At 39.2% G+C, this 144,179-nt stretch overlaps 2 protein-coding genes across 6 annotated transcripts; both read right to left on the reverse strand.

Annotated features, from left to right (window-relative positions):
* Positions 1–1,086: 1,086 nt before the first annotated feature.
* LOC131227383 (putative pentatricopeptide repeat-containing protein At1g09680) lies at positions 1,087–4,431 on the reverse strand. The gene has a single exon (XM_058223170.1). The coding sequence runs from the start codon at positions 4,145–4,147 to the stop codon at positions 2,327–2,329; it is 1,821 nt and encodes a 606-aa protein (XP_058079153.1). The 5' UTR covers positions 4,148–4,431; the 3' UTR covers positions 1,087–2,326.
* A 4,325-nt stretch (positions 4,432–8,756) lies between these two features.
* LOC131226714 (cleavage and polyadenylation specificity factor subunit 3-II) lies at positions 8,757–110,458 on the reverse strand. Of its 5 annotated transcripts, none has more exons than XM_058222350.1 (13): positions 110,306–110,458; positions 110,030–110,204; positions 93,090–93,162; positions 91,037–91,154; positions 76,035–76,108; positions 65,403–65,539; positions 44,305–44,368; positions 39,907–39,972; positions 37,393–37,462; positions 18,745–18,849; positions 14,459–14,600; positions 13,302–13,386; positions 8,757–9,968 (listed from the first exon to the last, which is right to left on the reverse strand). In XM_058222350.1, exons 1-13 carry the CDS (start codon positions 110,328–110,330, stop codon positions 9,099–9,101), a joined length of 2,004 nt encoding a protein of 667 aa, XP_058078333.1. In that variant the 5' UTR covers positions 110,331–110,458; the 3' UTR covers positions 8,757–9,098. The 5 variants fall into 5 exon arrangements, with proteins under 5 accessions (XP_058078333.1, XP_058078332.1, XP_058078334.1 ...); XM_058222349.1 differs by having other exon boundaries at positions 13,290–13,386; positions 110,306–110,457; XM_058222351.1 differs by having other exon boundaries at positions 13,290–13,386; positions 110,030–110,211; positions 110,306–110,419.
* Positions 110,459–144,179: the final 33,721 nt, after the last annotated feature.

Consider the following 144,179-nt stretch of genomic DNA (forward strand, 5'->3'; position numbering starts at 1 on the left):
GCAATACATGCACAACAAATCTAATAGTTAGGTAGCCAGATAATAGGAATATTTTGTTGATGATACATAGAAACAGGTGCCCATGGTTTGGACAGTTAGCTTCAATTAATTTTATGAAGGTGTGCAATTTATCAGCAATATCTGCTGTGTATCATCCATAACACTCTGGCAGAGTATCAAAGTATTTCTCTCTTTTTTTAGGCCCACCATGTGAGCAAGTCATTTTAAAATTTTAGATGCAACCATCAATGCATCTACATGACTTAGGAAATTGGACACATCTTGCTTTGCTCTATGTGATCAAGCCCTTGAGCCTAAGCACCACAGTAAATGACTGTATTGTGCTGTTTTTTAGTGGTCCAGGAAAGTTTTTTTTTTTAATTTTTTTAAAATAATATATTTGGAAACTCTATCACCATGGTGATATTATTTCCGAGGTGTTGCTCACACAAATAGGTAGGACATCATTCCAAGTGGTCAGGATGTGTGATCGCCGATTGCAGGATCAGAAGGGGACACAAATATAAAAGAAGGCAACTTACTAATGGTACAGACGATTTGAAAGTGTGATTTTTATCAAGTAGCCCATGAAATACTCATTGCACCTCATGGACAGTTCAGATGGATTAATGGGACCATCCAAAGTGATCAAATGCAACTTGCGGGATACGATGCTACAAAAGAAAATAATAATAATCATGCAATGATGATTTCCATGAGAACTATTGAAACATGAAATAAAATTTAAGTTCTAGCTTGGATGACAAGTGAAAATCTCGTATTCATCTCACAATACCAAAATTATAATGGCTGTTTGGCCTAATCCCCCCTTTCTTTTTGCTATTCAAACAACATAACCCAAGATTCTACGAATAGATTTCTTTGGTAGAGAGATGGCAGTGCCCTTCATTTTGCCTAAAAACCCTTTCCATCTCTAACAAATAATGTGAAGTTCTAGCCGTTTGAAAATCTTATTGCATGAAATTTTTTGCTCCTGGATGGTTTTGTTATCTTACAGTAGATATGAACATTTTTTTTTTTTTTTAAGGACTATATCCGAAAATAAAAACCAAGTTTAAGACCTGATCAACCAATCTCCAAGAGTCCTTATTGTTGAGAGAGGAAAAATTATTAGAAAGTTCATAACAATAACAAATTTCCCATCATACTTACGTTGGGGCAAACATCATCTTCAACTAGGACATTGGCTAAGATATGTCTCTCTACTAACAACGGCGGGAACCAGATATTTAACTAGGGAAGGCAACAAATCTCCCTAAACATGAAAGTTCAAATCCTAAGCGTCAGGAAAGTGCTAGTTTGCGAACACGATGCCATTTTGCAAATTCTTGTCGACAGACTACTGCTACTTGACGAAATACGCAAGACTTCACTACGGGCTTCCATTTAGGCCTCGCAAGCTTTTCACCAACCAGCTGACCCTGAGAAGCATACATTGACAACACCCGTATCATCTCCCGTACCAACACTGCATCTTGTGGGGTTTCTAATTGAAGATCTGTCAAAATTCAGCTGCTAAACCTACTTCTGCAGCTTCACCTAACAAGTAATGGTTCTCCCTCATCAGGCGGCCATTGAATACCATGTCCCAATGGCCTAGTAAATCCAATACCCAATATCTCTCTATATTTCTGACTAATCTCTTCAATGATCTTTTGCACACAAGCACGCTTCAGGTGGAAATGGAGCTGTTCCTTACCTTCCAGATCTCCCAACATTAAGGGGGCAACTAAGCCAGGGTGGATCAGATTGAAGGTCAACCTGAGCCCAACAAAACCACAATAGGGCTCAACTCACAACCTGACCCGAATTCCAACTCGAGCTGGCCAACCCAAGGTCCTGTATACCTGATATATGTGATTATTCACAACCCAACCTAACCCACCAGAATTTGCTCAATCCAAACTCTGACCAAAATTCAAATTAAGTTGGCCAATCCAAACCCAATGTGAAGACCTTGACAACCCAAACCGGACCATAACTCAGGTTGGTTCAATCGGGTTCAGCTTGAACCTAAGTTGCAGCCCTACCCAACATAAATCATAGAGAAGCACACACCAAAGAATTCTCTGTCTTTCCTTGAATGGCTTGCCCCCAGCTTCTTGAAAACTTCCACAAAACCATTTTGGAAAAACCCATTCAATACCCAAAAGATATAGGAGGGGTGCTCCAAATGCTTCTCACTTAGCTGGCGATGAATACGAGGTGATGCACCGTTTGTTCTTCTCCTTTGCACATGAAGCAAATGCTCAGGAATTTGATACATATCCACATGAAGTGAGAGTTGAGCAAATTCATCTATCGATCACCGAACTTGACGACTCTTCGACTTTTTACTGAATTCGCTGATCAGAGAAGTGTAAGTGGCGTAATCAGAAACCAACCCCTTCTCACCGCGTAGCTTATCAAGATCCTCCACATCTCCATGCTTACAATACCCTTCCAAAAGAATATTGTAGGTAACATCATCCGGCACAACCCCCAAATTAAGCATTGCATTCAACAGCACTTTCGCATTCTTCATCTGTCCCAGCTTACACAACGCATTCATAAGCACGTTATACGTCACAACCCCCGGTTGAAGACCATTACTCTGCATTTCCTTGAGTAATCTAAAACCCATCTTAACATCCCCCTTCCGACAATACCCGTCAATAACCATAGTATAAGTTGCTTCATCCGGTGTCATTCTGGCTCTTAACATCTCTTGCAATGTGCTCTCAGCGTCACTCACCCTACCATCCCTGCACAGCCCCGAAACAAGCGCTGTATAAGTCACATCATCCAGCTGGATCCCTTCCTCGATCATCTCCTTCCTAACCTCAATTGCAGCTCCCACATCTCCCTCCTTACAACACCCGTCAATGAGCGTAGTGTATGTTATCTTATCCGGTCTCAATCCCCGCCGTCTCATCTCATCAAAAATCCCCCTTGCCTCCTTCAAATCACCAATCTTGCAAAGACCATTGACAATCGTATTATAAGTAATCAAATCCGGTTTCACTCCTTTCCTCAACATTTCACGATAAATCTCCAATGCGGCACTAACCTTCCCTTCCTTGCAGTGGCCATCAATCAATGTAGTGAATGTAACATTGTTCGGAACCAACCCTCTTTTACACATTTCCTCAAACAACTCATCTGCATCCTCCAACCGAGTTTCTTTACACAACCCATTAATTAAAACACTATAGGTAAACACATCAGGCAGAATTCCCGCTTCCGCCAACATCAACTGTTTCAACGCAAACCCCGCTTCCAAATTCCCTGACTTACAATAACCATTAATCAATGTATTAAAACTAACGACCGTCTGTCTCAATCCCCGCCTCTGAATCTCATCGAAGATCAACCGGGCCTCCTTAATTCTACCTTCTTTACAGAACAAATGCATCAAGATATTGAAAGTGTACACATTCGGCGGGAACCCATTATCCAAAATCTCTGAATAAAAGGCCCAGGCAGCCGCAGGCGAATTCGACTTCATCAAACAATCGAGGAGATAACTACACGAATGGAATGGGATGCCGAAACCATGCCTCCTGGCCAATCTAAAACACTGAATTGCATCGGAAACAAAACCCGAATCGGTGTAAGCGTTCATCAGTGCAACGAACGCTGAATTGGGCTGGTGGGGGCCTTTGGTTTGGAGGACGGAGGCGAAGAGGGAGGCGGCAGAGTCCTTTCCTTTTCGGGAGACGACAAGTTTGAGGAGGGAGTGGGCATCTGAAAGGAGGTTGTGAGAGCAGAGGAAGTGGGCCATGGTGGAGTAGGAATGGACGGTGAGGCGGAAGCTGGGGTGGGAAGAGGCCCATTTGAAGAAGGAGAGGAGGGAAGAAGGGGGGAGGGAATGAGGGTTTTGGGTGATGAGGGAGGTGATGTGGGAAGGGGTGAGGGAAGGGATGAGGGTTTTGAGGGAGGAGTGGAGTGGGGTTTGATGGGAGTTCTTGATGGCTTGGGAGAGGTTTGTGATGATGGGGTCCTGGTGGGGCCCACTGATGGGTGGTGGAGATGAGGAGGCGGTGGAGAAGGTAGAGATTAGATGGAGAGGATTCGAGTGGGGGGAAAGGACCGCGTACACGGTCGAGATGGAAGGGGTGCGGATCGCCGGCAAGAAGCTGGACATCTCCCGGTCGTCTTTCCGGCCGTATTCCGGCGGGGTGGGCCACGCGATGATGGGTTCCACCACGGAGATCACGTACCTGGCGGAGGACGCGTAAGAGGAGGTGAGGGAGGTTGGTGGGGCCCACTAGGTTGAAGAGGGGTACGCTGGAACCCGGATACGCGGCGGAGATCGGACGGTTGGTTGGAGAGTTGCGCTGGAGATGGAAACGTGGGGTGGGGATGGTTGTGGAGGGGGTGAACGTGTGGGTTTGCAGGGGTTGAGAGAGAATGTGGAGTTTGATGCTCTGAAAGGGAGAGTTGGCGTTTTGAAAACTGGAAAAGTAGGAAGTCGTGTGTAGTTTGGTGGTGGGGCCCACTGGGAGTCTGGGATCTGAGATCCGGGCCGTCAGTCATGTGACCCATCGAATTGCTAGAAAGTAAATGGACTCCGTTTTTAGAGCAAGCAAGGGAAGATATTGTACAGTTTAAGGGTGAACACAGTTGTACGGCTATGATGGTACCAGCCACGATGTTGTTGTGTATACAGAAATCAGGCCGTCCAATTCTTTCATGTGCGTTGGATGAAGATTCAGTACAAAAATCAGGCAGTTTTGAATCCCTGGTGGCCCTCGATGAGAATCAATGGTGGCATCCCCTCTCATCTTGTCGAGCTAATTTTTTTGGCCCGGAGGGTAACCAAAGGGGACACATCCGATGGATCGGTTGGATGTGATACATGGACGCGGTTTGGCCAGTGATCCCAACACCAGCTAGCTAGCTGGTGTAAAACCTCTGCGGGACATGTCATCATGATGTATGTGTTGGCCGTCCGTCTATTTTTTTCCATATCATTTTATGCAATGAACAGAAAAATGAGACAAATCCAAAGCTCAAGTGGACCACACCATAGGAAACAGTGAGAAGAATTATGCCCTCCTTCGAAATCTTCATAGGGCCACAGTGATGTTTATTTGAAATCTATCCTACTGGTAAGGTCATACAGACAGAGGACACAAATATTAACTTGATCCAAAACTTATGTGGCCTCCAGTAAGTGTTAAAGACTAAGTGTTCAATCCCCATTGTTGTTTCCTGTAGTGTGGTTCACTTGAGCTTTGAATGTGCCTCATTTTTTTTTAGCTGAGTGCCCTATAATGAGCTGAAAAAAAATAAATACACAGCACCGATAAAGCTTATAATTCATGGTGGGCCCACGGAGGTTTGACACCAGCTAACTGGCCGTGTTGGGGTCACCAGCTTAACCATGCCCATGGTACATATACTACGTGGACCCCACTTCTGCCCATTACCACCCTAAACTTGGGGTGGTACAAGCACTGCTTGAGTGACGTGGATTTCATCCTACCCTCATTTCTAACTATGAACGGGCAGTTTTGGTGGTGGGCCCACCGTAATTTAACTGATTATTCATGTGGTCCAGCACAAAAATGAGGTTGATCTAACGCTCAAGTGGACCACATCACAGATGACTCATGCATTTAATGCTTTGTGCATTTGATGTAGTCCACTTGAGCATTAGACATGCCTCATTTTTGTGCACATACCTTAAAATAATCTTACAGAAGGGATGGATAAATAGATACATCATGGTGGGCCACAAAAATGCCTATTCCTGGCTATAGGCGAGCGGAGGTAGGACGCAATCCCACATAGTTTTCTAAATAGCTTAAAACTTTATATAAGGAGACTGAAGTAGTCTTTCTTAAAGAGTCAAATGGTTAGTAACAGAATGGGCGGCCAATGCTCTCTAAGTTTAAAGATTATAATTTTTTCTTTCTTAGGTTATAGAATTAGATTACAATCTTTCTTAGGCTATAGAATTAGTATTGGTGGTTTTGATCTTTTTCCTTAGCTTCTCTTTTCTTTTTTAATAAAATAAATTGCTATCCCTTGAAGAAGAATAATAAGAAGAAGTAATCTATACGGAAATAATCATCCAACTAAATAAAATTTATTACACTGATACACTACAATAGTCAATACACATACAATAAGAAATTATGCATATGGCCTAGAATGAACTAAAACTAAATCATAAAAATCGTGGCCCCATATTTAGATCACATTATTTTGATTTAAAAAATGGATAACAAATGGATTTTATTAAATGGTCACTGTGAAATTAAAATAAATAGATTGACACTGTAGATTGCAGTTCAAAGAATGAGGAATGAAGTGTTGTGAGATTGATAATCACTTTGGTAGTATGCTCTTCCCGGGCATAAGGATTTCTATGATTTTTCTCTTGATTTCTTGTAGTGTCTTGCAATGTGGTTGCTAATCCACTTTTATAGACTCCAATCTACTAATCCACTATCTTAACAGTTGGATCTTCAGTGCCTCAGAGAGAAACACCTCCATCATGCTTTGGAAACGCTACTTTATATTAATCCTTGATTCGAATGTTGGAAACATATTTTACATAATAAATATAATTTGTCATATTAATATTATATTAAAATAAATTTAAATATGTGGATTAGCAAACTATTGTAAAGATGATCTTGAACTCCACCACAAACTATCATGATAAAAAAAGGCTTCACGGTCTTTGATCCAACATCTCCTATTTGGCCTTGATGGCCGAATATTGAGATTTTTCTTAATTTTGTTGTGGATATGTCACTCATCAATTCTCTTTTCTAAGTTCCTCCATATTTATACTAACCTGAGAATCCCCAAGACTCATTAGGCTTACATGTTTGTTAAGGAATTAACAAGCATATCTCCAGAAGGCAAATAACTCACAATGATTTTTCCCTTCTTAACAATATCATATATATAATGATAAGTATTTCAATGTATTTGCCCTTTCAGTTATTAGCTCCACTCTTTATTAATCTAATTGCATTTTGATTATCATAAAAATGTGAACCAACTCAATAATTATATCCAACTCCACATCCTTTATGAAGCGTTTACTTTAATAAAAGATGAATATGTTGCATTATAAGTAATAAACTCAGTCTCCTAAGCATACTTGGCAACATCATTGGTTTTTACTAGATTAAGAAACAACAACTCCACCAAGTAGAAAAACATGACCTGATGTAGACTTATATCATCATTGTCCTCAATAAATCCACACTAAATAACTTGAAATTGCAAGCTTATCCACTTAAAAGCAACCGCAAATGCTTTGTACCTTTTATATGTCTAAGCAGCATTTTCACCATCTACCAATGTTTGACACAAAGAAGGCCAATTATATAACAAAGCATACATCAAGTTATCCAATACTTGGGTATAGAAAACCTCTAGTCATTCATGGCCTTCACTAGGACCATCATTCCTAAATAATTTCAACCCCTATTCCACTAGATGTTTGAATATTTTTAGTGTTGATGTCAAGGTAGATTTCTTGACTCAAGCATGACACCTGAGATTTTCTGTCTCTAGTTACTGTAATAGTCAAAACATAGTATGTTTCTTTCATATCTTTCATTACAAATCTAAAACATAGCTATGAATTCATCTTTTGAATTATTTCCAAGTCATTTTCAACCAATAATATGCTATCTACATGCAATGATAGTATAGTAATTCACTCTCACTTTTTAGAGTGTGTACACTGACCTAGATTATTCATTACATAACCTAATTCGAGCATTGCCTGGTAGAACATCAAATACTATACTATAGTTTCTTAATTTTCTTAACCCCTTCAAGTTGCTTCATATATGTAGTTTCTTAAGTTTTCATACTTGATTATTTCCTATCTAATCAATTTATTCATTCATGATCTTTAGTCACTCATTACACTCTTAGGTATATATTCTGTATAATAGCATGTGTCATCGATCTTATCCACATCAATGAAATTATCTGATTGTTCATTCAAGTAAACATTGAAGCCATCTACGTATGGTGGGAGAGCTACTGGTCTTGTTTGACCACTCAACATGGAATGTACCAAGTCTAAACAAGTATATTCTACTTACCTATTGATTCACTTTCTACAAGTTGCTTATCATCCTTGCATGTTAATCTTGGATTCCAACCTACTTCTAAGCTTATATGGCAATAATACTTGTACTAATGAGTTCCACTTTCTAAATCCCACAACTCATGAAGAGTACATTCTACAGCGTTAGTTGGGACCTTTAAGATGCAAGTGGAATTGACTGGTAATGTCTTATTGGAAATAAGATAAACAAACAAATAAATAAATAAATAATGCAGTGAAAGTAGCTTGGTCAAGTAAACTTAGGTTATTTATCTATTTATTTATTTACAGGTTGCTCTGGAGCATTCTGTCATTTTTTATGGATAAGCAGTCAATCCAATAATGTTTGCAAAATGTTCACACAAAAAGGGCCTCTTAGATCTCCATGATTCAGCTTGAAAGGGAGTCATTAGTTACTTGGGTTTGGATCGGATCCATGCTGCCCAAGTTGGGTCTATTTTTTTAGGATGGCCCATATCAGACACTATTTAGAACCGGGTCCAGGTCAGGTTGATTTTGAGAGGTCCTAAACCTAACCCATTTAGTAATTTGGGTCAAACTTTTGGACCTAGAGGTGTTTCATTGGACCTACTTATTGATGGGTTGACACACTATCAACTGATGGGGTCCAATGCTTCGTCCAACCAACTCATTTGCAATCCTATGACAGTACATGGACAGATCTTCCTCTATTTGGGAGATCTTTCATGCATCCTCAATCCAGCTTTGGGCCATCAGATCAATCGTCTGGATTACAATATTGGTCTGAGCAACATTCTAAATTACCTCTCCTCCAAATAATAATAATAATAATAATAAATTACAGCCTGAAGAAAACACTGAAATAAATAAGTACTACAAGAACAAGGCAAAAGGCTGCCCAATTCGGCGGAGTAGAAAGCCCACGTCAGTCATTTCCGCCAAATCTTTTTGAAGTCCACGTCAGTCCAGTCATCCATTCATTCCACCTCAGCATAAGGCATTTGGGTGTGTGATGCCAAGCAGTTTATGAACTTAAAATTTTCATGATTGAAAGCATTCTCCATGCCAGCTTTTCATCAATCAACGACCAGCTGCAGCAGAAAAATATCCATGGTCTGCCTTCACGAACCTCCTCACTCCTGTATGGGCAATCGTCATTTGAACAGATATGCACAACAAATGATTCCAGCTGTAGATGGTCAGAAAATTCTTGGATTTTCTCAATGCCATTTTCATATTTCAGTTTCAGGAATAATTGGTGAATCCAAGAGAACTTATCAGCCGATACACTTTCCATCGAAGAAATTTCAGTGTGTCCAGTTGACGCATTTGATGGAGAATTCAACTCTACATGAGAGTCAAGCAGAATAGATTGTGTCACTCTGCTGCTTGGTTCAAGAGACTGGATCTGTTCCAAGCTGCTTATGCATACAGGGCAGCAGTAGGCAAACTGAACTTTGTGTTCTTCAACGCCCAAGGTCTGCAGAAGTTCATCTTGGTAGACAACCTTAGCCCTTTTGGTTTTCTCCATAATCAAGATGCCATCAGTGACCCTTTCATCTCGTATCTGCAGCAACGGTAGGGATTCGCCATCTCTAGAATCCAAATGACCATCTGTGATGCTGTTTAAACACTTGGGGATTGTACTCATACTATTTCTGATGAATGATTTTGTGGCCTCTATTTTTACGACTTGCGTTGTAGGGATTTGCACAGTCTCATTATTCGCAGGATAACAACACTGAATTCCCAATTCTGATTCGATTTGCCCCTTTAGCTTGTCCATCTTAGGCTTCTCCCCATGCACAAGTATTACATGCTTTGGTGAAAGAAATCTGACAAGATCCATGATCCCTTTCCCATCTGTATGAGGACTGAAAGAAAGCTGATGAATCTGTTCAATACATACAGTTGTTAAGAAACTTTGAAAGAAAAAAAAGAAATATCGAATGTGAAAAAGCGAGTGTACCGACTTCCAGATTGAGAAACTGATAACAAGCTCTTTTGGAAGGAAAAGAAGGCATTTTTACAAATAAAAGAGAGAAAAACGTAAGTTACCCAGATACTCGACAATTCCACACTTTATCATCTACATTTTGAAATGTCTAACAATTTTCTAATTTAATTGACAAAAAATCAATACATAAAATGAGGAGAATTTTACAAATAAATAAATAATAAACTACCTACTTAATATAGTCAAGAAGCTACCTCATTAATCTAAGTAACTACCTTACATTAATTGCGGTTCAGGGTAAGCTAATGTGAGCAAAGGGGTCAATGTCTTGGGTGGGCTCCACCGTGATGTTTATGTGAAATCCAAACCTGACTACCAGGTGAGTCAACCCTGGTTAGGCCTAGGGCCCAAAATTCAGCTCCATCCATGATTTAGGTGTACCATAGGATTGGAAACAATGTACAGGGCAACATTCACCCTCCAAACTGTTTCATTTGGTGTGGCTCCTGTGAATCAAGATGGGCCTGATTTTTGGTCCCTAGGCCTAAATTATGGTGTTTCATCTAATGGTCGAAGTGGATTTCATATAACAATAATAATCATGATGGGCCTTGTAAAAATCAAGCGTACACATCCCTCTCCTAACTAATTCCTTTGGTGGCCCACCTGAACCACATGTCAACCTAATCTTTTGGTCTTGGGCCAAACATGGGACTACACATCTAATGGTCAGAGTGGATCTCACAGACACATTGTAGTGGGCTCTTCAACAATCAAGTGTGGGTGTCCAAAAAAATTCCTTTTCTTCACTCCCGCTGGAAGAGGGATGCCCGCCCTTGATTTTTGATGGGGCCCACCATCTGTGAAATCCACTCTGACCATTTGATGTGTTATCCCATGTTAAATCTAGGTCCAAAAAATCAAGTTGATTTGTGAGTCAGGTGGGCCACACCAAAGGAAATAGTAGGGAGAGAAGTGCATGCTTGATTTTTTTAGGGCCCACTGTGATTATTATATCCAATCCACTCCAACCATTAGATGTCACACAAAAATTTAGCTTGGGGCCCAAAAATCAGGCCTGTCCATGATACAAGTGGGCCACACACCCCGGGAAATGGTTTGTAGGGTGAGTGTTGCCCTGTACACTTTCCAATTGTGTGGTTTACCTGAATCACAGATGTAACTAAGTTTTCGGCCCTGGGCCTAACAAGGGGTGACACACCTGGTGGTCGGGGTGGATTTCACATAAACATCATGGTGGGGCCCACCCGAGCCGTCAAATCCTTTGCTCGAGATAGACGACCCAAGCCGCCATTAAGAAATCTAGCAGAAGGTAATCTAATAACAATTGCTTAGATTAATCTAATGACGATTGCTTAGATTAATGAGGTAGCTCATTGAAAACCTTTTTGGAAAAGGTACTGGAATGTAAATTCTAGGATTTTATTTTATTTTTGGTAAAATTCCCTAAAAGAAATGTTGTAAACTCTATGATTATAAAATCCTCTACGGATCATAGAAGTCATTTGTTAAGTAAGCTTTTGAGTGTTGGTTATGTATCGGCATATCGGTTGATGCAAACACATATCGATCGCTCAATCCTGTTAAGATTTTGGTCCTGTTGAGGTACTCATACACATTAACTTGAATCCAAGTTTTTATAAAGTCAATTGTGACCATCTTCTTAGTTGCATTTTTTTATAGGTGACCCCAACATTCGTTACGAGGGTGAAATTGTCGGATTAAATACAAAATGGGCATATATATAAGTCCCCCCCCCCCCCTCTAGTTTCAAGTATTGATCTGTGTACACGTATCGATTGGTCCCACAGATTGCAAAAGGACGTTTTTGGGGCTGTTCAAGTGTACGCAAAATAGGCCAACACTGTTCATCTGAATTTTTTTCTTCAAATTTCTTGAAGAAATGGTGTATAATGGTTAGACATATATATTAGTGCGATGAATACCACATATTGAATGAAGCTCAAGCCATTTTCGAGGCATTAAGTGTACAATTCATTTGATTTTTTTCCATTGTGAATTTGCTTTTTTTTTATGTTTTAATATCTTACAGGTAGTGTGAAGACTAAGAGGAGTTGGGGCCTTGGAGAGTTTGGGGTTGAGTGGTTGACTGTTGTCGGTTTGAGTGGGTGGTAGTTGTTACTTAAGTAGCAAAAAGGGAGGGGGGGAGGACAGACGAGGAATGAATATATTATAGCAGTTTGGTAAGAGAGTGGGTGGGACTAGGCATAAAGTTGAGTGCAAGTACTGCCATATATGCATAAATCGGGTTATTCCACACCTAAAACAATACTAGGCACTTCAACAGAGACAAGTTAATGGGTACCGAAGTGTCCCAAAAGAGGTAAGAGAGATTATGAAAGCATCTAGAAGATATGGAAGTGAAGAAAGCTATTAGAGAGAAGCAGCAAGATGCTCTCAATGTAGCTTGAGAGGTGTTTGGGGTGGATATGGGTGATGATGATGTGTAGTCAGGTAAGGATTCTGAAAGGGAGATGGTGATAGCGAGGAGTGAGAACCTACATACTGCTCATGAAGATGAACAACGGCAGCAAATGTTTGAAGGGGGTCAAGTCATGATGTAGGGTGAGGGAGTTAAGAGTGGGGGTAGGGTTGGTGTGTTCAGTAATTTACAACATGCCTTTAGCATTGTAATGAACACCTCATCCATTTGCTCTGACAGTACCACTAGCTAGAGGTACAGATCTGGTAATGGCTATCCCTATTTGAGTTCAACACAACAGATCCTCAGTGGTAGTGATTATCATGATTAGTCATCCTCGTTATTCATTGATATGGTATTCCCACTGGTAATGAATATGCTAGTATTATGTGAGCGCCCAAGCCAGATGTTGATGAAGTTGTCAAGCAGCCACAACCGCCGTGTAATTCTTTCTGGTGGTGACTAGTGGTGAGTGTTGTTCACGTAATCATGAACCATTTATAATTTATTTGTAAATTGTTTGCTTCTACATTTGTGTTATTGTGTTTGACACTTTACCATCAGTATATCAGTTTCTCGGCTTCCCAATTATCAGTTTGACACTTTACCATCACTATATTAGTTTCTCGGCTTCCCAATTATCATCACTTCGTTAGTTTGTTTGTGAGATGCACCAAAAAGAAATCTATGGTGGTGTTAATCTGAGACACACGAAATGCAACTGGATAACATATACTGAGCTATTGCTGGCTACCCAAAATGAAAGGTTAAAAGCATGGGAGATGGATGAGAACCTGGCAACGCACATCAACGTAGGTGTCTTTATCCACAGTAACTCTTGTTGGTTTACCTGCCATCAACTTGTGCCCTATGGTTCCCGCCACAGAGTAGCTGATGAGAAAATTGGATTTTGATGAGGATTATAAGAACTAATGATTGGAAACAATGACTGGCATTGTCAAAAAAAAAAGAAAAAGCATCGTAAGTTTACTCCATTTTATATTGGCAATCAAAATATATACACTTATTTAAACTGATATGTTGTGATGAAGTGTCAATGAGTTGGATCTCTGAAGAAAAAACCATAGTGGACTGCAGTAATTTTATAATGAAGTTAATGGGGTCTATCGTTTTATGGACAATTGCATATGAGATAATTCTCCAGGGACTGTGTGGAATGGAGAAGAGTTCTACTGATCAAAAGAATAAAAGAAGTGGAGAAGAATCTCAACTGTTTCAGATTCGAGTCAGATATGCATGGGACCACACTTTCCAATCATTTATTTTTCTGTTTTCTGCCACAATGAAATGAATAGGGGTTATTGGGATAATCCTATCCAATTCGATCAGCACAGCCCACATTCAAACAGGCCATAGATGTTAATGTCATTTCCTTTTTGAAAGCACTAAAAGAGAAAAAAGAAGAAAGAAAAAGAAAAGAAAAAAAACAAAAAACAAAAAACCAAAAAAAAATACAAAAGAGCATTGCATTCTTAAAACATAATCTTATTATGAGGATGCCTAATTGCACACGAGTTCCGGTGGTGACGTGTAGCAGCATGTGCAAGATCCAAAACAACTCATTTGGCAGGGCCTCAACATATATGGTCCACTGCATGATTTTTTAGTTAAAAAAAGGTAAAAGAAAATAAAATAAGGCAGTTGAATGATCCAAAATGTTTTTGACAAAGAAATGACCTCCATATAAATTTTGGGCCCTTTTTTTCTAATCAATCTGTAGTATCCATCGAATCAGCCTATTTATGGACCGTTCCCCATATATTTGTGCAGGCCCTGGATGTGAAATTTGGAACTTGTATGGGAATTAATGTGCGAATAGTCTTGTGCAAGAGCATTCCTCCATCAACATTTTATTTCAATTTAAACTAAATGCAGTTGCAAAGATCAATGTTCTTTCACTAAAATGTTATCAAAATTAAAATAAATGTACATAGCGAAATACCCTGGAAGAGTAACAAGATTCATTTCAGATGGAGCCCATTGCTTGAACACTTCAAGAGAAAATCCTCCAGTGATCATCCCAGGTGTTGCAAAGAGAACGCATGGTCCAGGAGCATTTAATAGAGAGCGATCAAAAGTTTGAACTGCAATTTCACAACATTACCAGACGAGTAAGGAAGAATGGTATCCATAAAACTTAACGCATCAGGAGATTCGGCATTTCCTTCGAATAATTACTAAAGACAGATAGAAAGAATCCATAGAACTTTAAAATGTATCAACTGTTCTAGAGACAAACACGACAAAAACAACAGTTTTAGAAAGACTTGAGAGTCAGGACCTTAAGTCTTTTTCTCCTTTTTTTTTTTTTTTTTGATAGGTAAAGATGGGCTAAACCCGATACCCCAGTATTGATATGCAGGCTAATATTAAGCTACAGGCTTAAAACAAGAGTAGGGAGTAGTTAGAAGCATCTTATAACATTTATTCGGGAGGGCAAAGAAACAAAATAGATACCCTTCGCTATTTGAAATCAAATAACTTTTTTTTTTTTTTGCAGCAAGTGATGTAATGCTTCAGCTGTTTCAGTAAAGCACAAATGAAATACACTACTACCGACCAAAGAAAAAAAATCAACTTGTGGCTAAGATTTAAAACATAGCCCCTTGTAGCTAATTCCAATCTTCTGTGTTTCTACATCCACATTGACATCATACAAGCTTGCAGAGTGTAAAAAGCTGGAAGAGGTACTTGATGACACTACAAGATACTTGTTTACAGTAGAAGACTTTACAAGAATCTGATAGAGCCATGGATTTAAAATGATAAAATAACCTGTGGGAAAAAAATTGTAAAGTACTTACCACTCAGTTCAAAGTCCAAAATACTTGGAGTTCTATGCATTTCATGGAATCGGCCAATATATTAGCTAATACTATTGGTATCGCAGCCCACAGATGCAAGTTACCGGGGAAATTGAAAAATTCCCATGTACCGTAGTGAACATCACATTTATTGTGTGACACATTGCTATATGTATCAATAACAAAATATATCACATAGGGACCCTTTTAAAGATCCACTGTACAACACATGTATCGATGATATGCACAAAAAAATCCTGGTAAGTACAGGGAAATTCAGAAAAAAATGGTTGAAAAGAACATGCGGATGGCCAATAACCCAAAGAAACGAAAGAATCAGTTACATTTCATACGCTCAAGGTGCTCTATAACGGTAACGGTGGCCGTAACGGCCACCACTGTTACCTTTACGATAGGGGTCATAACGGCTGTTACAGTCTCTTTTTTTATTGAAAAATAATAATAAAATCCTGAATAACATGTATTTGGCTCGTAATGTTGATTAAAAAGTATGGAAAACTTATATTTTCCCCATAACAAACAATTACGGCGCTGTTATGGCCTTTACAGGGGACGTAACGTGCCTTTAACGGCAATTACTTGTCATTTTTTTCCATAACGGCCGCTATAGCGGTTACAACCCCATAACGTGTAACGGTTGCTACCGTTACCTTTACATAACGGCCTTTACGGCACACCATGCATACACTCTCCTCTTATAAATAGGACTAACAAAATCGAATAGAGTTCTTTTTGTATCACTCCGTCCCCTTTTTTTCATTATTGATTTCTTTTCTTTTATGTTGGTGTATGTTGACAACTCCACTCAAGTTGTTTCACATAAAAAAGAAAAAATGATTTTTTGTGGTGAAATTGCAATCGAAGAGCAAACAGCCCAAAATCCACTTCTTCTGTTTTTTTTTCCCCCCTGAGAAGTTAGATTAAATGAGTTTAAATTCATTTCTTTTGTATAGATTAGGAAGAAAATAGTTGCAAATCCATATCTACCATATGATTTTCATGCATTGACATGAATTTGAGGCAAGAATTTTTCAAATTTGAAGGTGGAAAATGGAAAAAAAAAAAAATTGGCGAAATCCAAAATTTCCTGTTTTCACCCTTTTAAAATGCAAATAGAGTGCAGAAAATTATATGCTGATGATTATAGGCTGGTCTACAGATTGGCCACACACTTTTTATTTTTAAAAAAAAAAAAAAAACATTTTTAAGTTAAAATTAATAAAAATGGATTAAAATTCATTTTAAAAGAGTGTTAATCCACCAAAATTGGCCAATCTACAGATATGTTGATGAGTGTAGGATGATCTATAGATTGGTGGCTACACTCTTGTTTTAATATATATATATATATATATATATATATATATATATAGACCTGCCACAACTCTTGTATTTAAAAAGAACATATTTTTATTTAAAAATGATAAAAAATAATTATATATGCATAAAATGCAATGAAATACAGATCATAAGCGTATAAATTAGTGCATTACAGGTGCTAAATTATTGCATTATTTCTTTAAAAAATTAGTGTATTAAAAACACAGCTACTAATTAAAGTGGTCACAGTTGATGGTCAGATTTAGTGTCTAGAGAGTATCGATAGATGGGATTACTAGTGTAGTTTGGTGAGTATAAGTATGACAGATAAGTTAGAGAGTACACAACCTCATACCATCAGCTCATGAGTTGGGCACAATACTGCCATTACATGGAACAACAATATTATGGCCGTTCCAGTGTCGATTGGGATGACAACTTCCAATTGGCTTGTAATTCCATGTGGGTATGAGTCCAAGGTGTAAAAAAAAATTTCTTCTTATTTTGGTTTTTGGAAGTATTGTTTGTGTTTTATTACTTGTATCAATGAGATTAGCATGATATGTACTCATTTTAGATATAATTGCATGACTTTTGTTGGACAACCCATAGTTTGGGCTCCTGTACAATGCATTGTTGTTTTTTGTAATTGTGCAATCATGTGTCTTTTAACATGACCTGAAGTTTATTCCATTAATTTCCCAATGTTTCTCTCTGACTGTAATATAGTCCCTGATATTTCCCATGCAATATTCATACATGGTGCAATATCAATAATAAAACATTGAGAATACTCTAGGGTCTAGACCATAGATGTAGAGAAACCACTTCTAGAGGTGTTTTCTAAGAAATGTTTACTATTTGATTTCCTAATGAGGGAGTTTCAGACCCTGGAAATAATTAGGATGATAAAAAAATGAGATGAGAAACAAAGGGAAAATGAAATTGAAATGAGACGAATTACAGGCACAAATATGGAGAATATGAAAACAACCAAAGGGAGGAAAGAGGAATTTGAGGATGCCTACATTGCAATTTGAAATTCTTTCATGCCTCTATGCTTGCCAGAAAGAAATGTGGGTGCAATTAGAAGGGAAATGGATCGAGGACCAGAACATGATTAAGTCGGAGGCTATTTATTTCTTCCAGAACCTTTTTAAATCAGGGAATGTTTCAGATGATAGCTTTCTTGAATGTATTCCCTCTCTGGTTAGTGCCAAGGACGACCGCATGCTCCTGAAGCCTCCAGATGATTTGGAGATGGAAGAGGTTGCCTACGATGTACCCAAAGACTGCTCTCTCAGTCCTGACGGTTTACGAGGAATTTCTCTCTTGCTGTTGGGGAATCATTAAAGCTGATGTTTGTCTGGCAGTTTGGGGATTTCTTCTTGAGAGTCAATATTCCTAGATCCTTTTCTTCTTCTCTTATTGTGTCCATCCCAAAAGTTGCCTCACCTACTTCTTTTGCTAATTTCCTCCCAATTAGCTTAAGTAATTTTTCCTATTAGATTAAGTATGAGCCACGAGTAGGGACTCAATTCATTTAGGTTTAATTCTGCTTGAAATAATCTCTGCGAGCAGGGAGCCTTTGTCTAATGGAGAGTATTATTAAGAATGTTTCCCTGTCCCAAGAAATGTTGAATGAACTAGACAGGAGTTTTGAGGAATCAATGGTATCCTTAAGCAGGAAAAGGCAAAAGCCTGTGATCGTATGAATTGGGGCTTCATCCTCTAGGTTCTTCGTTTGGCTTCTTGGAAGGATGGATTTCGCTAATTGGGAAGCCTATCCTGAATTGTTGGTTTTCAATTGTCCTCAATGGGAAAACTTTTGGCTGCTTTCAGTCTTCCAAGGGTACATGCAGTTCAAGAAATGATTGAAGTGTCCATGTAGATAACAGGCTTTACAGCTTCTTTACATTATTTTTTTAATTTTTTATGACATACAACAAAACGATACAATTAAAATGTGTAGGCTGTGGTCAAAAGAAAAGGTCATCTTAAAATTGTACTAGTACGAATTAGTTTAAATCAACCAGGAAACACTGTTAAACGATACTGGATTATGAAATATAATTCAAATTACCATGTTTGAAGTCAAACGCACTCCTTGTCACATATGCATCCTTTACCTTCTGACTAGTCCACCCAATAAGCATCTTATAATACATATTAGCTTGAATTGTCAAACCTGAAAATATCATGATAGAAACAACCAGATCACAGCAAAATTAACTCACAGGCTCGCAGCAACTGCAACGATGAAAGGAATGCTGCTCCAAAGCAATAAACCCAAAAACATTCTTAATGCATTAGCAGACGTCCATAATTGAGGGTTTCACTACAACAAGGCTCATGAGTGTCAGAAGACAGAACAGGGCTCAAATTCCAATCTATGTAAAGAACTTCACGACCCATTTGGGCACGATAACATAGAAAATCAAGATTTTCAAATGCTAGCAATTATGGCAGCCCCCCTGTCAACATGTAGAGTTATAGCCTGGACATGCAAAATATTAACTTCTAAATGTTGGACATTCTGAATGTATGAACGTCTGAAGTTAGGATTATAAAAGGCACCCATTTGACATGTCACCATGGGGCCCGTCATAATTGCAAAATCCAAAAATCCAGGTTTTCTAAGTTATCCTGTCCAAAATCTGGTGCTTACAAATATGTTTCTCAAACTGAAAATTAATTCATAGATAATAAATCGTGAATTGTTGTTATAGGCACCCACTGACTGACAGTACACCGATCTTTTCTACTTTTGGTAATTCGAAAGTACATCTTTCCACTATTGCATTACCAAAAAGAGAAAGGATGGGTGTATTTGTCAGTCAGACGCCTACGAGTATACTACACAATTCTGCTTTAAAAAGTAGCAAATATCATCTCAACATTGAATATTCATAGAAATATTATTGTATTTGCTCCACTGTTGTAGCGAAGTGTACAATCCACCTCAAGCATAGAAAGCTCAAAGCATGAGAGTTGAGACACTAGACAGTCATCACCAACTCCCTTTTAGATTTCACGTGCCAGTTTTGTGCCTTGGCATCCATGGCCAAGGCTCTGCTCCTGAAAGGTCCCTGGGGCATCGTTGCAGTCAATACAAGCCAGCAGTCATTTGGCTATTGTTTGAGTAGGCTTTCTTACTTTTTGGATGATAAAGAGTAAAACTGTAGGATCAGGTGGCTCACTATCATTACAGCAGAAAATCGAAACCCTTAAAAAGGGCAGACATCACAAGCATTGAAGTCCAAGCGGTCCCCCACATGCACAAAATTCATTTGTTAAGATTGTTTTCAGTACAAAGGGGATGATATCATTCAACAGAACACATGCATGAGAGAGAGTATTTATGGAAGTTTCCATAGGTTTGAGTCTTCTTTGGTTGGCTTTAGAGAAACTGTACGAACCTATTTAATTACACCAACACGGATTATTTAATGGTTTCTTTTGATTCTTTAATTGTATGTAGTTGGTCTCTACGATTTGGTTACATATTCTAGCTGGAGTAAAGGCTCTTCATAAAGAGGCCTGAATATGAAAATGAGGATGTGTTTCTTATATTCTACGGTTTGATAATGGACATGCTAAAGTTTCTCTTCCTACTGTTCATCGCCAGCAATATAATCACCTAAACCATGCACTATATTGTTCCTGCTTTAAGTGGTGTCAAAGCGGTTCCTTTCAAGAGCCTAGGGTCAGGATTGCCTCAAATTGATTTGAAGGTGCCCATGCGAAGATCCAACAGTCAGATTTAATCCAAATCAAATCAGCTAGATTTCTACTTCGATGGGTAATCAAGTTGGAAATAGTGGTGGATTAGTAAATTACTCGCGAGATGATGATCTGTGGAATATTCCAGAGCTATATGTGACAAGAACAGAATCTCAACAGCTTCAATGGTCCACCAATGAGATTTGGAACTTGTTGTAGACTAGAAACATGGGCATGATGGTTATGAATGGTTCCAGTAAGCAGATCATGAAGCACGGCCCACACGATCAGCCTCAGCGTCAGGGAACTCGGCTTGCAGATTCAAGTGATGAGGAGGAAATCAAACCTCAACAGCACAGTAACTCACAAGGAGGTGGTGGAGATTGCGGTGTGGGCTGTAATCAAGAATTCCAAGTCAAAGTGGATTTACCCAAATTTTAATGGCAAGTTCACATAGACAAATTTCTTGATTAGTTGGCAACAATAGAGAGGCCCTTCGATTACTTGATGTGAAGGTAAAATTGTGGCGATCAAATTCAAAGGATACGCATCGGCTTAGTGGGAAAAACTTTAGATGTAATGGCTGTGGCAAGGAAAACAGAAGATCAGAACCTGGTGTCACATGAAAAAACTGCAACAAAAAGTTCTGCCTAGTTATGGGACGAGATCCTGTTGCACCAACATTAGTCTTGCCGTCAAGGAGGCCAAACCGTTGAGTATGTAAAAGAATTCTTTCAATTATCATCTCAATAGAGTAATGGTGATTAGTTGAGTAGACCATCACTGTCAAATACACATAATCGAAGCATCCAAAATATCTGCAGCAGCTTCAATTGCATCGAGTGTGGCAAGCCAAGCCACAGATCCATCAAATGTGCACATAGGAAATTCACCAATGTGGTGACATGTGAAGACAAAACCTTTCTGACATTCTTGAACCTAAAGTCATCGAAGAGGATCTACAAGATGAGCGGTGCGAGGGTTACACATAAAACAACTTAACCTACAATGATGAGTCTCATGTATACCAGTTTGTTAGCTGTACAAACCAGATTTATTGGCTTTACAATGCCTCGAGGCAACTTAGAAAATCTGATTTTGTAGAAGGAAGGAAAAGAGACCAAAACTGTTTTTGTTTTTTGTTTTTTGTTTTTTTAAAATTGTTGTGTACTCTTCACACTTTGCTTTTCACTTACTACAACCAGATACATAAGGTGCCCTTTTATAGGCATTCGAATGAAAGATGAAAAGTAAAAAATGCCCCTACTAGGTGCTTCCAACATTTAATGTTTCTATAAACTACACAAGGCTTTTCATCTTCCAAGACACCTCCATGGGAACTGTTGTTGTGCATTGGAAGATCAACAGTCACCTGGAAAATGGTTTTTGGTTTGCAACTCCAATACTCCCCTTCAAACCAAAACAGGTTTCATTCTAAGCATCGATCTAAGTTTCTTAAATGTATCAGTCAGCAATTCTTTGGTAAAGATGTCCACCACTTGTTCAGTGGTATGACAGTACTCTAGCTTCACTGATTTCTGCTTCACTTGATCTCGCAGGAAATGATTCCTTGTATCAATGTGCTTGCTCCTTCCATGTTGCACTGGATTTTCGGCAAGCTCAATTGCCGATTTGTTGTCCACATATATGACAGTGTATTCTTCCTGCGAATGCTCCAGCTCCTTTAACATATTCCTTAGCCATATCGCCTCACATACAATGGAGGAAGCTGCTACATACTCGGCTTCACATGTGGACAGCGCTACCGTGCTCTGCTTCTTTGAGTTCCATATGAATGTTGTCGATCTAAGATAGAAAGCATAGCCTGTGGTACTCTTTCTTTCGTCTTGGTCACCACCCCAATCACTATCAGAGTATTCATACAAAATTTCTTCATCATCGTATGGATAAAAGAGACCGAATTCAATAGTTCCTTTGATATACCTTAGAATTCTTTTCGCAGCTAGCCAGTGTGACTCTCTTGGCGCTTCCATATACCGGCTTAGAAGCCCAACACTATAAACTATATTTGGCCTAGTGATTGTGAGGTACCTTAGGCTTCCGATTAGGCTCTTGAATAAAGTTGTATCAACATTTCTTCCTACGCCATCTTTTGTGAGCTTCAGGCCTGTTACAATAGGTGTATTCACGGCTTTACAGTCGATCATCCGAAACTTCTCAAGAAGTTCTTTTGCGTACTTCTTCTGTGATATATAGATGCCGCCGACTTGTTGTTTCACTTCGATGCCCAAGGACATCAATCCACTGTCAATCATCTCGAACTAATTAAACATAGCTTCCTTGAATTCTTCAAACATCGTTTGGCTGTTTCCAGTGAATAGTATATCATCAACATATAAACGAGCTATAAGCATATTGCTATGGGCATTCTTCTATATGTAGACGACATGCTCGTACGGACATTTAACGAAACCGTTCTCTTGAAGATAGTCGTCAATCCGTGCATTCCAAGCACGAGGAGCTTGCTTCAACCCATACAGGGCTTTCTTCAGCTGATACACCTTGTGTTCTTCCCCTTGCATGACAAAGCCTTCAGGCCTGTCAAAATATACTTCTTCTTTGAGTACTCCATTAAGAACGCGGATTTCACATCTAGTTGGTAGATCATCCAACTGTGATGAGCTGCAAGGGAGATAATCATCCTCACAATGTCAAGGCGAGCAACTGGGGCGAAAATTTCTTCATAGTCTACCCCATATTTTTGTTTGTAGCCTTTTACTACGAGCCTTGCCTTATATTGTTCAATCTTACCATCGGCATTCCGCTTGATTTTATACACCCATTTGAGACCAATGGTCCTCTGGCCTTTAGGGAGTGAGATCAACTCCCATGTGTGGTTCTTCTCGACAGCATGGATCTCTTCTTCCATAGCCTTTCTCCAACATTCATCATTCATGGCCTCCTTGAATGTGAGAGGCTCATGGTCCATATACAGGCAAAGCAAATTCACTTCCTCAATTTCTGCATAGATCTCGTTGATGCTTCTCATTTTGATAGGAGCCATGGGTGAAGGGGAATTGGATGAAGATGTGCCAGCCGAATTCTAATTTGATGAAGTACTTCTATGGGAGATGGAACGTACTCCTGGACTTCTGTGATCCGAAGGGGGTGATGTGGGTGTCTGCTCCTGATTCACATGCATCTCTTCTTCATATACTTCAGCCTCGACCTGGTTTTCTTTGGCCGAATCTTCATGGTTCCACTTCCAAGCTTCTTCCTTGCAGAACACCACATCTCTACTTAGCACCACCTTATTAGTTAGTGGGTTGTAGAGCTTGTACGCCTTTGACTCTTCGCTATAGCTGATGAAGATACACTTCTCGCCACGATCATTAAGTTTTTTTTCTTCTTGCTTCTGAAACTTGTGTAGAAAACACACCCAAAGATTTTAAGGTGCGCCACGCTCGACTTGTATCCGCTTCATGCCTCCTGTGGTGTCATGAACCCGACGCTCTTGGTGGGACACCGATTGAGCAGATATGCAGTACATGCAACTGCCTCTCCCCAGAAGTTCTTCGGTAGCCTTTCTCCTTCAACGTGGTCCTCATTATGTCGAGGATGGTGCGGTTCTTCTATTTTGTTGTGGCATATAAGCTGCAGTGTGATGTTGCTTAATGCCATGTTCCCTACAATAGTCTCTAAAAGCATTTGAGGTGTACTCCCCACCTTTGTCAAATCTGAGAACTTTGATTTTGAAGCCACTTTTAGTTTCAACATGAGCTTTGAAATTCTTGAAGATAGTAAAAGCAGCAGATTTTTCTTTGATACAATACACTCATAGCTTTCTACTAAAATCATCAATGAAGATAATAAAGTATTTATTACCTCCAAGAGAGGGTGTTTCAAATGGTGCATAGATGTCTGTATGAATCAACCGCAATGGCTCATTTGCTCTTCGGGATACTCGGACTGGGAAGGAGTTCCTTTGCTGCTTGCCAAGTATGCACGCCTCGCACACATGTTCCAGAGCTTCAATAGCCTGCAAGACATGAACCATGCTTGATGAGGATAGGAGCTTAAGGCCATTAAAGTTCAGATGACCAAAGCGAAGATGCCACTTCCATGATTCATTATTGGCACGTCCATAAAGACACTTCTCGAGGCTTGTGTTTATATGGAGTGGGAACATTCGATTTTTCGCCATTTGGACCCATGCCACATGTCGACCGCATGCATCTTTTAATGACATAACTGAGTTCTCCATGTGTATCACATACCCCTTTTTAAGTAGTTGGCCGATGCTGAGAATGTTACTTTTCATGTTGGGTACGTAATATACAATAGAGATGAATTGCGGCTCACCATTTTTCTGGTAAATTTTTATTTTACCTTTACCTTTCACCGGAGTTTTTGATGAGTCTCCGAACGCCATATCACCATGAACTCCTTCTGTGAGTTCCATAAAAAGCTTTTTGTCGCCGCACATGTGATTGCTTGCACTCGTGTCAAGACACAACACATCTGACTGATCACAGCCTTTCTCTTGTGCAAGGAAGAGTGTGATTCTTTCCTCCTCATGATTTGATGCTTTGGCATAGTTGGATCGTTCATCTTGATCCATTGGCTTGCTCCAACAATCTGATGCATAATGGCCGAACTTGTTGCAATTTCGGCACTGAATATTTTTCATATTTTCACGACCTCGTGTGGATCGGCCTCTACCATGGAAATTGGTAAATTTTTGTTGATTGCTTGGATTATATCGACGCCCTCTTCCTCTTGCATGATTATTAGTGCCACGGCCCCCACGATGTGTATGGTCATCTCTTTGTTCATTTAGAGTTAGCTTAGACTCTAAGGCATGTTCAAGCATCGTTCCTACATTCGTTGCTTATGCACTTGCAACGATCCCATCAACTCTTCAATGGATAGTTTTTCCAAGTCCTTAGATTCTTCGATCGCCACAACCACGTGCTCAAACTCAGTTATGAGATATCGCAATGCCTTTTCCATGACACGTATATCTTCAACCTTCTCACCATTTCTTTTTCAATTGTTAATAATAACAAGTAGATGTGAGAAGTAGTCAGAGATACTTTCACCTTCCTTCATTTGCACCGCTTCGAACTCGGCTCATAGTGTTTGAAGGGGAACCCGCTTCAGTCGATCAACACCTTTGAAGATGGTGTAAGGGTATCCTAAGCTTGCTTTATTGATGTTGCTTCGACAATCTTTTCAAAGGTTGATTCATCCAACCCTTGATAGAGGATGAACAAAGCCTTGTTGTCTATCTTCCTTTGATTTTTTAGCACGGTCTTTTCCTCGGTGGTGAAGGGAGCTTCTTCCTCCATAGTGGGTTCTACATACCCATTGGTGACGATCTCCCATATATCTTGTGACCCGAACATCGCCTTCATTTGGATGCACCAATTTTCGTAGTTGTCCTTTGACAACTTAAGAACGTGCAGTTGGATTGTGGTGGCCATCTTTACACCAACAAGCTTTATGGGATAGACGAATTGGCTTTACTAAGCCTCAAGATGACCCAAACAATCTGATTTTTTTTCTTTTATGAAGAAATGGCTGATTTTTATTTTTATTTTTTTTGAAGAAGGGAGAGAGGGATGGAATAGAAATCTGATTTTTTCAAAACGGATTTTTCTGGAAAAAAAAAAAAAAAAAATTCTATTCTTGGCTGAGAAAAAAATTGTTGGCAACTTCAACCAGGGAACTCTAGAAAAAGAACCTGTCTCTGATACTAGTTTATTGGCTGTACAAACTAGATTTATTGGCTTTACAAAGCCTCGGGGCAACTTACAAAATCTGATTTTGTAGAAGGAAGAGAGAGACCAAAACTGATTTTTTTTTTTTTAAATTGTTGTGTACTCTTCACACTTTGCTTTTCACTAACTACAACCAAATACACAAGGTGCCCTTTCATAGGCATTTGCATGAAAGGTGAAAAGTAAAAAATGCCCCTACTAGGAGCTTCTAACATTTAATGTTTCTAGAAACTACACAAGGCTTTTCATCTTCCTAGACACCTCAATGGGAACTGTTGTTGTGCATTGGAAGATCAATATTCACTTGGAAAATGGGTTTTGGGTTTGCAACTCCGATCTTCCAATGCACAACAACAGTTCTGCAAACCCAAAACTCATTTTCTAGGTGATTGTTGATCTTCCAATGCACAGCAACAATTCCCATGGAGGTGTCATGGAAGATGAAAGGCCTTATGTAGTTTCTAGAATCATTAAATGTTGGAAGCTCCCAGTAGTGGCATTTTTGACTTTTCACCTTTCATTCAAATGCCTATAAAAGGCCACCTTGTGTATCCAGTTGTAGTAAGTGAAAAGCAAATTGTGAAGAGTACACACAAAAAAAAAAAAAACCCAGTTTTGGTCTCTCTTCCTTCCTTCTACAAAATCAGATTCTCTAAGTTGCCTCGAGGCTTTGTAAAGCCAATAAATTTGGTTTGTACAACCAACAAACTGGTATCAAAGCCAAGTTCTTTTTTTAGAAGAAGTTTCCAGCAGTTTTTTCAACTAAGAACAGATTTTTTTTTTTCAAAAAAATCTGTTTAAGAAAAAAAATCAGATTTCTATTCCATCCCTCTCCCTTCATTTTCAAAAAATAAATAAATAATCAGCCCTTCCTTTAAAAAAAATTTTAAAATAAAAAATAAAAAATAAAAACAGTGCTTCCTTCTTTAAAAAAAAAAAAAAACACAGATCGCCTGGGTCTTCTTGAAGCTTAGTAAAGGCAATTCGTCTAACCCATAAAGCTTGCTCGTGTAAAGATGGCCACCACAATCCAGCCACACGTTCCTAAGTTGTCAAAGGACAACTATGAAAATTGATGCATCCAAATGAAGGCGATGTTCGGGTCGCAAGATATATAAGAGATCGTTACCGATGGATATGTAGAACCCACTATGGAGGAAGAAGCCGCCTTCACTAACAAGGAAAAGACCGCTCTCAAAAATCAAAGGAAGAGAGACAACAAAGCTTTGTTTCACCTCTATCAAGGGTTGGATGAATCAACCTTTGAAAAGATTGCCGAAACAACATCAAGCAAGCAAGCTTGGGATACCCTTAGCACCATCTTCAAAGGTGTTGATCGACTGAAGCGGGTTCGCCTTCAAACACTAAGAGCCGAGTTCGAAGCAGCGCCATCTTTGACTACTTCTCACATCTACTTATTACTAACAATTGAAAAAGAAATGGTGAAAAAGTTGAAGACATACGTGTCATGGAAAAGACACCGCCATCTCTCACAACCAAGTTTGAGCACGTGGTTGTGGCGATCGACGAATCTAAGGACTTGGAAAAACTGTCCATTGAAGAATTGATAGGATCGTTGCAAGTGCATAAGCAACGAATGCAAAAGAATGCAAGAACGATGCTTGAACATGCCTTAGAGTCTAAGCTAACTCTAAATGAACAAAGAGATGACCATGTTTCGTCAAATGTTCGTACGCTCATGCCGTCTACATATAGAAGAATGCCCATGGCGATATGCTTATAGCTTGTTTATATGTTGATGATATGCTGTTCACTGGAAACAGCCAGGGGATGTTTGAAGAATTCAAGCAGTCTATGTTCAATTAGTTCGAGATGACTGATGGTGGATTGATGTCCTTCTTCTTGGGCATCGAAGTGAAACAACAAGTCGGCGGCATCTATATATCACAGAAGAAGTATACAAAAGAACTTCTTGAGAAGTTTCGAATGACCGACTGTAAAGGCGTGAATACACATACTGCAACAGGCCTGAAGCTCACAAAAGATGGCGAAGGAAGAAATGTTGACTCAACTTTATTCAAGAGCCTAAACGGAAGCCTAAGGTACCTCACAATCACTAGGCCAAATATAGTCTATAGTGTTGGGCTTCTAAGCCGATATATGGAAGCGCCAAAAGAGTCACACTGAATAGCTGCGAAAAGAATTCTAAGGTATATCAAAGGGACTATTGAATTCGGTCTCTTTTATCCATACGATGATGAGAAAATTTTGTATGAATACTCTGATAGTGATTGGGGTGGTGACCAAGACGAAAGAAAGAATACCACAAGCTATGCTTTCTATCTTGGATCGACAACATTCACATGAAACTCAAAGAAGCAGAGTACGGTTGCACTGTCCACATGTGAAACCGAGTATGTAGCAGCTTCGTCCACTGTATGTGAGGCGATATGACTAAGGAATATGTTAAAGGAGCTGGAGCATTCGCAGGAAGAATGCACTGTCATATACGTGGACAACAAATCGGCAATTGAGCTTGCCAAAAATCCAGTGCAACATGGAAGGAGCAAGCACATTGATACAAGGTATCATTTCCTGCGAGATCAAGTGAAGCAAAAATCAGTGAAGCAAGATTACTATCATACCACTGAACAAGTGGTGGACATCTTCACCAAAGAATTGCCGACTGATACATTTAAGAAACTTAGATCAATGCTTGGAATGAAACCTGTTTTGGTTTAAAGGAGAGTATTGGAGTTGCAAACCCAAAAACCATTTTCTAGGTGATTGTTGATCTTCCAATGCACAACAACAGTTCCCATGGAGGTGTCTTGGAAGATGAAAAGCTTTGTGTAGTTTCTAGAAACATTAAATGTTGGAAGCTCCTAGTAGGGGCATTTTTTACTTTTCACCTTTCATTCAAATGCCTATAAAAGGGCACCTTGTGTATCCGGTTGTAGTAAATGAAAAGCAAAGTGTGAAGAGTACACAACAATTTATTATATATATAAAAAAAAAAAAAAAAAACAATTTTGGTCTCTTTTCCTTCCTTCTACAAAATTAGATTTTCTATGTTGCCTCGAGGCTTTGTAAAGCCAATAAATTTGGTTTGTATAGCCACCACACCCCACATTCAAAAAGGGAAAATTATCAACATCACAAAATTTTATGAACATGTAATTGAGAGGAAAGTATGTGATGGGATCATCAATGGTAGAAGCTACAAGAATATTCAATGCATTGGTAGACAAGGTCAAGTTGAAGTCAGAAAAGCATTCCTACACCCTACTATATGGCATGGTTCAAGAAAGGCGGTGAAGCTTAGGTGACCAATCAATGCTTGTTTTTTTCTCAATTGGAAAAAAAAATTTAAAAAAATGAAGAAATATAAAGATGAAGTGCTTTGCGATATGGTTGATATGGACATATGCAATATTCTCTCAGGTCATCCTTGGTAATTTCAATTTGACTTGGCTACTTTGCATGAAAGAGAGACAAAAATACCTTCTCGTTCACAAAGGACAATGTTAAGGTGCTTTTAAGTTACTCTTCAATATACAAGTTAACATTGTTCACAAAGGACAATGTAAAGGTCACCTTGTCATATTTGCTTTTTATGACTTGAGTACAAGGAAAAGAGTGGGGGCATCACACCCTAATTCTCTTTTCCCTTTTCTCCAACCTCCTCTCTCTTTCCTCTTCTTTTTCTCTTCAATGTACAAGTATATGGTATGAGGCTCCCCCAAAGGTGGCTGCCTTCTCATGGCTGCTGGGAAGGGAAAGAGTATTGATGGTGGACAATCTTAGAAGAAAAGGATTGTCCCTAACCAATATTTGTCTTTTGTGCCTTCAAGATGTTGAGTCCATTGCACATCTATTCATTCTCTGTACTTTTTCCTATGAGATCTGGTAGAGTATCTTTAGATTTGCTAAATTGTCCTAGGTGATGCCCTCCTCCATCGATCTTCTTTTCTATTCCTAGCATGGTGATCCAGGTGGGAAGCTGGACAGGTCTAAATGGAGAAAGCTTCTTCCGGCTACTCTTTGGGGCTATTTGGATGGAAAGAAATGGTCGTTGTTTTAGAAATAGTTGGGGTTCATATATATATATATATATATATATATATATATATCACGCGCGCGCGCGCACACACACACACACACACACACACAGAGAGAGGTATACAACAACAAACAATGATTTTAGCAAAATACATGTTGATATGCACACAGACAAAAAGGTGAATATTTTCTACAAAATGGATACTTGTTTAAAGGAAATTAGCTTGTATGCCTAAATACTTAAGGGAGAGCCTAATATTGGCTTAGCCAGTCCTCTCTTCTTCTTTTTCTTTTTCTTTTTTTTCTTTTCCTTCCTTCTTTCTTTCTTTCTTTCTTTTTTTTTTTTTGTTTTTTTTTTTTTTTTTTTTTGATTAGGGGAAAAATCTATCTCAATGGTCAAAGATGTCACTTTTAGCCCAAGTTACAAAGAGATGTGGCTAAAATATCACAGTGCCAGGTTTGTCAAACTTCGAATGGACAATCACAAAATATCAGGTTATATACACCATTGCCTATGCCTAATGGGCATGGCAAGACATCTCTATGGACTTAGTGTTGGATCTTCCAAGGACTCAATGAGATAAAATATTCTATTTTTGTTATGATTGATAGGTTCTCGAAGATGGCTCGCTTTATTCCATGCAAAAGGATGCTCAATGCATATGCTATGCACATGGCCAAGTTGTTCTTTAAAGTTGTAAGCTGCCACAGGGTTCCAAAGACAATGACCTTGGACTGAAGCACAAAGTTCCTTAGCCATTTCGGGAGGATTTTGTGGAAACAGTGCATGACAAAGCTATAATATAGCAGCACCTACCATCCTCAAAATGATGGGTTGACACCAGTGGTGAACCATACATTGGGAAATATTCCAAGAAGCCTTGCAAGCAACAAGCCAAAGTAATGGGATCCATGTGTGCCCAAGGCAGAATTTGCAATCAACAATATGAAGAATGGATCAACTAGCAAATCGCCAGATTTGGTGCCTCTACGAAACTTAGAGAAGTACAAAGACGGCAGAGAGGCAGTGTTTAGGAGGATGCAGGAGGTGCATGAGAGAGTGACGCATCACCTCATGGATCCAAATGAGAAGTACAAAGCTGATATAAATCGAAATCATGGTCTAAGGTCTAGAGTGAAGGTGACTGAGTGACAGTATATCAGTGAAGGATCCTTACACTTGCTCCGGTGGTAGACTCTCAGGAGTTTCAACACCCGGTCAAGGGTTCGAGTATCCATAGGTGGTGAAACTCCACTGCGGCGTGAGTGTGTGGGGGTATGTGTGCGTGTGTAAAAAAAAAAAAAAGGACAGTATATCAGTGAAAAGAGTGACTTCCAACTCGCACGTTTAACAAGTTGCCAAGAAGAAGATGGGGCTGTTAAGATAAAAAAGAAGAGTAAGAAGAGGATGGGGAAAATAGATACAAGATCGAAGAACCAAACAAGTTGGATATCTCACTGATACAACATCATCGATCTCTCTGATTTTCACAGGGATCCATTCACTGAAAGTGAAGAAAATGTGCTGATATTGGTTCAAGATATGCTAAAGAAGCGTATGGATGAAATTAACACAATTTTAGGTTGACACAAGATTGATGGCGAAGATTGTACTATAATATTTAATCCAATTGAATAGCGTAGACGAATTAAAGAAGATTGATAGACAAGCTATCAAGCCCTATGAAGATTTGAACTCAAAGCCAAGTTCTCTTCAACTAGGAAATGTACTTGATGTAGGATCTGATGGCCACAATCATCAAAGAAGAAAATTGAAACTGTTGTAAAGGGGAGAGTCACAGCATTGAAGTCCAAGTGGTCCCCACATCCAAAATCTTCATTTAGTTGGCTATAGAGAAATTATAGGAGCCTTTCTTTATTTACACTAATGAGGATTTTCTAATTAAATATTTTGTTTCTTTCGTTGGTTATCTAGTTGTCTCTATGATTTAGTCACCTATTCTCGCAATAGTCCCCAATAGATTTGCTTATCTTGTAAAGGCTTCTTTATAAACGTCTACGTATGAAAAGAGGTAGAGATTTGTTTCTTTTATTCCATTATACCAATAATGGACATGTGAAGGTACCTCTCTCTCTCATTCTGTTCTTGATCCAAAGCAGTATAATCACCTATATGCTGTATTGTATTGATTGTTTTTATTTATTCTTTTGTTTACTCTGTTAACTTTCCCACTAAATTACTCCTACATTAAAGACAAACACGTTGTTCAACAAAGACAGTTAAAAAAATAAAAATAAAAAAACACAGTTATAACAACCAAGAAGAAAAATGATAAAAGTCTGCTCCAATATCAGTGTTCAACAAAGGAAACAAGAACAAATATGTTAAGAACCGGTCAAAGTAGAAAGAAAAAAGAAGAAAAATGTTTTTTCAAAAAAAATAAAAATTTAAATCCAATTGCAGGTCAGTTATATATTTCTAGGAGGATATATAAGATCTTCAAAGCAAGGATGCATAACATCCTTTGGCCATGAATAGATGTGAAACCAATGGTTCAGTGCAGTGACTTAAATATTGATATCAGCTCTTATGTCAACCAATACTTTTGATATTGCATAGTTAGGAAACTTCTCAGTATCAGTCGATATATTGCAACATATAGACAATATATCGATACATTCCAATGTTTTGAAAATATCACTATTACAAGTTTTGTGATCTCATCAATACTTGTGACACAAATCGACAATATCACATTTGCATCAGTACCCTTCTGAAAATTTTGAAACATTCACCAAAAATCCACACACACAAAAAAAAAAAAGAAAAAAGATTCTCTTAAAATTTTTGTTGGCATTATGTTGCTAAGAAGATTTCGACCAATCCTTTTCCTTTGTTTGGAGAAAAAGAGGAATTGGATGCGGAAAGTGAGATCGAAGAGCATGTGGTACTCGAAACCCAATCGATGAGTTTTTGCTAAGTTAAATTGTTTTCCCTTTTTGAATTGCTTGGAATCTGTGGAATGAAGTTAGTAATCCATGACTTTTCATGTTATGCATGCTCAATGATGGATTTTGACCAACAATTTTCAAATTTGGGGAAAATGAGAAAAAATTAGAAAATATCCAAAATTTCTCCAATTTCATCCATTTAACTTGCAATTAGAGTGTGGAAAAATCATGTGGGAGTGCTTGGAGACTGACCTACAGATTTACACAACTTTTTTGAATTTTTAAAGAAAAATATTTTTAATTAAAAATAAAGAAAAATAAATAAGAAATCATTTTTAAAAAAAAAAATTTACATTATCCAAATGTTATGTGTGCCTTATATTTATGTATTTATGAGCATATACTCATCTTAACATCAGCCACACTCATTTATTCATTTTCAAAAATAAATTTAATTTTTAAAAAGTTATAATTTTTTTAAATATATATTTATTAAAATAAATGCATTATTCATTGTAATATAGATTTAGTGCACGTCAATAATACATTGAATGGCAAGATTTAGTGCAAGCCATTAATATATTGAATGTGCCAATAAACTATATTAATTATAGAAATGTTAGGATTATTTATTTATTATTTTAATTTTTAATTTAAAATAATTAAATATTGAGAGTGAGGCACATACGCATAAGTGTGTTGAGGGCACAAGTATATTTTCACTTCTTTTTTTGCCATTAAATGTAGTGATTGTGTTTCTATACATGTCTTCTATGATTTAAAAATTATATGAAGTAATTTGGAATATAGTTGCATCACTTCAATCAAACAGCACTTGGTTTAGGACCATATACAAAGGAAACTTATTATACACACGTTTTTTTTTAATAGTCTTTTTGAGTTCTTAGCATTGTTTGAATTATACCTGATATTATCGAAATATCTCCAATATTATCTTTATCGCTAGCTTGGCGATACTGATAGCACTGGTAGCGATACCAATAACACTGGTAGTATAAAAAATTATAGGTATCAATAATGTATTGCTAAGTATTGCCAATGTATCGATATCACCAATCTAATCGCCAATATTTTCAACTATGTAAATTCCAAGTGTCGCTTGTATTGCCAATGGATCGCCAATATTTTCAACTATGTAAATTCTAGGTGACGCTTGTATCACAAGTCTATCAATGATATTTCAATAATATCATCAATGTATTGATATCACCAAAAATTTGTTTATTAACAAAAATTCATTTCAATTTTTTTTTTTAATGGGCACATGATTATATGCAGTGTTTAATTTGTCGTTGATAATATCGAGAATATCTTGATATTATCGTTATCACAAAATGTGCGATATCAAGACCACAATCTTTTGTTTCCTTTCCAGTTGTTGATGATTTCTTGGCAAAACATCGTGTATTGTCGATATTCTGCAATATCAATGGATGTTTAGATGGAAGTATGGTTGGATGATTAGATGGAATTGATGGGATAGTTAGACTGATTTCTTAGAAACTTATTATGTATGCATTCTTTTTGCAAATTTTTTATTCCTAAATATGCAAATATGTGTTTTTTTTTGTGTGTGTGTGTGTGTGTGTGCGTGTGTGTGTATTTTAGCATCTCCTAAAGTTGCACTAAAAATTCCACCATTTTTCCCATGTTTCTCTGCATTTCTAGTTATCAGCGAAATTATTGGCGATATTGATATTGTTTCTATATCCCTGGCCAACGAAACTTGTAGTGATACCGATACTTCGAACACTAGTTCTTAGCGTGTAATAATGTCCTGTTTAACATCCCCTAAAGTTTCATTGAAAAATTCATCCAATTTCCCAATGTTTACTAAAACCAACGATACATTATGCGAGATGTAATATTTCCCATGCAATACTGATATGTTTATGTCAACAATACATTCAGTGATCTTACCTATTGATTTGATGGAACCAACTGGGTGGATAGAACATTACCAAAACTCTCTCATATCACATGAAACATCCTAATTTGGTAATTCCTAACCCTCCAATCAGTAGCATGCAAAATAGACAGTTAAGACAAAAGATAAATAAAGCAACATTCAATTCAAAGAATCTATGTCGAGGATCGTTCAGTCTAGGAAACTCTTGAATTGAAACAGTCTATGGACCGTGGGACCCATCAAATCAACAATTTGGGTCACTATTCTATGGACCCTGGTTTGTTCAAAATAAAACCGAAGAATACTATGTGAATCATCAAGTTGAAGATTATAAAATTCCTCAAATTTCTAGTCTCAAGTTCCCAACATGCAACATATTTGTAATTAAGCATTTAATGGTCCACACTTATGTTTCCACTAGAATAAGGTACTCCCACTGTTCTGTGGAACTTTGCAGTGAAATGATATGAGGTAGAGTTCCACAAGACACCCAGATGTGATAAAATTTACAATCAAACAATAAAAGGCAATTGCAGCAGAAACATTAAAATTCAAACATATCCCGCATTTGTTAACTTCTGCTAATTAGGAGTCAATTTAGTAAAAGAAAAAAAAAATAATAATAATAATAGTTCATCTACTCATCTAAGGAAGGAAAAAAGGAGTAGGAATTATAGGGTCCTCCTCCGAAGCAACGTAAACTCTGCTGGTATGTAGGATCGTGTGAACATGGGACCATTGTTCAGTAATACAAACAGTTACCTGAGGGGCTCCACTGTAAATGGGGATGCCTTAAAAACCTTCTTGATTGAAAGGTTCTTACCCATTTATCATCATCATCGTTATCATTGTCATTCCAAGTCTTGCCCACGTTATTTGGGATCTACTTTATGAACCCTGTTTCTCCTCCTCCTCCTCCTCCTCCTTTGAATGATATTTCTATTGAAAATGAAGAAAGCGAGACAATTAAATGAAGGGGAAGGATGAACTGATAGTGAGAGGCCCTCTCACCCCTCCCTCTCTTGCAAAAGAAACAGTTATCCCAGTTGCAGTCTGTAGGATAAAAGAACCTATTACGAGGAACATGATCTTTTATCTCTGAAATCATAGAAGCCATATTCCATGGCACCAGCTCCAAGGAAGAAAACTATTTGATGACATTTCGGAAGCCTCCTTCAATCACCATAGACCAGAAGAAAATTTACAGAGAGTCTAAAAACCTTATGGAGAGCAAACACCTCCACCTCAGTAGCATCGACAACATCATACCCATAAATGAATATGATAATGTCACCTCTGTTCGCCTCGAATACCAAACAAGACCATGTTATACTAACAAAGCATCCATCAAAGAAGTTTCAAGAAGACAGGCAATTGGTGGTGATGCTTGGGTGGGGGTGGTTTGTATTGGAGGTCAGAACAAAAAGCCACTTTCCGGTCTGACAAGTAATCAATCTTGAGAACCCCTTTGAACTCAGGTCCCTGAAAACGCAAGTTAGTATAGATGAAACAATCATTCTTTTAAACTTCTTGCGGAGATGATATGTTATTATTTCCCAAAAAAATAAAAATTAAAATTAAAAAAAATCCTGCTTTTTCTAGCTGAAGCTCCCACACAACAGCTCCTTTAATAGCAAAACTTCCCCCCAACCAACCTTTGACTAACTCCTCCACGGAGCCATATTGAACCCAATTGATCCCAAAACAATCAAAGAACCAGTTCCACACTTCCTCGGCTATCTTGAAATTGAGAATAAGCCAATCAATCAATTCCTCTTCCACCCAACAAAGAAGGCATTTATTTGGAAAGATATAATATGTTTCACATAAGTTGTCCATTGTACCCACTGTTGTCACTCAAAATATCAAGGACTTTGGAAAGAAAACAGTGATGACAGAACCCCTTCCAGATTTTGCTATCCACCTCATCTGAGTCAAAGAAGACCTCATTTAATTTACTCATGAGCCCTTCAAAGTCTTTGATTTCCTAATCCTTAAGATTCTTGTGAAGTAGGATGTTCCACACCATTGTTCGTCCAATATGCTCATAACAATCCTTCAGTATGGCCCCTAGGTGTCTATCCTCATTAAAGAAACATTCCTCATAAGTCATATCCCTTCTAATCACCTCGATCAAAGTCATTCTAACCCTTTGATCAATGGTGTATACATAGATAGTTAAAGAGTATAGCTAAGGCCCACATTCAATGGAAAATATTGAACAGATAAAACCCTCCATTATGAGAGATTCTCAGGGCATTCATCATCCACAGTGGGGCCCATCAAATTAATTTTTGGTCCCTAAAGCATGGTTATGAACAGAAGTAATCATGTACATCTGCAGATTTTTACATTTTCTGATGAGCTGAGTCTATATTACCTCATGCTTAGAACGTACCAGCAGAAAAGTAAATAGGGAACTTAAGATTCATGCGCTCCCAGTAATCATCCAGCAGCATACAGAGCTCCTACTTTGCAATGGAAAAGATTGTTAAAACTCAAGTTTATATCATATATAGTAATAGAACTATGAAAGTCAACCAAGCTTCAAGTTCCAGTATAGATCAACAACGTTTTGGAAGAAACACATGTTCTAAGAGAAACAGACAGATATGATGTATAAATAGTTGGGACTTGGGAGCCACAGGGGTTGACTGGTTTCATGAATGCTTGGCAAAGTTCAACAATGGCTAGCTACCCAACATTAACTCTCCTTTACTCGGGTTAGGGACTGGCTGGCAGAATTATAATTGTTTAAATTTCCATTAGTGGAGCTACTCCCACGGTGCAAGTTGTTTGCAGATGACACAGTTTTGGTGAACAAGGGAAGACATAAACACAAAGCTAGATTTATGAAAGCGTGCTTTAAAATTAGTCGGACTAAAACAGAGTATATGGAATGCAATTTTAGTTTACAATAGAAGTCTAAATGAGGAATTAGTTTAAGATAATTGAGCAAGAAGTTTCCCAAAATGACCACTTCTGATATCTTGGTCGATAATTCATGAGAGTGGAGAGATTGAGTAAGATGTTGCCCATGGAATTCAAGTTAGGTAGAAGAAATGGAGATTTGTCTCTGAAGTTTTATGTGATCGTTGTAGAGCACACAAATTGAAAGGGAAATTTTATAGGATAGCTATAACACCAGCCATGCTCTTTTCTTTTTTCTTTTTCTTTTTTCTTTTGATGGATAAGAATCATTTTATTCAAAAAGAAAAACCAAAATACAACAAAGCACATGCCAAAGCCTGGGCAGATAGAACAGTAAAATAAACCCCATACACTGACACCACAGCGAAATATCACAAACACAATCAGATCTCTGCCTGAAATAAGACCAGCCATGCTTTATTGGACAAGAATGTTAGGCAGTTAAGGAACAACATGTTCATAGGATGTGTAGCTGAAATGAAAATGTTGAGATATGAGGGATAGAATTAGAAACGAATGCATTTGAGGGAACTTAGGAGAACCCGATAGGTAATAAGATGAGGGAAGTAAACTTAGATGGTTCGGTCATGTGCAATGGAAACCAAGAACTGTGCCAGTTAGGGGTGAGTTGGTACAAGTTGAAAACTCTTAAAAGGCAAGGGGATGGCCCAGAAGAATGTGGGTGGAGGTACTAAGAAAAGACTTGCTGATGACCTATGGATTAACTGAAGGTATGCCCTTGGTAGAGTGGAAATGGAATGGCAGAAGAGGATTCATGTAGCCAACCCGAATTAACTGGGATAAGTTTAAATGATGATGATGGATGTTGATTTGAAAGTTGTCTCAAATTTCCTTGTTAACTTTCGGACGCAATTTATTTATTTTCTAATTTGATCAAGTACAATTACCTATTTTTAGTAGAAAAGTGTCAGGTATCCAGGTTTTTGGAGGTCAATATGCTAGAAACTTCACAAGCTTGTAGCCATACCTTTTTATCAGTAACAGATAAATTTATTAAACAATCCAAAAAGAAAGGATACAAAATCCATACGAACAATGGATAAGAGATCCCTAAATAAAGAGAAGGCCTATGGACCCCTTTGCAAGTGCACCTGCAATGCACTAAGCCTTTCAAGGGCTGATGATATTTAATCTCTATGGTTCAAGACTGCATCAGCATCAAGGCTGAAATCGAGGAGAGGATTTCCCCAAAGTCCAAGCAAGAGAGGACATTGACCCCCCTTCAAAAATGATAAAGCCACCTACCCGATTTACAAAGATTTCGACCCCAGATTTAATCACCAACAACTAGCTCTATTGGAACTCCCAAACAACAGATTCCGCATACTTCCTACACACCACACACATATTGGGGGTGGTCCAGTTGTGTTTTTGGAGATTACCAGTCATGCAAATCATGGTCACAGACAACTTGAAGGCCTCCATGTGATGACGAGCACAAGTCCCCAAAATTTTTGGCCAAGGCAGCTTGGGTTATTCTCAATTCTATGTAAGCACTGGTAGGGATGTATGTGATTGGCTTTAAGGATCCTATGGATAGAAGAGTTCTCTGGATGCATACGATTTTGGATAGCAGGTCCACCTATAATTCTAGAAAAAGGGAAAGAGTCACAATAACCTAAACCCACGGACAAAGGACATAAATGACACCTGGATTAGAGAGAGAGAGACATTCACTAACTAGATACTAAATGGTTGGATAGAGACAATAAATTTCCATAAAACAATGAACTAAAAAAACAAGACAACAGAGAATATTCATAACCATAACAACTGTGACCTGTGGCACACATTGCATGGTAATTTGATTTCTTCCTTAATAAAGCTGGTAGAACAGACAGTGTGCCACATTGGCATTTCTTGAAATCAAAGCCAAAATAACCCTAGATTCGGCCAGACAAATAACATGCACAAATAGAAATGTATCATGCATAACAAAAAAGACAACATCAGTAAACACCTGTGCTCTTCCCAAAGCAAATGCTGGAATTAGCACCTTTCCTCCTCCAGCCACACACTTATGAACCTGACCATCAAACATTAGCAATCAGTCTCGCATTTGCTATAACCTAGTAAGCTACCAAAGCTAGATGACAGATAACAAGTACAGAAACTAAAAACTGACTATAAGCATATAAAGATAAAATTTACATATTAATAAATGTAAATTCATCAAACAAATCCTTCTATAGAATACAGTGTGAGCGATTAGTGAGTGAGAGAGAGAGAGGGAAAACACGTCTAATAAGTTCCAAAGCATCACTATCAGCTACTTTACCCATACCAAATTAATCTTTAATTCAATGTTACAGATCCAATCACAAGCAAAACACTGGCTGGCTAGGTTGCTGCTTAGAGGAGCCAAGTGACAATCAAATAACGATGTTAAATCCTTGTATCAGTTAGATCCTTACATTCTTACAACCCCCGATTGCATTAGAACACAAAGTAAAAAGCCTATTTAAGAACTACCCAATTAATGTAATGATATTCAATGAGACAAACATGTAATGCTCAGCAGATTTTTGGTCAATTAATCTTTCCATTGTCGGTGAGAACCATGAACAAACAGCAAGAAGGAGGCTAAACAGAGAAATTATCATATGTTAAAATCGCAAATAGGGTTCATAAAATGATATTAGTATTAAATTAGTTAGATTTTTTTTTTTTTACACGTACTCACATCCCTCCCCACCCACACCCATGCACTCACACCACAGTGGGATTTCACCAAAATGGGTACTCGAACCCATGACCTCGTGTTGAAACTCTTGTGAGTCTACCACCAAGGCATGAGTAAGGACCCAATTAAATTAGTTAGGTTGCTCTTTCCTTACCATTATACTTGATCTCCACTTATTTTCCCACCATGTTAGGCTATATTTGGTTGCAAACAAATCTCATTAAATTTCATCATTAACCAGACTAATTTGATGCAAAATATTATGAAATTTCATAATATTTGGTGCAACTAAGAACAACCTTAATTAAAAATCTAGAAGTAGCATGTAAATTACGCTACACGCTATGTAGCTTACGCCTCATGCTTCAGAGGGGTGAATGCCACACTACACACTATTCGCTATTTTAAAAAAAACTAGTGATGTATAAATAAAGCTCAAGAAATTATCCAAGATTGACATGGATTTAGGTCACCCAATAAAAGTTAAAGTATAGCAAGGATCAGTTTTGATAGATTCTTTAAATCCAAGTTCCAAAGATATTGCTAAGTCAAGGGTTGTTATAACTAGTGTTTTAAGTATCGATGATATTGGCCGATATATCCCACGATATATCTTGTATCCCACCTATGCGGTATGAAACACACAAGTAGTGGGATATATCCCACATGTTCAATCCAGTGACCGTTTTCGATTTTCGATCTTTTTTTTTTAATAAGTCATATTAAATCAGTGTTAAATTGTTACAAATCCATGATTGGGAGCTTTGATTTCGAGATTTGGAAGAGATGGGCCGAGTAGTGGAAAATTGAGAAAAATTAAAATTTTCCAATTTCTCACAACTCGGTTGCAATATTTGTGTCCAAACATAAAATCAAACATGTATATAACTTGATCTAATGATTTTTCTTTTGTTTTTGAATGTATTGCTTGTGTTTCCATACGTCTTCTTACATTTATAAATTATATAAATAAACTTTGAATATACTTGCATCAATTCAGTTAGACAATGTATAGATTAATTTAGGACCCCATACAAAGAAAACATATTATGTGCACTTGGTTTTTGTAATGTTTTGATTTATAAGTGTGTATTGATGTCTTTTTTAACAATCACTGAAGTTTCAATGAAAAATTCGACCAATTTCCCAATGCTTCCCCATGTTTCCAACATTAGTGATACATTACGCGATACAACCAATATATCCCACGCGATAACCAATACGTATTTGTATCCCAAGGGTGCGATAGTAATGCGATACTAATATTTCGAACACTGGTTATAGCTTGTAAGTATAATAATGTTAAAATATTTCCTTAACCGTATCACAATATGGCTAATTGGTGAGATTCAGAAAATAAAAATAAAAATAAAAATAGATTAGATAATACATTGAGTAATCAAAACACCAATAGACCGATGCCTTCTGCTTACCATTATCTAAGTATCCAACCAGGGCACCCTAATTGTATGATCAAGTACCATAGACATGAACTAGTCGAAATATTGAAAGGGGCCAGAAAAAAAGAAGAAGAAGAAGAAGAAGAAGAAGAAAACTTCCATAGTTTCTAATGTAGTTGCCTCTAGGAGGCATAATTAACTAGAGCCCTATAGCTCATTTGGAAGGTCTTTTTGAGAAATAAGGTGGCATTTCTACACATTTTGAATGGTTTCATCATTTTCAAACTCACCTTGCAGGGTCTAAATTGATTGGCAACTACAATTCAGGTTCGGTAGAATACTAGTTGAGCAAAGTTATAATAGGATTTCTTGTAGTCTTTCACTGTTTTGTTATAAAATGATGTTAGAAGAAGAGCTAGTTTTTGAAGTTTTCCCTGTATAGAGGTGTGTGCAGTGTTTGAAATATTGGTATCGCGTTAAGTATCACACCCTTGGGATACAGATACCTATTGGTTATCGCATCATTCGCATGGGATATATCGGTTGAATCGCGTAATGTATCGTTGTTGTTGGAAACATGGGAAAATTGGTCGAATTTTTCAATGAAACTTCAATGATTGTTAAAAAAGACATCAACACACTTATAGATCAAAAGATTACAAAAAATAAGTGCACATAATAGGTTTTCTTTGTATGGGGTCCTAATCTATGCGTTGTCTAACTAAATTGATGCAAGTATATTCAAAGTCTATTCATATAATTTAAAATTGTAAGAAGATGTGTGGAAACACAAGCAATATATTCAAAAGCAAAGGAAGAATCACTAGATCAGGTTAAATACATGTTTGATTTTATGTTTGGACACAAGGATTGCAACCGATTTGCAAGAAAGTGGGAAATTTTGATTTTTTTCAATTTTCCGCAACTCTCCCCATCTCCTCAAAATCTCGAAATTGAAGCTCCTAATCCATGATTTTTCATGCAAAACATGAAAAACCATGGATTTGTAACAATTTGACACTAATTTAACATGATTTATAGGAAATAAAAAAAGGACCAAAAATTGAAAATGCTCACCGGATCGAATATGTGAACTATATCACACTATTTGTAAGTTTCGTATCGCACATGTGGGATACAAGATATATCGGGGGATATATCGGCCGATATCGTCGATATTTAAAACAATGGGTGTGTACAGGTGTTTATGTAGTCATGTGGAGAATTATACTCGATTATTAATACTCCGCACAATTACATAAAACCCAAGCACGCATGCACATATATCTCTCTACATTCTCTCCTTTTATGAAATTAGTTTCTCCAGGATTTCTTGTAGTCTTTCACTTTATTCTTATAAGATGACGTCAGGAGGAGCAGTTTTTTTTTAGTTTTCCCTGTAGAGAGAAATATGTGTGCGAGGGGATTTTATGTAGTCAACTAGACATGCTTTGTATTGTACTCCTCTATCATTAATGCTCCACATGATTATGTAAAACCAACACACGCATGCACGTGTCTCTCTACATTCTCTCCTTTGAAATTAGTTCTCCTATTACAAGGAGACCATTTAGAGTTAATCTCAACAAAGTTGTTTTGTTATTCTCTCTTGTACACATTTCATCTATACACGTAAATTCATTAAAGTTTTTTCTTCCACTAAAGCAACAATAGAATTAGAGCACAACTTTTTCTAACCCGTCTAATTGCAAACTTGGTAGAGAGGAAATGATGAGAACTCGAAAAGTTTAGAATCTTCTAATAGGACAAAACAAGCTATTTAAAGTACAAAACAAGACAATACTAACCGCCTTAAGCTTGAAGAAATAACTAAAGATATAAAAGACTAAACTCCCTCAGTACCATTGAAAAGAAGTCAATAAAGTTGAGCAAGCCCCCCTCTTACACGACTCTCAATGATGCCACCAGGACAAACTTCGTGAACCCCTACCCCAAAGCTTCAGCTTCAGCTCTACTATATGCACAAAGCTCTTTTTTCTGTGGGTAGCTGTGAGGACCACTGCTTGGAGGCTTAAACCCATGTAACAATTAGAAGCAAGATTGGTGGAAGGAGAAATAATATAGCAAGGAGTTGTATCATCCGGACACTTTGAACTGGGAGTTGTACTTGATACCTCAATTTTAAGAGTAAATGCAATGCCCATGACGTAGCCAGGTACATAGGCAAGGAAGAAAAGAAGACAAGAATTGAGCAATGAAATAGAATACAACTGCATATATTTTTCTAAAGAAGCAATGGCATTGTAGAACATACTGCTTTTAGAAACTCCCTCTCACGAGCATATCTTGAATCACGTATAGTTGTCGCATATGTGGACCTACAAGATAAGATAATTCACTATGGAAATAAAGCAAAATTTAGCAAACACAGTTCACTACCCAATAGAAATCTCTCATGGAAATTTGAAGGATTTGTCGAGTTTAGATGGACAACAAGAATGCGTATCATGTTTAAAGAATTAAGTCTAATACCTGAAAGATAGAAAAGGAGAAAATAAAAACTTGAACAACAAAACATCCTAGACACAAAATGAATGTCAAAATCTCAGAAACCAATTCATAAAATAAAAAATAATAATGAACTTTAAAAAAAATGGACAAGAGAGAGGTCCAAGTAAAATAGAATATAGAGACAGAAAGGAGAAAAATATAAAAGAGAGAAAATATAAAATCCTCAAAAGCAGTTCCAACAGTATACTGTGGCCAACAAGAGCCCAATTCTAGCTTAAGCCTCAACTCCATATAGATTAAGGCTAATCAGATATTATGGCTATCCTGTTTGAATCTATCATAACAGGAAAGTTCCACGCGTAGTTGTTTGCCCAATATTCCAACCCATAGGAATGACACAAAGTTTTATATAGATAAGCGGTACTAGAAAGACACAATTACAAGGTGTAGATAAGTTAGAAGGCAAAATATACAAACTACAAAATGATAATTGGAAATCTTCAACAATTATATAATAACTGTCTTCCAAATTGGAAAAGATTAGCAACTGACCACTCCATAAAGATTTATCAACCTGTCCAAGAAGCAACATAAGAAATATGTGGGCATGTGAGCCATTTTCCTGTGCTTTATGTGCTTGTTTAAATGGAAATTTCCTCAGCCCATTGAAGTCCATTACCTATTTGGGCACCTAAGGGCTAGCTCTGGAATTTAAAATCCTAATTGACAGGGAAAAATTAGACACTCAACTGTTGGGGGTGAGCATCAGATCATGGAGTCCTGTTATCTGGGAAGGAAATTTGGCATGGAATTCAAGTGTATAAAGGGGGCTTGGACCTTAGTTACACAATCCTTCTGCGACTCCTGCTACAAATTACGCTTTGGACTCTCACTCTTCCTCCCTCTTCCTTGCTGTTTACGCTTGCTGACATCTTGGAATAGATGCTTCCCTGCTCCCGCACCCAAATATATTGCCAGCTTGCTGTTTCGTTCACTACTTGTGCAACTATAGTTTGGACACCTCATGATGTATCAGCATGAATAATAGGGTGCTGTACCAGTTACTACATCCACATTAAGATACCTTGTCATGGGATGTGATAAACATGTTGGGAAATGGCACAGATGTGAAAGCGGATTCCAATGTGATGCTTAGTTCCCCCTGAATTTATTGGCCACAACATTTAAGAAGCATTTTACATTGGAACCAAATCCATACTAAAGTACAAAAGATATGCTGGTGAGAAAATTGAATGCCAATTATCAGGCACTACATGCAATGAGAGACCATTTCCAGTGTCGGGTAGGCCCTGTTAAATTTGATTCAGTTTGACTGACAAGAATTCTATAATCAGTAACCCTTCATATGAGCATCCTGAAGACTTATTACTGAGAAAAACAGTCAAGTGTCCACGCATATTGGCAGGGCCGGCAATGGGAGAGGCTCAGGTAAACTTCTTTTTTTTTTTAGTAGCCATGCCCAATAGACCCAGCCCAATCAATTCACAATGCAGGCCCAGAAACAATCCATGCAAGGTGATGCCGATCCAACACACAAGAAAGGAAAAATGAGCACAACCAAGAAATGGAGAGGAAAGGGGGGGGGGAGGGGATTGATTGCTTTGATTGGAATTGCGATGACAATACACTATCTATAGCTTGAGGATTTACTCACCCAAGTTTGGGGATTCACTCACCCAAAAACAAGAAGACTCACTCACTCTCAATGATCAAGAGATCTCACAAGAAAAAGAGAAAATACAGTAATGACTCTTCTTATATCACAAAACAATATTTATAGAGAGATGGGGAGGGGAAGATTATAGAAGAGAGAAAATGAGAGGGAGAGAATGAGAGAGGAAGAGAGAGAGAGAGAGAGAGAGAGAGAGAGAGAGAGAGACGTTAGAGAGGGTTGTCTAATTGGGATGGGGCCCAAGGTAGCCGTTGGGCCCCACACCCAAGGTTGCTGCATCAATCTCCCCCTCATCAAAAGAACTGGAGTTCGGCTTGGAGATCCTCTTCCACAACTCTTCATCAGGATTCTATAGTTCCTCTTCATTGATCCAAGTGTCTTTGGATTGCAGTTTATTCTTCCATTGAACCAAATACTGAGTGCAGTTGCCTTGCCTTGTATTAGTGGGCCCTACATCAAGAATGTCAACAATTTCAAATGAGCCAATTGAAGAATGTATGCCCAAATCTTTAAGGCTTGATGGATATTGATTTCGATCGCCATGATAGGGATAGAGATCAGCAATGTTGAAATGGGACTAATCCCCATTCATTTGGGTAGTTCAGGCATGGGTCAATCTTCTTGTTCTTCAATTTGTGATAAGTACCCGTTGGAAATTGCTCTTTCCGCAAGTATGCCATAATCAAATCACCTTCTTTGAACTTCAAGTGGCAATGATGAACATCGACGACTTCTTTGTACCAATCATTAGCACTTTTAACGTTGGCTCGAACTTGTTCTTGGACTTCTTGGATGTGATTGACAAGTTCTTCGGCTTCCATACTACTCTTTTCCGGGTTAGGAATTGGTAGTCGGTCCAAGATATGATTTGGGTTTCTTCCATAAACCACTTTAAATGGAGTCTTTTGAGGAGAATAGATTTTCGACCAAGTGCATCCACAACTTTATTCACAATACCGGCCTTATGATGAATCACAAATGTATACTCTTGTAAATAAGAGACCCACTTAGCATGCCTAGAATTAACTTTCTTTTAGGCAACGAGAAAACAGAGAGCCTCATAATCGGACTATAACACAAACTCTTTATGAATTAAGTAGTGACACTAAAACTGTAAGGCTTGCACAATGGCATAGAACTCAACATCATAGGTAGAATAACGCTTCTTAGCATCGTTGAGTTTCTCACTAAAGTAGGCAATTAAGTATCCCTTTTAGCTTAAGATGACCTAATGCCTATGTGGATGCATTACATTCTACCTCAAACACTTAATTAAAATTTGGCAATGCAAGCACAGGTGTTTTGGTTAGTTTTTCCTTAATTAAGTCAAAACTCTCTTAGACTTCTTGAGTCCAAGCAAAGTCTTTGGCCCTTATGCAATTGGTCACGGGGGCAATAATACTACTGAAGTTCTTAATGAACCATTGGTAGAATGTGGCTAAGCCATGGAAGCTCTGCAGTTCGGTAACCGATTTTGGAGTCGGTCATTTTACAATTGCTTCAATCTTCTCCTCATCTACTTTGATACCTATAGCCGAGACAACATATCCCAAAAAGATTACATTGTTGACCATGAATGAGCACTTTTTGTGATTGACATATACCTTCTCTTCACGTAAAACTTGCAAAACTTGACGCACATGATTAGTATGCTCACAAAGAGAAGAACTAAATATAAGAATATCATCAAGTAAACAACAACAAATTTTCCAATAAAAGGCCGTAATACTTGATTCATGAGTCTCATAAAAGTGCCAGGTGCATTTAACATTCCAAATGGCATGACTAGCCATTCATAAAGGCCTTCTCAAGTTTTAAAAGCGGTTTTCCATTCATCACCCAGTTGGACACGAATTTAATGGTACCCACTTCTAAGGACAATTTTTAAAAACACTTGAGCACCATGTAACAGGTCCAACATGTCATCAAGTCTAGGAATTGAAAATTGGTACTTTGTTGTTATCTTGTTGATAGCTAGACTACCAACACACATCCAACAAATTCCATCTTTCTTTGGAGTGAGGGCGGGTACCGCACATGGACTTATGCTTTCTAGGACAAGTCCTTTCTTTAATAGCCCTTTCACTTGCCTTTGGAGCTCGGCATGCTTCGTAGGACTCATGTGGTAATGTGGCAACTTTGGCAATGTGGCACCCGACACCAAATCAATTTGGTGTTGGATGTCATGCATCGGTGGTAACCTATCTAGAAGCTCGTCGAGTGTGACAGCGGAAAACTCTTGTAAGAGTTTCCCCATGCATTTGGGTATTTCTCATAATTCTTCCTTAGGGATGTCTTGGGGCCATAAGGGCATAAACATGGGTCATTTCCCTACAAGTTGAAATTGCACGGTTATCTAATACGATATTACACCGCGGAAGCTTACTTAGCTTAGAATTATGGCCAAGTCATGGGGGGGTATGACCATTTAAAATTATTTACCAATTTAAGCCACAACACTAAAAGGGTCCAATATCATAGACTATGTAAGATACAACCATTTGTGCATAGTCTATGGGGTGAGATAGTTAAATCTAGTGTGTACAATGAATTAAACTCTTAGTATACAATCTATTCAAGCATCTATTTGAATTAAACAAATCCAATCACATCACAAGCATAGATAGAAATGCATACACAATAACAATCGCAACCACATCGATATATAGTGTTTCAATTAAATCCCTACTCCGCTACCGGATAACGAACTCGAACTCAAGTTTTCCGAATTTACTATCTCAATGGTTTTCTATAGGTTTACCATGAACCTTTACAATGGTTTTCAATAGGTTCATCAATAACCTTTGTCGTTCTACATATGGACCTAGGTACACTCCAGCCGGATGCTCACACAGAGACTACGTACACTCCCACCAAAGGCTCACTTCAAGATTTACAAAGGTTTTCTATAGGCTACCCAATAACCTTACATATACACCTGCTAGCGGCTCACACAGAGACTACATACACTCCCGCCGGAGGCTCACACAGAGACTTAATCGAGTTTGGATTACAAACTCTATACCCAACTCTTTACAAGAATTGATTATACAATGGACACTTAAATAAACTCTTACTAGTTTAGATGAGCCCCGTTGATAGAGTCTTTCTTGAGATGCTCAATCAATCTTGATGCGGTTTCTCTTCAGCTCCCCTTATCTTTGATGTGACTTCTTCAGCTCAAACGATCGGCTACCTTGTAAAGATGTACCTATGAGGATACCAAAGTAATGGGATGGTGGTGGAATCTCAAACAACTAAGCGATAGTTGGTTCCAATTGGGGATTAACCTATATGGGCATTCCAGAGGATTTACCTATAGGGTTGGTGTCTATCTAGGGAATGCAAGAGAACATCTTCAAATCGAGCTTGGAATGCTCGTTAGAGTGATGAATCACAAGGAAGATGACATAAATCTCTTTAGATTGATTGTTTTGATTGGAATTGAGATGACAATACACTCTCTATAGCTTGAAGTTTTACTCACTCAAGTTTAGGGATTCACTCATTGTTTGAATTATCTCTGATATTATCGTTATCTCTAACTTAGCGATATCGATAACACCGGTAGTATTAGAAATTTCAAACATTGACAATGTATAGTTAAGTACCACCAACGAATCAATATCGCCAATATTTTCAATTGTGTAAATCCCAGGTGTCGCTTGTATTGCTAATGTATCGATATCGCCAATATTTTCGAATGTGTAAATTCTAGGTGATGCTTGTATCACAAGTGCATCGGCGATATTTCAATAATATCGCCAACGTAGAGATATCACGGAAAGTTTGTTTATTAAAAAAAAAAAAATTCTATTTCAATTTTTTTTATGAACGCATTGTTATATGCGGTTTTCAATTTGTCATTGCTAATATTGATAATATCTCAATATTATCATTGTCACAACATGCACGATATCAAGACCACAATCTTTTGTTTCCTTTCCTGTTGTTGATAATTTCTTTGCAAAATATAATGAGTTGTCGATATTTTGCAATATCGATGGATGTTTGGATGGAAGGTTGGATGAGTGATTAGATGGTTAAGTGGGATGGATGGGATGGTTAGACCGTTTCTTACAAAGACACATGCTTTTAAGCCCCCATTAAATGGAAACTTATTATGTATACATTCTTTTTGCAAATTTTTTATTCCTAAATATGCAAATATGTGTATTTTAGCATCTCCTGAAGCTTAATTGAAAATTCTACGGTTTTTCCCATGTTTTCTTGCATTTCTGGTTACTGGCGATATCGATATTGTTTCCGTATCCCCTACCAACGAAACTTGTAGCGATACCAATGCTTCGAACATTCACCCAACTACACTAGGACTCACTCACCCTCGATGATCAAGAGATTTTACAAGAAAGAGAGTAAATACACTAATGCCTCTTCTCATATCACAAAACAATATTTATAAAGAGATGGGGAGGAGAGATTATAGAAGAGAGAGAGAGAGAGAGAGAGAGAGAGAAGGACGTTAAAGAGGATTGTTTAATTGGGGTGGGGCCCAAGGCAACCGTTGGGCCCCACACCCAAGGTTGTTGCATCACAAGGACCATTGGCAGCCCTGTGAGTGAGCCAAATCAACTTAGTTACTTAATTGCAACCGAAGATCCAAGGTGACAACTTTTTTGTTGGAGTTTATTTATTATATTAAGTAATTATTTTTACATAAATAAATTTCGTTTTTAAAAACATGCCAATTTTTTTTATTGCCATGATTTTTTAGAAATAAAACTGATTTGAGTAAAATAATAAATAAATTTGTGATTATGGTTGAGACAATTAATAAACATGGAAAAATAGATGATAAGACTAATTAGAAAATATTCTTCAAATTCGCACAAATCGAGAAGCTACATAGATATAATGTAAATTATCCTCCAACAAGTCTAAGGATAACTAAGCAAGTTCTACAGATATTCAGGGTTTGTTTGCTAACATTGAAAAAAAATAATTGAATACAGAACTCAGAAAGTGCTTCGCAATAAGTGTTGTTTGTTAAAGCCAATGATGCAGGACATGAAATTAACCATGGAGTGTAAGAAATCAAGTTTGTGATTATGCTAATATTAAACAGTCACAAAATTCCACATCCTAAATACTATCAAACATTCGAGAAGGGGACTCTATGGGAGTCCAAGCCTACACAACCATTAGGGCTGGATCAAAAAAAATTAAAAGCCAAACAAGCCCAAAGGAGTTTAAGAATCACCCATTTTTGCATAGGATTGTTCCCGACTCAAGAGATTCACTAAGTTCCAATTTGGAGGAAAATCTAGGGTTTGAAAATTGGGAAAAATTGAGATTTGGGACCCCTTTGGGTTATGGATTTCGGATTATGAGGTTTTCTCGATGACGGCTAGGGGTCGGTCAACGTATTCAAGGGTACGGGGACTGATTTAACAATTCCATTGTACCACATGTTGATCATGTTTATGAGTGAATATTAGGGGTAGATCTAAGGGGGTTTAGGTAGAAGATTAATGGGGGATCTTATGGGGAGGTTTTAAGCCAAAAAAAGGAAAGAAACAGAGGGGAAAAGAGGACATGGGATGGGCCACACACGCTGGACAGCAGGTTAGCCGGGATGCATATGTGACTGGATGTCCGTACATGTGTGGGGCCTACAAAATTGGGAAAAGACTCCTAAGCTAGGATCGACCAAGGGTGGGTTGTTTCCATACCAATAATCACTTCGATCCGGCACATGGTTTGTGCGTAGTACTCTGCTGAAATTTCAACCTCGCAGATGCGCCAGAATCTGAAAACCTTCTTGTGCACCGCTGTAGGAGAGGATTTTGATGCAAAAATTAATGAATCTGATGGTGGATGAGGTGTTGAGGATGATGGATGATATGCGGAAGAAGATGGTGATGATTTGGAGCGAGTGTGGCTTCGCACCACAGTAGTTAACCCTTCGAGGAAGGGAGGGCTTTGCACCCAATTTGATCTTTCAACTCAATGTAAGAGAGAGGAAGAAACGCAGGAGTTTTTATTCATAATATCACGAGAATCCATACATGGGATTGCTTTATTTATAAGAAAACCCTAAATCCAAAAAGACAAAACTGCCCTTGCGCCATGTGCGCGCGCTAATACCAAAATTAAAATAACTAATCTAAGCAATCAAAGCCGTGCATGATGTTTCTAATAATAAAAATTCAAAATCCTAAATCATCTAAAGTAGTGGGCCATGATCATGAGATCCGATGGTAGGATCTATGTGATGATCGGGTCCACTCCAATGCTCCATAACACAACCCCCTAATTATGAGGTCCTCCAAATATGTCGTTGTCGATCCAAATCGAAAGTAGGGCCCGCCTCCTCGAATACGTGCGTAGAGGGGGCGTGTGCATGATGTCCCCATCAACTCTCCACGGCTGTGAAGGTTTCGCCACTGGCGAAACAAAGCTCCTGAACCGCTTCAAGATGTCTGGATTAAGTTTCTGAAACTCCTCCTCAGTGAGCCACATACTGTCTGAAGCTAAGCATGACTTCCACTTAACAAGGAACTTTTGAAAACCGCCATCTAGCGTTGATACAATCTAATGGTCTAGAACATCCTCTATCTCATCTTTGGATGTGAAAAGGGTAGGTATGGGAGGTAGAGGCTGGGAAGATGAGTCGGGAAGAGGCCATGAGTCAAGGAAAAGGTCTGAGGAACTGAGTTGGTTAGGTGAAAGGCTGGACAATGTGTCGGTAGTCCCCCGAAATGCAACTAGATCTTCCAAATTGAATATGGAACTAATTACCATGGAAGGTGGAAGATCTACCGTATATGCATTGGGACCATTTTGTTTTATAATTCTGAATGGTCCAACGCTACACGCGTGTAATTTCTGAACGATTCCCTGAGGATACCACTCTGGCCTGATGCAGACCATCACAGAGTCTCCTGCATTGAATTCCTTGAATCGTTTATGTTGGTCTGCAGAAAATTTGTATTATTCATTACTAGCATTGATCATTTGCCCGATTTCTTGATGCAATGAATGAATATGATGTGCAAAGGACTCTGCAGACTCTGATGACTTATGGGACGGGCATAGGGACAAGATCAATAGGATTTCTAGGTTTATAACCAGTAACGACTTCAAAAGGACTTAAACTTATGGATCTATTGACGGAACTATTATATGCAAATTCGGCGATAGGTAGTGCAGTGTCCCATGTCCTAGTGTACTCCCCCGCTAAACACCTGAGTAAATTTCCTAGGCTTCTATTGACCACCTAAGTCTGACCATTAGTCTAAAGGTGGAAGGCAGAAGAAAATTAGAGCCTAGTACTCATCATTTGTCATAGTGTCTTCCAAAAATAACTCATGAACCGCACGTCACGGTCAGACACTATAGTTTTGGGTAACCAATGAAGCTTGACAACCTCACTAAAGAACAATTTGGCAACATGGGATGCGTCAGAGGTCTTCAAACAATGGATGAGGTGGGCCATTTTAGAAAAACGGTTCACGACAACAAATATGGAATCGTGTTTTCAAATAGACTTGGGGAGCCCAAGCACGAAATCCATACTGATGTCCTGCCAAGGGGCGAATGGAACTAGCAAAAGTGTGTATAGCCCCATATTCTGTTTTTCTGTTTGCCAGTTGACAAGTACGACACCACCCTATAATTTTGGCAATGTCTTGCTTGAGGCTTTGCCAATAGAATCTATCCTCCACTAGGGCAATGGTCTTGTCTCGACCAAAATGACTTACGACCCCTCCTGAATGTAACTCCCAGATAAGAAAATCGCGAAGGGAGGTGTGAGGTATGCACAAACGGTCACTCCTAAACAAATATCCGTCCAATATCAAATACTCACTGCTAGCTCCTAACGGACTCTCTAACAACAATGCGTACACAACTCCAATATCTGGGCACTCAGAATAATCCTCTCTGACACGATCGAGCCCCATGACTTCGACACTAGTGGAATTGAGTAACGTGACTCAACGACTCAATGCGTCGGCAGGCTTACTCTCTATACCGGCCTTATGCTTAAGCACAAAAGTGTACTCTTGAAGGAACTGGACTCACTTGGCGTGCCTAGGGTTTAATTTCTTCTAAGAGTTCAGATATCTCAAAGCCTCGTGATCTGAGAATAAGACGAATTCTCGCGGCATAGATAACGACGCCAGTGGCGCAATGACTGCACTACCGAATAGAATTATTTGTCATAGGTGGAGTATTTTTGCTTCGCCTCATTCAGTTTCTCACTGAAAAAGGCGACATGGTGCCCTTCCTGACTAAGTACTCCTATACCAACTCCTGACACGTCACAGGTGACCTCAAAAACTTTCGAAAAATCCAAAAGTCGCGTGACTAGAGCCTCGGTCATCTTGGACTTTATCTCCTTGAAGGCCTTCGAGGCTGCCCTTGTCCATTGAAACTCTCCTTTTTTTAATGCAATCTTTGATGGGAGCCATAATGGAACTGAAGCCTCGAATGAACCGCCTATAGAAGGTGGCCAAGCCGTGAAAGTTGCGCACCTCGTGAATACTGCGCGGTTCAGGCCAATTGATAATGGCCTTGACCTTCTCGGGATTCGCCGACACACCCTCAGATGACACAACAAAACCTAAGAAGATAACACTACTAAACATAAACACACACTTCTTTAGGTTGGCATACAATTTTTCGGCTCTAAAGATCCCACGAACCTGCCTAAAATGGTTATAGTGTTGTTCCTTGGTCATGCTATAAATCAGGATATCATCAAAGTAGACGATCAGGAACTTCCCAATGAAGGGCCTCAACACCTGGGTCATCACACGCATGAAGGTACTCGGGGCATTAGTCAGCCCAAAAGGCATGAGTAGCCACTAGTATAGCACATCCTTCATCTTGAAGGCCGTCTTCCACTTGTCGCCAGGGCGTATACGGATTTGGTGATAACCACTTTTAAGGTCAATTTTCAAGAAGATAGTAACGGGCCATCATATCCAACATGTCATCAAGACACGGTACGGGAAACCGATACTTGGTTGTGATTTTGTTGATGGCCCTAGTATCAACACATATCCTCCATGTGCCATCTTTCTTAGGTGTAAGAAGGGTAGGCACGACACACAGGCTCATGCTCTCTTGAATGAAACCCTTTTCTAGTAACTCATCAACCTGCCTCTTCAACTCTACATGCTCCTTTGAGTTCATTGTGTAATGAGGGAGGTTTGGTAGAGTCGCCATAAGACTAAATCAATTATGTGTTGTATATCCCTCATAGGAGGAAGCTCATCCGGTAGATCATCACGAAAGACATCATGAAACTCATCCACTACCAAAATCGCCTCAATGGTAACTCTACACCAGCATCTGGTGCACTCTCCCTAGCCACAAGGGTGTACACCATCGAGTTCGACCCAGTCTCTCGCTCAAAGTCTTTAGCATTTAGAATATGGAAAGGCTTAGACTTTGACTTCAATTCCTTTGAGCCACTCACTCCACTCTTTGTGGTGGACTCCTTTCCAATCGTGTTCTTGGGTGGGAAAGGATTTAGCTTGACTTTCTTGCCCTCAAACCAAAATGTACACACATTTGAACGACCAAATATAGTGACATCCCTGTCATAGAGTCAGGGCCTACCCAAAATGATGTGGCCAACGTTCATGGGAACAACATCACACTAGAGTGTCTTTATATAATCCAAACTAAATAGGAACAAGACAACGGTGCGAGACTGGAATAGAAGTCTTATCAACCCAAGACACTCTATAGGGTTGAGGATGGGCTTCAACCTTCAAGCTCAAACGGTTCATAGTGTCAGTTGAGGCCACATTGGCACAACTACCACTATCCACGATCATCTTGCAACTCTTATCGCCACATTTTGCGTAGGTATAGAAGATCGTGTTGTGGCGCCAATCGTCGGTATCCTTTACTTGTGCAAAGGCGCAACAAACAACTACAAGTGTCGCAGTCTCTTGTGGTCCCTCTTCCTCATCACTAGGGCTCTCCACTGGCTCGAATTCTTCCTCCTCACCGTCACTTTCTAGGGGCACTACTTCTACTTGCCCATCAATAAAGAACACCTTGGTGCCTTCTTTCGTACCACATTGGTGGACAAAGTGACCAAACCCCTGACATCTAAAACACCTAGTCGTATTGCCTCTACGCGACCTAGACCCAACAACTCCTTTACCCTTACCATCCTTGGGCCTAGACTGAGAACTACTGGAAGGCTTGTATTGATATCCAATGTCAAGTTTAGCCCCAAAAGGGTGGTCCTTGCCGTCAGAATCAAGGGACTCAAACCGCCTTCCCACATGTACGTTGAGGTATTGCTCAACCTCCAACACCACTTGATACATCTGTTCAAGGGTGTCTATGTCCTTGGCGAGCAACTCTCTCCTAAGGTCAGAACGGAGGCCCATGTTAAATCGAGCAAGAGTGAGCACGGGATCCTCTTCAACCTCACACCGGGTCAAGTACTCTTCGAACTTCTCAATATATTCAACCACACTCATGGAACCCTGTCGAAGAGACTGCCAATCTTCAACCAGCCTCAAGTGATAAGAGAAAGGGAGGTACTTCTCCTTCAGAATTTCTTTCATTTCTCCCCAATGGACTATTGGGGGCTCCCTCAACCTTTCTTTCTTTCGTTCCGCAGTAACTCAAAACCTTTTTGCTTGGCCCACAAGCTTCATCTTAGCAAATCGGACTCGATGAGCATCCGACATATCGTACCACTCAAAATAGTGGTCCATATCCGCCAACCAATCTAAAAAAGTTTTAGGGTCCAAGTGGTCATTAAACGTAGGAGCCTCTACCCTAACTCCCTTCAGGAGTTACGCATCTGGGTCATAATAATCACGATGCCCCTTGCAAGGTGGGTGCACAAGTGCACGCCCATGACCATTTCCTTGACTACTCTCATTCCCTTGTCTATCCTCCTGACCACCTGCTTGAGATTGGGCATCTTCCCCAATGGCCGGGTTTGCCCGGGTGGTCTCAACTTGATGGGCTCGTGCATCTAATTGGTCCAAGTGAGTATTAACCTACTGCAAAGATGACTTAATGCTTGCATCCAAGGCATCCAACTTTTGGGTAATTGATGCAGGACATGAAAATTAAATATGATATGCAAGATCTCAAGCTTTAGATCATACCAATTTTAAACAATCACAATATTCCACGTCCCACATATGTTCAAACATTCAACAAGGGGAATCTATGGGGGTCCAAGCCTACACACGTTTAAGGCTGGATCAAATAAAATTATAAATCAAACAACGCCCAAGGGAGTGTAAGATTCATCCACTCTTACAAAGAATTGTTCCCCAATTCAAGATATTCACCAAGTTTCAATTCGGAGAAAGTCTAGGGTTTGCATAAGTTGGAAAAACTTGGAATTTGGGATTATCTAGGGTTAGGGTTAGGGATTTCAGGCGAGAGAGGAGTGAAATAGGGGAGAGAGAATAACTTGAGACAGTCGACACATGTGGACAACAGCTCAGCCCAAACACACGTGCGTGGGTTCCTGTCTACACGTGTGTGGGGCCCACGAAACTGGAAACGACCAGGTAGGGGTTGGTTGGCCGGGGAGGTCCACCCTCACGCCAAGTTTCACGTCAATCTGCGGTCCGATGTGTGCGTGGTGCTCCGCCGAAGTTTTGGCCCCCCTGGAGGGCCAGAATCTGAAAATCTGTTGTAAAAGAGAATTTGGGTGCAAACAAAGGTGAATCTGAAGATGGGAAGACTGGGAAACGATGGATATGGGGTGTAGGAGGTGGGGACGATTTGAAATGGTTGTGGCTTCGCACCACGATATTTAGCCCTTTGAGGAAGGGAGAGTTTCGCACCCAATAAGCTTCTTCAACTCCGAGGAATAGAGAAGAAAAAATGCAGAATTTTATTCATAAACTTCAATGAAAAAAAAAAAAAAAACCTACATGGGGTTGCCTTTTATAAGAAAACCCTAAGCCCCAAAGGTCACGCTATATGCGCACACTAATACTTAAAGACGAAGTAACAAAAATAACAACTAATCAACGCAATCAAAACCGTTCATGATGTTTTTAATAATGACAATAACCAAAACTCAAAATCATAGATCATCTAGGGTAGCGGGCCACAATTATGAGATCTAATGGTAGAATCCACATGATGATCGGGTCCACTCCAATACTTCATAGCACAGCCCCATAACTAGGAGGTCGTCCATAGATGTCGTCATCGATCCAGATCGATAGTGGGGTATTCCTCCTCCTTGAGTATGTGCGTAGGATTGGGGGGGGGTGTGCACGTGCGCATAATGTCCCCATCAACTCTCCCCAACTATGAAGGTTTCGCCACTGGCGAAACAAAACTCCTGAATCACTCCAAGATGTCAGGATCAAGTCACTGAAGCTCCTTCTCAGTGAGCCACGTACTGTCCAAAGCTGGGCATGACTGTTTAGTGTAGGGTGCAAACCAAAACCACGACCAGTGCATGTGGGCCTACAACCACTCACTCAACTCAAAGACTCTCTAATGTAACTATATGCGTCTAAATGGGATTAAATGATCCTATACGACTCTATATGAAGGAAACTACACAACGCTACTAAAATTCCAATAATATAACTGCCCAAATAATTTGTTAACAGAAAATTCAGCCATAAAATTTGTGGATTTTCTGACAACAGAAAATTCAGCAGCCCATATTGTGAATTATGGGTCCTAAACAGCCCTATATGATGAGACTTGATGCATAATGAACGTAAATAAACTGAACCCTAAACATGCAATGCATTCCCCTATAAAAACCTAGGCTCTAATACCAAATTTGATGCAGGACATGAAAATTAAATATGATATGCAAGATCTCAAGCTTTAGATCATACCAATTTTAACCAATCACAATATTCCACGTCACACATGTTCAAACATTCAACAAGGGGAATCTATGGGAGTCCAAGCCTACACACGTTTAAGGCTAGAAGGCTAGATCAAATAAAATTAAAAACCAAACAACGCCCAAAGGAGTGTAAGATTCATCCACTCTTGCAAAGAATTGTTCCCCAATTCAAGAGATTCACCATGTTTCAATTCGGGGAAAGTCTAAGGTTTGCAAAAGTTGGAAAAACTTGGAATTTGGGATTATTTAGGATTAGGGTTAGAGATTCAAGGCGAGAGAGGAGTAAAATAGGGGAGACAGAATAACTTGAGATAGTCCACACGTGTGGACAGCAACCCAGCCCAGACGCAAGTGCGTGGGTTCCTGTCTGCACGTGTGCGAGGCCTACGAAACTGGAAACGGCCAGCTAGGGGTTGGTCGGTCAGGGAAGGTCCACCCACACGCCAAGTTTCACGTCGATCCGCGGTCCGGTGTGTGCGTGGTGCTCCGCCAAATTTTCGGCCCCCTTGGAGGGCCAGAATCTGAAAATCTATTGTGGAAGAGAATTTGGGTGCAAACAAAGGTGAATCTGAAGATGGGAAGACTGTGGGAGATGATGGATGTGGGGTGTAGGAGGTGGGGACGATTTAGGATAGTTGTGGCTTCGCACCACGGTAGTTAGCCCTTCGAGGAAGTGAGGGTTTCGCACCCAATTGGCTTCTTCAACTCCGAGGAATAGAGAAGAAAAAACGCATAATTTTATTCATAAACTTCGATGAAAAAAACCTACATGAGGCTGCCTATTTATGAGAAAACCCTAAGCCCCAAAAGTCACGCCATGTGTACACAATGCACACTAATACTTAGAGACAAAGTAACAAAAATAGCAACTAATCAATGCAATCAAAACCGTTCATGATTTTTCTAATAACAATAATAACCAAAACTCAAAACCCTAGATCATCTAGGGTAGTGGGCTACGATCATGAGATCCAATGGTGGAATCCACATAATGATCGGGTCCACTCCAATGCTCCATTGCACAGCCCCCTAACTAGGAGGTCGTTTATAGATGTCGTTGTCAATCCAGATCAATAGTAGGGCCTTCCTCCTCCTTGAGTATGTGCGTAAGGTGGGGGGCGTGCGCGTGCGCATGATGTCCCCATCAGTAATTTACCTGAGAGACTCGGTAAGCTGCTCGGTGTTCATGATGGGGTGCAAACCAAAGCCGCGTTCAATACTTGTAGGCATGCACTACACAATTCAAGGGGTCCTAAGATGCAACTATATGCGCCTAGACTCAACTATATGCGCCTAGACTCCACTATATGCACTATAGGATGCTATATGAACGAAATTACACAACTCTACAAAAATCCAGCAATATAGTTGTCAAAATAAATAGACAACAGAAAATTCAGCAATGTGAATTGCTAACTTTCTGATAATAGAAATTTCAGTAGCCTATATCATGAATTATGGATCTCTAAACAGCCCTAAATGAATGGGTGTGGTGCATAGTAAAAAAATATGAACTAACCCCTAATCATGCAATCTATTCCCCTATGACAAACCAGGCTCTGATACCAAAATTTGATGCAGGAGATGAAATTAACCATGGAGTCTAAGAAATCAAGTTTATGATTATGCCAATATTAAACAGTCACAAAATTCCATATCCTACATACTATCAAACATTCAAGAAGGGGAATCTATGGGGGTCCAAGCCTACAAAACAATTAGGGCTGGATCAAATAAAATTATAAATCAAACAAGCCCAGAGGAGTGTAAGAATCACCCGTTCTTGCATAGGATTGTTCCCGACTCAAGAGATTCATTAAGTTTCAATTTGGGGGAAAATCTAGGGTTTGAAAATTGAGATTTGGGACCCCTTTGGGTTACGGAATTCGGATTATGAGGTTTTCTAGATGACGGTTAGGGGTCGGTCAATGTATTCGAGGGTACAGGGACTGATTTAGCAATTTTCAGATTTAACAATTCCATTGTACCACATGTTGATCATGTTTAAGAGTGAATATTATAGGTAAATCTAAGGAGGTTTAGGTAGAGGATTAATGGGGGATCCTATGGGGAGGTTTTAAGCTAAAAAAAGGAAAGAAACTGAGGGGAAAAGAAGACCTAGGATGGGCCACGCACGCTGGACAGCAGGTTGGCCTGGATGCACGTGTGTGACTGGACGTCCGTACGTGTGTGGGGCCTACAAATTTGGAAAGGACTCCTAGGCTAGGATCGACCGGGGGTGGGTTGTTTCCACACTAACAATCACTTTGATCCAGCACATGGTTTGTGCGTAGTACTCCGCCGAAGTTTTAGCCCCATAAATGCGCCAGAATCTGAAAACCTTCTTGTGCATTGCTGTAGGAGAGGATTTTGATGTGAAAATTGGTGAATCTGATGGTAAACGAGGTGTTGAGGATGATGGATGAGATGTGAAAGAAGATGGTGATGATTTGGAGCGGGTGTGGCTTCACGCCACGGTAGTCAACCCTTCGAGGAAGGGAGGGCTTCGCACTCAATTTGATCTTTCAAATCAATGTGAGAGAGAGGAAGAAACGCAGGATTTTTTATTCATAATATCATGAGAATCCATACATGGGATTGCTTTATTTATAAGAAAACCCTAAATCCAAAAAGACAAAACTACCTTTGCGCCGCGCGCACTAATACCAAAACTAAAATAAATAAAATAACTAATCCAAGTAATCAAAGTCGGTGCATGATGTTTCTAATAATAAAAATAATAAAAACTCAAAATCCTAAATCATCTATAGTGGGCCACGATCATGAGTCCGATGGTAGGATCTATGTGATGATCGGGTCCATTCCAATGCTCCATAAAACAACCCCCTAATTATGGGGTCCTCCAAAGAAGTCGTCGTCGATCTAAATCGAAAGTGGGGCCCGCCTCCTCCTCGAATACGTGCGTAGAGGGGGCGTGTGCATGATGTCCCCATCAGCCAAACTCGTAAAGCGCTTCGTAATTTTCCCTTATTTTTTTCGACGATGGAAGTCAGGCTTAACGGTGAATTCGGAATGTATTCTGTGGATTCTAAAAAATAAAAATAAAAATAAAAATAAAAATGCTTCCAAAATTGCCCATGCGCACATTGCCACAATGATTCTCTCTCGAATGGATTGCGTACAACACAACCAAACTTTTAACGTGTGGAACTTCTCAAGGGCCCACCATGATTTGTATGTTGGATCCTCAATGTCCATCAAATTTTCCAAATCATTCTAGAGCATGAGCCCAAAGATGAGGCACATCCAAAGCTTAAGTGGACTACACCACATAAAGCAGTGAGAATCGAACGACTACTGTTGAAACCTTCCTAGGGTCCACTATGAGGTTTATTTTTCATCTAACCTCTTCATAAGCTCACACAGACCTGGATGAAGGGACAACACAAATATCAGCTTGATCAAAGCTTTCTATGGCCCCATGAAGTTTTCAACAGTAAGTGCCCAATCCCCACTGTTTCCTGTAGCGTAGCCCGTTGAGCCTTAGATCTGCCCCATATTTGTTCTTATGCCCTAAAATGGTATGGCAAAATGGTGGACAATGTAGATCTGATACATACAACATGATGGGGCCCACAAAAGTTCCACATGTCAACCCTTCTAGTTTTCTTCTCTCCCTGGAATGTGCCACGTTAGATTCTAAAAATCCGGGATGTTCTTTGGTATTTCCACAGAGTATAACCCTTGATATGTAGGCACTCAGAAATCTTATATGTGGCATATATCAACTTAAATTGAACGGTCTAAATTGTCAAATCCACTATCCATTGGTCAAAGTCCGAAAACCAGATTCTATGGACAATCCATATCGTTGATTCATGATCCTTGTTTTTGGAAATAAGAACATTGCATAGTTTTCATTTCTAACCGTCCAATAGTCAAATAAGGATGATCTTTGGTTCATGATGCATCTAAGCTTTGACCCATGGTCCAAACAGTTCATAATGCAAGGGCATTTTCACACTAGGCTTGAGTGGGGTCACTTGTGGGATGCAGGGACACTCGGGGTGGGTGCGGCCCACGGAGGAGGTCTCGTGTTCGATACTCCTCACCAGGGGTGATTAATGCGCATTTCACACCGGGCTCGAGTGGGGTAGCTCGTGGGATGCGGGGACACACTCGGGGTGGGTGGCCCATGTGATATGGGGCCACGAAGGGGGTTCGGCCGAGGTCCTAACCCATGCGATGTGATGCCTGGGCTATGAGATAAAGGGATTAATTTGCCACACTCTAACCGTTCGAGCTTTTAGAGCAAGTAGTTAATTGTCCTGCATCAAATTAGTATCAGAGCGGGAGGTCTCAGGTTCGAGACTCCTCACCGGGGGTGATTAATGCAGGGGCATTTTCACACTGGGCTCGAGTGAGGTCGCTTGTGGGATGCAAGGGCACACTTTGGGTGAGCGCTGCCCACGAAGGAGGTCTCGTGTTCAATACTCCTCACCGGGGATGATTAATGCGCATTTCACACCAGGCTCGAGTGGGGTAGCTCGTGGGATGTGGGGACACACTCGGGGTGGGTGGCCCATGCGATTTGGGGCCCACAAAGGGGGTTCGGCCGAGGTCCTAACTCATGCGATGTGGGGCCTGGGCTATGAGATAAAAGGATTAATTCGCCATACTCTAACAGTTCGAGCTTTTAGAGCAAGTGGTTAATAGTCCTGCATCAGTTCATTTGTATCCAACATATGCAATTTCGAAGTGATCGCACAACATCCATCACACTCTGCCAGCGTATCAAAAATTTCTCACACACCGTTGCATAGCGGGGCACATAGCACAGACGTCGGTATTGTGTGCTAATGGGAAAGCTTTGTGGGGCTCACCACGTTGTATGTGTTTTATCCACACCGTCCATCCATTTTCCAAATCAATTTAGGGTATTTGCCCAAAAATGAGACAAATCCAAATCTCATGTGGACCACACCGCAGGAAATAGTGGTGAGTAAACACGCACCATTAAAAACTTCCTAGGGCCCACTATAATGTTTATTTTACATCCAACCTGTTGATTAGGTAACATATACATGGATGAGGGGAAAACACACATATCAGCCTAATCCAAAACTTATATAGCCGCACGAAGATTTTAATGGTGGGCATTCAATCACCACTCTTTCCTATGGTGTGGTCCACTTGAGATTTGCATTTTCCTCATTTTTAGGCTCATGTCCTAAAATGAGCTTAAAAATGGATGGACGGCATGTATAAAACCACAGATCATGGTGGGGCCCAGAGAGCTCTTCCAGTCGTACATAGTACCACTATGTGCTACCCTCCACAATTTGAATCCTTTTTGCTCCTGCAAATCTGGTAAAAATAGAAAATCATGATTAAAAAATCATGTGATGTACCTTATTTTTGGGCTTTGGATGTACCTCATTTTTGGGCTCATGCTCTAGAATTATCGGGAAATTTTGATGTACATTGTGGATATAACAAAAAAAAATCATGGTGGGGACCATAAAAGTTCCACACGTTAAACATTGTGTTGTGTAGCAAGCAATCTATTCGGAAGGGAGAAATTCAGCGTATTTTGTGAGCTAGAGTCATCAGAAATAAGTCAAATGACGTGGACCAATGGGAAGCGACGGCACTGCAATCTATTCAGTGGGCATTGAGATGTTGGGCGTTGTTGAGATGTATTTGTTTTATATACACACTGTCCATCCATCTTGCGAGATCATTGTATGGAACGAGACAAAACAAATGAGGTAGATCTAAAGAGGAAATGGACCACACCATAGAAGCAGTAGGGATTGAACGCCTGCCATTGAAAACTTCTTGCAATCCACAAAAGTATTGGATGATGCTGAGATCTGTGTTTTCCCTTCATCCAGGTCTATGCAACCTTATGAACAAGTTGGATGGCAAATAAACATCCTAGTGGGCCCTAGGAAGGTTTCAACAGTGGGCACCATTGTCTCACTGCTTTCTATGGTGTGGTCCATGTAAGCTTTGGATCCTCTTCATTTTTGGGGTCATGCCCTAAAATGATACAGCAAAATGGATGGACGGTGTGGATATAGAACATATTACTAAACCCTTCATAATGTTAAACATCTTCAAACAGGAGATGGGCAAATGTGTCAAATTAAAAGATTTTGGACATTTCACACGTTTGGTAACAAACAGGTGTTTCAAATTCAGTACTTAATTTTCAGACTTCAGCACTTCTTCAGACAGCTACCAAAGAGGTTTTTAGACTTCAAATTCAGACTTCAGATTCAGATTTAACAAACAGGCCCTTAGTTGTATTGATAATTTAAATAGGCAACATATCAGTATCATGTACCCAACAAACAAAACTTCAATAGCAAATTAAAAATTAAATATTCTTTTTTACTCTGTAATAAGGAGGTCCAATTGTAAGCGATCAATTTGAGCTGCTCCAAGATGTCTATCAGGTGTCATATTGTAGTCCCCTGTATACACCATTGTGTTGCCTCCTACCTTTGCATAAAACATTGCTGCTCCAAGAACCTTAAAATACCCGAGACATGCACAAAGGTCAGCAAACAGAATTGACACCATATATAATCAGGATAAAAAATGGAAACAACACTATGAGAACTCCAGTAGAAGATGTAGTAAAGCAAATAATCATTCACAGATGCAAAGCAAATAACCATTCATATTAAAACAACACATGCGTCATGCAACAATGCTCATGAATATAGCTTGCTCCACCATAGTGTGATAGGCTATCACATACAATCAAAGTTTAAGTACAACAGCCATATTACCAATGTTTTAAAACCCTGACTAGACTTCTACCAGTTTTTGTGGATGGTAAGGTCCAACTGCCAGGCCAACCAGTGAGACCTGCTCTGGCCATTTAGATCCAGAAAAATAAGCTCTGAAAAATAAGTGCTGAAAACTTAAAATGCTGAACCGTTATTAAAAATTAAAATAAAATAAAATAAAATGGGGGGGGTATTAATTTAAGAATTTGAATTTCCCAAACGATCTGAACAGTATAAAATCACTGAAAATATCAAATTTCACTGATAAGTGCCAAAAATAACTTTTATCAAACAGACTAAAATCTTCACAAAAAATATTATATTAACATAGTAGTTAGTGTTACCGTGTTAAGAGTATTTTATTTTGGAGTAGAAGCCATGGGTTCAAGCTTTAACTAGCATGGTTGCTTTATTAACAAAACACTCATCCACTTAATTGACTAGGTTTACAGTGATCTGGTCCATTTTGGTGGCTGTTTCCATCCAAACCCATGTGATCCTCCAGTCCGATCCGGGTTTTAAAAGACTATTTAAATGGCTATGATGCCACAAGCTGCCAATCTACTCATTCATGCAACTTGTTAAGCATATTACAATAACATTGTACACTTTCGTATTATATGGGATAAGACACTAGCCAAGTAAATCAGCTATACATTCTACAGAGGTATACCAGAAATTTAGTAACCACTAATAATCATATTGAACCCACACAGGATACCGTGAATCATAGATACATAATACATTCACTCCAAATTTTGTTGTGTTCTCATGGTATTGGAGCGAGGTTAATCAGAAGAACCAATAACAGTGTGTGACCTAAGAGGTGGTTCAGGACCACATGACCAATGGGAGCATTCTCAATGTCATGTAGAAAATAACAGAGCAAGATTTATCTACTAAAGAAAAGTCATTCTGCTGAGATGAATAGAATGAAAAGAGCCCAACAAAGAATACATCCCAAAACATGTAGATAGTTTGTTTAGGGGTCATGCATCTATAAACTTTTTTTTTATGAGCTGCACGCTAGGAAAAACAAACTAAACAGATTTAGCTGAAAGCTTATTTTCCCATGAGCAGAAAGAAAAAGAAAATGTGCAAAACTGGAGGCACAAAAGACTTCTTTAATTGGTTGTCTAGGATAAAGTCACGAACACCTTAAGAGACATTGAGTGGGAGATAATTTGATTAAGATCACACTTATCAACACAGACTCTCCCCGTAATAGTGAGTGTGCGCCTTGCTTGTGAAGAAGAAGAATATAAGTGCATGTGTGAAAGTGGGAGTGCAACTTGCAATGTGACCGCATCTACAAGTGGGGGTAGGTTGGGTGGATTACGACGTATGTTTAGCAGTCAACGGGAGGCATCTTAACGTAATGCCCCTGTGAATGTGGAAGTGGAAGAAGATGAGCCAAGGAGACCCTCTATTGATGTGATCCTATTTAGGAAAGAATCAACTAAACAAAAGAACATAACAAATGTGGAGTAAAAGTTCCATTGAGAAGTTGGGTAGGGAAACATCAAAGCTATTTATACATGCTAATATACCCCCTAATGTGGCCAATTCTCCATATTGTCGAGTGGTAATTGATGCAGCAGCAAAAGCAGGTGAAGGAATTAAAGCTCCCATGGTTAGGGAGATTAGGAGAAAATGGAAATATGTAGAGTATGCGTCTGTGAAAGCATACGTGGCTAGCAGGCTAGAGGATGCACAATCATATGCGATGGTTGAACTGGCCCAACCAGACACAGCATGATCAACTTTATGGTGTATTACCACTTGGGAATGATGTACCATGAGTCAATTGATGCATCATATGAAAGAAAAAAATGTTAATTATATTTTTTTACTTCATAGGAGAATATGGTGCAGATTGTTACATATAACAAAGCAACATAAAAGGTTGCAGGACAAAAGTTGATGATAAAGAGTACATATATTTTAGTCACCGTGTATTGCCCACTATATTGATCTTATATTAGAAGATATTGGCAAGAAGAATGTTAAGAAAATGGTCGAAAGGGGCAAGAGAAGTGACGACATTTATTTACAATCATAATCAAGTAGTTGTAATAATGAAAAGGTTTATGAAGGGAAGAGGGTTACTTAGGCTCGTGGCGACTAGGTTTGCAACTAACTTTATAGCCCTGGAGAGTATGTACTAGTATAGGAGAGAGTTAAGTGAGATGTTCGCTTCCCGAGATTGGCTCAACACAAAACATGGGAAGAAGACATCAGGGACACCGGTTAAGGTTGTGAAGACCATAAGGGACAACAAATATTGGAAGAAGGTCCAAAAGGTCCTAAAGGTGTAACCACTAATAAGGGTACTCTGTCTTATTGAAACTGACGAAGCACTTACCATAGGCTTACTCTACGATGACATGGATAAGGCAAAGTTGGCAATTCAATGTGATAATTCAAACTGTGAGGTCTACTGGAGGATGATCTACAAGAGATAGACAAGACAATTTGATGCAGGACAATTAACCACTTGCTCTAAAAGCTCGAACAGATAAAGTGTGGTGAATCAATCCCTTTATCCCATAACCCAGGCCCTGCATCCCATGGCTTAGGACCTCGGCCGAACACCCCTCGTGGGCCCCACATCACATGGGTTCTGCCTCACACAAGCCACCCGCCTCACACAGGCCGCCCACCTCGAGTGTGCCCCTACATCCCACAGGTCTCCCCACTCGAGCCTGGTGTGAAAATGCCCCTGTATTAATCACCCCTGGTGAGAAGTCTCGAACATGAGACCTCCCACTCTGATACCACTTTAATGCAGGATAATTAACCACTTGCTCTAAAAGCTCGAACTAATAAAGCGTGGCAAATCAATCCTTTTATCTTATAGCCCAAGCCCCACATCCCATGGGTTAGGACCCCGGCCGAACCCCCCCTCATGGGCCCCACCTCACATGGGTTCTGCCTCACACACGCCACCCGCCTCACACAAGTGGGGCTCACCTCACACGGGCCACCTACCCCGTGTGCCCCTACATCCCACATGCCACCCCACTCAAGCCTAGTGTGAAAATGCCCCTACATTACAGCTCCATCACAAACTTCATGCAGCAGGTTACCATCTAAATCCTAGATACAGATATGTCCAATCATTTGTTACGGATGATGAGATTCGTGTTGGGATAAAGAATGCGATAACGCGATTAGAGCCTAACTTAAATATGCAAATAAAGGCATCAAATGAATTAGATACATGTGGAAATCACTAGGGTAGCTTTGGAAATGCTCTTGCACAACATGCAATATATAAGTTGTCACCTGCCAAATGGTGGATAAATTTCGAAGAGAGTGTGAAGGCTCTCCAAAAAATTGCAGTAAGAGTTTTGAGCCAAACGACATCTTCCTCTAACTGAAACTGGAGTTGTTTTGCACTTATTCATTCGAAGAATAGGAATAGATTGCAAACTAGGATGTTGGACAAACTCGTCTTCATGCACTACAACATGAGACTAAGAATGCGGCGGCATCATAGGAGTATTATTGCAGTAGTCGCCGATGACATAGACTATTGTCCAATAAACTTAGACAATATTTATGAGGACGACTCGCTTCTACCTTGGTTGGAAGCAAAAGAAAAACAAATAGAAGAGGATAGTGAAAATTTGGAAGTGGATGATCCAATAATAATACACACGATGCAGCAAGAGAGTCATACAGTTGTGTTAAGACCCAGAATGAGGGGCAGCTCAGTGGAAGAGTACAAGCAATAGTAGCAGCAAGACCGAGACGGATGATCAAGGTAGTGATGGTGATGACACACTTGATGTTGGTCCGCACACCGGCATATAGCCATCTACAAATCGGGAGGCCAATGAGCATCGATATGGTGCGTGAGGTCAAACTTGTGAGTCTACTAAGTCACGATACAAACAGCGGGAGGAGATTGGCTCAGGCATTATGGATATTCTTACAAGCAATCGGATTATACGGAGCCTATTTCGTCACATTCATGTTGGAGTAGTCTTGATCCACATGTTCCAAAGGATTACAGATATCCATATCCAAATCCAAATCCAACTTATTCACAACAGCCCAAGTACGGGCACCAGTATGATTATTCGACGGGCATTGGTGGATATCCTTACTCGAAGTCGAAGTAGTTGTCTATTCAAGATCAGTCGTCCTCTGGTTTTGTTGACCTAATCTTTTCCTCTAGCACCTACTCCACAACTGCAGCCTGATGATAATGAGGACGTGGAGGTTGAGCAACCACAACAAAGTAGATTTTCATTTTGGTCATGACTCGAGAGTTTTAGGGCCTGTTTGAATTTCCAAACCAATGGTAAATACATGGGAAATGAGTAACGATCTTACATCTGTTTGAAAACTCATAGGTATTTCCGCTTGGAAAACTGATCCAAATGGACTGGTTTAAATTTGTGGGCCCCTTTGTGATATATATGATGTATCTATGCCGTTCATCTATTCTATCATAATATTTTGAGGCATGAGCCAAAAAATGAGGGCGATCCAACACTCAAGTGACCCACACCAAAGGAAACAGTGTCCCCAAAAAGTTTTTAAAGGTAGTTATTTGATTTCCTAACTTCTGTGGTGTGGCCCACTTGAGCTTTGGATCTCCCTCATCTTTTTTATGATGCCCTAATTTCAGTTAGGATAATGGATAGACGGTGTGGATAAGCCACATATATCACCATGGGCCCCACATATATTTCACAGCATTATTGGTTTTTGTGCCGAAAAAAGCCAACGTCAAATCAAGCATTGGTATTGCTGCTGTAACTCCTTAAGGAAATGATTATTACTCTTTTCCCATGTATTTACCATTGGTTTGCAAAATCAAACAGGCCCTTAATAAGTATGTTTTTTTAACATTATTTACATTTAAGTATTTCTATACCCATTGCCCACACATTCACCAAGCACACGGTTGACACTGTCGAACTTGTGCTTAAAATAACTCCCTTGACAACCAATCGAGTAATCCTTAATCAAGTTGCGGGGGAGTAAATCAAACACTACTATTTTTATTTTTTTTATATATCTTGAGGATGACAAGACAGGAATTACAAGAGATGAGAAATCTCTAGCATGTTCAAGACTTTAAATAGAATAAAGTAAACATTGTAATTTATGTAAGTCCTCACCTCACACTCCTCAAGGACAGGTATGTAATGTAGAATTGTAGAGTAAATTATGAAAAATACTAGCAAACACCTACACATGTGAGATATTTTGATATTAAATTCATTCTAATGTATCTATCATAGGTATTAGATAGAAAATTAAATCTACGAGTTTTGCAGTCAATTCTAGCCTGCCATGTTCATAAATTCATCAAACCACCCGATACAGCTTTCTCACCAAAGAGTGGACCATTACACCACCATAAACATGTTCGAAACTATAAATGAATACATATTTGGAATGTTTAGAATTTTCTGGATTTAATGGATTTTTTTTTCGATTTTTTTTTTACAACAAAAAATTTTTGACCATTACGGGGGCTATATCAGCTGTTACAAGGTTGTATCGACCGATACAGCTCGTAACCGTATCAGTAACGGTGGGCACCGTTACCGTGATGGTACACCTCAGTGTGAGCTCAGCCCTTATGATGTCATCACCTTAGAGCATGCCTATCAAGTGGTGCAAGACCTTAAGCAGTATCTGATACCGCAGTTCATGAGGGGATTCAACCCTCATGAGTCCAATGTCAAGGTCACTCCCCAAGGAGCCAAGCCTAGTATTGGGGGTATATCCAAAGCCCTTACTGGTACTCAATCCCACATTAGGGATGTTAAGGATAAAGGTCTAGGTAGTACCAATTCAACAAGTGCAATGTTACAACTACCGAGGATACAGGCATTTTGCACATCAATGTCCTACAAAAGAGCAAAATAAGGCCCTCGTCATTGGCAATTTGGATAAAGACGTGGCTAATCAGGGCGATTGCAAAGAAGAAGAATATCAGCCCGAAATTGGTGTTAGTGATGAAGGAGTTGAGACCGCCACTCGCAGCTGTTAGATGCGCCTTAAGCCAGACTATAAAAAGTGATGATTGGCGCAGGAATTCAATTTTTCACACTTACGCCAAGTGTGGTGACAAAAACTGCAAGGTGATCATTGATAGTGGCAGTTGAACGAATGTGGTCTCTATTAGCACTGTGGATCACTTAGGTTTGATAGTCATTCCTCACCCTCAACCTTATCAAGTCTCATGGGTTGATGCGTCTTCGGTTCCAGTTTCTCAACGTTATCTCATTCTCATCCAGTTTGGTTCCTATATGAACACGTTGAGATGTGATGTTTTGCCTATGGATGTAGGCCACATTATTTTGGGCAGACCCTGGTTGTATGATCACGATGTGACATTATTCAGTTACTCGAATACGTGTTCATTTATACATGTGGGTAAGAGGATAAAGTTGAATCCTCTCCCGCCCAAAAGCAACCTAGAAAATAAGGACGTTAAGAAACGTGATTCGGGAGATGTGAGGAAATTCCAACTTGAGTCTCTCCCTATAATAAATACCAAAGAGTTCTAAAGTGATACTAAAGCTGATTTGATGGTGTAAGTCCATGTGGCAAGTGAGGTCACACCTAAGGTTAGTATAGAGATGCCACCTAAGGTTACACCTGAGGGTAGTGTAGAGTTACCACTTGAGGTGAGTCCGATATTGGGGAGTCCAGTGATGTTATCCCAGAGGACATACCAAATAAGCTTGCACCCATGTGGAACATTCAACATGCCCAAGATCATATCTCCAGGTTGACTCTACCAAACCTTCCTCACGGTCAAATGAGTCCTGCAAAGGGAGTGGATCTAGAAAGGCAAGTAGATGAGCATAGGATGCCCATATATCTTATTCCCACGTTAGTCTCTCACATGGGTTATTAGAGTCTGCAGATGCATTAACACGTCATATCCATGATTCGCATGTTGAAATTAAAAAACAAATTAGCATGAGCAAGGAACCGTACAAGATATTTGCTGACTCTCATCACAGGTTCAGAAAGTTTCAAGTAGGTGACTGTGTGGTGGTTCATATAAAGCCTGAACAGCATCCGCAAGGGACCATTAAGAAACCACAAGCCCGTAGTGCAGAACCTAATAACATACTGAATAATTTGGGACAATGCATTTGTTGTACATCTTCCACTTGATATGGGCATTAAATCAACATTCAATGTAGAAGATCTTGTGTCTTTTAAGGGTCCAAAATCTATACTTACTAGCCTTTATTCAGACCATCACCTTGATCCTAATGATAACCCTCCCAACCTATCCCATGACCCATGGACTATACCCGACTATTTTTCCCAGCATTACCTCTTTTGCCATCCACACCTACCAATAGAGAAAATATAGAGGATATCTGTGATGAGCAAATGGTTTCCATACAACATGGAGGTTATCAGGAGTACCTCGTCAAGTGGAAGGGCAAACCAAAGTCAAACAATATGTGGATCACAGAGGTAGAGCTTCAGTGACGAGACTCGGATCTCCTCAGAGTGTCGCCATAGCTTTATTTCACCAAAGGCAAAATCTTCTCAGCCGAGGACAATTGATGGGGGCATCCGAGCACCATACCAAAGGAGGAGGGTTGAGCCAGTCTCCTTATAGAAAAACGACCATTTCATGGGGTCCACTTGGCCAATTTACATTCCTAGACACGTTGAAGACCCAATGTGCATGTTTGTGTATATTTGAGGACCCCACGCTAGGAAGATGCACGTAGGTTGCATATAGGAGGTTGATACACACATCGGACCGTTGCATCGAGTGGACACAATGATCGGACCATTGAATCATCATCATCAGACATCTTGATCGTGGACTCTCGTGGGCCACAAAATAGTTTAGTTGTTCAGTTAGTTTATATGTTTTGTTATTTTTGGTATAGTTCATATTTGTGTTAAGATTAGGGAGTTAGGAACAAATTTTAATTCATTAAGCGCCTTTATGTTGAGAATCTTATCTTACAGCGCGTTTTTGTAAAAGGTCTTTTCTGAGACTATAATGGTATGGACATCTCCGCCTTAACCATTATGCATGTTATGAATTAAAGAGATTTCTCTCCTTCTGCTTTGATATTGAGCAAAAATTCATCCTGTGATTGAATTGGTGGTGCAAAACCACGAAGAGCAATTTCCTAATTATCTTTTCTACTTTTCTCTCTCCTCAACAAGGTATCATTTTCTCTGATCTTCTTCTTTTCTTCCTTCTTCATCTCTTTCTTTCTTTTCTTTTTTGTTACCAACCAAGACCTAAATCAACCCATCCCAAGCCCAAACTGACCACAGCCAACCATCCTTTGTTGTCCGTACAGATGTACAAACGCACGTACGTAATGTTGTTCGTACGAACAGCCTTGTATAGTGTCCCCCTTGCTTCATCACAAATGCTCTTCCCTTCCCTTAACTTCCCTCTTCAAAACCCCTAAACTAATTTCACCAAACCCTAACCCTAAAATTCCCAAGTTTCAAAATCCTCAATTTTTACAAACCCAAATCCCCAAAATATGAAAATCCCTTGACTAAATCATAAATCCCTAATTCCCATAACCTGAAACCCATATTCCCAATTCTAAAAACCCTAATCCTAAATCCCCTAAGCCTAAAATCTAAAATCCTAACCTAAAACCTCCCAAAACCTCAACTCTAATGTTCCAAACCTTCATTCTTATAAGCCTACATACCCCAAACCCATTTCTCACATTCATTAGCCTTTAAACAGCCCTAACACATTAAAACTCTTATAAGACACATGATTTCAATTAAATTCATATTTAACCCTATGTTAGGATGGAGGTTCTCTCCCATAGGTCTTAGTTAATCAGTAATTTATGAGATTCACATTGTGGGATTGTCATAGGCTTGAATTTGGACATGGCATGAATCTGAAATTTCTGAATTTATGATAAATTAGCTTTATTTTGTCATTCCATTGCTCTAGTTAATCTGTCTTTTAATTCATGGCATCATATTAGGTTAGATCATTCCATCCTACATCATTATCAATGCCTTATCCCAACTATCTGCGGTCGACTATATGTAACCTACTTCACCAATCACAAGACATGAAATAGTGATTTTTCATAATAGCATGTGTAAAGTTCCATGACCTGCTGATTATTATAAATAAATAATAAAAAATAAAAATAAAAATAGAGAAAAAGTTCCATGACCTACCGTACCTGGCATCAACCCTCCTCCCTACCTAGAGAGAGGTCCGGCTGGCACATTTCATGGAAGAATATAAACAAAATTACAAAGCCAAGTGCTGAAAAAGAATATAAAGCTATGTCTATCACATGTAGGGAAATAGATAGGCTTTCAAGAACTCTGGCCTCAGAAATTTGCCTCTTACTTATTCTGGATGCAAATAACATTAGTGCGCCCAAGATCCATCCAATCCAATTTTCCACAAGAGTTGTCATTTCACAAAAGAGGAGTTCCAAGCAGGCATTATTAGTCAATAACTAGTGTAAATGACCAATGTGTTTACCAAACATTCTAACCAGCACCAACACTCAATTCTTGTCTCTAGGAATTACACTAGGGAAAATTAATTTTCTCAAGTGGCTTAAACTCACAATTTCTAAGTAATTCTAGCAGATTAAAACACCATCTGATAGTTTCATGGCTTGTCAATGCCTGAAAAACAGGTCGCATGTCATTTTGTGCAAACAAGAGTTTGGGACAGTGATTTCCTACAATCCTGCATATACGTGCGGGATCCAAACCATGCATGACGTACACCGCCACATCAATATAGCATACCCCAAAAATCAGGCTCATGCATTGTCTCTGGGGCCCACACTACCACCAGAAATCTGCACCCTTCAGTCACTTCCCCAACAGGTGCTGATAGCTCCATCTCAGTATTGAGCCCGTAGGTCCAAAATGACCTACAATGGTTTTCTGGTGCACAGAATATGGTGATAATTGGCAGAACTAATGAGCATCAGCGAATGTTTTTTTATTAAAAAATCAACAAGTCAAGATAAATACACATGGAAGAGTTTCATTAGCTACAGGAACTTGAAAACTTTATTTAAGATAAGGGATATTAAACATGAAATAACGGCCGACCAGATCAGACCAAATAGAACAAATTGGAACCCACATGGAATTTTTAGTCAACAATCAATCACTGTGCAAGCAGTCTGTACTAGTGAGGCGGTAAAGAAAGCCAAGTGAGAGAGAGAGAGAGAGACGAAGTTCAAAGAACGTACATGCCCTGCATAGTAAGCACGGATTTGAAGATCTTTATCAACTTGCACTGTCTGCTTCAAATCCACTGCTATAACTGTGAATTGCACAAACCAAGAGTCCATTAATGTCTCTGAAGGCCATGCAATGCAAGTGGAACTAAATCTAATAGAAACTGTCCCTAAAGCAGCATATGGTAGGAAATCAAATATATAGAGAAATAGATTATTACTATACAGAAGCGTTAGATAAGTGTCACCCGATTTAATTTTAAGCCTTGTTTCTAGTTTGTGAATGTAGAAAGTTCTGTGTTAATTGTTAGCAAAAAGCAACATAAACCCTGCATTAAGAAGACTGAAACCACAACTTAAGACAGAATAACAGAAAAGTTTACCTCGAAATTATAAGTAGAAAATCATAAAAGCATTACATATGTACAAATTACAATACATCTAAGCCATTCGAGAAGTTCTGCAATTCTCCAGAATCCTGAATTGTTCATGTTAATGAAGGTCCAAATGCCATGTGCCTCAACTTCATGCGAAGCTGAATCCCAGGCCAAAGCGGTGAAACATCAGCTTCAATAGTGGTTGCATAGTCAGCATGTCTGGCATGAGCAAAGACCAACAAACCCTTGTCATCTAATATGACAACCTCAAAATCAGTCTGTCCTGGCTTGCTCATACCATCAAACTTTTTTACTCCAGTAATGCGGCTAACTGCATGAATGAGCAACCAAATATCTCTCCACCCAATCTATGATACCCAGATACAAATACAGATACAGACACAAGCGCATGTAGGATTCAACTCCAAATTTCTCAAAAATCTTTGCGACATACAGATAGGATGCAGGTAACCTAGACTCCTAGTTGTAACATGATATCCAAAATTGGTTTTATCATGAAATATTTGACCCCATTCCATTGACTTAAGAGGTTTGGCATTACTTCTAGCAAGGGAAAAATCCTTTCTCAATAAGCAATCCTCTGGAATTGTTCATTAAGAATCGATAATTCAAAATTGATTCATAATGAAAATGTTTGCTAAGAACAAAGAAGGTCATAAGTGGATCTGCCATGCAAGTGATTAGTGGTGCAACAACCAAGTTCTACGAAAATGTATAACGGGTGGGGTACAACATCCAAATTGTGGGGCCTCCAGTGCTCTGTGTTTGACATCCACTCTGTCAATCTGGTGTGTCCCCTCATGTTCATCATACATGCTAATGGACAAAGAGAAGAGAAAGGAGCATACTAGGTTTCCCACATTATACCATTTTTTATAGTATTGGAGAAGATATGAGTAGAAAATAAGAAAGGTACAAATGAAAGAGCTTAAAGATCCTCTCTTACTTATTCTCTTATTTATGAGCATGGGGAGATAAGAACAGTTATATAGAGATAAGAGTAGTTACCAAAGATAAATATATGCATATGATGTTATGCAGGAGCATCGAAGATAGTGTAACCAATGTTCGAAATCTCGGTATCGCGTTACGTATCGCATCCTTGGGATACATATACATATTGGTTATTGCACGGGATATATCGTTTGTGACTGGTAATTTATCGCACTTTTTTGAGAAACATGGGGAAACGTTGGGAAATTTGTTGAATTTTCCAATGAAACTTCAGGGATTGTTAAAAAAAGACCTTGATACACACTTTTAAATCATAATATCTTTTTTTTTTTTTTTTTAAGTGCACATAATATGTTTCCTTTATATAGGGTCCTAAGCTATGTGTTGTCTAACTAAACTAATGCAACTATATTCAAATTGAATGCATAACATTTAGAGTGTATGTGATGATCATTTCATCAAATACTCCTAAATACTTCAAAATTAGTCTTAATTGACAGTTGGTTGAAGGAAATTTTGAAAAATAATAATAATAATTTTTTATTAATTTTTAATTTAAAATTATTTTTATTTTCCGAAAATTGACAAGGACTACTTAACAAATCAATAGATCAGCCCTCATACACACTTGATTTCATGTTTGGAGTACAACATTGCAAGCAATTTGGGAGAAATTGGGGAAATTTTGAATTTTTCCCAAATCAGAACACTGACACTCAAATTTCGAAATTATAATGTATGTGATGATCATTTCATCAAATACTCCTAAATACTTCAAAATTAGTCTCGATTGACAGCTGGTTGAAGGAAAATTTCTAGGGCAAAAAATGGAGAACATGAAGAACCAATGGATATCAAATCAAAGCTCCAACTCCATGATTTCTCATGCAAAACACGAAGAATCAATGGATTTAAAACCATTTGACACTAATTTAACATAATTTCAACTAAAAAAGGGATTGGAAATTGAAAATGCTCACCAAATCGAACATGGGGAATATATCGGCACTACCTGTGTGTTTCGTATCGCACAGGTGGGATACAAGATATATTGTGTGATATATTGGCCAATATCGTCGATATTTAAAACATTAAGTGTTACAACATGACGTTTCTAACAGTCTTGAAATTCTCCAAGTCCCTAGCATTAGGAAACCTCTAAAAGTTCCCACAAGAATATGGAGAAATTCAAGAAAAAATAAATTAAACGGGCAGAGAATATGGACCCAAAGATTGAGAGCTTGAAGATCTCTTACACTAGAGACTAAAGAGTATGACTATACCCCTTTAGGTAGTGAGTGCCAGCTCCGGTAACCTCTTTAGGGACAAGAGTTCTTTTGTTACATCATCTAATTTGCTAAATTGCTAACTCAATTCGAGACAATTGCTAACCCAATTTGAGACAAATTTGGACAAGACCAATGGGTGGACTTTGAAGATCACAAAAATTGAAGCTTTGGAAAATCAACCACGTCATTCAATAAGTTCTTTACTTTTATTTCCTATCTTTTTCCTCTTGTTCTCTTCTTCTTCTTCTTTTTTCTTTCTCATTTCCAAGCAATTTGCCAATATTTCGTTCTAAGAATTTCACTTCTCTTTGAAGTGGAGACCAAGTATTCATGTGGATAGGGAAAGGTGTGTCATACCTGATTCAATTGAGGCCAGGGTGTTCGGTATCGGTTATGTATCAGCCGATACGTAACGGTAACGGCCGACACCGTTACGCGATACATGGTCGAAATGGGCACCCCTCCGATTTTGTAGCTGTAACGGCCGTTACGGGGCGTAACAGCCGTTACTGCACAGTAACGGTTACTTTTTTTTCTCTTTTTTAAGCTCCAATTTTTCACTTTTTTTTATACTTCTTTCTTCCAAACTCTTCCTAAATAATTCTATTGCAATTTTCGACCACCCTTGGCTTGAAATTAAGAATAAAAACAGCTTATAGTAAGGACTTTCCTGATTCAAAGCTCCGTAGGCCATTTTCCAGAAATTCCTCAAAAATAGATATTTATACTTTTTATTCAATGTATTGTTGTTTTAATGGTAGAATATGATGTGTTAATCATAATAGAACATATTAATGTCCATTTTACAGATTTTGGATGTGATTTTATATTTTTTTATAATTATTTTCTATTTACGCACTATTTTCGCCCCTTTTTTTAAAAATTCGAAAAAACATTTTTTTTATAATGTGTTGTTGTTTTAATGGTAGAATATGATGTGCTAATCATAGTAGAACATATTAATGTCCATTTTACAGATTTTGGATGTGATTTTATATTTTTTTATAATTATTTTCTATTTACGCACTATTTTCAGCCCTTTTTTTAAAAATTCAAAAAATCATTTTTTTATTTAATGTGTTGCCTTTTTAATGGTAGAATATGATGTGTTAATCATAGTAGAACATATTAATGTCCATTTTACAAATTTTGGATGGGATTTTATATTTTTTACAATTATTTTCTATTTACGCACTATTTTCGGCCCTTTTGTTTAAAAAATTTGAAAAATCAATTTTTATTTAATTTGTTGTCGTTTTAATAGTAGAATATGATGTGTTAATCATTGTAGAACATATTAATGTCCATTTTACAGATTTTGGATGTGATTTTATATTTTTTTTATAATTATTTTCTATTTACGCACTATTTTCGGCCCATTTTTTTTAATTCAAAAAATCATTTTTTATTTAATGTGTTGTTGTTTTAATAGTAGAATATGATGTGTTAACCATATTAGAACATATTAATGTTCATTTTACAGATTTTGGATGTGATTTTATATTGTTTTATAATTCTTTTCTATTTACGCACTATTTTCAGCCTCTTTTTTTTAATTCGAAAAATCATTTTTTATTTAATGTGTTGTTGTTTTAATGGTAGAATATGATGTGTTAATCATAGGACAGGAATCACAGTCACAACTAGTGTTCGTGTTGTCGACGATTTGTCGATATTATCGCCGATAATATCGGTGTCACTGCAAACCCTAAGTTTTCGCCTCTCTATAGAATATCGGCGAAATTTTTGGCGAGAACCCATTTTTCGGTGATATCATCGATAAAAATGGGTTCTCGCCGAGAATATCGGCGTGGTGTGGCTGAAATAAAGAAACAAAAAACTTCAGTTTCACGATTTTCGTACCCGATCGGAACTCAGAAGAACAAAATCACTTTGGCCTCGATCGACAGCCCTGGTAGGCAAGAAAAACCTACAAATTTCCCCCTTTTTCCAATTGGAATATCGATGTCGCAATTTCGGCGAAAAATATGAAATTTTGCCCGATTTCCCCTCGATTTGGGTCTGATTTAGAGTTTCGAAACCCTCGGTCAAAAACCCCTCAGCGAGAAATCCTCTCGCTCTGATATTTTCGTGTTTTTATTTTTTGAAAAAAAAAAAACTTCGAGCCTGGGAAGTTGACGGGGTTACGTACTGAAGAAGCAGATTGGCTGGTGTACCTCACACCAACTATATAGCTGCTGTAGGTACGTGTCGTGCGAAGGTGAGCACTGACGCTCCTCGAGCTCCGAGTTGTACGAACGGTTCAAGGAGATCAAAGTTACATGGGCCCCACAGTGATGTATTTATTATATCTACACCGTTCATCTATTTTTAGATATCATTTTAGAGCATGTTGCAAAAGATGAATCATATCCAAAGATCATCTGTACCACACCATAAATAGCAGCGGAGATAATGATTTTCACCGTTAAACAATTTTTAGGGCCCACCATAACGTTTATTTTACATCCAATCTATTCATAAGGTCAAAAATACCTGAATGAAGAGGAAAAACAAATTTCATATTGATCCAAAACTTCTGTGACCCCAAAAAGGGTTTCAATGGTAGACGTTCAATCCCCCACTGGTTTTTGCTGTGTGGTCCACTTGATAGTTAGATCTGTCTTATTTTTTGTCCCAAGCCTTAAGACGATCTCGCCAAATGGATGGACGATTTGGATATAACACATCATGGTGGGCCCAAGGAACATTGACCAATAGCACCTCTTTACTGGCAGCATCAGTAAGCAATATGCATCCCCCGCGAATTGCCAAAGGGAAGCGGATTGGGTACAACCCCGGCAACACCTAGCTGTGGGGCCCACCGTGATGTATAATTTTTATCCACGTCATCCATCCATTTTGAAAAATCATTTTATGTGATGAGCCCAAAAATGGGACAGATTGAATGCCCACGTGAACCACACCATAGGAAACAGTGGGGACCGACTGCCTAGTGTTGAAAACCTCTCAAGGGCCACAAAAGTTTTGGATCAAGCTCACGTGTATGTTTTTTTGGCGGTGTGGTCCACCTGAGATTTGGATCTACTTCATTACTGGGTCGTGCACTCAAATGAGTTGGCAAAAAGGATGGACTGTGTAGATATACAGCGCATACATTGAGGTGGGCCCATGGTCAGGGTCCCACCCACATCCCTATCCTTGGAAAACTTGATAGGTCCACCGTATTGTTTTGTTAACCCTTCGAACCGTCAATAAGGTGTCATAAACTCGGAGGAACAAAAAAAAAAATCAGTTTGAACCAAAACTTATGTGGCCCACCATAAGTTTTCAATGGTCAATCACCACTGATTCCTATGGTATGGTCCACATAAGATTGCGATCAACTTCATTTGTGGGATTGTGCATTAAGATGATCCAGAAAAATGGATGGACGGACATGGATATACAACACATTAAAATGGGCTCCATTAAATGAAAACTTATTATGTAATGCATTCATTTTGTAATTTTTTAATTCCTAAATATGCAAATATGTGTATTTAGGCATGTCCAAGAGTTTCACTGAAAAATTCCACTATTTTCTCCATGTTTCCCTCACGTTTTCCTACAGTTCTAGTTATTAGCGATATTATCGGCGATAACGATATAATATCTTCATCTCCGGCCAGCGAAACTTGTAGCGATACTGACAACTCGAACACTGGTCACAACCACAGATGTATGTTAAATTGTTAATAACTTAATATAGAATAAATTATGAAAAATAATTACAAACACCTACACATGTAAGATATTTTCATATTACATTCATTCTAATATATCTATCATTGATAGTAGATAGTTAGAAAATTAAATATATGAGTTTTGTAGCCAAATCCAGGTTGTCTGGTTCATAAATTCATCAGACAGTTTGATACAACTTCTCACCAAAGAGTGGACCGTTACACCACCATAAACATGTTCCAATTTATAAATGAATGCATATTTAGAATGCTTAGAATATTTCGGATTTAATCCATATTTTTTTATATTTTTTTGGCAAAAAAAAAAAAAATTGCACCGTTACGGGCCGTTTCACCCCCGTATCTGTATCGGTGTCGGTGGGCACCGTTACGTCAACCGATACCGATACGGACTACCTTGACTGAGGCCCCTAACTAAACTCTCTAATTCAAGCCCATTTCTTAAGTCACTTTTTGGATGGGAGTTTTCTCTTTTGATTTTCAGAAAATATAAACAAGCAAGCTCTCAAGCCACTCGTGTATTGAAATTCAACTAGTGGCGACTCCTAATTTTTAGCTTCTTTCAATGATCAAATATACAAGGAAAACTTGAACTTCTTGTTCAGCATGCAGTTTGTGTAAATACACCGAGTTCATCTACATCTGATCAATCGGCGCCTGTTACTTCCTTTAGTAAGGGAGATTGGGGAAGTCTAAGTAGTCGTAGTTGTAATCGTGGTGAATGATTTAGTGGTAGAGATTAGGGAGGAGGTCAATTTGGTGCTAGGAATACTTAGGAAGGTGGTGATACAGATTTTGGTCGCAGTCGTGGTCATGGAAATCAGTATTCTCATTATGGGCATGAGAAACACGGTTAATACATGTTGAGAACTCACTAGCAAGCATCAAGTTCGATCTTCTAATGACGGTTCCGAAGGCTTTGTCGTCAAGTCCATTTCAACTCGTTATGAATCAAATGCAGCAGGTATTACATTTACATTGTCTGTGGATGAGTATGCCAAATTGCTAAAGGATCATTCCAACCATGTGTCGTCCTCCATTGCTGCTCTTGCTCAATCAAGTACGATATGTCTTACTTCCTCTAAAAATGTTCCATATGTTATTGATTCTAGAGCTTTAGACCATATGACTTATAAGAATAGTGTATTGTCTCAGTTAAATAAGGCCACTCATATTTCCTCTGTAACATTAGTTAACGGTACTTCAACCCATGTGTTTGGGTTGGGTACTTATCCTACTCCATCTCTTTCATTATCATCAATGTTATATATTCCTAAATTTCCTTTGAATCTATTAACAGTAAGTTAGCTAACTAAATCCTTGAAATGTTCTATTATATTATATCCATATTATGAATTTCAAGATCTAAAGATAGCAAGGACAATTGATGGAGGACATGAGTGAATGGTCTTATTATCAAGACAATGGAATAACTGAAACTAAATTACAGTTTTTCACCTCATCAATGGCATTACAAGCCTAGCCACCCTTGGGCAGTTTAAAGAGTCTTATTTTGTTGTTGCCTTATGTGTCTGAGTTAAAATATGAAGCTTGTGAGTTGAGCAAGCATTATAGAGTCTCGTTTCCATCTCATGTGGACAAAAGAGTGATAGTCCATTCTTTTTAGTACATGTTGATGTATGGAGTCCAATTCATACTAGTAGTTTATTTGATTTTAAGTACTTTCTCATTTTTTCAGAAGATTATCGTCACATGACCTAATTATATTTAATGAAAGGTCGCTCTAAAGTGTTTTATTGCTTTAAAGAATTTCATATGGATGTGCAAACACAATCTAATTCTAGGGTATATATTCTATGTTCTAATAAGGTTAGAGAAGATGCACCACATAAATTTAATTCATAACTCTCATCTCATGGCATTAGTCATCAAACCTCATGTGTACATGTACTACAATAAAATGGTGTAGCTAAACATAAGAATCAACACTTAATTGACATTAGTCGAGCTTTGTTATTTAACATGAAGGTCTTAAAATATTTTGCAGTGATGCAGTTTTATCTGTATGGCATTTAATAAATTGAATGCATTCATTTGTTTTGAATAGTAAATCACCTTTCTCACTTTTGTATCCTGGAATTCTTGTGTTTTCTGTCCCTCCTAAGGTGTTTGGATGTGTGTTCCGTACATCAGTTAGATCATGCTCTTGACAAGTTTGAACTAAGGCTATCGAGTGTATCTTTTTTGCATACTCGTGTATCAAACAAAGGATACAAATTCTATAATAATGTCTCTTGCAAAGTTGCCTCGGTGTACAGTCAAAGTGTGGTAATTTCATCCAATCGTGCCTAACATAGTACTTAACATCAGTGAAATGGTCATACAACAAGTAGTTCTACCATTGCAAGTCTCCTCTAAGTGTTCAACATGTGGTAATGAAGTTCATCCAATCGTGGCTTCCACCAATCCTCTTACGCTGTCTAAAGGTCAGCATCCTTTTAAATTTCCTTCCCTAGCATCTAATGAAGGCAACATATCCATCACTCTTCACGAGGATATATGTACTTGTGTTCAATATCTTATTTCCCATTTTATTTCCTTTGTTGGTTTGTCTCCCTCTTTTTCCAAATCTACTTTGTCCTAGTCACGTGTAATCGTGGTTTCCACCGATCCTCTTGCGTTGTCTAAAGGTCAGCATCCTTTTAAATCTCCTTCCCTAGCATATAATGAAGGCAACATACCCATCACTCTTCACAAGTACATATATACTAGCGTTCAATATCTTATTTCCCATTTTATTTCCTTTGTTGGTTTATCTCCCTCTTTTTCCAAATCTACTTTGTCCTAGTCGCCTGTGTCTGTTTGTTATTCTTTCCAAGAAGCTCTCAATCATGATGGATGGAAACAACCTATGGAAGAAAAGATGACCACTCTAAATCACAATAAAACTTGGAATCCAGCTGACTAACCTGCTAGAAAACACACGGTTGAGAGTCGATGAGTGTGTACAATTAAGTACAATCCAGATGGTTCAATGGAGTGCTCAAAGACTCGCATGGTTGTCGAAGGGTACTCTCATACCCTAGTAGGTAACTATTTGAAAATGGTCTCTTATGGCAAAGCTTAATTTTATGTGTGTCACATCATTTTGCTTGCTGCAAATTTGAATTGGTCATTCTACTAGCTTGATGTCAAGAATGTATTTCTTTAAGGGAATGTTATAAATAAAAAAATTCTATATGGAGCAACCACCTGACTTTGTTACTCAAGGGGGAGTTAGACAAAGCATGCCATCTTAAGAAGTCAACTTATGGTCTAAAACAATATCCAAAAGCTTGGTTCAACTATAGTTATACAAAACTTGAAGAAAAGCAACAACAAATTTGGGTGTGGGAGCGGTAAGCGTCTCCTTTAAAATGTAAACATAGGTGGGAAGTGGGAGCGGGAGCAGGAGCAAGAGTGGGAGCGGGAGCGAGAGTCTAAAGCAACAGGAAGATCTAGTTAGAAGGATTCTACAACCAAGGGTTCGACAAATTTAGTATAGTATTTGAATATGGGATGAAATGAAGCCAGGCTGACCACTCTCTCTTTGTAAAGTGAAGTAAGCTAGATGTCATTATATCAGTAGTGTATGTGAATGATACCATTGTCATTAGCAGTGATAGTACGAATATTCACAAGTTGAAGACATTTTTACATTAGCACTTCTATATGAAGGACTCGGGGCCATGGTGTGTCGTAACGGCCATTACGGGGTCGTAAAGGCTGTTACGTGAAGGTAATGATGGCAACGGTTACATGTTACAAGGTCGTAACAGTCGTAACAACCGTTACGGGGGGAAAAAAATGACTTGTAACGGCCATTATAGACCCCATAACAGCCTATTATGCCCCCCGTAAAGGCAGTAACGGCTCCGTAATGGTCCATTACAGGGTCAATACAGATTTTTTAGGTAGAGAGAGAGAGAGAGAGAGAGAGAGAGAGACCGTAATGGCGGTTAGAGCCCATATCTTAAAGGTAACGATGGTGGCCATTACGGCCACTGTTACCGTTACTGAATACCTTAACTCAAGCCATCTTCGATACTTCTAGGTATTGAGGTAGCAAGATCTGATGTGGGCATAATTTTTTGCAACAGAAATATTGGATGGATTTATTGGTCGAAATAGGTCTTCTTGGGGCAAAGCTAGTCAAAACTCTTAATAGACACAAATCATAAGCTAAGTGTGGATCAAGGAAAAAATTGATTAATAATCCAGGAAGATATGCAAGCTCCTTGTGTTCCTTATATGGAAGTCGTGTTTCACATCAACGGATACTTGAAGGGAACTTCTAGTCATGGTATTCTGTATGAGCATAATGGCCATCTTCAAGTAGAAGACTAGGCTAGTTACCCATCTAATAAACAATCTGCTACAGGCTATTGTACCTTTGTAGAAAGTAACCAAGTTACATAGAAAAATAAGAAGCAAAGTGTGGTGGCCCATTCAAGTGCAGAGGCAAAGTACAAGAGAATGACTCATGCTACATGTGAGCTTGTTTAGTTAAAGACGTTGATGAGTGAGTTGAGGTTTATGGTTGATGCTCTCATGAAGCTATATTGTAATAATCAAGCCACTTCTTGTATAGTCGATAATCCAATATATCACAAGAGAATCAAGCATGTCGAAGTTGATAGTCACTTCATCCAAGAAAAAGTTGCAGGTGAGGAAATTTGCATGACATCCGTCACATCTCAGGATCAGTTGGCAAATGCATTCACTAAGGCTCCTGGTCGCACTCATTTGTTGGATCATATCTTCTTAGAGCTAGGAATTCATGGTGCATGTGCTCCAGCTTGAGGGGGAGTGTTGACAAACCATGATGGACAGCAATGATCTCACATGTGACCAACTTTGCATGGAAATAATAGTTTGTATAGTTTCATATTATTATTCTCTTCTTTAGTCCTTAAAGGTAATGGGTTAAAATAGAGTTTAAGTAAATGGGCTTTGATTTATGTAATAACTTAAGTATGAGGGCATTTTTGTACTTCCACATATATTATGAAAGTGCTACATGCGTCACCACTCTCTTAAGCCTTCTCTCCTTTTCTTGCTTCTCCTCGTATTCTCTCTCTCTCTCCTTCTCAATCTCACTAGGAACACATCAAAAGTATCAACAAAAAGAACACGAACATCATACATGGAAAGTAATTGTTTACCTCAACATGCTTTGCAAGGTATTCAAAAAATATTATGTAATGTCTGTTATGTAAGGTAACGGAAGCAACAGTTCCGCGATACAGAGCCATAATGGCCGACTGAATAGGCTGATGCGGTTTTTAAAAAAAAAAAAAAATTCGACCGTTACACTTACAGGGCTGTAAAGGCTGTTATCGGTAGCAATAACAACCTTTATGGCCCATATCGGAACAGCCATAAGGCTGATCATTATGGCCATCGTTACGTTATTTAATATCTTGATACTTTATGCAAATGTGGAAGGTAAGTATCACCCAGTTCACTGCCATATATGAGGCATTGATGTTGACAAGCAGAAAATAAATACATAATATGGTCAGACCGAGATCATGAAGAAGGAAGCACTGCCAAGAGTGCCTTTTGGGAAGTAGAGGCAAGAGAGTGACATTCACCTAAGCACTAGTGCATGAGATGATGGGCCACGTTTGGATGCACCAACATAAGATTGAGCCCAAAAACTATGCAATAGCATGTGGTTGACCAAGACATCGACAGCCAGCCATCAATATCTCTATAGACTGTAATGTTGAAGATGGGATACTGAGGTATGAGACAAACAAGATACCCTTAAGATACTTTAATGCACATTGAATGGAAGAAGAGTGGGCAACATCATGAAAGTATTAGCAAATCAAATCCTTAAACACAGAGACTTTCCACAGAATTAGGAACAGCCTTCTAATGGTCACTAGCAATGAAATCAAAAATGGCTTGGAAGAATGCCCATAATGAATGCATCCAAGCCCAAGGCCCTATCTCTATCCAAATTAAACAGCTCATTGTGATCTCATTGCCTGGTTTGAAAACAAATTCTAGCACCCCAACCACCTTTAGACACTATACAAAATAGTGTCCACTTTATGCTTGCCCTTCCCCTAAAAAATAAAGGCAACAAACTGGGAAATAAAACCAAAACCACCACCTCTTTAGGATTATCGAGTCAGCGCCCTCTGACAATGAGGTTGGCTTTACTCTTGTATAGAGTCTTGAACCATTTACAAAAGAAATTGTGGTCTTTGACGCCTTAAATACATCTCTCAACTTTTTTTTCCAACTAATATCTTTACACTTCACCTTGGCTTGATAATTATTTTTAAGATCCACCGATTTCTCCTCGTTCTCAGTATAGAATTTCCCACTTCCTTTAGTTCAGTCTCAACAACTTCCTGACCTTTCCATCCTTTTTCAATGGTACGACTTCCTCACTCTTGCTGAGCAAGTCAAAACTATCCATGAGACACCCCATGGCCTTATATTTTTTGGAACTTGTGTTTCGTCATGAATCTATGATACGCCTATATTCCACCTCAAACAAACATTGACATTCCCACATTAAATCGGTGAATATAGGAACTCAAGCTTTCTTTCTTTTTCTTTTTCTTTTCTTTTAAAAAAAAAAAAAAAAAAACTGTCCCAAGGGGGTAAGCCCCAAGTTCAATTGTCTAATCTCAAAAAGGATGACAGCATGGAGAATGATCTACGAAATTCCACAGAACACATCCAGAAGTGGTTCTAATTGCTAGATATAAGAATTCTACTACGACAGATCACTACAAGACCCTAGAGGAAGTTCAAGCAACTTTGGTTTTGCCCCATGAGCTCATATATACATGTGTGTGTGTGTGTGTGTGTGTGTGTTGGGAAATGGTACTATGAGGTTGACCTCATGGGAACTTCCCATGAGGTCGAGCTGTGTGGGCCCCACCGTGATGTGTGTCGAACATCAACACCGTGCATTTGATGGGTCCCCTTTAGGTTATCGGATACCAAAAAATCAGCCGTATACGGAACTGAGGTGGGCCATACCATCTAAAACCATATGAAGACATGCCTAAAATATATAAAAGCACATGGTGGAGCCTACCTGAGTTTTGGATGCAGCTGAAACTTGGTATGACAGCTCATCCAAGTGGGACGCACACAATGAATGGGCTGGATTTGTGAACCACATCTCAGTGGGCCCAATAAATTATTATAATTATTTTAATGGGAGGATAACCCCTCTCAACTGTTGTATGTGGTGTGGCCCACCTGAGTCATGGATTGACTTGATTTTTAAGCCCGTGGCCCACCATGGAATGGCACATCTGGCTGATGGGGTTGATGTTCAACAAACATCATGGTGGGGCCCACACAGCTCGACCTGTCCCATGAGGTCAACCTCATAGTACCATTTCCCTATATATATATATATATATATATATATATATAGACACACACTGGTAATAATTCATCTGTACTGTTTCAATCAATAGAAGATGTTATCAACATCAAATTTGTACCTAACATCGATTCCAAGCAATAAGAACAGCAGCCAACTCAATCACTGATTCTTCCATTCCATTCAGGTTGCATATACAAAAGCCAACAGCAGCAAAAATCATCAATCATTGACCTGAATTTAATAGATAATTAATAAGACCAATCTTTTTTTCTCGAGCATTACATGGGAAGCCGGAGCAACAATCCACCCCCACCAAAGTCTCAACTCAGCTAAAAAATTTAAGGCCAACAGAGAGTTACTCAAAATTTTCTTCTTTTTTTCTAGAGAGACAAATTTATTGACCAAAAAAAATGGAAAAGGGAAGTGCGATGATGAGGAATCATCCCTCCAATACAAAAGATTACACCAACCTTACATCAAAAACATGGACTTGCAATTATTAAGGTAACTATAACTTGCAGTGCTTAAAATAATCTTTAGAGGTGGCAATGGGCTACGTTTGGGCCGGGACAGGCTAGGCCCAGGCCCAGCCTGACACTTAGACCCAAGGACCAAGCCCGGCCTGATCCAGGCATGGACCTAGCATAGCAGGCCCAAGCCCAGGCCTGAGGAGAAAATTGGTTGGGCCCGGGCCTGACCCAACTCGACCCAGACCGACCCAAATTTTGATAAAGTCTCTTTTCCCACTGGAATTTTCTTGATCTATCCGCCAATCAAGTGGGCCACATATGCACAAAGAAATATGCATTTTGGAGGAATGAAACCAATAGTCTACAATGAAGATAGATGGGTAACCTGAGGATTAGAATTGCATATTAGTAGGATATAACACGTGCATATAAAATCAGGTCGGGCCAGACTGGGCTGGGCCTGCTTAGGTTTAAATGACTCGAGCCTAAGCTAAACCAGAAAATTGATCGGGCCATGCATGTGAGCCCCAAAGCAGGTCAGGCGGGCTACCCGGCGATTGCCACCCTTAATAATCTTTTACCATTCTGCATCTCCTCAGTCCTAGGGTTATAATCTAGAAAATAAATTGAAGTATGCAGCTTACAATGCCAAAGGCATGGTTTGTAGTGATAAAATATCGCCCAAGTGGTATATTCATGCATTTTAAGGAATATTAAGCTCAGATCTGGACTAAAATAAGGCAGCTGAAAATGCATTGATTCAGTTTAGGATATTTTCACTTCTACTAAAATTGTTATTCATCAAATAGAAATGGAATTACCAATACCTTTCTTCATGCATTCCGTGATATCATTGGAAGTGTATACCTCTTTCTCCCCTCTTCGATCTACCATTAGTTTCCGGTAATCCTCTAGCATCATCGGGGCCAAAGCCTTTGTTGGGTACTGAATTGGGAAACAAATGAGCATCAAAAAGATGTGCTCCCAACCAAATAAGATCTTTAAAATTAAAGACCCAAAATAACAATAATAATAACAATATAACCTATGAAGTTGTTTCCATGCGAAGCTATGTGATCAAAATATCAATCGTGTGAGGAATTATAGGGTCTTGAACAGCAAATGTATTGTGTGCTCATGTCTTGATATTTAGTTGGATTTAGTACACATGGGGGGCCCATGTCTTGATAATCCAAAATGCTGATATGATGCGATTCGCAAGAGATGGGGATGCCTTGGTGATTTCCTAGATTAGAAAATTGCAACCCTTTAATGATGTGGCCAACAAAAACAGGGCTCAGAGAAAAAATTAAAGAAATTGTTCCACATTTAACTGAGAAGGGACCAAATATCAAAGTGTTATAATGTTTCAATCAGGGATATTTCTAGGCCACACCATTGTATTAACAGTTAGGATCATCAAACCATGGGCCTCACATGCATGACATCCAACTCATAAGCAAACTACATATTTGATGAAGAGCAGACCCTATAGCTCCTCTAATCACATAATGGATCGAAGAAAACATAAATTGAATAACTGAGTACAGCACCAATTGAGCGAGCATGCATTCAAGTGACATGAATGTGCTAATACAAAATAGGAGGCATTATACAACTCTCGGGCTGAGAATTGGTACAGTACATTCAGGTTTTTCATTTGTACAAGAAGGGCTGATGTTTCAGCATTGAAATCTCGTTGATAAGATGGGCCTCGCACTGGACAACCTATGAACATCCCCAAGATTAGACGATCCTAGCTACAGAATATCCGGCCCTTTCTCTAGTAGAATTAATGAATTATGTTCTTGTATTTTCCTTTTTAACTATCAATCTGTTGGGCACCTACGAAAGGGTTTGGATTTTTTCATCTGAAAGAATTTTGGTGCATGGGCCATCCACAGTAGGGCCCATCATATCATTGGTTGGGATCACTGAACCATGAGCCCCACTTTAACAGACCATAGTCACATGAAGCATGAGGTGAAGCAGCCACAGATTCAGGTGCGGAAGTGGGGAAGCATCTGCTTCAGAATGTAAACAAGTATAAACAGGTAGGAAAGCAGAAGCAGGAGTCGGAAGCAGAATACGAAGCAGAAGTGGGAGTCAGAAGTACGATATGGAGCAAGAGCAGTAGCTACAGTAGTTTGCCAACTTGCAACCTGAGAATTGTATAATTCCTCATAAAATAAGCATGCACTTTAAGAAACAATGCATATCAGTTTTTCGAAGTCAAAAAGTCAAATGAAATGAAATAAATTGTGGCTATAACATCAACCAAAGATGATGAAAATTGCATGTCAGCCACCATCACATCAGACAATCACCACCACAAGATTGCAAATACAGTCCAAGCAAAGACAAACAGAAAAAATAACTGAAACTGCCATGTTCTGTTAAAGAGATTCCGAATTGCACATCAACACACTACATAATTTCACAATAACCACTGCTACATTCCGTTTGGCCTCCCAAGCAAAGAAACAAAAGAAAGAATGAAAGTGCCATGTTCTTTCAAAGAACAAAATTGTCTATCAACCTCCACAAATTTACACAATAACCACTACCATATTCCTATTTGGCCTTCCAAGCAGAAAACCAATGATTGAAAATGTCAGTGTCTTCCAAAGAACAAAATTGTCTATGAACCTCTGTAGAAGTACGTGATAACCAGTATAGGATTCCAAATCTGGAACGTAAGAAAGGAAAATCGAATCACTCAACAAAAAGAATGCCTCCCTCTCTTCTTCTTTTTAGTTTTTTGAAAGATAAAAAGAATGACTCATTCATTTGAAGCGTATCGAAATTGCCCAATAAACAATTGCTACTCATGACATTACAATTACGACATTACGAAAGGAAGAAATTTGATGAACTTACAGTCATGTAGATGGGCCCACGATATCCACAGACCTCTGTGAAGTACGGAAGGGCTCCAATGTGATCCAAATGACTGAAATATATAGAATAAGAAATCAAATCAATAACTGAATAGAATGTTGTATACAATCCTCGGCTCAAACTAGTGTGTTTCTTGTATGGACCAGATTCCATACAGTTAGGGCCACCTTTAAGTGATCTAAACCATTCATATGGAGGGGTTGAAGATGGACAGACAATGGAACAAAGGTAATCAATCTCCTTTGAACAACCCTAGCCATCCCATCAATGGATCTTTTCCATCACCCGTGGACAACCATGCAATTTTTTTAACCAACATTTGGGCAACCAGCACTACCCACTGATGGAGTTCTTTTCAGATTCACCTGTCCGTGCAGGGGCCCACCTGATGAAAGATCTGGATCATTGAAAAGTAAAACCCCAACTGTACAGGATGCCAGCACAGAAAAGAAAAAAGTCGCTAGTTCATGCCACGCATTGTGCAATCTCTCTATGAGGAACGATGCCATGCACTTTGCTTTTAGTTGATAAAATGATGCCATGCTCTTCCTGAGGATAGTGGATCATAGTCGCTTACATCCATTGCACATATAGATGTACTTCCAGACGATCCATATGAGAACTACAGTGCCAGGACATCGCTAAACAATTAAACCAAGTGGATTATTTCAAAGGATCAACTCATACATCCACTGTACACTTGGCATACATGTATGCTAATCCAGACTGTTCAATTCACAGGCATAGCCAGAAGCTTTGATCATGCCATCCTAACATCCCACCACTATGGGAATATCCAACAAATAGGTGTATAAAATAAGAAAACATCCACGCTCACACACTCAGCAAGCAAAATTGGACAGTTAGAATTGCATATTAATAGAAGTTATTCTTTCATAGCCATTATTATTTTCCCATTGTGGAGATCCAAGGTAATGCCCATCCACCATCAGCCCATCAGATCGACAGCCTAGATCACTAACCATAAGCACTGTGAAAACGGGTTGAGAGAAAATCTACTAGCAATAAGGACGAAAGAAGAGAAGAAGAAAAAAGAAGAGCAAGGGGGGAGAGAGAGAGAGAGAGAGAGAGAGAGAGAGAGAGAGAGAAGAGGAGCAGGAGGAGGAGGAGAGTTGGATAGATGCACTCAAAATACCTCCACACATCCCCTCTCTTTAGGTTTATTAGGGCTTCACTAAAATATTATAAAATTAAAATAATAATAATAATAAAATTCCCTTGTTACTTAAGTAATGTAAGCAAAGACTAATCTTATGGCCTAAACACCATCCAACATCTACATTAAAGCCCAATAACCCAATCAGTCCAGATGTCTGATCATTTAACACTCCCTCTCAAGCTGAAGCATAAATATCATGCATGCCCAACTTGGATATAAGCTTCTCGAACTGAGACTTCCCAAGTGCTTTGGTGAATAAATCTACAACTTGATTATAGGATGACATATACAGAGTGTAGATTTCCTTCTAAGAGATCTTATCTCAAATGAAGTGGCAGTCAATCTTTATATGCTTTGTTCTCTCATGGAATACTGGATTGTTGGCAATATGTATAGCAGCTTGATTGTAACAATGTAAAGGCATTGGACCTTAAAGAGCAACCCCAATTCTTCAAACAATGATTTAAGCCAAAAAAATTAACAAATTGTGTGTGTCATTGATCTATACTCCACCTCAACACTTGTCCTGGCAACCATATTATGCTTCTTACTTTTCTAGGTAACCACATTGCCACTAAGGAATGTGCAGCAACTTGTAGTCAACCATCTGTCATATCTCAACCCTGTATAATCTGCATTTGAATAATCAACTATCCAGAGATGACCATGAGATCTATACAGGATACCTTTCCCAGGTGAACACTTCAAGTACCTGAGGATTCTCAAAACCGCAACTAAATGTAGAGCTCTTAGACTTTGCATAAACTAACGGATCATGATGACAAAAAAAGGCAATGTCTGTCTAGTGACGTTCAAATAGATGAGCTTGCCAACAAGTCTTATGTAATTCCAGCATCAGCCAATAACTCTCTTTCTTCAAGCTTAAGTTTGAGATGAGGATCCATCAATGTCCACAAGCTTGGCACCTAGCATATAATGCAAACGAGGTTGAGGGAATAGAAATACAAGAAGATAATTGAAAAATGAGAGAGACATGACAAGATTTCACTATGGTGGATGAGAACAAGTTTTCCTCCAACCTCATTCTCTAGGGAAAAGCCCTCTCAAACATAAAAGTAAAATGGCAAAAGTCCCCTACTTTCTCTACAACCCCTCTTTTGTAGAGACCCAACTAATGCAATATGAAATTACTTAGTCACCCCTACATACCCAACAAAACCATAACAAGTAAAATATATGAAAAAAAAAAGCCCAAAAGAAAAGATATCATGGTCATCCACCTACATCATTCCCTTAAGGTGGGGAGAAACTCACCCTCAAGTTCGCTTCATCAACATTTTCATGAAATTCAAAATGGTCCACCATGTTAAAAAGTAAGTGAGATCTCTAAGCCTTCTGGGGTTTGTCATTGATTTTCTTCTCTCAAATATCTCTTGGGTTTTGTTGTTAGAATGATGCAGATGGAAGGCCATGATCTCTTTTCTTTTGGGCTAGTTTTTTTTTCATGTATCTTGCTTTTTATGGATTTGTTAGGTAAGTAGGGGTAATTAAGTAATTTCATATTGTTTAAGTTGGGTCTCTACAAAAGAGAGGTTGTAGAGAAAGTATGAGACTTAGTATTTTACTTTCATTTAAGCTACACTTTGTGGAGAGTTGGTAAAATTCTTCCATGTATTCATACACACTCTATCTCCTTGGCGTAGATTTTGAAATCTCGAAAATATCGATTGTGCATAATCCTTTGGTAGGAATCTTTCCTTCAACTTGAACTTCATTTTCTCCCATGTGATAACCTTTTGCTTCCTCACCGGATTCATGTATTTTGAACATCACCCCACCAAATTGAAGCATAACCCCCTAATTTGGTAGCAACTAATTTCACTTTCACATTTTCAGGAGTATCTTTGAAATCAAGGAATTTCTTACCCAATCAAGGAACTCATCGGATGTAGACGTCCATGATTTGGAATGCTACATGCCCTAATTTGGAATGCATGGGTTTCAAATCCTTCCTCATCCGACTCATCATGCAGAGCTCAGTTGAAGAAAGGGTTTTATCATCATTGGAAGCACCACTATGATCACGTTGCTCACGAAGGTCACGACGATTCAAGTGGTGAGTCAATCGCTCAACTTTCCTTCTCAATGCCTCAATTTCTTCATCTCTTTATGTATTTCATTATGTAATACCTCTACTAATGCAGGGGCATTTTCACATCGAGCTTGAGTGGAGTAGCCTGTGGGATGCGGGGACACACTCGGGGTGGGCGGCCCGTGTGAGGCGGGTGGCTCGTGTGATGCGGTACCCATGTGATGTAGGGCCCACAAGGGGGGTTTGGCTGAGGTCTTAAGCCATGCAATGTGGGGCCTGGGCTATGAGATAAAGGGATTAATTCGCCATGCTCTATCAGTTCGAGCTTTTAGAGCAAGTGGTTAATTGTCCTGCGCCATCTACCCACTCAGCAATGTCTTGCCGCTGTAGAGACCTACCGAAATTGTGGGTTCAACGGAGGCTTTGATACCAAATAATGTTAACGGGGTTGAGGGAATAGAAACACAAGAAGACAATGGAAGAATGAGAGAGAAAAGGCAAGATTTCACAATGGTGGATGGGTACAAGTTTCCCTCCAAACTCACTATACTCGGGAGCCCTCTCAAACAAAAGTAAAATGCCAAAAGTCTCTTACTTTCTCTACAACCCCTCTTTTGCAGAGACCCAATTAAAGCAATATAAAATTATTTAGTTACCTCTACTTACCCAACAAAACCATAAAAAGCAAGATGCAAGAAAAAAATAAAATAAAACCCAAAAGAAAGAGATCATGACCATCCATCTGCATCAACACACCCGTCTCTTCCAGTAAGTAACAAATGTATTTCCTTTGACATAAATTTACTCCACCTTTAGATCTTGCCACTTTGATGCCCAAAAAATATCGAAAGAATAAAACATCGTTGATTCGAAACTGAGATTCAAGATATGATTCCAATTTCTAAATACCCTCTAAGTCGCCATCTATCATTATAATGCCATCGACATACACAACAAGTACAATATAGTCAATGTAGTATGCTTTGAGAAAACAGAGTGATCTACCTTACTGCTCTCAAGAGCGCAGGTATTTGGTCAAAGAGATATTTGTCGGGCATTGAAGTATGAAATTGCGAAGTGTGCAATTTATTCTATGAAGTTCTACAACTAACAATATAAGAAGTCTAAGTGAGAAAGTGTCTAACTTAAACTTATTTGCATAGCTGACTAGTAGTCTATGTATAGAGTTGACCCGACTAGGAGGGATCCGGCACTACAGAAGTTGGCCTTGAGAATTCTTGGCCTTATGTGTTCTTCGAGGAGTTACTAGCGCAACTAGAGTACATTCGAGTCGGTAAGTTTTACAACTTAAAAAGTTCTATAATTCACTTCCAAATTCCAGTGTTTGAAATATTGATATCGCGTTACGTATCGCACCCTTGGGATATAGATACGTAACGGTTATCGCACAGGATATATCGTTTGTACTGGGTAATTTATCGCACTTTTTGGGAAACATGTGGTTGAATTTTTCAATGAAACGTTAGGAATTGATTAAAAAAAAAAACCATAATACACACTTTTAAATCATAACATCTCAAAAAATAAGTGCACAAAACAAGTTTCTTTTGTATAAGGTCCTAAGTTATGTTTTTTCTGACTAAACTAATGCAACTATATTCAAATTGAATGCATAACATTCGTCGTGTATGTGATGATCGTTTCATCAAACACTCCTAAATACTTCGAAAATGAAGTAACTTGATAGCTGGTTAAAGAGAAATTTCGAACAAAACTAATATTTTAATAAATTTTTTATTAATTTTTAATTAAAAATAAATTTTATTTTTTGAAAATTGAGGACTTACAAATCAGTGGATCAGCCCTCATACATGATTTCACATTTGGAGTGCAAAATTGCAAGTAATTTGGGAGAAACTGGGGAAACTTCAAATTTTTCCCAAATTGGACCACCTACACTCAAATTTCAAAATTAGAATGTAGGTGATGATCATTTCATTAAATACTCCTAAATACTTCAAAATTAGTCTTAATTGATAGCTAGTTAAAGAAAATTTTCATTAAAAAAAAAAAAATGGAGAACATGAAGAACAAATGGATATCAAAATTAAAGCTCCAACTCCATGATTTTTTATGCAAAACATAAAGAGCCAATGGATTTGTAACCACTTGACACTGATTTAACATAATTTCAACAAAAAAAAAAAAAAAAGGAAATTGAAAATGCTCACCGGATTGAACATATGGGATATATCCACATTACCTGTGCATTTCGTACCACACAAGTGGGATACAAGAAATATCGTGGGATATATCGGCCGATATCGTCGATTTTTAAAACAATGCCATATTCAAATTTCAATGCTAAATTGCTAATATTGCACATTTTAAATGCTAATGTAAACTCACACGGGAAAAAAAAAAAAAAAAAAAAATCGCCTCAAACAAAAGAAACTCAACGACCTGATCTTCGTCTATTATAACCAGAAGCTACCGGAAAGATTCCAGACTAGGCTGGAAAAGCATGGATTCTATGATCCTATCAGCCTAGGTGATTTGGAGGCAGATAGTGAGTAGCTTGTGGAGACAACGATCCAGTCCTTGCCGACGAGGACCTCACATAGGCCCAGGTCAAAAATGCCGCTAATGGATCGGCACCTGGCGAAGGTTCTCAACAGCGGAGAAGAGTAGCTGGAGGGGCAAACGGTAGTACAATGCTTGTGCCTAGCAGTCAAGGAGAAGGCGATGATATTGAGATTGAAGAAGTACAAGAAGAAAATGCTCGACCATTAGACGGGGATGAGCAATTTGTGTGGACAAATAATAAAGAAGAAGAAGATAAAGTGTACGTTAAAGAAGGAGATGACTCTAACGATGACGATGGTGGTGGTGATGATGGTGGTGGTGGTGATGATGGTGATGGTGGTGATGTGCTACAACGGGAGAGGGAATAATGTATATAGTAAATCTATAGTTTGTACTTTTTAGATTTTGTTTGTCAATAAAAGTATTAAGTTTTTATTAATTAGTTGTTGAGTTGTTGACTTGTTAATTTTAAGTTATTAATAACTTAGATTGTATAGGTAATATTACACAAATTAGTTTGAAAAATGATGGGAGTAGTCAAGTCTTTATGGGAAAAAAATTCCCACTTTTTCCCATTTTTTTTTTTAAAATAAAAGTTGTGTGATCGCATAAGCAATCACACCAGTTGGATGGCATTTAATCGCTTATGCGATTTAACAACATTGTGCATACCACAGGATCAAATGCAAGAGTATTTCACAATGTTACTCTAGTGATTCGAAAGTAGATCATAGAGTACATAGATAAGCATGCTCAAAAAAGAAATGACACCACGGTTATTCAAAGAGTTTATGGAAAGAGAAGCGTATGAGGACATTGATGTTGTTGATTTGGATGCTTCTAGACCACCTATGTCCACGAGGCGATCTAAACCGACACCCAAAAGAGCCAGCAAGCATGGGCCAATGGATAGGTGATGTAGACCAATGTTGTCAAATCGCATATGCGATCACGTGCGATCGCATATGCCCATGCGAATATGCGACCACATTTTTTTTCAAATAAAATAAAATCAAAAAATATGAGAAAATTTTTATTAAAAAATTTTTATAAATAAAATTTAAGAAATTAAGGGAAACTTTCCTAAGTTAATAGATAACTAATTTTACATATTTAAAATACATTTGAGAGATAAAATCAATAAAACAATGAATTAAACATTAAGTGCTTAAATCTTGAACTTCTAACTTCCAAGAAAGGGAAAGTAGGAGAGAGAAAGAGAGAGAGAGAGAGAGAGAGAGAGAGATTAAGACCAGTTGGAAGTAAGAAATGTAAGAGAGAGATTAAGACCACTTGGAATTAAGAAATGTAAGAGAAGAAGAGTGTAAGAGAGTTTTGGGGTGAGAATATTGCAAATGGAGGAGGTTCGGAAGCCCATTTATAGGCAAAATGTTGTTTTTTTGCAATAATAATAATGTGCCAACAGTTGGCCAACATGCGATCGCATACATTGCATAGGCAATCACATGTGTCATGATCGCATATGCGATCTGCATATGGATATGCGCATATACGGTCGTGCATGACAACAATGGTGTATACCACATCCCAATGATGTAGTTGACTAAAGGAGTAAGGGCAAAGGACTCACACAAACCACTTTGGAAAACTGTTATAAGCAAAAAGATAGGAAAATCACGATTTAATGTATCGCTAAGTAGTTGTACTAAGCTAGTGTTGCTTTCAACACTGTAAAGTTGAAGAGCTTCAAGATTATGGTGGAAGCTAAAGGTCAATTTAGACCTGGATTAAAACCCCCTTCCTAGATAAAGTGAGGGAGAGTTGCCCCAAAAAGGAGGTTGAGTTAATCAAAAACTGCCTCTGAATACAAAGAGACGTGAAACTCTATACTTGTACGTTAATGGCTGATGAATGGGAAAATAGATCCGCTCCGACATTGATAAACTTTCTTGCGAATTGTCCAACTGAGACCATGTTTTTAAAGTTCGTGGATGTATTGGCTCATTTCCACATGATCAAGTATTTGTTCAAATTGTTAGATAGTGTAATTGATGGGGTGGGAGAGGAATATGTTATCCAAGTTATCACGGACAACGCAACCTCTTATATAACAGTCGGTCACCTTCTTATGAAGAAGAGACGTCATTCATTGTGGACCCCATGCGCGGCACATTGTCTTGATCTAATATTAAAATATATAGGTATGTTGTATTTTAAGGTGATTGCTAGGGCTAGAAGAATCACGGTCTTTATGCACAATCATGCCCTTGCTCTCCATCACATGAGCAAGCACATTAAGTGTGATCTGCTTCATCCGGCTATCTCCCAATTCACAACAGCCTTCTTAACACTACAAAGAAATATGAGCTTATGAGTTTGTATTTTATAAATTGTAACTTGTAGTTTGTATTTTGTAACTTTTAGATTGTAACTCATCAATCATCAAGACATCATATTCATTTCTCAAGAAAAATAAATAAATAAATAATAAGTTGTTGACTTGTTATTTATTATTACTTGTTAATTGTTATTTGTTAATGAATTAAAACTTAGAAGATGGCTTAGTGTTAAGTGTGACTTGTTGAGTATTATATTTTACTTATGTAGCTTAGGCTACTAATTACACAAATAACAAATTATAATGAAATAGATAAAAACAACAAATTGGATCACTTCTACTAATTCATAAAGTTTATCTTATTTTGTAGATTTTTTCAATTTTTTTCTTAACTTTTTTCCATTTTCTTTTTTAATTTTCCGGGAAAAGAAATGTGTAGTAGCTTATGTGGTTGTGCGATCGCATAAGTGATCACACAGGCAACCATATGCGATCGAATATGCCATTTGACAACATTGGCAAGTGCCTTCATCCTCACAAACAAGGACCAACTAGGGAAGCGGACGAAAGACATCATTAACAGGCAGGCAAGCTTCCTCAGAAGATTGCAACCAATCGAAGATGTCTTCTTTGATCACACAGACCACAATGGAATCCTCTTTGACTATGACCTTGATAGATTCTAGCACCATCATCGTCCTCTTAACTAGAATGCATAGCCTAACCGAGCGGAGCTCTTCCCAGCACTCAGTAGCCTAGGTCACCAAACCCATCTCTCTTATACAAGAACCCAAGGATTAAAAGAACTCACACCAAAGCTCTAATGGAACATCCGAAAAACAAAACCAAACATCAAAAACCTGAAAATCGACCAATCTACCCCATTTGCATATGGATTTCATCGAGCAAGCCCAGTGAGGGAGACTTGTAAAGACCACTTTATCGATGTCTGTGAGGAGCGAAGGGAAACCCATACAAATGAAGGACTGAGATATTGAAAAAACAAATTGCCCGAGCCCAGGTTACAGAAGAACTAGAACCAAATACCTAAGCCATGTGAGGAATAACCTTGACAAAGAGAAACAATGAGACTCCACTGAAGGGCATCCCTAGCCTTTAACAGGACATCCGAAGGAATGAAGATGGAAGGGCCATTAGTGGAGGCTTGGATACAGAGATGGAGAAGGCTTCTTGCAGGTAGGGCTGTTCACGAGTCGAGCTAGCTCAAACAACTCGCTCGACTTGGCTCGAGTCAACTCGAATTGACTCGGCTTGAATGGCCAATTCAGGCCGAGTCAAGCTAATTATTTGAAGCTCGAGTTGAGTTCGAGCCGAGTTCGACCAGGGGGCATTTCAACTCGAACTCGACTCGACTCGAAGCTCGAACTCGAGCTCGACTCGGCTCGATTAATAAATATATTAAATATTATATATTATATATAATATTATATTTTATATATATATATATATATATATATATATACACACACACACACACATAAAAGTTTTAACTTTTAACTTTAAAAAAAAAAAAAAAACCTAGAGTCTCTACCCGACCGCACGCACCCCATTTCCCTTTCTCTTTCTTCTCTTTCTCTACCCGCTGCCAGCCGCACGCTCACCCATACCACCACCACCAGTATTCATTTCAGCTCCACAATAGTATGATTTCAACTCTTGAGAACTACTTCTTGGGTGAGGAACCCAAGAAATCAGAGATGGGTTCTTCTCAGATTTGTTAGAGCTTCAAGGAAATCGAATGATCTGATTGGCTAGAGCTCTTTACTTAGATTTCTGATCTGTGTTCTGCTCTGTTTCTTTTTTAGTACTTGGATTTCTGCTAGTGGAAGAAGATCAAGAACAAATCGGTTCTTACAGGTTTCCTCATCCGATTCGAAGCTTTGTTTGGTTTTTTCATCAGGTTTTGCTTTGATTCTCCTAAGATTTTTGAATTTTTCATCAATGGAGGAGGATTTTGAATTTTTCATCAATGGAGGAGGATCAAGAACAGAATCCATTACTCTCTCACCCAACAAGCTCAAGCTCGACTCGAACTCGACTTAACAGCTTTGGCAAACAAGCCAAGCCAATGTTGAGCTCGAGGCCAAGCTCGAACTCGAGTACAACATGGACAAGCCGAGCCGAGCTTAGCCCACCTCTACTTGCAGAGGAGGGGGAGGAATTAGGGGAGAAGCAGGTACACCTACTGGAAGATGGGGGAATGTGGTCCCTGTAAGGCATCTTTGTAGGACACTAGAGCTGTCGCAAGGGGCACAGCTTCGGCCAGTATCGGGGAGGAGCCCTTACAGGGGCATCCACTCCCTTAGCCAATACCGAAAGGGGATGAGTGGAGGCAATGGAGTCGCTTTCGAGGTCCCTTGAGCCCTTTGCCCTTGGTTTACCGTCTCCGGACTCGAAATGGGCCACCTGAACCCTAATTGTCTTCCTATAAAACTTCTAGCTAATGAGGCCTTTGATAGCTTTGATGATATCTTCATCCTCCTGCTTTCTCGTGCACACAAAGCCTCCAATGGAGCCCGAGCCCTTCTCTCTTAGGATAACCACTTCTCTTACCTTAGCAAATTTACCAAAGACTCGAGAGAAATGGATATCCTTCCATTCTTCTAGGAATCAGTCCACAAAGAGAGTAGGCAGTGCTCTTAGTAGATTAAGGCCCTTCTTCAGAGGCTTATGCTTACTTTTTTCCCTCCTTTTCCCGATGGAGATCTAGACTCTCAAGTCTTTGTCACAGTCAATCGCAGAAGGATCCTCATAATGACGGGCCTCTTTCTCTCTTCTGGTCAAGAGACGGCTACTAGGAGAATCACCATCATCTCCTAAAGAACCGCCATCCACAACCAAGCCTTTTCGCTTGTCTTTAACCACTCATTGCTCCATCACTCCCCTGGAATGGGCATTTCGCTTCCGTTGAGCAGTGTATTCCCAAATAAAACCGTCGTCCAGCTCCCTCGATCTTCGTAGTTTACATCTTGGCTTTGTAATATTGTCAAATGCTTTAACCCTGGGGAAAGATCCCCAAATCTATCTCTTTGATTGTTCTTGGACAATGCCCTAGAAGGATTCCTTGCTCTAGAACGATCTTCTCTAGATTTTGGGAGAGCCTCACCAACTTGAGAGTTATCTTTTCCTCTTCTTAAACAATCCTCTCTACCTAGTCGATCACCTTCCCTCACCTTCCTTGCGTCTAATTTACAATAAGTCAGTCATGTTACAAAGGACCTTAATTTTAGTGTGACTTTTTATCCTCTTTATTGTGTTTTCCAGTATCTGAATACGAAGAAGGTGCTTGGTGGTGAATATGAGAATGATGGTTTATATATTTTTTGTTTAAATACTTCAAGTCATGTTAGTGAGTATCTTAGTGTCAAGAAGGAAGACATTTATATCTGGCGTTGTAGGCTTAGTCATCCATCAAGTCTAGTCTTACAACCTTTATTACCAACATCGATCAAGTCTAATGATGTCAAAAATTTAAAGTGTAAGGCTTTTGTCTTAGCCAAACACCATAAGCCTAGTAGATTTTTTATTTTATTTTTTTTTGGTTAATTCATGCGTATGGGGTCCAATTCATATTATTTTTAATCAAGGTGCTCCGTTGTGATATCGGTGGGCATAACGATGCCCACCGTTACCAATACAAATACGCCCCGTATCGGCCGATACGGGGTGTGTAACGGTGCAATTTTTTTTGGTCAAAAAATTATAGAAAAATATCCATTAAATCCGAAATATTCTAAATATTCCAAATATGCATTCATTTATAATTTGGAACATGTTTATGGTGGTGTAACGGTCCACTCTTTGATGAGAATGTTGTATCGGGTTGTCTGATGAATTTATTAATTTGATAAATTGGGATTAACTGCAAACCTTTTATATTTAATTTTCTAATTATATAATATCAATGATAAATTTAATACCAAAACATCTCACATTTACAGGTTTGACAATTATTTATAGTATTGGCATATTACATACCTCGCAAATCGCGTACATTTTTTTTCAACATATAGAGTCTGGAGACTTTTAGGCCCTATTATGTAATTTATATAGCTAACAATTTGATATCTTTAACTCTAAAAAAAATTGATATCATTTCCCCAGTAGATCCTAAGAAAAAATTGGAATTATATTTGAGTGAATAGTGTTGTTAATTTGGGGCTGATTTGGCTGACCACTTGATGTCACAAATCAGCCTCAAATTTATGCAATTTATTAGCTCTTATCCCACTAATGATTGATGGACATTTATTGGACAATGAAAAATGCAAAATATCAAATGGTCCTATTTCAAAAAACAAATGTCTACAAATTAATAGTTAAAATCATTCAAACAATACCATGGCAACAACAATCCCATAATTTAATTGGTTAATTTTGAGTTAATACACGCCTCGTGTACAAATTTTTATGGCCTTGTACGTGTGGTCTACCCCAATGTATGTATTGCATATACATGTTATCCACCCGTTTTACCAACTCATTTAAGGACATGGTCCAAAAATGAGGCAGATCCAAATCTCAATTGGACTACTAGAGGGTGAGACCTAAACGTGGGGCCACCTCAATGTCTTGCCAACTCATTTCAAGGCATGGTCCAAAAAATGAGGCAGATGTGGACCACTAGTGGGTGAGGCCTTGAATGTGGGGCCCACCTCATTCTATTTGTTGTATATCCATGCCATCCATCCTTTTTGCCAACTCATTTTAAGGTGTGGTCCAAAAAATGAGGCAAATTGAAATTGAAGGTGGACCACACAATAGGAATTGAATTCCCACCATTAAAAACTTCTTGGGACCAAAAAATGTTTTGGATCAAGCTATTATTTGGGTTTTCCCTTCAACCAAATCTACGTGACCTTATCAATAGGTTGGACGGCGTGGATATACAACACATGCATCAAGGTGGGCCCCGTGGTCAAGGAAGCACCAAAGTGGACCATAATTATGGTCCAACTCACTGGACCTTTGCTAGTAAAAAGAAAGACATGGTTGAAAATAAGCCATGTTGGCTTGTTTTGAATTGAAAAGGGAGAGAGAGGGTTTCCCTCGTAAATGATGAAAAGAGAGAAAGGGGGATTGTTGTTCGGACGTGGCAAAGTTCTGTGTGCCCCAATGTGATGTGTGTGTTATATCCACACCATCCATCCATTTTCTCTATCATTTTAGGCCATGATTAAAAAAATAAAATAATAAAAAATGACCATCCAATGCTCAAGTGGACCACACTACAAAAGCAGTGGGGACAATGATGTCCACCGTTGAAAGATTCCTAGGGCCCACCATGACGTTTATTTGCCATCCAACCTCTTCATATGGTTATAAAGACTTGGATGATGGGAAAACACAAATATCTACTTGATCTAAAACTTGTGGCCCTAGGCCCCTAAGAAGTTTTCAATGACAAGCATTCAATCACCTTGTTTTTTTTGTGTGGTCCATAGGAGCTTTAGATCTGGCTCATTTCTGGGCTCGTTCCTAAAATGATATGGAAAAATAGATGGATGGTGTGGATATAACACATACATCATGGTGGGGCCCACAGAACTTTTCCATGTCAACATAACACTGTGGTGTGCTAAACCACGTAATCCGAGACCTCCTCGGGCTTCGAAATCGAAAAGAGGGGGGGGTTTCGTAAATGGGCAGAGAGACCAAGAGAGGGAGAGTTGCACGTGACAGTCTCTCTCCTTTTTGAGTTTAAAACCAGAGAGAGAGAGAGAGAGAGAGACGCATGGCTATCTCTCTACACCTTCAATTTCGGAACCCTAACCAGAGAAAGATGCACATGGGTGTCTCTCTCCCCCTTCGATTTCGAAACGTTAACCCTAAGCGAGTGAGAGAGAGAGAGACACTGCTAGCAGAGGAGTAGAAGAAAGAAGAAGAATCGTTTCCAAGAATAGGTGTCTCTTTCTTTTTTCTTTCTTTTTTTTCCTTCTAATAAGATAGAAGAAGAAAGTTTTTTCGGGAGAGAAAACATTACAAGGTAACGGCCGTTATACCCTGTAACGGCCGTTGTGCTTCTTTTTCTTGGACCTCACCGTTTCGACCTCGAACCACGTAACGGTCATAACCGTTACCATTACGTTACGGCCGATACGTAACCGATTTGGGACACTCTATTTTTAATGGATTTAAATGCTCTATTTAGTTTATTGATGATGCATCTTGTATGATGTTGATTTATTTGATGAAAACCAGAGATGAGGTTAGCTCAATTTTCAAAGTGTTTCATATTTAGGTCAAAGATCAATTTAATGTGAATATTGGAACTCTCTATAGAAACAATGCAAAAGAGAATCTTTCCCATACTACGTTATCTTATCTTTATGAGCATGGTATTAATTCTCAGACCACATGTGCATATGCCCCGCAACAAAATGGAATTGCTAAAAGGAAAATAGACATCTTTTAAAAGTCACTCGTGCTCTCCTCGTTGGTATGTTTGTTCCTAAATCTTTTTTGTTAGAGACTATTCCCATAGCCTATTATCTAATTAATCGTCTTCATACTAAGGTTCTTGCTGGAGAGTCACCTGTGTAATATTTTTCAGCCCTCTACCCAATCCCTAAAAATTCCATGGCGGGTCTTTGGGTGCATTTGTTGTGCCTATAATATTGATCCTCTTCGAAATAAATTATCAAATCGAGCTGGCATTTTCTTGACATATTCATCTTCAGAAATGTGGTATAAATGTTTTAGTCCAATTACTAATAAAAAGCTTATGTTTCCATGGGTGTTAAATTTGTTAAAGATGCTCCGTATTTTTCTGGTGAAAAGGGAGAGCACCATTCTATGGTTCTTCCTGTCCTTGTCCTTAAGTCTGATGAAATAGTGTTTGTCCTTCCAAACCCAATAATGCTAGAGATAAGATTACCGATGATTGATTCCACTAAGCCCAACTTGAAGGTATACAAACGAAGGAATGTTCATAATCTTATTCTTTCTTAGGACACCATGAAGCATGCTCCTTTGGCTTCCTACTCATTTGCCTATTTATCTTGATCCATATTTAGACAACCCTTCTTTGAACTTACCTGTGTTGAAGTGATAAAGTCCCTTGATATAAATTGATACACCATACTCTGACAGGTTAAGCTTTTGGAGTAAATAGTTGTTTGACATGGTATCAGAGTGGAAGGTCCTATGTTCGAATCTTGAGAGCAGCAAATATGCTTCGCTAATATATTATTCTCCCACAGGGGATCAACTTAAACTTTTAGAGTAAATGGTTGTTTGACAACTTGTTGCTGAAAAGCAAAAAGACAGTGCACCTCTCATCCTATTCAATGTTTTGTTTCATATCATTGTCTCCTCAGCGAAGGTCTTTTGTTTTTGCTCTCAAGTGCTCTTACTTCATTCCTAAAAATCATAAGGAGACACTCATTTCTCCTCTGTGGTGACAAGCTATGGAGGAGAAAATGGTAATTCTTAAAAAGAATCATACATGGGAGATGATTAAGTTACCAATTAAGAAAAATCTCGTGGATTGTCGTTGGGTGTATGCACTCAAGTACAATCTTGATGGAAGTATAGCTCGACAGTCAATATAAAGCTCACCTTAGAGCTAAAGGCTTTACGCAAACCTTTGTTGAGGATTGTTCTAAAACCTTTGCTTATGTTGTTAAGATGAACTCTGTTCGGGTAATTATTTCTCTTGTTGTCAATTTGCATTTGCCTCTGCACTTTTTTAAAATACTAATTTAATGTTAAAAATGCCATTTTGAATGGTGATTTGACTATGGAGATCTGTGTTTCGTCCTCCTGAATCTACTAAAAAGGTAGAGGAGAGGAAGGTATGTCATTTGAAGAAGACGATATATGGTTTGAAACATGCTCCTCGAGCCTGGTTTAGTAAGTTTAGTGGGGCCTAGATTCATATTGGATTTTCTAATATTCATTCTAATTATTTTGTGTTTGTCAAGAGGCATGTAAAGGAGACAATTATTATGAGTGTCTATGTAGATGATATTCCTATTATAGGTGATGATGCTAATAGCATTTTTATTCTAATGGAAAAGAAATGCAAAAGGCAATTAAGGCAATGATGTTTTTCCAAGAGCACTATTGAACATGGATTCCATTTTTACACGTCTTGTTTGCCTACAAACGGAAATATCATATTTGTGAGACAATGATCACATGGTTTCTTATGTTGATGAATCCAACTATAGAAAAGTGAAATGATTGCTTTGAGGAAGCCTCCCTTGCCTTTGCCATCCAAACATATCAAATTGTCACATCAATGGAAAACCTTTTACATTTCCATTCCCATTGATTTACATGGAATTGGTGATATTCAAGCATGCCCTAAAAGAAAAACCGTGTGGAACATATCAAAGAATTCAATTAAAGAAATACTTTGATACTCAAGAGTGTGATGGATGGTATGAAGGCAGTTAGAAATTATTCATAAATTGCTTGCCCGATAAATAATTCAAACTAAACCATCCAAATTATGGGCATAAGTTTAGATGTATCATAAACTGAACACTACTCATTTCGTTAACGAAATATTAGATTACTGGAAATTTATTTGACAGTTGGAAATGAAAAATATCCAATGGCCTTTTTTTCAAAAAACAACAGTCCACAAATTAGAGCTTAGGATAGTTCAGCGAACATGATTTTTATACTGTATTTTTTGGTTAATATGAGCCACGTGTAGCATTTTTAACTGCCTGTGTATCAAGCGTCGTATGCAGCAGCCAGAGTATCAACTATCAAATAACTCCCCATTCAAGCAATAGGAGGTCCTGGCCGTTTGAAAACTTGAAGGAGGAATCCTTTCAAAAGAAAGAGAGGGAAATGGAACATACAAGTGAGTGATGACGATGCAGGTGAGAGCGTTGTCGAAGTCGGAAGAAGAAATCAGGGAGAAATCAGGATAGCAGCGGCGATCGGTGTAACCCATGTGCATGCCACAATCGAACATTATCTTCTTCCCTCCCATCGATACCACTACGCAGCTCTTCCCCACTTCCTGCCCGGCCCCTGCATTCTTCAATCTCTCTCAGGGATCTTTTCGTATTGCATTCATTCCAACGGAAGAGAAAACCGAAAGAGAGAAAGAGAGAAAGAGAGATGATGCTAACCTAGAACGAGGCATTCGATCGCCATTGATGGAACTGCTGCTGCTGCTTCGCGCGCTTTGATTTGATTCTGAAGGGGTTTTATGCTGGCTGGAATAGCTGCGGTTGCTGCTGCGCGCGCTTTGATTTGATTCTGAAGGGTTTTTATGTTGGCTGGAACTGCTGCTGCAGAGCGCGACACATCCTAGAGGAAGATTTTGTAGGCGGAAGCTATCTGGGCCCACCGCATGTCCGTGTGTGACATCCAGTCCGTCCATCGGTTTCTCCAGCTAATGTTATGATAAACATCAAAAAATGAGGCGCATCTAAAAGTAATGTGAAGCACACCATAGGAAAAAAGTGGGGATTGAAAGCCCACCATGAAACGTTCATGGCCCCACAGAAATTTTGATTAGGTTAATATATGTGTTTTCAGTTCATCCCAACGGAAATAACTTATGAACGGTTTAGATGACATATAAATATCACGTTGGGCACCAGAAATGTCTCAACGGTCCACATTTCTACCCCTAAGTCTTCATTTTAAAGAGGGCAACTTGGCTGCGAGAAATTTACGACTGTGGACCCCACCTTTTATCCAGTGGTTTTTTGGAAACAATACAAACTTAGAATACGCACTTTGACCTCCTCGTACGGAGTCGGAATTTCAGGATGAAAATACCCCCGCCTTCCTTTCAAGACGAGCGCTGACGCTCCTCCAACCGAGAGTTGTACGAACGGCTCAAAAGAGATCAAAGTTATATGGCCCCACAGCTATGTATTTATTATATCCACAACGTTCATCCATATTTCGAGATCATTTTGGGGGCATTATCCCAAAAAAAAAAAAAAAAAAAAATCATATCCAAAGATCAACAGGATCACACCATAGAGCAGCGGGAAATTTGATTTTCACCGTTAAAAATTTTGTAGGGCCCACCATGACATTTATTTCCCATCCAATCTATTCATAAGATCACAAAGGCCTGGATGAAGAAGAAAACAAATTTCATAATAATCCAAAATTTCTGTAACCCCTAAAAGGGTTTCAATGGTAGACGTTCAATTCCCCACTGCCTTTTACCGTGTGGTCCACTTGATAGTTAGATCTATCTTATTTTCCGTCTCAAGCTTTAATATGCGCTCGGTTTGAATATAACACAGACCTCATGATGGGACCCACAAAAGTAACATTACAAAAAAAATATATATATATATATATGTTTACATACTGCCGCGGCACTACCACCGGTGCCGCCGAACCCGCCGCCAAACCGGCAATAGTGCCGCGGCAGTCCAACTTTTTTTTTTTTTTTACATGGAGAACTTTTTCTCTTTTACATTTTTCTCTAATACATAATTAAGTAAATATGTATATATATATATATATATATATATATAAAAGTATATAAAAATATTTTTCTATCATTCAATTCATTTCTTTGTCAATTTATTTAACAAGCATATCTCCTAAACTAGAATGGTTTACTTAACGTACCACATATGATTTTGGGGTAGGAGAAGCTAATTTAGCCAGCCAACCTAGTTATTTTCCAAGATTCCATCGGGTCAATTGTCGAAAATCCATTTCATTCAGTTCGTGGTCAATTTCAATCACTTCGCGGTCAAACTGGAAATTCAGCGGGGCAAACATGAAATTGAGTGGAAAAATCTAAAAATTTAGTGGGTAAAACATGAAATTGAGCAGGGCAAAAATGAAATTAGGGTTGAAAGTTGGGTCGGTTGGTTCGGGTTGGTGCTCAACCCTAACATAACCCAACCTAATATTGGGTTGAGAATTCTCAACCGAAGCCCAGCCCAAGAGAGCTTGACGGGTTGATTGGGTTGGTCGGGTGTATACGTGCTAATATTTTCATTATTACATTAGTTTATTATATTTCAATATAAGACTTATTTTTTGTATCTATGATTTTGTTAATTATATACGTGATTATTCATCATAAAGAACTTCATTTTTTTATTTAAAAAACCAAGTTAAAATATAGGACTACTCCTTTAAAAAGTCTTGTAACATAGCACGCAATCTATTTGAGAGAGAGAAATCCAACATATCTTGTTAGCTTGAGTCCTTGGAAATGACGTGGACAAATAAGACTCGACATCACTAGTGTACCTTCTACACAAACAATCCACACTCAATTATAATTTATAAGTAACTAATATATTGATTGGGTTCGGGTTGGGTCAGGCAACCTGAGACCTCAACCCAAGCCCAACCTAAGTTTTATTGGGTTGGTGTTTGTATAGCCCAAGCTTGAGATCGGACCTGATATATCCTGCCCGAGCCTGACCCAATGTCGGGTTAGTCACGGGTCGGTTGGGTTGAACCCGCCCAACTTTCAGCCGTACATGAAATTGAGCGGGGCAAACTAGAAATTCAGAGGGGCAAACATGAAATTGAACAGGGGAAACTAAAAAATCAGCGGGGCAAACTAGAAAATCAGCGAGGCAAACTAGAAAATCAGCGGGGCAAACTAGAAAATCAACAGGGCAAACTAGAAAATCAGCGGGGCAAACTAGAAAATCAACGGGGGAAACTAGAAAATCAGCGGGGCAAACATGAAAATCAGCGGGGCAAACTATGAAATCAATTTCATGTTTGCCCCTCTGAATTTCTAGTTTGCCACGCTTTTTTTCTAGTTTGCCTAGCTCATATTTCAGTTTGCCCCGCTGCTTTTCTAGTTTGCCCCGCTGCTTTTCATATTTTCGCCGTTGATTTTCATGTTTCTCCCACTGATTTTCTAGTTTGCCCCGCTCATATTTCAGTTTGCCCCGCTGCTTTTCTAGTTTGCCCCGCTGCTTTTCATGTTCACCCGCTGATTTTCATGTTTCCCCCGCCATATTTCAGTTTGCCCTGCTGTTTTTCTAGTTTGCCCTGTTGCTTTTCATGTTTCCCCCGCTATTTTCTAGTTTGCCCCGCTGCTTTTCATGGTTCTCCCGCTGATTTTCTAGTTTGCCCTGCTCATATTTCAGTTTGCCCCGCTACTTTTCATGTTTTCCCCGCTAATTTTCTAGTTTGCCCCGTTGCTTTTCATGTTTCCCCCGTTGATTTTCTAGTTTACCCCGCTACTTTTCATGTTTCCCTCGCTGATTTTCATGTTTCCCCCACTGATTTTCTAGTTTACCCCACTCATATTTCAGTTTGCCCCGCTGATTTTCTAGTTTGCCCCGCTGCTTTTCATGGTTCCCCCACTGATTTTCATGTTTCCCCCGCTGATTTTCTAGTTTGCCCCGCTCATTTTCAGTTTGCTCTATTGTTTTTCTAGTTTACCCCGCTGTTTTTCATGTTTTCCCCGCTGATTTTCTAGTTTACCCCACTCTTTTTCATGTTTGCCCCGCGCTTTTTCATGCTTGCCTCGCTCATTTTCATGTTTGGCCCACTCATTTTCATTCTTGCCCTCTCATTTTCATGTTTGCCCCGTTGAATTTCATGTTTGCCCTGCTCATTTTCATGTTTGCCCCCGCTGAATTTCATGCTTGCCCCGCTAAATTAGCTTCTCTTACCCCAAAATCATATATGGTACGTTAAGCAAATCATTCTAGTTTGGATCCTTACTCTTACTCGGGTGGTAGATTCTTAAGAGTTTCAACACCCGGTCAAGCGTTCGAGTATCCATAGGTGGTGAAATTCCACTGGTGTGAGTGTGTGGGGGTGTGTGTGTGCATGTGTAATAAAAAAAAAAAGTCATTTTAGTTTAGGAGATATGCTTGTTGAATACATGGACAAAGAAATGAATTAAAAGATAAAAAAATATTTTTATATACTTATATATACATATTTATATAATTATGTATTAAAGAAAAATGTAAGGGAGAAAAAGTTCTCCCAGTAAAAATAAAAATAAAAAATCTGCCGGACTGCCGCAGCACTACCGCCCAACCGACGATAGTGCCGCGGCAGTCTGTGTTATTTTTTTCTTTTTTTTTATGTGTTGCTTTTGTGGGTCCCATTATGAGGTTTGTGTTATATCCAAACCGTCCATCTATTTGACGAGCTCATATTAAGGCTTGAGACGAAAAATAAGATAGATCTAACTATCAAGTGGACCACACTGTAAAAGGCAGTGGGGAATTGAACGTCTACCATTGAAACCCTTTCAGGGTTACAGAAGTTTTGGATCATTATGAAATTTGTTTTTCCTCTTCATCCAGGTCTTTGTGACCCTATGAATGAACTTAGACGGGGAGGATTTCTCGCAAACATCACAGTGGCCTCCACCTGAGTTTCTAATGGTTGACGCTCATTCAACACTGTTTCCTGTAATGTGGTACACTTGAGACTTAGATATACCTCATTTTTGGTCTCATACCATAAAATGATCTAGAAAAATATATGGACGGCATGGATGAAAAGCAAACATCATGGTGGGGCCCACATACCTAGACAAAGAAATGAATTAGGAGATATGCTTGTTAAATACTTAGACAAAGAAATGAATTAAAAGATAGAAATATATTTTTATATACTTATATATACATATTTACATAATTATGTATCAGAGAAAAATGTAAGGGAGAAAAAGTTCTCCCAAAAGAAAAACACACATACACAAACTGAAGTATGAGCGGGGCAAACTAGAAAAACAGCGGGGCAAACTGATGTATGAGCAGGGCAAACTAGAAAAATAGGCGGGCAAACATGAAAATGAGCGGGTTAAGCATATGAATCGTCATTTTTGCAAACACAATTTTGCTATTTGCCTGTGTCATATATAATTGCTACACCTGCTTATGAATCGTCATGCTGACAGTGTGTAACAATAAAGCCCATTTTCTATTATTTTTTATTGCAACACTGACTAAAAAATGAAAGGAATTCTTCCACTGTACACGGCATAGCTGCATGACAATCCAAGTCATCAAAATTTGATTGAAATTAACCGCAAACTGATTAAAATTAACCACGAAGTGAATGAAATGGATTTTCGACCATTGACCTGATGAAATCTTGAAAAATAATCAGGTTAATTAGCTAAAGTTGCTTCTCCTACCCCAAAATCATATATGATACATTAAGTAAATAATTTTGGTTTAGAACATATTCTCATTTCTCCCGTTCAATTTCATATTTGCCCTACTGATTTTCTAGTTTCCCCTGCTCAATTTCATGTTTGCCTCGCTGATTTCCTAGTTTGCCCTGCTGATTTTCTAGTTTGCCCCGCTTAATTTCATGTTTGCCCCGCTGATTTCATAGTTTGCCCCGTTGATTTTCTAGTTTCCCCCGCTCAATTTCATGTTTGCCCCGCTGATTTTCTAGTTTGCTCCGTTGATTTCAGTCCCGTTTCTTTCACCCCTTTCCACTGTGTTGCTTTCGTCGTTGCCGTTTTCACTCCCTTTCTTCACTCCGTTCCAATAAGGGCCTGTTTGGCCGGGCGAATCCCATGGATCCATGGGATTGCTATATCCCCGGACAAGTTCACTGGGTCTGTTTAGCACGCCCCGCATATCCCGGGATTTTACCTTCCAATCCGTCCAACCGAAGGATGGGATTAATTTTAAGGTAATAATGGTGATGTTAGTAGATTGTGTTTAAGATCCATGTGATTGCTGATACATGTCCTTTTGAACGTAGACCTATGGCTACAAATTTTAAGTAAATCATTCTAGTTTAGGAGATATGCTTGTTAAATAAATAGACAAGGAAATGAATTAAAAGATAGAAAAATATTCTCCATGTAAAAAATAAAAATAAAAATAAAAAAGAGAAAAAGGTGCACAGCACGATTTGTTGTTCAATGCCATTGACAGTTGTTCAATGCCATCAGAAAAATACGAAAATTTCACGATTTGTTACTCGACACTTTTGGTGTCCTGCTCAAAGCTATCAAAAGAGGTTCGATGCCATCGACGAACCGTCGATGACATCAAAGTCCCACCGAAGTGCCATTGAGAAAATTCGAAAAATACATGTTTAGTCAGTATGTATAAATATGGGTGTAATCGGGAATAGGGGGTATCAAGAGCTTTCTAATTCGTTCGTAGGGTTTCAAGCTGATAGCTCAGGTGATTCAAGACTTGTTCGAATAGAGTAATCTCTATCTTTTGTAATTTTATTCTTTTATAGTGAATATATGTCACTTTGTGCCTTGATACATCCTCAATGGAAGTCAACTGACCAATGAATTGTTCTACATCACCCAAAAATGTCTCCCACTTGTGAAAATTAAAAACTATGCATTCTGTGCAAAGATGTGAACCACTGTAATCAAACCATTGTACAAGGACACCAAAAAAGTTAATAGTCAAACACTATAGTTTGTACTCTTTTCACTACAGTACAACTCATACATATGATAAGGACACTATCCTATTTCACGTCTATACCAACATCTAATATAAGGAAAGGACTACATCTCAAACACATGCATCATGAATTTCTCCATCATCTCTAGTTCTAAGGCCATCCATACATTAACACTTCCACCTCTCCTCATGTCACGCCCCAAATCCGAGGACGGACAGCTTCCGTGATGCCCCGAATTCGGCACTCGACTTCTATACACCAAGTCCCGAGTTCGGCGCACCACAAGGAAGATTTTTGACTGATTTTTTTTTAAATTTATTTATATACATAGTAATACCTGAGCATAAATATCCATGATCAAATTACCAAGCAACATTCTCCAATAGAAATCCTGATTGTTACAAGTACAATGCTTTCCAAAGGTACACAACGTCAACATTGCCAAATCTAAAAAAAAAAATAGATACAATGCATTGAGAAAGCAAAGTCTTCAAAGCTACTCCAGCCCTGAAAAAAAAATGAAAAATAGGAGGCTTAGGCAAAAAGCCTAGTGAATACACATGTGTGTGCATTGTGTCCTACATGCAAGCAAGATAAATATGCTACAAGGAAATCATACCATAGCCATAACCATATTACATGCATCCGTAATCACATCATCATCATATTGTCATGCCATAATTATACAATATCGAAAACGCTGACAAGTCCATGAGTCATACAATATCAGAGTACGCAATATAAATCAGTTATGTAAATGAAGAGTTATAAAGAGCCAAATATCAGATGTCGAGGATGCAATGCAATATACAATTCCGAATGAGTTCACAAATACCGTCAGCTGTATCTAAATATTGAAATATAGTAACCTGAAATGTTAAATGTTACTAATGCAATGTAATATGTGGTGCGAATGAAATGATTATGCTGGAGTGAAGTCGGGATGATAGCACGTAGTATCGCAGACTATGGGGTTTATCACAAAGGACTTCTATTCGAACTAGTCTCATACCTAATTTGGATAGTCAGACTCAATGTGGTAAACTCCTGATCTCAGGTTAGTTGCGCGCCCCAACCAAAATCCTGGCCATTGCAAAGGTACACGTAACAAATAGTTGCGCACCACCAACCCGAGTGGATCGTGAATGAATGAGTATTCAACTCCTACTCAATAAGTCCACATATCAGTACAGTTCATCTCTGGGATCATCACCGGGGTCATCACACTACGTCAACTTGCCGCCCCTATCCGAGCGCACAACTGGGTAAGTGGAAGAGACCTCACTATCCGCCTGCCAATATCGGGCCCGACTCGTCGATAGCGCACTCATTCCTCAAGCTGGTCAAACTCAACCTAGATATTGCCCCATCACTCAGGCGAGTAAGGTCACACCCCCTCCCAACCGATCACGACATAGTGAGAGACGCGGCAGACTGGTATACGGCCCTCATGCGCTCATATATATCCACTCGGTCTCGATGTTGGGGCGTCTCCTAGCCACGGAGGTTTAGGGATTTTCACCGAGGGACATCTATGGCGCCCGTATGCTAGAACCAAACATTTCCGGTGTCCCACTTGGTCATCCACGATACGCCTGTGGAGGCTACGGCCCTGGTGTCGCTAGGGCGTACAGTAATCATAATGCGAGATGCATGAGTCATACAATCCAGTCATGCATCAATCCTGTGCATACTGCGTGCTCAAGTGAGATAACCTTCGCCTATCGGGGAGTCTCATAACAATCTGCCCAACGACATATGCAATTATCAACTACATCTCATAACAAACATGCGGATGATGCGTATGGGCATGTATAATGATGTTATGCTGTCACATACTCATAATCAGTATCAATAACCGACCTCAACAATCGGCTTCGACAATGTGAACATTTAACCAACATTGCCCCCAAGGAATGACCCACATAAACATCAATACATACATCATGGTGAAATCACACATCACATCAGTCCTCAGATATATCGCTTTGGGTCTCACACAAGGGCCGCACATTCATCGCATTGGGCCTCGCTCATGGGCCGCATATACATCACATTGGGCCGTATCATATGGGCCTTACACATCGCAATGGGCCTCGTCACATGGGCCATGAATACATCACATCAGGCTTCACGACCCATGGGCTTCAAACACACAAGAGGTGAGCACTACACATGGGTCTTCAAATACATCACAATGAGCCACAACCCATGGGCCTAAAATATATCTCAATGAGCCACGCCCATGGGTCTCAAATACATCACATTGGGCCTCACCCATGGGCCTCGAATACATTGCAAGTGGCCTTAAATCTATTTAACAAGTAGGTCACATACCTAGGCCTAATTCACATCACTATGGGGCACATCACATGGGTAAGAAATACATCACAATGAGCCTCATTATATGGGCCGAAAATATATCTCAATGGGCCCATGATCAATCTGTCACAAGTCCTAAGTTCATGTACCCAGGAAGTTACACCATCGGCATAGTCCATGAGTCTGAGTAATCACATAATTTCTCATATGCCCACATGGTCTTATGGCCACTCCATTATCAGAAGTTCGCATGGTTGAGTGGCCACACAAATGTCACTCTACTTTGTCATAATAAGGGACTTAAGGTGAGATGGTTACTTATTATTATTATTATTATACCATATTTCGTATAATGGGGCAACCGCTTTACTAAATTTTCACGTAGCCGGGCGGCCAGTACCACAATTTCACATAGTTTAGTAGTCACCAAAGCACTACTTGATCATATGGTTGGGCTACATATTCCCCACATACCCACATGATTTACGGTTATCCACATCACGCATGATCATAAGATTTATGAGCTACATATTTAGCACCATTTTGTCAAATCTAGTTATCACTCATCCCGTCAATGATCATATGGTTAATGGCCACAATAATCATAAATTTACTTAAACAAGTAGTCACACGATTGCCCTAATTTTCATACAGTTAAGTGGGCTATAAAAAATCAAGCACTCACATGTGGTGGTGCACACAACTTCCACCAATCCACACGACTAGTTAGGCCACCTAAGATCCCAAATTCCTATAGTGTAGTGATCCACATGATCCCTACCAACTGGCGGACTAAATGAGGAATAACTATTATAATAGGCACCATGAAAACGACTTAGGTTGCTGTAAATATATAGGCAGCCATACACTCTAAAATGATCTAATCAAATTAGATGATTGGCTGGTAAAACATGTATATTAGGTGGTCCATGATTGATTAAAAGGAATAGATAGATAGATTTCTGACAAACATTACTGTAACTCTAGGAAATATTTAACGGTGGACAAGTGATCAATATTGCTCCCGTGGCATGAGATTTGGATCTGACTAGTCTATAGAACCATACCTTAAAATGATGAGGATAAACCGATGAAAGGCATAGATCTACATCATACTACAAAGTAGAGTCGATGGCCAAGGAAGCATTCCAACATATAAGGGCATGCTAGAGCCTAAGAATTTTCAATGGTTACTACACTGTTTCTACTCGTGGCATGGCCTGGCCCACTTAAAATTGAGTTCTACTTCATCTTGTGTCCACGGGCAGGAGGTGGGCTCACTTCCTAAGTGACTGGAAAATATATAGGTAGTGTGGGTATACAACACATGCACCTAGGTGGGCTTCACATGCATCACATTATGTCCAGGGAAGCTTTCATTGGTAAGCATGCAATTCCCTTTCCTTATTATTATTATTATTATATTTTGTATAATTGTGGGTCTCATTGACATGGTGGGGTTCACTCCATGAACAGTTCATATAACAAACAACATCATAGCTGATACCACCCACTAGATGAATGACATGGATATAAGGTACATACGTCGAGTGGGGCTCATAACACATAGATGGTCTCAATGATGGACGACTTGGATGTAAAATACATGTGACGAGTTGGCTCCACGGTCTAATGGCTGACCTAACTTTGGTGGCAGTCACGCAACACAGTAGAACTCAAAGGATTTAACAGTAGGAATTTTTATTCACACTATTTCTTATAATGTGGTCTACCTAAAGTGTGGATCTGCCTCATTCTTTTACTCATGACTTAAAATGGTCTGAAGGAGTGGATGAATGGCCCAAATATACTTTTCATCACCATGGTGGCCTCAGAAAAATCTAAGTATTTTAAGTACAATTTCCACTGTCCAAGTGGCATGACCTACTTAAACTTCTAATCGGCCCGATTTCTGGGACCATGCAATAAATGGGGCTAGAAAGATGAATGAATGGTGTTGATCTAGCACATAAATCATGGTGTGGCCATGATCGGCCCACAAAATTTTACCCCAAATGTGGACGTCCGGGGATGACGCCACCGCCTTCACACCCATTATTTTATTTTAATATTAATATTATTAGTATTAGTATTTGTATATTTCTAATCAAGGTGTGTCACTTGAGAGATCTAGTCCATTCATTATGTGTGTCCCACTTGATGGAGGGGTCAGTCCAAGTTTCAGATTCATCCAAATTTCAGGTGGGGCCCAGCAAGTGCTTTTATATGTTTTAGCTATGTCTGCACATTATTTTAGATGGTGTGGGCCACCTAAGTTCTTTGTACGGTTGATTTTTGGCGTGACCCATTTTTAAGAGGAGACCCATCAAATGCACGGTGCTGATGTTCAACATACATCAAGGTAGGGCCTATGGTGGGGCCCACTTCTTTCCAGCGTCAACAGAGACGCTGCTTGCTGCAGCGTCAGAGTGCTGTTTTGTTTATTTATTTATTTTTGTTTCTCATATATGGGGCCCACAACAGGACGATCCAATCCATCTGTTGTGTGTGTCCCACGTGGTGGAGCGTTTACTTCAAGTTTCAAATGCATAAAAATTTCAATTGGGCCCCAACAAGTACTTTTATATGTTTTAGCATGTCTTCACATGATTTTTGATGGTGTGGCCTACCAGAGAAATGCATTGGCTTCATTTTTTGGCTTAATGCCTAAAATGATCTGAAAAATTGAATGGACGGCGTGGATTTAATACATACATCATGGGTGGGGCCCATTGGGGACCCATACTTCTTTCCTTCTTTTTCTTTCAAGCGGCAGGGGCGTCTGGACGCTGCTTGCTGCAGCGTTCAGCTTTCCTGTCTCTTTTTTTTTGTTTTATTTATTTATTTATTTATTGGGTGTGTGTGCACGTGTGTGCACATGTATGTTTGACCAGCACAATGGCCTCACTTTGGGATGGTTTGGATGACCTACAAAATTCTAGTGGGGCCCACAATCAATGGGTCCCACATAAAGTCTATGAAAACATTGTTATTATTATTATTATTATTATTATTTTGTATTCTCCCATGAATCCACACCATTAAACACATCATTATGATCAACATCATCTCCACCATACAAAAACACAACAAAAACAAAATAAGAATGAAAAGGGTGGGTGTATTCACCTTGATGAATTAGATGGATGGTTGAGATGGAATTGATGGTTGAGATGGATGGAAGGGATGGGATTGATGGAGTTGATGGCCCACCAAGATCATTCCTCTCTCGCTCTCTCTCTCTCTCTCTCTCTTTCATATGGAAAAATGGTGAAATGCTAAGGGATGGAGGGATATTTATAAAGAAATGGATAAAATTTTGGTTAAGTTAAGCTAATGTGATTAATATCATCTTAGGCTAGGATTATGGTACTTAATTCATGCTTTGTAATTAATGGTGGATTAAAGGAGCATGGGATAGCATGGTGTGGTAATGTCATGCATAGTGTATGGCATGGAGAAAGGTTGACTTTTCATGCACATGAGAGAGAAGAGGTATGGGTATGTGACATCACACACATGGGTAGAGATTCTCTCACCCATGTGTGGCATGTATATGTGTGCATGACATGTGTTGTGCACATGTGTGGAATGAAATACATCGTGCCATGCGCACATGATACACTTATTATTCTTCACGGCGTATCTCACTAACGGAGTATCATACCGACGCATGGGTGGTACCTCCACGATCACGGCGATAGGGCGGTCGATATGAGATAGGTCTCAAGGTCTTGAGGTCCCGGTCAGTTGGGTGTGTACTATGAACGACTAATTTAGGTCTAGTTAAGGGTGTCGATCATCGTGCATATATGCATAGAAACTGGTACGAAATGGATTGAGTATTCAGTTTACCCCGCTCATAATTCAGTTTACCCCGCTCATAATTCAATTTGCCCCACTGTTTTTCTAGTTTACCCCACTCATATTTCAGTTTACCCTGTTGTTTTTCTAGTTTGCCCCGCTCATACTTAAGTTTGCCCCGCTATTTTTCTAGTTTGCCCCGCTCATATTTCAATTTACCCGCTCATAATTTAGTTTGCCCCGCTCATAATTCAGTTTACCCCGCTCATAATTCAGTTTGCCCCGCTCATATTTCAGTTTGCCCCGCTGTTTTTCTAGTTCGCCCCCCTCATACTTAAGTTTGCTCTGCTCATATTTCAGTTTGCCCCGCTGTTTTTCTAGTTTGCTCCGCTCATAATTCAGTTTACCCCGCTCATAATTCAGTTTGCCCGGCTGTTTTTCTAGTTTGCCCCGCTCATATTTCAGTTTGTCCCGCTGTTTTTCTAGTTTGCCCCGCTCATACTTAAGTTTGCTCCGCTCATATTTCAGTTTGCCCCGCTGTTTTTCTAGTTTGCCCCGCTCATATTTCAATATGTCCCTCTTGGGTGGTAGGCTCTTAAGAGTTTCAATACCCGGTCAAGCGTTCGAGTATCCGTAGGTGGTGAAATTCCACTAGTGAGAGTGTGTGGGGGTGTGTCTGCGTGTATATATATAAAAAAAAAATCATTCTAGTTTAGGAGATGCTTGTTAAATACGTAGACAAAGAAATGAATTAAAAGATAGGAAAATATTTTTATATACTTATATATACATATTTACATAATTATGTATTAGAGAAAAATGTAAGGGAGAAAAAGTTCTCCTTGTAAAAAAAAATTAATAATAATAAAAATTGCCAGACCGCCGCGACACTGCCGCCGAACTGGCGGTAGTGCCGCGGCAATCTGTGTTTGTTTTTTTTTTTTTTTTGTTATGTTGCTTTTGTGGGTCCCATCATGAGGTCTATGTTATATCCAAACCGTTCATCTATTTGGCGAGCTCATATTAAGGCTTGAGATGAAAAATAAGATAGATCTAACGATCTAGTGGATCACACAGTAAAAGGTAACGAGGAATTGAACGCCTATCATTGAAACCCTTTTAGGGTTTACAAAAGTTTTGGATCATTATAAAATTTGTTTTTCCTCTTCATCCAGGTCTTTGTGACCCTATGAATGAACTTAGACAGGGAGGATTTCTCACAAACATCACAGTGGGCTCCACCTGAGTTTCTAATGGTTGACGCTCATTCAACACTGTTTCCTGTAATGTGGTACACTTGAGATTTGGATGTACCTCATTTTTGGTCTCATACCATAAAATGATCTGGAAAAATATATGGACGGCATGGATGAAAAGAATACATCATGGTGGGGCCCACAGACCACCAACGATACGCCATCGGCGGGTGGCGAGGAGTACCCAATCCGTTTCCTTGAAAAGGAGGGGTATTTTCGTCCTGGAATTTGTCGTCCGTACGTCGAGGTCCAAGTGCGTATGTTAAGTCTGTATTGCTTCAAGAATATCCAATGGATAAAAGGTGGGGTCCACAGTCGTAAATTTCTCCTAGGCTGCGCCTGGAGCAAGCGATGTAGGTGAGACCCTGATCATAGGGCCCACCTCCATGTATGCATTGTATATCCACGCCGTCCATATGTTTTTTCATCTTAATTTAGGGCATGTTCCAGAAAATGAAGTAGATATAAATTTCAGATGGACCACACCACAGGAAACAGTGGTTATTGAAGGCCCACCATTAAAAACTTCATAAGATCCACCGTATGTTTTTTAACCATCCAAATGTTGATAAGGTCACGTGGACATGGATGAAATGAGAAAACAAATATCAGCTTGATACAAAACTTTTATAACCCAGAAAAGATTTTTAATGGTCAATAACCACTGTTTCCTGTGGTGTGGTCCAACTGATATTTTTATCTGCATCATTTTTGGTATCGTGCACTAAAATAAGCTAAAAAAAACAGATGGATGCCGTGGATTTACAATTCATACATCTAGGTGGGCCCTTGAGGTCAGAGTCTCACCCACATCCCTTGGTTGCAGCCCAGTCGCACGTTTGGCAACACTGGTTTTATTGTATTTGGGTGCATTGGGAATTCAATTTGCTTGCAAACATGCATGATTTTCATTGCCATTTCGACGAACAAGAAGTCGCTAATTCCTCCACAGCATCTCAGCCGTCCATCAACCGGCCACTCATCAAACTGGCTGCCAGAACGAAAAACTTGGGCAATGTCTTCTTAGCCATCCATTCATTTCATACATGGTTTCCAAGGTTTTTATAGCCGTCCATTCGCTTCATGCATTGTGGCCCACCGAATTAGTTGACTGGTGGTAGCTACCTCGTCGTTGATGGCTGGGATCTTGCAACGCATGTACCACGCTGCCCAGTGAGAATGCGTGTGAATCAGCAAGCCTCCTTGCATAACGTCCCCTCTTCTCTAGACCAGAAAACGGGTTAGGTTTGGGCTGACCAGACCCAGCCTGTAAAGTAAAACCAAGGCCCAAGCCACACTGGGCCCGTGACAGGCCAAAACTAGGGTTGCAACTTCGGTATTGGTTGACCGGAGCCCGATTGACGCAGCCCGAGTTCGGTTCGTTGTTGTTGATGCAGAAATCTGGTCAGCCTTCTCTAGCTCATGAACTTGCACAAAGATCAAACAAAGAAGACCTGACTCATGTGCCGGGATCCTCCGTTGCCAAAGTCAGGAATCTAGGTCTAGTTAAGTGTAAAAGTGTTAGGGATAGATATTGTATGTACCTCTTCCCTCTGGGGATCTTATTTATAAGTGGGAAGAGGCGGTGGCGTAAAGGGTGATCATCCCTGTTTTGGCGAGGACAAAATCCTAGTAGGATTTTGACTTTATGTGCGGCAGAGATCCTTCTAAATCTTCGACGAGGAGAACTGTGTTAGAGATAGTTTCTGCGATCTTCGGCGCGGATCGCGAACGGACAACAACTTGATTAGGTCGGGCTCGGCCTAATGTTGGGGTCGAGCTCGACCTAATACTGAGAGGTCGGGCTCTTCTTAGTTGGGCTCTGGTCTGCGGAGGTGGGACTCGGCATATTTGCAAAGTTCGAGCTTGGCATACTTTCTGAGATCGGGCTCGGCCTAACGTTGGGGTCGAGCTCATCCTGATGATGGAGTTTTCTTCCTAGTTGGTCGAGAGGTAAGTGTTGAACCATCGGGTCACACCTATTGCTGCTAGAACACTTGACCTGGCTTGTTGACGGTAGGTCGGCACATTTTCCCCATAACAGTTGTCAAAATCCTCTAGTTTGATTCATGTGGAAAACCACTAACCTAATTTGGATTTGGGTTGGGTTGGGTTTGGATAGGAAAACGTAAACCCAGGTTGAATTCAGTTTGGGTTCATGTTTCATTTTGGGTTCAAGTCAGGTCAGGTCAGGTCAGGTTTTGGGTCGGTTGGGTCATATTAGAATGGGTTAGGTCGAGTACAAAGGACTTTGGTTTGTGTTCAGGTGGAGCATCTCGAGTTGGAATTTGTGTTGGGTAGGGCTGTGGGTTGGGTTCCTTTGAGGTTAGGTTGGGTTCAGGTTGACCCTCGACCTGACCCAACCCAGCTGAGTTGAGTAGACAAAACAAACATGCCCAAGTAAGTCTAGCCAACCATTTTTGCGGAGGATCTGGATAAGTCCAAAATACCCTACAACTTTTAAATGGGCTAGGTTAGGCTGATGAGCTCTTAAATAAAGCTTGAACCCAAACTGGTTATTTAACGGGCTAAACTTTCATCCTGGTCAGACCCTCATGGCTGGTATTGAAGCCCAAGTTCAGCCCAAAAGCCTAATGGGCCAGCCCAGCCTACAGACAGCCCTACTCTTAAGTCATTTGGATTTAGGACATTTATTAGGTGAAAAACCCACCATGAACATGCCCCGGTTCACAAATTAGGTGGGCCGCTTGTGTAAGTTGAATTTGAACTCTTTATTTCTCTCTTAGGTGTGGACCCACTTGATTTGTTGGCCAAGGAATGTAGACACTGGGACCCACCAGACGACTGACTTGGATCTTGTCCAGGGATGCGGATTGCATTATACCCAGCCCGTCTTTAGCCACGAACGGGCAGTTTTGCAGGTGAGCCCACCATGATTCATCAATATATCCACACCGTCTATCCCTTTTCTCAAATCATTTTAAAGTATGTACACAAAAGTGAAGCACATCCAACACTCAAGTGGACCACACCTAATAATAAGCTTGGGTTACGTTAGACGCACGAAGCATTAAATGTAAGTTGCATTAAATGCAAGAGCCATATATGGTGCGGTCTACTTGAACGTTGGATCTGACTTAAAATGTAAGTTGCATCAAATGCAAGAGTCATTTGTGGTGTGGTCTACTTGAACGTTGGATCTACCTTAGTTTTGTGCACGTGCCTTAAAATGCTACGAGAGAAGGAATGGACTGTGGATAAACAGACATATCATCGTAGGCCCACCTGCAGAACTGCCCGTTTGTGGCTAGAGATCGGCAGGGGTAGGACGCAATCTGTGTCCATCTCTAATATATTTTTAAGAGTCCTATATCTTTGAAACTCTTTTCAATTATAAAATATTTATGATTTATTCTATTTAGCTCTAAGTTGTAAAGTATTTATAAGTAAATGGCTTTTTATATTATATTTAAATAATTTATAAAGTATTCATGTTGAATTAATGATTTTATCATTTATCATCTTTAAATGAATTTTGAAAATCAAAACTTACAGTCATCAACAAATCATGGTTACGGGACACGTTAGATCAAATCATCGAACGATCTCCCGGTGTGGGCACACGTTGGATCTTGGGCCCCACACTGAGGCAAAACAGGCTGAGATTTGTGATTCAATATGAGACGATGGAACACGTGTCAAAGATCTATAGACAACATGTGTCAAAGTGTTCGATGTGTGTTCCCTGAATTGGTCATTAAAACCACGTGTAATGAATATGGAATGAAGTCAATAGTTATCTATTTTTCTTAACTATGGGTGGAACATTTCATCATATATATGTTTGGTGGGTTGTTGGATGGCGTCTCTCTAGTGATGTCATGTTAATGACCGGTGGTCGTAGATTTTATTATATTAATATAATTTTAATAATTTTAGGTGTTGTTTTAATAAAATTATTTAATGGTTTGATGTTTAATTTTATATTACTTTAATAATTTTAAGTGTTATCTTAAATTAATTTAAATTATATTAGGATTGAGTATTTGTAACGTCTTAGATTTTCGCTATTTTGGATTTTCAAAAACCTTTAAAAAAATTTTGCTATAATTAACTCATGTTTTTACTAATTGGCCCTTAATGCTCGAGGTAAGTGTGTACATGAGTGGTAGCAGTAAAGAATTGCACAAATCCAATTAATTAATCGTGGAAAGCCAACGAATCTGTCCGATCATTTAAACATCGAGTCTAACTGTGTAACTTAATCATCCAGGGCCTAAATCTAACCAACTTATTACTGACTAATCGAGACAGTCGTAGCTAAATAAAAACCTACTTGAAGTTGAGACAATTAGGGGTCGAATTTTAATTAACAAACTAAATCAACACAGTAACTTCTTTAGCTTAAGAACCGACTGTTTAGAGTGATTAGCACCGAATCACCTTTTTCACTGATTACGAATATGTCACACTATAAACTTGACTAATCAACACCCTAATCATCACGCACAAGAAACCTCACTATCCAATTCATTTCAGAAATGTCTCAATTATCTAAACAAGCTCTATACCACTCGTTAGTAGGCCACTAAACCCGATACTATATAAAGACATTCTTCTTAATGGGCTTAACGTCCATTATGGAACATCGAGCTGAGGTCGCGTTTCAAATTACTCAATTTGGACCCGTAAGTCAAATGCATGAGATGTGTGAATGCCTTAGGTAGAAATCCAAAATTTAAGTGAAACTAGCCCCTTTGCTCTTTCACAAAGTTATAACTTTCGAACCGTCGATCCATGGTCAAAATCGGGGTACCAACTAAAGACATTTCCCCACACATATCTATATATTAACAACCCCAATTGATCATCGGTGACCGTCGATCTAAGTTAGGGCTTTCATGGTTAATCAGCATGCCCAATCATCGTATTTTGTATCCAAACATAGATCACATTATGGGACACATATCCCGTGACCTAAATTGACCCATATTCATTCCATTAGGTCTCATTAGTGAGAAAAGACTCCCTCAAGGGTTAATATAATGAATAAAGGGTCATTGGGGCCATTTGTACCATTTCTAACTCTATGTAAAGCCCTTATTTGGGCACTTCCTTTTCTCATACGAATTTTAACAAGAGAAAAATGGAGAAGTAAGAATAAAAAGAGAAGAAAGGATAAGAGAGAGAGCTTAGAGTGTGAGTGTTAGCGCACCTTCACCCTCTCATCCCTTCTCTAGTCATCTCACCGTAACAAGAGCCATTTTTGGAACTTTCCCGGCAATAATTGCAGGTAAGTGTTGAATCATACTTGTAATTTAGGGTTTCAATAGGTGTTTGTCTATAATCTCACAAGCTTGTATGCTTATTTAGATCTTTCAACGATAAGTTCCTAACACCTTAACCTTACGAGTGTCGTGAGTCGAGCGGATCGTTACAAGGTACAGACCATTATCTCTACGTTATCGTCTATCGACCATTGAGGGTCTCAATTAATGATTAGTTGTTTGTAGATGAATTTGTACATGTAAATATGTTAATATTTTGATTTTGCTAGAATATATGCTATTGATTGGATATGTATGCTCACATAGAAATGTTTGAGTGGTGGAATGTATTACTTCATCGATGCACATATGCTTGATTTAATGCTTAAGTGGTTGTATTACTTTATGCATGTTTATATGTTGATTTAATGCATTAAGGCCTGTTTGGCCGAGCAAATTGGATGGGATTGGGTGGTATTAGAGTGGATTACATGGATTTCAAGGTAATGATAGCTGCGTTAGTGGATTGGTGCAAGATCTATGGGATTGCTATATCCCGGGATTGCTATATCGGGTCTGTTTGGCACGCCCGACCAATCCCGGGATTAAACCTTCCAATCCCTTTCAATCCCTCGAACCAAATACGTCCCAGGCAATTTTGAAGGGATTAGGGTGGATTTGATGGGATTTAAAGGTAATGATGGTAATGTCAGTGGATTGTCTTAAGATCCATGGGATTGCTATATCCCGGGATCAGGATCCCGTGTCTGTTTGGCACGCCTGGCCAATCCCGGGATCTATCTTCCAATCCCTTCCAATCTCATCCAATCTGCCTGGCCAAACAGGCCCTTAGTGAATGTAGTACCCTATGGATGCTAACATGTTTAATGAAATATGTAAGTGGTTGTGCAATAGAACATATGTTATAATTGTGTGATGTACTGTTTAGTCCATTGCGATAATTAGGATTGCTATGATGTTAGGTCAGTTGGCTAATTGCCTAAACTAAAGGGGTGGCCCAAGTTGGGGCGGCCACTCTAGGCTTATTCAATGGACTCAGGTTGAACACTAATGACCGACAATAACGGGACTACATGAGATGCTTCCACCTAATGTCGGTTGCACCGGAGTTCTCTTAGGTTAATCAAATTAGTCTATTAGTTGACTGATTATGTATATTCATAATGTGTGACACGACCAAATTGAATATAAGATTCCCCGTTCCCAATGGATGAGTCAATTCATAATCATTAGTGCGACACGATCCCACTAAGATTCATGAGCCCGGCATGGTGGTATGAGACACCGTGTCCAACCTGTTGGCCTATGCTAGAGTGATGAGCCTCCCTATAGTAATTAGTGAGTATTAATAGAGGTGATAGATCATTGTTCGAATGACTCTTATCAAATTACTCGGCCGATATTTTCGTGCCAGAGTATTGTTCGAATGACTCGAGCGTGAATGGAATTGGCTGACGAGTCATTTTCCTTTGTGGTGATTTAGTTTTATGTAACAAGTTCGCACCTCAGAACTGAGTGATCATACTCGGTGTTTGGGTGACGACCCATACCGAGTTTATCCTCATACATTTATGTATCATGCCGCAACTTTGGAATCATTGATTTATGAGATAAACTAGTGATATCTAAATTTGGATCAAGGGACACTGGTGAGGAGCCATTACATGCCACAACAAGCTGCATGATTCGAATAAAGACTTGTAATATAACGTCGGTATCCTAACTTCGTTAATCTGTTGTATGAATTAGAACTAATAATCACTTGGCTAATTATGCATACTCTAGGATAGGTTGCGATTTGTCATTAGAGTCACTTGTGAAGGAGTGTTGACATTTGCAAAATACGTGTTGAAGTCGCTTGTGAGGAAGTGTTGGATTATAAGGTGCATGCATCATTCTATAATTTCAATTGTGCATTTAACAAGAGTATTTAGAAAATACTTGATTTCTTATTTATCATTAACTTTGCTGATTGAGTGGATAACATGTATAACTTATAACTAATAGAACCATTGAGTTAGCCACTCACTCCTACCTGGGACTATGTTTTAAAATACCAACTAAACATTGTTGTTAATGCGAGTTCTATCAAGGCTTCCGTTAGGTAGGTTATAATTGGCTTGTATTTTCATTGTGATATTTTAGAAGTGTCGGGCGAAACTGGAAAACCTTACACTAATTTAATTTTATGCTTGTATATGTTGAAGTTCACAAGTGATTGTGCTCTGTAGTTAATTTTGTTGTATATTCATTGTAATTTGTATAATCCTCATTTTAACTTATCACCATTATTGGAACTGTATTGTTGATTGTTAGCCCTTTATTTTTTATTTTTTATTTTTTGTTATCTATATCTCGCTTTAGGTCTGTTAAATTGAATTGTGCTACTCTAATTATTTGTGTGTGGAATAAATGTGAATATGAATGAGATCACACGTGCGTTTTTATTTGATTCACATTCAGAAACTCGGAACTAAAGTCTCTATACTCGAATGTTGATTTTCGAGACATTAAATTATTCAAATTCAAATTTTAAAATATGTATTATCTTAGCTCTGGGTGAGGGGAGCAAATTAGGCCAGACTCTACACTCACCTAATACGGTGCGACCCTTATCACCAGTACCACCTCCATGTATCTATTTTGCATCCATGCTGTTGATCTTCTTCTTCTATTTTTTATTTTTTTTAATACCATTGTAGGGTATTTTATATATATATATAAAGAAAAAAAAAAGGGCAGATGCAATTATTAGGGGTACCATATCATAAGAAACCATAGTAATTGCCAATGGACCATAAAAATTCTAGATTAAGCTGATACTTTCCATTCGTTCAGGCTTACGTGACATTAGATTGGATGGAAAATAAACAGTAAGAAACATTAAGGTCCACAGTAAGAAGTTTTTTAATGGCGGGACCTTCAATCACCACTATTTCCTAAGGTAGGGTGTAACGCCCTGGAAATCGGGGGTCGTGCATATACTCGACTCCCGAGTTCCCGAGGTCACTTAAAGCCAATTTTCATCAATATGCGATCCAATCTAAATGCGCAGCCTGGAATCTCCTGGTACATGAAGTACATCCACACAAGTCCACTGAAATGAAAGAGACTGAATACAAATATAAATATATATATATATACATGTTCAAAAGAATACATGGGTCGCATAAGACATCACCCAACAAAATTACGAAAGAATAGTAAGACCAAAAGAATAGGACTAAGCCCCCCGCTCAGAGACCCAATCCTGCCGATCCAGCTGGCGAAGAACCGTCCATCAACTGGAAGCAGGACAGCTCGTCCTCCTCGAAGCTCGCCTCACCAGGCTCCTCTAGTCCCCAGTCACCTGCATCTATGAATGGGTCTGGTTGGTGTTTTAAAACACCGTCCCAGAGTGGGAGTGAGTGATCAACTCAGTGGATGCTATTAACCTCAAGTTATCACAGGCATCAATTATAATATGGTCTTAATGAAAAGCATACAATCACATACATCTAAGTAATCTTATTAATGTGCATGTATGCAGCATGACATGATGCATGCCCTTACCACAACGCTCCCTCGTGCGACACCATCTAACGATCGCCAATGCCAACACTCCCTCAGTGCGACCTCGACTGCCGAGTTGCCACCCTAACTAGTGCGATGCATGCGATCATGTTAGCCGTGTGATTAATTAGGTCCATTCATCCTGTAGATTTGAGAATCTGGTACACCCCACGATCAATGCCTTAAACGGGTTGCGAGGCCAAGACCCCCCAATGCGTGAGGCCGAGACCCCGCGGTTCGTGATCCTGTCGGGTTCCTCATCCCCGACTTCAAGCACATGAGGAGTGCCATGAGAAAGAGATCGCTCGCGGTCACTACGGGGAGGCGCGGTACCCCATCATAGGCCGACAGCTCGGACATAGTGTCCCATTCCACCATGCCCGGCTCACGAGGCTGTGGACCAAATTTCAAGTGGATTATTGATGAGCGACAATGGTTGTAAGGTGTTCCAGGTTCCATATATGTGTGAGCAAACAGGGTTAACAAACAAGGTTGGTCAGATAGTAGGCTAGACCACCCGAGTCGGGCGAGCATGAGGCGAGTGACATCGGGCACAAATGACCCATGTAGTTGAACTACAACCACCCACACACACCCGCCCAAACGCATGGGTCTAGCCATAACATAGTCCAACCGATAGGACTACCGTCACTTCTCAAATTCCTGACCAACCCAAGGATAGGAATAATGACTCATAGCATGCCAACTACCAAAGTAACATCAAGCATATTCAACACCATGTTCTCATGTTGCTCAACATACAATTCAAATTTCTCTAACAAGCAAACAATTAATATCATGAATAAAGTGTATGTGTGTGGTGTGGTTTGGTGAGGAAGTTAACACTTCTTCCAACTTAAGAAATCACATGCACAAGGGTAATGAATCATACATCCTATGAAGCAACAACACATAGAAAAATCAAACATGGCATGAACATATAATAATCCATACACAAAATCATGTGAGAGACAAGAACAATCATCATAAGAGTCAAACCTATAATTCCATACTATTGCAACAAACATACAATTCCTAGGGTTCCTCTAGTTCTCCTAATATGGCATCCAAGCAATCAAAATCATTAATCTCATACTAGAATTGGTGCTAGGCCACCTAAGATCAATAGTCCGCACCTTCGAATTCATTGGAGGCTTGGGAAAGACCTAGGAGCGGGGATTTTTGGGGTTGAACGGCCGGAATCCCTAAAGCATGCATTTATATGTTAGAATTCATGTTAATCTTTCCTCAATACATGGATTTCAAGAAAAAGGGGTGAGGGATTTTACCTAGATGACCAACGGACGATTCTTGTGGTTGTAGTGGAGGATTTTCTTGGAGAAAGGGTAGAGAGTTGCAAGGTTGAGCTCCCTTGGGCCCCACCATGAACACCACCTTCCTTCACTCTCTTCTTCCTCTCTCTTTCTCCTCCTTTCTCCTCTTTCTCTTCTCCTTTTTCTCTTTTCTCTCTTTCCTTCTCTAGGGCAAAATTGTATGGGGAGAGAGAGAGCCCAAATGAGGCCCTTTTATAATGCCAGATTTGGTGGAAATGGCCCCAAGTGTTGGGTTTTCACTATACTATAGGAGGGTCTTTCTAAGTTCTAGGGCCCACTATGAGGTGTACACATTGATTTACACCATAGGATAGTTAGCCCTAATGATGATCTATGTATGGACATGATCGGCCCGCCATTTGGATGCGTCGATCAACAGATATGATTAGAAGTCTGTTCAACGGTCACCGATAGTCGATCGGGGCCGCGGCTATACGGATATGAGCAGGGAAATATTCTTACTCCATGTGTGAAATTTGGTCGCAAACCGACGGTCCAAAATCCTCAACTTTGCATAAGAGTGGATGACTCAATTCACTTAAGTTCCAACTCATTCCTTTAGGGTATTGCACTTCTCATGCACTCGTCTTTCGGCTCAAATTGACCGGTTCTGGACAGTACCCAGGTCCGATTCCCGCGATGGACGTCAAGCCCCATGAGACGGACATTATTCTATAGTTTTGGAACTAGTGGCCCGCCAACGAGTGGTGTAGAGCTTATTTGGATTACCGGGGCAATTCTGGTGGCCCTCTGACCATGAAACTTATAGGATAGGCGCTTCATGGCCCGATGAAGGGCCATGCAAAATTTAAGAATGATCAGATATGGTGTTTGGTCGCACGGGTCTGATTCGCGATCAACGGTCACCGTGCCACGATCGGGTCCCAGAGTTTGTGGACGGGTGTAGAAAAATTCATTAGACCTCCCTTGAAAATGTGAAAGAGATCCGACGGCTGGATAGCCTTGTATCTCAGCTTCATTTGCGAGCGCCAGATTCCGGTCCTGCATAAGTGGGGTGCATTTAGTCAGTGCCAGATCCCACTTCTGGGTGTCCACTAGGTCCGTGGTCCGCGATGGTCCACAAGCCCAGTGAGCTCTATGGTTCTCTAAATTTTTAGATTTTTCTGACCTTCCCGCGTCACGATACAGCCCGCACGGGCTGTCGCTAAGTGTAAACGGCCATCTGGCTTGGAGGCCCGCACCAGGTTCTATCAAGGCTCGTCTGGTCTATTTAATTGAGTTAATCTTGGTCTAATTTATTTGTGATACCTCACTATGAGTGGCTTAAACGAACGGTCCTGTGGCAAATCCTATGTGGACGCCCTAGGACACTGTTCTGGTTGGGTGGGACGTTACACTACACCTGATGTTCAAGTGATCGGGTGGATTCGTTGGCTTCCGACGGTTGATTAATCGGATTTGTGCGGTTCTTTATTGGCTTCACCCCTGTATAGACTAACATTAAGTGCTAATGGTTAATAAGTAATATTATAAGTTAATTAAATTAAAAAAAAATTAAAGGAATTTTGAAAATCCAAAACAGTGAAAATTCAAGATATTACATAGGGTCCACTTGATAATTGGATTTACTTCATTTTTAGCATAATATCCTAAAATTATCTATCAGAAAAATGTATGGACCGACTGGATACAGAATACATATACCATGGGCCCCACAGTAAGAACCGCACCTGAGGGTCTCAATCAATCCGCTCACTTTAGCCAGGCCTTAAGTGTACATCTTGTAAGCAAAGTTTAAGTAAACTTGTGGGGCCCACTATGGATGTATGTGTTTTATCCACACTGTCCATCCATTTTTCCCGGTCATTTTATGCGGTGAGCCCAAAACTGAAACATATCCAAAGTTTAAGTGGACCACACCACAGCAAACAGTGGGATAATGACGTCCACTGTTGAAACTTTCCTAAAGCCTACAGTGATGTTTATTTTTCATCCAACTTGCTTGTAAGGTTATAAAGATATGGATGAAAGGAATATACAAATATCAGCTTTATCCATAACTTCCGTGGACGCTAAGAGCTTTTCAACGGTAGGCATTTAATTCACGATATTTCCTGTGGTTTAGTCCACTAGCTTTGGATATACTTCAATTTTGAGCTAATGCCATTAAATGATCTGAGAAAACAGATGAACGGTATAGATGGTATAGGTAAGACGCATACATCCATGGTGGGCCTCACAGAGTTTACTCAGAATGCCAACGTGCTGAGCTATGAGCACCCTAGTTGTAAGGTTTGGCTGTACTTGACCTAAAGCACCCAAGTTGCACCCAGTGGCTGACAACATGTTAGACGTTGTTTTCTATGGTGTGGCCCACTTCGTGAGTAGATGGGTGCTGACATTTATACTAGGTGATTTTTAGGGTGGGGCCAACGAATTAAAAGTGTCGGATGCCGTTGGGCAATGTGGTCCAACCGGTTAGACTTGAGGCCTTCCCTTTTTGTGATTCTTTGTTGACGTTTGATGCCTCGTTGGGCTATGTTCAAGCAATAGGTGATCTATCAATTGGACGGCCCAGATTTCATATTCATTCACCCTTTTGATGAATAGTGGCACTTGCCAAAACCAATGAGTCACTATCCTACAATTCTTGCACATCAATAGCTACGGTTCAATGTATGCCCTGCTTATTGATACAGGGATGGACTTGACGAGGTCGAGCACCGTCTTCTATGGGGATAACCATTCCAAATCTACAGGGCTTTGTGGACTCTTCACAAAGATACCTTGAATCTATTAAAAAAAATAAGGAAATAAAAATAATTTCTAAACATTCGTAATAAATAGATAAATGATAAAACAAAAATAAGATTACAACCTCTTAAATAATAACATGAATCTTAAGAAAAGGCTTTGGAATCAATTTATAATTAAAATTTACTAGTTATAGATCGTCATGGTTTCTATTAAACATCAAGGTTTTCAACAAAAAATAGTAACCATGACCGTAATTTTTTTAAAGCACTGGACACAACTTCTAAAACCTATCATAGGAGGGTTATAATTAAACTAAAACTTATTATAAATAGTAAAAATGAAAATAAAATGAGATTTTGACCGTTGATATGATGAAATCTCGTAAAATGGGCATGGGCAAGGCTAAACTAGCTCCTCCTACTCAAAGCCATACATGGCACGTCCAATGACTCATTCGACGGTCCGGATCACTTCTGCCTCCTAATCGGCCTTTTTTGGCCGTGAAACTGCAGGGTACCTGCTCAACATCGCTTATACACCTTGGATGGGCCGCATGTAAAAAACAAACATCAGCCCCACGCTTCTAACTTTCAAATCACTAGAAGATCCTTGCATGGAGGGTCAATAACGACAGAAGAATTAGCTAATTGATTGGATGGTTAGGATCACTGATCCAATGACATCTTTTGGGCAACAGCCTGTCCAAAGGGTATCCCATCTCTCCCATCTACATAACGGTCCAGATAGGCAAGCGTGTGAACGTGATTGGACGTTGCAAGAAACCTAAAACTAGCGGCTTCTCACCAACTCCGATTTTGTGCAGGCGTGTGGGGCCCATAATGTGTGGGGGCCATCAGATCCCTGCAGGCGAGAGAAAGACACCTTCAGCCGTCCTTTTCAAGATGAGTGAGATTCTGTCGAACTTTGAATGGAATGCATTAGCTGTAATCTGCTAGTTTTGAAAGCTCTCTTGGCAGCACTTCCAAAGCATCTAAATCCAAGGGCCATGCCATAGCATTCACTCGCGAGTGGACTTGCGAGTGCCATGATGGAGCCATGTAAAAAGGTGGCACGTGTTCGATATCCAATCGGTTTATAATCTATGTCTCATTCCATAGATTCCACACCCTTGAAGTCATGTCAATCCACTCATGACGTAGGGCCGAGATTGTAGAACAAAAAGAATGGTTTAAAAAATTCATAGAGTCTTCAATACATTGCGTAATTTTATAATTCTAAGGCCAGGATTTTATGGAATAATCATGTAGACGGATGTGATCGTAATTTGAACGGCCTAGATGTATTACACAATTACAATGTTATCATGTGTGAGCCGGAGATCATTGGCAAGTGCTCCCTCGCAAGTACTACTCGCATTTCTAGAACCCAACTGCCCTTTATCACTTTCCGTCCTTCTCCTTTCTTCGGGTAATGAAAAAGGCACACGAGCGACTGAAATGTAGAAAGCGCATCGCATCCGTTTGCAAGAATTGCGAACGTTTGATACCTCCTTTCAAATCATAAGATGAAATCTAACGGTTTTGAATTTCATGAGTCAAAATTCATGCGTCTCTACAGATTATCTGGGAAACAAATGCAGGTTGAATTTGAACCGTCCAATTTTTGATATATCTTTATCTACAAGATCAGTGATTCGGCGAAATCCATTGGATGGAGAATTCTTATCTGATTGATGTTTTCGATCAAACACGTGTGAAATGTTGGCACGCTTGATGATCAAGACCCTTTAACGATCAAGTCGCGCGAGTCCCTTACATGGATACGTCGCTTTTTTAATTACACACGCCCGGTCTCACGCGTCTTGCATTGGCCCACGAAAGGTGCGTTTCACACCGCCACAGCCGTCAGCACAACTCACGAGTCGTCTGTCTTTCTGCTTTGGAATTAGATTGATTTTTTGAAAGCAAATCCATCTTTTTCTTTCGTCGACAAACGTTCACTCTCTTCTTCTCGTGTCCCCCAAAGCAACGTACGTACTTCAACCTTGTTACAATGCATGCACGCGTGCTAATGTGTCATCGTGTGAGGGAGGCAGCCCACACGCGCGGAAGGTGGACCCCGCTATGGAGTCACCTAACGGGTTTGGCAGGCCCGCTCCGCGTGTGTTTGTTACCGTAGGTTTTTCACGGTGAGCCCACATGGTCAGGATTAGCTACTGACAGGTTGAGTAGTGAGGCTCGCTACTGAAGTGACGTCACCAAGTTATGTGGGGCCTACCATGATGTATTTTTTGTATCCACGCCGTCCATCCATTTGGAGAGATCATTTTAGGGCAAAAGCCAATGAATGAGTCAAATTCAATCCTCCAGTGGATCCCACCACAGAAAACAACGGGGAGAGTGACGCCCACCATTAAAAATTTCTAAAGGCGACAAAAGTTTTCGATCAAGCTGATATTTGTGTTTTCCCTTCTTTCATATCTTTGTTAACTTTTGAACAGGTTGGATTTCAAATAAACATCATGGAGAGCCTTAGAAAGGTTTCAACGGTGGCATCACTCTCCCCACTGTTTTCTGTAGTGGGCTCTACCAAAGCTTTTGATCTGGCTAATTCTTTGTGTCATGCCCTAAAATGATATCTCCAAATGGATTGACGGTGTGGATACAACACATACATCATAGTGGGTCCCACAGAACTTGGTGACGTCACTTCAGTAGCTAAGTCTCGCTACACAACCTGTCATGGCTAATCCGCGTCCGGATCTCCATCGAGGGAGCGAATTAGGTGAGACCCCGGACTCACCCACGGCGGTGCGACCCTTACCGTGGGGCCCACCTTGACGTATTTAATCTGTATCCACGCCGTCCAACTGTTTTTTCAGATTATTTTAGCGAATTATGCTAAAAATGAAACATATCCAATAGTCAGGTAAACCATGCAATAAGAAATAGTGGTGATTGGCCATTAATAGGCCGCAAAAGTTTGGTTCAGGCTGATTTTTTTTTTTTCCCTTCATCCATGCTTACATGACCTTATCAAAAGATTGGATGGCAGATAAAAACTACCTTAAAACATTAAGGTGCACCCTAAAATGTTTTTAATGGTAGGGCATAAAATCACTACTGTTTCAAATGGTATGGTCCACCTGATAATCGTATCTGCTTTATTTTTGGAATACTAAAATAAAATGATCTTTAAAAACGGATGAACGGCCTGGATATAGAATACATACCTCAAAGTGGACCCCAAGTAAAGGGCCACACCATCCTGGGTGAGTTCAGGGTCTCACCTACTCCACTCCCCTGCAGCGAACCCGGGTTCCATGGGGCCCATCGGAATGTTTATGTTATATCCATTCCGTCTGCCCATTTCATTTGATCATTTTATGACAGGAGCCCAAACATAAGGTAGATCCAGGACTTAAATGGGCCACACCAGGAGAGCTGGCGATGGACGAAGCAGGGTTGATCACGCATATATATGACTGTAACTTTCCAGATAGACACTGTGATGTCTATAAGAGATCCAAACTCAATCGGCCACACACCAGTTTTGGATGTTCCTACTGTTGACACGAGAATGAAGGGAAGGAATAAATATCAGCCATATTGAAAGCCTATGGTGTGGTCCAATTAGGTAATAAATAAATAAATAAATAAAACCTGTCACCCAGGTAACAGCTCAGTGGGATGTTACCATTACCGTATGGCCCACCTTGATAATATGCTGTATATCTACTATGTCCCCATTTTAAAACACGGTCCCAAATATTAGGTACTCCAAATCTCAGGTAGACCACACCACAAGAAACAGTGACGATTGAATGCCATTAAAAACTCTTTAGGCCCACTTCAAGCAGATTTGTAGTGTTTATTTGTTGTAATGTTTATTTGCCATCTAACCTGTTGATGTCAACGCAAAATTGGATGAAGGGAAAATGCAAAGATTGGCTTCATCCAAAACTTGTGCAGCCTGTAAAAGTTATCATTTACAACTTTTTCTACTGGGGTGGTGCATAAGAGATTTAGATCTGCTTAATTTTTTGGATAATATTTTTAAATGAGTTGAGAGAGAAAAAAGAAAAGAAAAGATGGTGCTAATATAAAATAAATTCATCGAGGTGAGCCCCATACAATAAGGGTAACACCCACTAAGTTGTTACCTAGATAACCACCAATCCAAGCTATTGTTTTGCCAGTTGGCACATTTTTTTTTTCATATTTATGGTAGGTAAATATGTAATGATTATGAAATACTTTAGCGACATTTCATTGTCGACTCTTATGTCTTATTTATTCGTCATAAAATCATAATGTCCTTTTACACTATTTTTATGTCAAATTATTATCAAAATACCATATTATTTATAATTACAAGATTTATTCCTTTAAATCTGCTTGGTTTTCGAATTACAACAGTAAATTACAATAAATAAATAATGATTATTTACTTGTATAACTATGTGGTGACATGTAATGATAAATTTCCAACATTATTTGTTTTTCTCATAAATCAAAGTAAAAAATAATAGTCATATATTATAAAAATATAAAGATTATATTTTACTTTACCTATTTAACTCTCGATTTATGAGCTATTAATACTTTTAAAATAAATACTTGAAAATAATGATTATAACTCATTTAATTTACATTTCATACCAAATTGGAAATCCTAATAGGCCCATAACCAAATACAAATTCCTGAGATAAGTCTTTATTTTGATAAAATCCCATTGATAACACTTTTTTTTCCCTTACATTATTGAATAATTTACTAAACAAATAGGCCTTGATATGCAAAGGGCTTGTTTTTTTCATAGTCTACAATAATAATTGCAAGGAAATGGGTAATGATTATTTATCGGGGAAAATACATGTAAGCTAGTTTCTTACTTTTACAATTTCACAAAAATCAAGGCAAAGGAGAAGGAAAGATATGAAATCAATAAAGCCCACGAAAATCCATCCATTTTATCAACTCTTTACAGGGCTTCAACCAAAAAATGAGGTGACTCCAAAGCAAAAATGAATTACACTACACACCACAAAGGAATGAAACATCTATGATTAAAATTTTATTAGTAGCCATAAAAGTGTTGGATCAAGTTGATATTTGTGTTTATTGTCCATATGTATCTAACTTTATGAACAGGTTGGATGATAGATACACAGCACTGTGCTCTATGCAAAATTTCACTTTTAACAGTAAATATCATCATCTCCTAAGCAGTGTGGTCCACTTGAGCTTACAATATTTCTCATTTTTGACATGATGCCCTAAAATAAGCTCGTAAAATAGATGGGCAACATAAATGAAAATATTGCTATGCAATCTCATTTCTATAAGCATATATACCTCATGAATTTCATCTCCCTTCAACCAGATATTAAAAGTAATCATTATCCATTTACTAATAATGACCATACTAAATGAATAAACAAAAGGCCCTAGAATGAACTGAACTCATGAAATGAATCCATGGAGTGGATTACAATGTTCACAAAAAGCCAATAGAGAGTTATAACCGCGCGTTGCACGCAAGTAGAGTCGTCAATTTCGTCAACAACGGGTCTTTCATGGTGGGACCCACATTTTGTGCGGACATCATATCTTGAGAAGCAGGTACTTTGCCACTTATAGATGTGTTACATCTGTTTTCGGCGATCCTTCCTTAGACCCTCGGACCACAAAAAGACAAGAAGAATGGAACGTATCATACGCAACTAGCTTTAAGGAAGAATTTTCTTTGCAACTATTATCGTGTGTGGCCCACCTTGATGGGTTTTATTCAATCCAAGCCGTCAGCATGGCTGTCTTCTCAGGAATATGTGATGCCTCAAAACTTTTGGCTGATCTGATTATCATATGAACCACGCCATTGAAAATAATAGCCAACAATCCAAAATTTCCAAATTCACAAGGTAGGGTGGACCAGATGGGCTGGTTGGATTCTCTAAAAATTCCTTACTGGGCCCACAAGCAGCTAGTTGCACCAAATTTCCATCTACAACTAGTTGCGTGGGACACGTTGTCTGGTGTTCTCGTGCGATATGTTGTACAAGTTCACTTACTATATCATGCGCTCGAATAGCATAGGTGGAGCCGGTGTTCCATGATCTGAACCATTAATCTGATGACCTACACAATTGATGGATGGTGTAACGGAAATATTGGAGGGTGAAGATTACTAACCTTTGATCTTTAGAAGACAAGAGAAGGGTGAGAAGAAAAAGAAAAAGGCAAGATTTGGACGGCTGGAAAATTTTCGGGTCATCCTCCATCCACCATGTGGGAATCAGATGGACGGTTTGGATCTAAACAGTGGACCCCACTTTAATGAAATGGACGAACCAGAATAGGAGTCGCATCTCAGTTCCCAAAACAGCCTAGGGGAAGTTCTCTGTCGGAACGTCGTTCTTGTTTTTGAACGTTTGCTGGGACCGGAATCCTCCAAAACACGTGCAGTGGGGCCCACCATGTGGTGTATGTGAAATCCACTCCGTCCATCAGCTTCCATTCTTTATTATAGTGAAAGGGTAGAACTATCATTGGGATCTACAACTTATGTAGGCAATACCATAAGAAAAGATGAAAATAGAATACCAGCCCTAGGTTTGTATATGGGGCCACCATAGCGTGTATCTTTTATCAAACCTGGTATCAGGTATACCCACCGGGAAAAAGTGAAAAATACAAAAAACATCCAGACCCAAATATCGTGCGGTTCACGTTTTGTGAAATTAGAGATTTTAACCGTAGTTTTACATATTTCTCATTGGTGTCCCGCATAAGAGATTTTTAATACGATAATATTTTATATATACGGTTCAAATAAAAGTTTCTAACTGATGGACGAATTAGATTTACTATATAAAAATGGTGGACGGACAGAGCTTGAGTGTTTTACGTGGCTGTAAAACAGGTGCCGTGTACAATTCCAGTCCGGTTAGCTGGACCTGAGACAAAAATCCATAATTATACCGTGTATTGTAGTGCAATGAAGAAAAGACACCACTCAAAGTGGACCACCGGATTAGTTGGCGTAGCTACCATACCAGCTGCTCCTCCTTTCCTACCATTTACGGTGGGCCGTAGAAACTAGGCCAGCAGGCAGCAAGCCAGCAACCATAACGATGGGGCCCACCTTTTTGCGGTCCACTTTCTTAATATCTGGGGGGCCATCATCATAGTTCGCCTTCACCTGCTTTTAGGTTTGGGTACATGTATTACGGCGGCGGATTTTCTGGGAAAGCCTTTCGCATCAAGTTCATGCGACCTGAACTTAGGTGGGCCCACAGTGATGTTTGTGAGAAATCCACTTCATCTATTAATTTTTTAAACTTTTTTATAACATGGACTAAAAATGAACTAGATCCAAGACTCAAGTAGGCCGAAAACGTAAGGATTGAACGTCCACAATTTAAATCAGCTAAT

Source organism: Magnolia sinica, chromosome 15 (genome assembly GCF_029962835.1).
Source record: "Magnolia sinica isolate HGM2019 chromosome 15, MsV1, whole genome shotgun sequence".
Lineage (NCBI taxonomy): Eukaryota > Viridiplantae > Streptophyta > Magnoliopsida > Magnoliales > Magnoliaceae > Magnolia > Magnolia sinica.

Coding starts and splice junctions, on each gene's coding strand:
- LOC131226714 (XM_058222349.1), bottom strand. CDS start 110,330: ATGGCGATCGAATGCCTCGTTCTAG. Junction 44,369..65,402: donor TTGGACCTCCTTATTACAGA/GTAAAAAAGAAT, acceptor CTTATCTTGTAG/GTCCACATATGCGACAACTA. Junction 37,463..39,906: donor TTGCTTTGGGAAGAGCACAG/GTGTTTACTGAT, acceptor ATTGCAAAGTAG/GAGCTCTGTATGCTGCTGGA.
- LOC131227383 (XM_058223170.1), bottom strand. CDS start 4,147: ATGTCCAGCTTCTTGCCGGCGATCCGCACCCCTTCCATCTCGACCGTG.